The following is a 125,021-nucleotide window of genomic DNA, read 5'->3' as shown; positions in this document are numbered from 1 at the left end:
ATTAGAAATTTTTGAACCACTCATGCTCTGATTTCTTTCACCCATCAGAAATCCAGACTTAATGAAATTAACTGCATTCAACACAGTGTTACTTCCTGAGGGCAGCATTCCATTTCAGAACTCTGATGTTGGGTAATGTCAAATTTTGAAGTCAAAAGAAAGATTTCTAGGTATGCTAAGAACAAAAGAAACCCTCAGGCAAAGAGAATGCATGTATTATATTAACATTATAGTTTTCTGAAAAAACCTCTTACAGGGCTGCTACATAAAGATTAGTCAATGCCATTGGGTGCTATCCTTGCCTCCCTAGCATGGTGATCATGTTCCAGCATTCTGTGTTATCTGCTCTGAAGATTTCTGGTCTAGGATGGAAATGTTCCAACTGTTCTTCTCTTTGCCAGATTCAGAGCTGTGCTGTAGGGAGTTGCATCCATAACAGAAGTATCTCAGAAATAGTACTGGTCCCTTAATTAAGTCATACGTGGATCTCTGATTGCAGCAGTATTACTGTAAAGTGTTTAATCAAGAAACTCTCTCAGACTCAAATTGGTGTTAGAAAATAGGCATTCTTTAATATCAGTACTGGATGCATGGGAGATACAATCCTCCTGTCACACATACCTTGTTCAAAAAGGTCTATAATATATATTTATATATATTATATTTATATATATTATATTTATATATTATATATATATATATATATAAAAACTCAAAAAGTTTATATATATTCAGAGACCTTTCCAGAGGTACATACATATTCCATACTAAGAGTTGTGGAACCTCCCTTAACTATTTAAGCACAAAGACACAGACCCTTCCCATTATCTGAACAAACTGTAAGGTTGTCCATCAAGGGTCTTAACAAACTACAACTTGTATCAGCAGCTTATCCAGAAGCTTTATTTAGTAGAAAGTTTGCCAAGTTCCAGCTTGTCAATAAAATGAAATATTCAGCCCAAACTAGCAGAACTCCCTGAGTTCTGTTAGTATATTGGATATTCACAGCATTCCACAGAAGACTACAAAATTGTAGCTGTAGGGCTTCAGCTTGCTACACAGTGCCTGTGCAGTGAAAGAATTCGGTAGTGCTCTTTTTAGAGATTTATAACCCCTGAGAGAGTTTTGTTGTGTACAAGTGATCCAGGAGGGAAAATACTGTAGCATAAATCATACTGAATGTGATTACATGGAGCTATGTTAGTAGCAGAAATTCTGTGATCTGTGCAATGGGGCTTATAAGATCGCAACAGCATAGGCAGCCCTGTTTGTCTGAATATTAAGCTTAGTAGAAGAATGAACATTAAGACTGAATATTAACTACATAGTGTGTCTTGATTCTGATGTAGTAATCAGAAAACTACAGAGAAGAGCAGTGCAAAGGACCAGGAGAAATATCTGAGGATGAAAGGAAGTTTGAGAATGGTGAAGCAGAGAAAGTCCACTTGACGTGCCAGTGAGTTATGTCAAGCAGGTATTCCCTTTATTGCAGCGCTGGGTGCATGGGGATCGCTCCACTGAACGTGAGCACCCAAGTGATAGACAACTACATATTTAAAGGCATAGAATACTCATCAAATCACAAGAAAACAGGCTGAAATTCCAAGAAGTAATTAACATATTGTCCCACCGTCCAAGCATGAGTTCCAAATATGTAAGGAGGGTCTCTGGTAGTCATGGAATGGTTGGTTGACTAGTAAACCATTCTCACTGTGAACTTCCAACCTTTTAAGGGGAGGGTAGACTGAACTGGTTCCCACTGATGTGAACTGAGACATCTGTTTTGCTATCTTATCTTAAAGAAGAGGACATCTATTCTTCCTGATCTTCACTTGACAATGAGTTCTCCAACCTCCACATTTTGTTCTTCAGCTTACATTTATGCAATCCTCCTGTCCTTCAGTTTGTATCCACTCACATTATACAAAAGGCTGTTCTCACAATATGGAAAAAGCTATTCTCATGATTCAGTGGTGTTCAAAAAGCAGGCACAGTCTAAGTTTATTCCACATTTCAACACTTTTTATAAAGCAAAAAAAGTTAGGAAAGCAAACTGGAGGCAGACAGTAATTGAGAAAAGTGTTATAAAATGTCACACAGAGAAGAGATGAACCCACACACTCACAGAAACAAAAAGATTTATCAGATTATCAGTTAAAGATGGAAATGCTGATAAATTGGTTGAGTAACTGACAAATAATAAAACCCATGAAGACCTTTCTCTAGAAATCCCCTGTTGCCCATCCCTATCTTGCAATTCCATCTTTTCCAGTAAATAATTTGTGTAAAGCTGCAGTTTTCAAAGCAGCAGCCTCCTGGGCATCTGCTGAAAGCATGAATCACTCCAAGTTTTCTCTCTATATTCAAGATATCAAAAACTGAAACAACAACAAATCAGAATGGGCACATCTAAAGTATGCTTTTAAGGATGAGAATGTAGTCCTGGACCATCAAAAGCAGGGATTCAATAGAGGTCCTACCCACTATGATTTTTCTTTTACTAACCTAATTACCATCCTTGTGGTATTGAAACAAAGAAATCAGTCTGAAGAAACTTAACAGCAGAAGTTTTATTACTCTTAAGCAGGTATTCTTATTTGCAGGGCTGGGGTAGCAGTGGGATAAACTCTCCAAGAATGCTCCACCAGTTGATCATTCATGAACAGATCATACTTTCACATGTATTGCATATTCATTTCACTTTCCCAAATCATTGTCCTACCCACTCCCAATGATTCCCCCCCAAAATATAGCCTTATTCGGAGATCTTCAAAGTCATTTAACGTTCTTCTAGCTTTATGACAGTCCACTGTTACTCCTTTGGTCTTTATTTTTAACCTACTGATTCACCTTCCACAGTCAGCTCACCCACATCTGAGATGTTGTATCTAATGTGATGGAAAATGTAGCAACAAGGGTATAGTAGGAAAGCACTAGGCTGCAGCAAGTAAAGCAAAGTTAAATGCGGGAGCTGCACACACAACGGAATGAATAAGCTTCCCCTTGGAAGGCCTCAGGTACGCAGCAATCTTCAGCAAGACACCCTTTATTCCACTGCCAACCCTATAATGAAATCTGGGAATGCACTGCATACACCTGAGCCCCTTTGCACTGGCCCTGCCTTCCCACCAATTGCTCAGTCACTATTTCAAGCCATGACTTGCACTTCCACTACACTCCACTCCTTCAAGGCATGAACCAATGATTGGGCAGGTTAAAGGTAAGCCATGGTGGTGATCCAGTACACAGCAATACTTGTACAGTCTGCCTGACATGATGTAGATTGACAAAAATATAAGACAACTGATTATTAGTTCATGGTTGAAGTTCACGTTCCTTCATGGGTCAGTACCAGATAGTTCTCCTGGAGGCCCATAATTATTTGGACCAGGGAAGGTTCAATTTGTGATCCACTGGTCCCATATAGTCCACCAGATGTCACGCTGACCTTACAGTGACATTACAGAATCTTGATACTATGTTACTCCTGGTGATCCTGTGGACTCAGAGAGACTAGCATAGATGTTTCAGAGGTACTAGGAGGGGTAGATTCACCCTCCACAGAAAACTATAGAGTATGTTCCTGTCTTAGGTCAACACTTTGGCTTGCTCTTTGGGGCATGTCACGGACATCTGTACCATACCCTTTTCCTCAATATCTGAGAGTGCATAACTATATTGGGTACCAAAGTCAGGGCCCTGATACGTCACAGGGACATGATGAGGGTCCCCTTAGTAATGAAGACCAGAGTGCTTATCACAATGCCTGTAGGCTATGTACCTATAACCAGGGGGGACTACCAAACCCTCAAACTCCAATAAACTACTGCAAGGTGCAAATAGGCCACGCAACTTTGGTTTTACTTCCACTTTACAAGACCATTATATTTTATGGACATGGAGTTCTAGGTTCTCATGGGCAAGGAGCAGAAGATTATTTTCATTGTCAATTTGGGCTCTTAACTAATTACTGTACTTTGGATCCTAAATGGGGAAGCCCATGTTGCCTGTAGCATTTTCAGGGCACTGGGTCTGCTGTGTCTAGGCTTCTCATTGTGCACCTCTGCAACGACTGAGAGTTTGTCTTCAAGGCAGCTTTAAGAACAAAATTATAGCATTGAATAAGTCCTGCCCCCATCAGATTATACAGCAGATGGAATCACCACTCAATGTTGTTTTCTTCTGCCCAGCTTTGTACACCATCAGATTGAGTCCATTGGTTGCTCTTGATGACTTTGAGGTGTCCTGTAGGCAGCTATCAACTCCATGAGTGCCTTGATGGTGTATGCCTGGTTTGCTCTTGGCACTGGATAGGCCTGCACTAGCCCACTTGCAGTGTTGTTGCATGTCAAGGCATATCTCACCCCCTCAGACCGAAGAAGGGGACCAGTGTAATCAACCTGCGGTTGCTGAAGAGGATTGTGTCCTCTGGTAAGATGGGCTGTTGTTTCAGGCAACAGTCTCCATCTCATCTTGTAGCAAACACTGCTGTCTCAGCATGCCAGAATGATATCAGAAAGTTGTAGGGGCAGCCTCCATGCTTTAGCAGCTGCCCACATAGTCTTTTAACCAGCATGCCACAGCTTCTGAGATAACCAGAAGGAGATGCTCTCAAATGGTGAATCCTCAATCCAGCAAACTTGGGTCAGGTGTTTTCTGTGACAGTAACCCAAGGGAAACCGAGAGAGGAAAGAGAAAGGAAAGGAAAAAAAAGTCAGTGGCCACGCGGCCGCCTGAGCAAAGACGTGCGCTCTGAGGGGGAAATAGAGGGAATAGATGGGACTACAAAAAACAACGGCACGATTTGAGAAGGAACGGTAACTCTACTAAATCTAATAAAATTGAACAATTGAGAGAGAGACAGTTTCCAAACCAAAAGCTGGGGGCTTACGTTAGGGAGGAACTGCAGGGGAAGCACGCATGCTGAGTCTCCACTGCAGCCGAGAGAGAGCGCCAAGAGAGAGAGCTCGCCTGGCGTCTGGTGCGGAGCTCAGCCCCAACAGTTAATGCTGCTCCCAACAGTATTAACTCCTTAACTGCTTGCATGATGTTCTGATGTGGAATACCGGCATCAAAACCACAAAAACACAACAGTTGGCTTCATTATTTCCCGGTGACTGAAGAGGTTGGTGGCCAGAAACATGGTAGACATGTATTGTCCTGTGCTTAACCACATTCCACGTGTCTAACCACATATCTCTGCTGCATATTGGTCAAGCATTGGTCCATTCCTGGGTGGTCCACTGTGCAATCCCAAGAGTGAACCCCAGTATGCAGCCCAACTATCTGTGCAGATGTTCAGGTTGCCATCACTGGGTTCCTTGGTTATAACCATCCACACACCTCACAGTTCTGCCCACTGGCTACTCTGACCATGTCCCACTTCAAACCAGATAATTTCAGTGGAGGGATGGTACATAACTGTTCTCCACTTGCTCAGGTTACCCTTACTGGCCCCATCTGTATACCAGGCATCTTCAGGAATGGGATATTTCCCTTCCTGAACAGGACTCCTCTATGATGGAGCAACCACTGTCTCTTCTGATGCGTCACTGTGATACGTCACCAGGCATAGGATCTTCTGGAGCTCTGATTTCAACAGTGACAAAGACAGACTAATCCTCTGGCTGCGATAGGCAACCCACTGTGCCATTGTCTGTGCTTGGGCCACCCCTGTCTTAGGAAGGTGGGTCAGATCTTTCACCTGCCCTTGAATTAGCAAGGTCATCTTAACTACGATTTAAGATGTTTGGGTTATTGGCTCTACTGCCTATTATGTGGAGTAGGCAGCCAATAACTGTTTTATAATCATACCTATCTTCTGCTCCAGGCCAGACCTCAAACCAGAACCCAACTGAGGTTTGAATGGAATTCTGGTGCAGCCATGGGTCCCAGGCAAACCTGTCCTGAGTTGCACAAACATCCAGTTCAGCAGGAGGGTAGGATCGAATATATTCAGAACCTGGGCCTGTTTAACAGCTAGTTTTCCTTGCTGTAAGGCTTCTTGCTCCACTCTCCCCCAGTCCCATTTCTGGCCTTTCTTTGTGAGTCATTATGAAGGCCTCAGCAGTTGCACTAAGTGGGGTATAAATGCCAGTATCCCAATATACCCCAAAATTATTGCAGTTGCCTTGGTGTAGCAGGGATTGGGAACACCTGAACCTTGTCTTTCCTGACCAAACTACACACAGAAATCTCACTGATAGGCCTAGTCACTGCACCTTCTGTAGGTTTATAGCCCACCCATTCTCAGTCAGTGAATCTACTTTCCTAATGCCTGCTGTGAGTCAGACACCAACATGAGATCACCAATGTAGTGATATAGTTTGATGTTATTGGGTTTATTTCTATCTGCTATATCACACGCCACTAAATTATGATAATATGTAGGTGAATGCACATACCCTTGTGGCAGGACCTTAAAGGTCAACTGCCTGCCTCCCCACATAAATGCAAACTGATCTTGTGATTCTTCAAGAATGGAAATACTGAAGAATGCATTTGCTAGTATCTAGTATAGAAGCCTACTGTGCCTCTATCTCCCTACTCAATGTTTCCACCAGGGAGGCAATAATAGGTACGGCTGCATGAATAGGCAGTGTGATCTTATTCAGTTTTTTGTAATCCACTGTCATTCTCTATCTGACTTCCATACTAGGCACATGGGAGAATTATATGGGCTACATACAGGTCTTATGATTTCTCCTTTTTTTCCTGCACCATTCTGGAGATTTCCTCTTCTCTCTCCCTATTCCCCAATCCCCCCTCCCCCTCCCCCTCCCAACCCAGGAGTTATATTGTTCAGTATTAGTAATCCAGTGCAGATTTGGTAGGCAAATAAGCCTAGACGTGAGTCTCTTAATATTGCCTGCACTGCCCAGATACTAATACATCTCTCTCTTAATCTGAACTCTCCCACAGTAGTCTGGAGAGTCAGACCCCATAGTATATCTATGCCTAGTATGTACTCTGGGACTGGGGCAACAGATGCCTTACACTGCTGGGGTGGGAGATGCCCAACCCCCTGCCTCAACCATGTCAGAGTTACAGGGATGGTCTGTCCCCCCTACCTCTATGGAATTTGGTCAGATCACAATAATTGATGTTTCTGTGCCTGTATTTACTAACACCATCGTTTGCTGCATGTTCTTTTGAGACCAAGAAGTCAGTTCAACACAGGGCCTCTGGTCCCAGCTGGGGACCCTAGGTGCAGGAGGGCTGGAATTCCCCATCAAGCAAATAACTGCACAGTTATCTATTCTTTTTACTCAGGTGGCTTGGGCATAGCAACCCGGGTCACTTGAGGCTTTTTCCTTTTGTGGGGAATCAGAAGATCTTCCATGCTCTCACTGGTACTTTTTTCAGTTATTCTTACCCTTGCTTTCCTGGGGGTACTTTTAAACTTTTGATTTTCCTCCAACTGCCTCCATAGATGGAGGATGACATAGTGATCAATTTTCGCAAATTAAACCCCAGCCCAGATTAAATAATTAAACATTTGTTTCCAGGATGCCCATATGGGTGCTGACTGAGAAGTCTGTGGGAAAGGCCTCCTAGTTTTAGTTATGGGGAGGACCTCTGCCCCTTCCAACATACAGTGTTGCAGTTTTGTGATTTTTGTTGTTGGTATTCCACACCACAACATCATGTAAATGGGAGTTAAAGAGTTAATGTTTTGCCTCTGTGGACTTGGCAGGGCAGAGAAAGAGGGGTGGAGCTGGACACCAGCAATGCTGTCACTCTTTGGTTTTGCCATGGAGAAAATCACGTGTGCTTTTCCTGCAATCTACTAGCATAATTTCTGGTATTTTTTGGACTCTCTCTCATCTCTCTCATTTTGTTTGATTTTGTTTATTTAGTAAATTACTGTTCCTCCTCAGATCCTTGCCATTGTTTTTATTTTAGACTCATCTGCTATCTCCATACCCTCCCCTCTCCCAGAACACACAGCTCCACTTGGGGCCAGCCAACTGCAAAAGGCAGGGAAGTTTCTTTTTCTTTCCCTCTCTTTCCTTCTGTTTGTTTGTTTGTTTTGTTTTGTTTGTTTGTTTTTGTGTCTGTTAAGAACTCAGATCTAGAGATAACTTCATGACATACAGACATCATCACTGGTCTGATGGCACTCTCTCCCCTAGATCAGCCACCAACTGGGCTGCTTGTTGGATAGTGGCCTCCAAGGCTACTATAGCGTTTAGTATGGACACTAATGTGCCATACTGGTGGGGAGAAACTTGCTGTAATGTAAAGTCCCTCATCCCTGCTGAAAACTTAAAAATGCCTGGACTCTCAAAAGCATCATCATAAATTGCCTCCTTCACTCCCAATTCTCTGGTATAATTTTGAAGTTCTTCTATTGAAGGCAACAGACCAGTATTTATTGGTACATCACATTTCATAAGTTCATAAGTTCATAAGGTTGGAAAGGACCTATAAGATCATCTAGTCCAACCATCCTCCTATCACTATCCCTTCCCAACTACTAAATTAAGTCCTTTAGCACCTCATCTAAACGCTTCTTGAACAGCGCTAGGGATGGTGCCTCAACCACCTCCCTAGGCAGGCCATTCCAGTGCCTGACCACTCTTTCAGAAAAGAAATGCTTCCTGAGGTCTAATCTAAATCTTCCCTGGCGCAACTTGTGGCCATTCCCTCTTGTCCTGTCATTACTTATCAGGGAGAAGAGGCCTACCCCCTCCTCACCACAACCCCCCTTCAGGAAGTGGTAGAGTGCAATAAGGTCTCCTCTGAGCCTCCTCTTCTCCAGACTAAACAATCCCAGCTCCCTCAGCCGCTCCTCATAAGACTTGTGCTCCAGGCCCCTCACCAGTTTTGTTGCCCTTCTCTGAACACGCTCCAGGGCCTCAATGTCCTTCTTGTAGTGAGGGGCCCAAAACTGAACACAGTACTCGAGGTGCGGCCGTACCAGAGCTGAGTACAGGGGGATGATCACCTCCCTGCTCCTGCTGGCTACACTATTTCTAATACAGGCCAGGATGCTGTTGGCCTTCTTAGCCACCTGGGCACACTGCCGGCTCATGTTGAGCCGAGCATCAACCAACACCCCCAGGTCCTTTTCCTCTCTACATTCTTCAAGCCATTCTGCCCCAAGCCTATAGCTTGACATTTGTTTTGACATGTGATTCTACATACCACCATTATCCACTGAATTAGCAAATGATTTTCCTTAATATCTGTCACAGTTGCATACAGTCTTTGTCTGAGGGCCAGATATCTGATGGCAGATGAAAGTTTAGAAATCTTAGGTCCACTAATAACAACACTTTTGGCCCCCATGACCATAACCTCAAGAGCCTTTCTTCCATGCTCTCACACAGTTTTTGCTTAACTGTTGTAACAGATTCATGAGTTCAGCAGCTGTGTACAGGCACACAGTTACATGTAATGTGTTATGGGCAAGAGGCCATTCCTTAGGTGGCAACCCTGCTGATCTATCTTGGGCTTCCTTCATTTTTAGGAGTTACTACTGGTCTTATCTTTAGAGGATCTGAGATTACCAGGGCTCGAACACCTCCCCTGCAAAGACAGGCTAAGGGAGCTGGGCTTGTTCAGCCTGGAGAAAAGAACACTGTGAGGAGACCTCATTACAGCCTTCCAGTATTTAAAAGGGGATTATAAACAAGAGGAGAATCAACTTTTACAAGAGTAGACAGCAATAGGACGATAAGAAATGATTTTAAGCTCAAGAAGGGAAGGTTTAGATTGGATGTCAAAAGGAAATTCTTCACAGAGAGAGTGGTAAGGTTCTGGAACTGTCTACCCAGAGAGGCTGTGTGTGCTTTGTCACCTGGAGGTGTTCAAGACCAGGTTGGATGGGGCCCTGGGCAATCTGGTCTAGTACCAGATCTGGAAGTCGGTGGCCCTGCCTGTGTGGGGGGGGTTGGAACTTGATGACCCTCGGGGTTGCTTCCAACCTAATCTATGATTCTGTGATTCTTATGTCATTAAGCCCATAACAATTGATCTGAAATTAGTGTGAAATATTTTGGTTCTTTTTCAGTCTTGAAAGACACTTCTTTCAACAAGGCTAGCTGATCTGATAAGAGATATCTCTTTTATTAAAACATGTTCTGTCTATATCTTTTGATCACAATAGTTGTGTTGTACACCATTACTTAACCAGTGCTTTGAAAGCTGCACATTCAAAACTAAGTCATGATTCTAACCATGTAAAGGTATTTCCACTTATAACAACATTCCTTCCAAAAAGAGCTCACACGTAGATGTCTGAGGTCAGTGCACACCTGACAAGATCAAAGCTAATACCTTCCATAATTAGACCCTGTATTAAGCCCGAACAGAACCCAAGTGGGTCCTTGAACCTTAAGTGTTGACCATAAAGAATTTAAATTACACTGTATCAAATGGTTGCTATACTCAAAATACCTAAGTCTTAATTTCTTTTGATCCAAACAGATTGGATTTCTGTTTTTTTTATTTTAATTATTTTAATTATTGGATTGTTGTTTTTCATTTTAATGATAGCAATGGATTTTACTTCATTGTGCTTGAAAATGACTGGCTACATATGTTTGCCCTCTCTCTTACAGAAAGCACATATTTTGGCTATTCCACATCTGGTCTTTCAAATTTCTTATTTATTTCCCCTGCTAAATTAAAGTTATAATATTCTTCTTCTTCTTTTTTTTTTTTTAATTTCCAAAAAACATTTGGTAAAGAATAGCTTAATGCTTGATAAGGCTTATAAGATGGAAATGGGGTAAGAAACTAGGTCAGTAACAAACAGATGCTACAGGAGCACTTCTACCGTGCCTAAAGGCATCATAATCACATTTTTATTTTCAGGAGTGCTTCATTCTTCCACATGTTTTTGAAGGCTACATTCCACCAGTTTAAAATATTATTTTGAGCCGTAATGACTAGAACAAAAAATGGAATTTGTAAGTTAAAGACCATCAAAAATGTTGATAAATTCCAATCACAGCATATTTTATTCTGCAGAGATTCCTATAAGCCTTACAATATTCACTGTCACCATATAAAGAAATAGAAAATGCTTACAAAAATTATGTAATTGCGTTAGCTTTTTCTGTGATGTTTTAATCCTGTATCATCAGATGAGATGCATGCACCTGTTTAAGATGATTCTGGGAGTCTGGAAGTGGTTTTTGAGGGCAGGTAGCATGAAGAGGGAGCCAGGCTCTCTCAGAGAACAGTGGCAGAAGCTTGGCAATGGGCCAAGCAGCATACAGAGAAACTGACCATGCAGACAGAAAAAATGCTTCCTTCAAAGGGCAGTGTTGCAACAGAACAGGTGACCAGATGGGCTGTGGGATTGCCATCCCTGGAGACTGTCCAAAGTTCATTTGATTTTTGTTACCAGTGTTCCACATCATAATATCATGTGAGGCACTGGGAGTTAAAGAGTTAATGCTCTAAGTCTATGGACTACTGAATTTCCGGTACCTGGCTCTCAGAAAAGAAGAACAACTACAGACCCCAGAGGACTTTGCATTCCCATTTTCTGCAAGTAAGTCCCAGAGACTTCCTCTTTTGCTGTCCATCTCAGCAGTGGAGGTTCCCTAGCCATCTCGCCTTCAGCTTTAGAGTAAGGCCTTTGGTTTTGGGCACTCTTTCTCTCATCTTATTTGATTTATTAGCTTCAGTTCCAATTATATTGCGTTATTTTGCATTCTGATATTTTATTTAGTAAATTAGTTTTCCTCCTCAGATCATTTGTTCATATCAGACCATGACAGGATGATTGAGGCTCATCATCTCTCTTGAGCATAGCTTCAGTCAGTCTTGGTTGGAGCAGCTCTGGCATATGGAGGAACCCTGGCATACATCTGTGTCCCAAGATGTGGAACCTGGCAGTCATAGGTTCATAGGTTCATAGGTTCATAAGGTTGGAAAGGACCTACAAGACCATCTAGTCCAACCATCCTCCTATCACTATCCCTTCCCAACTACTAAATCAAATCCCTTAGCACCTCATCTAAACGCTTCTTGAGCAGCGCTAGGGATGGTGCCTCAACCACCTCCCTAGGCAGGCCATTCCAGTGCCTGACCACCCTTTCAGAAAAAAAAAATGTTTCCTCAGGTCTAATCTAAATCTTCCCCGGCACAACTTGTGGCCATTCCCTCTCGTCCTGTCATTATTTATCAGGGAGAAGAGGCCCACCCCCTCCTCACCACAACCCCCCTTCAGGAAGTGGTAGAGTGCAATAAGGTCTCCTCTGAGCCTCCTCTTCTCCAGACTAAACAATCCCAGCTCCCTCAGCCACTCCTCATAAGACTTGTGCTCCAGACCCCTCACCAGTTTTGTTGCCCTTCTCTGAACACGCTCCAGGGCCTCAATGTCCTTCTTGTAGTGAGGGGCCCAAAACTGAACACAGTACTCGAGGTGCGGCCGTACCAGAGCTGAGTACAGGGGGATGATCACCTCCCTGCTCCTGCTGGCTACACTATTTCTAATACAGGCCAGGAAGCTGTTGGCCTTCTTGGCCACCTGGGCACACTGCCGGCTCATGTTAAGCCGAGCATCAACCAACACCCCCAGGTCCTTTTCCTCTCTACATTCTTCAAGCCATTCTGCCCCAAGCCTATAGCATTGCATGGGGTTATTGTGGCCAAAGTGCAGGACCTGGCACTTGGTCTTATTGAACCTCATCCCATTGAGCTCAGCCCAGTTGTTCAGCCTATCCAAATCCCTCTGAAGGGCCTCCCTACCCTCAGGCAGTTTGACACATCCTCCCAACTTTGTGTCATCTGCAAGCTTACTGAGGGTACACTCAATTCCCTCATCTAGGTCATCAATAAAGATATTAAACAAGATGGGCCCCAAAACTGACCCTTGGGGGACACCACTCGTAACAGGACGCCAGCTGGACTTAACTCCATTAACCACTACCCTCTGGGCACGGCCCTCCAGCCAGTTCTCCACCCAGAGAAGAGTGAATCTGTCCACACCACGGGCTGCCAGTTTCCTCAGGAGAATACTGTGGGAGACTGTGTCAAAGGCCTTGCTGAAGTCCAGGTAGACTACATCAACAGCCTTTCCCTCATCTACCAGTCTGGTCACCCAGTCATAGAAGGAGATGAGGTTGGACAAGCACGACCTGCCCTCTGTGAACCTGTGCTGGCTGGGTCTGATCCCCTGGTTGCCATGCAAGTGTCGTGTGATCTCCCTCAAGATCATCTGCTCCATAACTTTCCCTGATACCGAGGTCAGGCTGACAGGCCTGTAGTTCCCCGAGTCTTCCTTACGGCCTTTCTTGTAGATGGGAGTCACATTGGCAAGCCTCTAATCTTGTGGGACCTCTCCAGATAACCAGGAATTCTGATAGATGGCAGAAAGTGGCGCGGCAATCACCTCTGCCAGCTCCCTCAGCACCCTTGGGTGAATCCCATCTGGTCCCATGGACTTGTGGCAGTTCAGATGGAGGAGCAGGTCTCTGACCGTCTCTGCTTGGATCACAGGGGGTGCATTATGCGCTCCATCCCGGACTTCCAGGTCAGGGCAAGTACCCTGTGGACAACTGCTCTGTCCATTAAAGACAGATGTGAAGAAGGCATTGAGAACCTCAGCCTTTTCCTTATCATCTGTGGTTACATTCCCTGCCTCATCAAGTAAAGAAGAGAAATTTTCCTTAGTTTTTCTCTTGCTGTTAATATATTTATAAAAGGGTTTCCTGTTCTCCTTTACAGCAGTAGCCAGTGTAAGTTCAAGCTGGGCTTTAGCATTTCTAACTTTCTGCCTGCAAATCTTGGCCAGTTCTCTGTAGTCACCCCAAGTAGTCTGTCCCATCTTCCAGAGGACATGGACTCTCTTTTTCTCTCAGAGTCTCAACAAAAGTTCCCAGTTCATCCACACTGGTCTTTTTCTCCTCCGGCTCGACTTACGGTCAGTCACCAAGTCTTCACTGAAACCTGCCCCTTTCATTACTTGTTCCTCTACATAAGCATGATACAGAAATGCTAACTCTAACGCCATACAGGTGTAGAGACAACACTTTGGCAGGGCTGGGGAAAGGTGACCGGCTGGTCAATAGCCAGAGGAAATGGAGACTAAACTACAGAGATGAGAGGCTGAGTGTGACAGCACATGCTGCACGTTATGGTAGTTGCCAGTGGTTACCAGTTATTACTGGCAGGAGATCAAATGCCACATGCAGGACAGATACGGTTCTCTCTTCTTCCTTCCCCAGCCAGCCATCGTATCATTAACTGTCATTAAAATGCAGGTTGTGTGACTCTGAAAGAAGGCCAATGCCCAAAGTAAAAGGGAGGTTTATTGATGAAAAGGTATATGTGATTATGGTATAAATCTAGAGAGATTTGACATGAAAGGAAATAAAAAGTCAGATAGTGGTACAAACAACATCACAGTCTCCCACTGCTCTTAGAAAGGTGAAAAAGCCCTTTCCGGGACTTAATGACAGAAGAAACTAGGGTGCTTGATCACTTGTTCAACTTGTTCCTACAGGGGAAAATTCAAAAGAAAATAAATGAGAAAAACAACAACAACAAAGTAGGTATAGAATATAAAATATCTTTGCAGGATGCTGAATTGATAGCTCATTCCATGCAAAACGGACAAAAATGTATCAAAAACTATCAGCAAGCTATGCCTACATACCCAGATAATTGTTCAGCAGATAATGGCCAGCATAACTGTTAAACTGAACAGGCCTACAGACCTGGACCTCCCCTACAATAAGACAGCATTGTATATCTGTGATCTGATTGATCAGCACACATCTCCATGATTTATGACATATCCAATGTTCCCCTCAGCATACTATTTCACTGGCTAGGGTGGCATTCCTTAAGTCCATATGAAATGCCTTACTTTACTGTAACCGTTAAGAACACAGGCTTTGAGGGATGCTGTTGGTAGAATAGTGTTTGTAAAGCGTTGATGTTTGTGAGAAATCTCTGCAGGTATTTTCCAGTGTTTCTGGTTTTCTGCACTTCGGCTTTCACCCTCTTCCTATGAACAGCAAAGTGGTCCCCAAATGTAGTCCACAGAGCGTGTGACATAAGACAGGAACTGGACACTGTCTCTGCTTCTTGGAAAGCCTGGTACAGACTGAAGGCTCCTTCCCTTCAAGAACAGTTCTCACTCTACTCATCCTTCCAATCCCCCTGTTCATGCTACTTTAAATTTCATTTTCTTACCTTTCTTCTTACTAACTGTTCTTTCTACTTTCCTCCTGAAGAGCTTCACCTTCATTGCTGCTTGTTTTTTGTTGTTGTTGTTTTCTGACTTTTGCTTACCTTACTTTCATTTATCCATTTCTCCAATAGCAGCTCTGCAAAGTGACGTGTATTGAGCAACAGCATATTCTTCTGGAAAAGAGGAAAGAAGATATTCTTATTATAAGCTCCATAGGCACATTTTAGCAAAGACTTTGTGCCAGTCAGCTGCATAGCAGAAACTCGCACCGAGAGAGTCTTCACAGAAAGATAAATTCGTGGTAAAACCGTGGAAAAAGCCACAGCGAAGGGACGACTCAGACCCTGATGTTCAGCAGTGCTGATGCGGTGTGGGCGGAGCTGGGGGTGACAGAGGCCGAACCCCGCTGCGTATACAAAACCTGCCCCCGGAGAGTGGGGCGAACAGCGGACAAACGGCGCGGAGTGGTGGAAAGGAGGGGCAGTCTGAGCCGGCTGTTCGAGCCGGGATGCTAGAGATATAAGGTTGAGCTGGTAGACGGTCTGCTCTGCCTTGTGGTCAGGCTACAGGATGAAATATATAGACTAAAAAAGTGTAATGGGGGACAAACAGGGAAGCCACAGTTCACCCACGCACAGTTCACCCACGCACAGGCAGGGTATTTCGAAGGAAAGAACACAAAACCCAAGGCAGCCTGTATCACATCAGGTTGGGAAAAAAAAAATTGCAAGGCTGGAGGCAAGTTTGTGCTCGAAGCTGAATGTGAAAACCCTCCTTGCCTTCTCCACTCCCACAGGTGTCTCTACAACAGGTATCTCCCTGGATGTGGAAGGCCCCTCTCTGGGTTATAACAATCCACTAAGTCTAGACAAACTAATGAAACCAAACCACAAAAAGCCTTCCCAAAGCATCAAGACTACATCATTGAAGAATAAGAGATGGATATTAGTTGTAGATGATTCCTCCCTATAAGAGCTGAATGTCCAATATGCTGAGCAGACTCTCTCTTAGAGAAGTCTGCTGTCTTCCTGGGGTTCAGGTGAGAGATATCACCAGGAAACTACTTAGCATGGTACAACTGTCTGACAAAAACCCCTGTTCCATACAGGGGGAGGTGACACAGTTACATGTGTGTCAAAGGCTGTCAAAAGGGACTTCAGGGCCCTGGAACAGCAGCTAAAGGAATTGAATGCACAGATAACATTTTCTTCTCTGTCTATTTTCCATGTCCTTACCCAGACAATATTTTGTCTGGGTAAGGACATGGAAACATATCAAAGGATTTTATCTTTAAACACTTGGCTTGTGCTGTTGCCAGAACTTCTTTTTTTTTTTTTGACAAGCAAATGACCTATATGGCATCGGGTTTGTGGGCACCAGATAGGGTTTGCCTTTCTCAAAGAGGGAGAAGGGTCCTTGGGGAAAGGCTAGCAGGGCTCATTGGGAGGGCTTTAAACTAAGTCTGAAATGGGATTGGGGCAACACAGTGCTGGCAACACTGCAGTACATACAAAATCCTATCATGATGAAACAAGCTGTTGGGGCAATAGGAAAAGGCAATGGGGAAAATCAAGGGAAATATTTAAAAGGGGTTAAAGAGTTGTACTTCAAGGAGGTGATAAGACCAGCTGCCCAGTTGAAGTGTCTCTGCACCAATTCACACAGCTTGGGAAATAAATAGGAAGAGCTGGAAGCTACTGTACCACTAGAAAACCACAGTACAGTTGCCATCACTGAAACATGGTGGGATGATTCTCATGACTGGAGTGCTGCTATTGATGGCTACAAGCTTGAGCACCTCCCTTACAGGGACAGGCTGAAAGAGCTGGGGTTGGGCCTGATAACAGCTTTTTAATATCAAAAGAGGAACTACAGGAAAGAAGGGGACAGACTCTTTAGCAGAGTCTGTGGTGATAGAACAAAGGGAAAATGTCTTCAAGCTTGAAGTGGGTAGATTCAGGTTGGATATAAGGAAACAGGCCTTTACAGTGAGTGGTGAGGCACTGGAATAGGTTGCCTAGAGGTGTCATTGATCCCCTGTCCCTGGAGACATTCAAGGTGAGGCTGGATCAGGCCCTGAGCAACCTGATTTAGCTGTGCATGTTCATTGAAGGACTTGATGACCTTTAAATGTCCCTTCCAACTCTAAGGATTCTATTCTGTGATTCTATTACCATGAAGATTACTTCTTGTTCATTTCCCTGGAGGTGGATACACATTTCCCTACACATATTTAAGTTGAAAAATCGCGAAATCTCCTTACTACTGTGAGACACATTTTCATAGATTTCCAGTCATGCACACTTGTCATCTTATACATGAAACCAAGCTTGCTAAAATGAGATGGGTCTCTCCCCTGGCACCAATTTCAATTCCAATCACAGTTCAGAGAAATGTTAGCTCCATGAGAGTTGGTTCTTTGTCTCTCTTAAGGCATGTAGTTTCTGCTTTGCCTGTCCCTTCTGGTTCTGGTTAAACAAAGACCTACCTGTTTCATAGTAATCATAGATCTGCACAGGAGCTGGTTTGAGATGTGCCACTACAAAGTCCTGCTCAACTGAGAAAGTGATTTCTTTTCTCCTGTTTTGCAAGATCTGGGAATTGAAAGACAAACATCACGTAAGACTTTGTTCATATAACACAATCTGGAGTTGATCAATTATATATTCCAATCCTGTTGGTACCCAGATACAGATGTGGGAAATCCATTATTTGCCTGCCAAGTTGAGATCAGAAATATTTTTGAAGAGTCCAAAGTGAAACTGAAGAGCTGTTTCCAATCCTGCTTGTGTTATCTTATTTTCTAAGATAAACAAATCCTATTGGCCCAAGGCAAGAGAAAGAAAAGAAGTCTCAAAAGACTGAGCTTAATTCTCCAGGATCTCTAGAAGGTCATAATGACAAAGTCTGGTATTCTAATTCCTTCAGTTTCAGGTATGAGCTGCCAGCTAACTGTGAATCAGTATCATTGGGATATTTGCTTTCACCTCAAGCAAATGTATTTTTAATATGTACATTCTGGTCCAGGAATTAGATTAAAAATTAGAGTTGGGAATGAATTGATTTTTTTTCTAGAGATCTTAGTAGTGTTCCATGTTCTGTTGGAAGTACTGGGATTTAATAGGACCCTACCCAGGGAATTTCATTCTAGTTGTTAATCAGGCATGTGTCACTTTGAAGCTTTTTGGGAGTTTGGAATGTTACACGCAGTTTGGGAAGTAAGCAGCTTAGTGGGTAGAGGGCAAAGCTGATGGGGAGGGGAATATATTAGGGCACTTCAGAGGATGTAACCTCTCTGTAGGTGCATCTATTACATGCTGATTTTATTATTTCTTTAAATCAAATAGCTAATGTTCACTACTTACATTTTCCAGGTAAAGGAGAACATGGTTTTTCTTGTATTCTACTTGCATCACTGTATGGTCATTAATGAGCTTTAAAACAAGGAAATGAAGAAAAATTCATAGAATCATAGAATGGTTTGGTTTGAAAGGGACCTTTAAGATAATCTAGTTCCAACCCCCCTGCTATAGTCAGGTACACCTCCCACTAGATGGTTGCTCAAAGCCTCATCCAGACAGGCCTTGAACTCCTCCAGGAAGTGAGAATCCACAACCTGTTCCAGTGTCTCACCATCCTCACAGTACAGAATTTCCTCCTAATATCTAGTCTAAATCTACTCTCTTCAAGTTTAAAGCCATTTCCCCTTGTCCTGTTGCTACATGCCCTTATAAAAAGTCCCTCTGCAGCTTTCCTGTAGGCCCCCTTTAGGTACCAGAAGGCTGGTGTAAAGTCCTAACAGATCCTTCTTTTTCTCCAGGCTGAAGAGCTCCAACTCCCTCAACCTGTCCCTGCAGGGGAGGTACTCAAGTGCTTCATGGCCTTACTCTGGACCCACTGTTAACAACTTTATGTCCTTTTCATGTTAGGGACTCCAGAACTGGTTGCAGTACTATAGGTCGGGTCTCAGGAGATCAGGGTAAAAGGGGAGAATCACCTCCCTCGACTTTCTGGTCACACTTATTTTGATGCAACACAGGATACAGTTGTCCTTGTGGGCTGAAAGCACACATTGCCAGCTCACATTGAATCTTTCATAAACAGACACTCCCAAACAGACACTTATCCTCGGGACTGCTCTCAAGCCATTCTCTGCCCAACTTGTATTTGTGCTTGGTATTGGCCCAATCCAGGTGCAAGGCCTTGCACTTGGCCTTGTTGAGCTTTGTAAGATTGGCATGGGCCCATCTCTTAAGCCTGTCCAGGTCCCTCTGAATGGCATCCCTTCCCTCTAGCATGTCAGCTGCACCTATCAGCTTGTTGTTATCTGCAAACTATAAACCATTAAAATCTAAATGTTACCTCAGAACCTTGTACCCTTGGGTTCTGTTCCTAGCCAAATATCAAGGGCTGGCACCTGATTTTTTTGGAGTGTCAATTTTGCTGAATAGATGGAGGATGCTGAGCAAAAGCTGCCGGTTGTCTTAGTGGGGCTTATGTGCTGGGATGCACAGCAATTTATTAGAGGGATACTGCCTGCCTCGACTGTCATACAGGTTTCAAAATTAGTCTGCTATATTTCTGACCCTTTCTTTACTTAGCCTGTGCTGGTTCTGAGTTGCACTCTCAGCTGGTAAGACTTTAGGCGAAATCCTTCCTAATACTTATTATGGGAAAGTCTGTGTATTGAAGATGGTGCAGCTATACAAATACCTCACAGGGTCTTGTAGAATCACAGAAATAATTTAAGGTGAAAACAATCACCCAGTCCAACCATCTGTAACACTGCAAGAGTACCACTGAATCATGCATGTCACTGTGTGCTCCAAGTACATGTCTCTTAAATGGGATCTTCAGGGATGGCAACTCCCCCACCTCCCTAGGCAGTCTGTTCCATTGTCTAACCACCCTTTCTGTAAGAAATTTTTTCTGATATTCAATATTAACCTCCTCTGTTGGAACTTGAGGCTGTTGCCTCATGCCCTAATCACTTGCCATCTGAGAAGAGACCAGCAGCCTCCTTACCACAGCCTCCTTTCAGGTAGTTGTAGAGAGCAAGATCTTCCCAGCCTCCTTTTCTCCTGACTAAAAAGCCCCAGTTCTCTCAGCCATTCCTCATTACTCTTGTTTTCTACTCACTTCACTAGATTCATTGCTTGTCCTTGCACAAGCTTGAACAACTCAGTATTCATCTCGTAGTGAGGAACCTAAAGTGAGCGCAGTACTCAAGGTAAGTTCTCACCAGTGCTGAGTACTGAGAGGCAATCACTTTCCTAGTCCTGTTGGCCACACTATTTCTGATAAGGCCAGGATGCTATTGGCTTTCTTGTCCACCTGAGGCACTGCTGGCTCATGTTCAGCTGGCTGTTGACCAGTAAACCCAGGCCTTTTTCTGCTGGGCAGCTTTCCAGCTAACCTTCTCCAAACCTATGCCACTACAAGGAGTTGTAACAAATATGGGAGCTGGAATTTAGCTTTGTTGAATGTCATGTGACATCACTGTAGCCTACACAGATCTCCCTGCAGAGCCTTCCTGCTCTCAGACAGATCAACACTCCCATCTAACCTGATGTCATCTGCAAAATTTGCACCCACTTTTTGGGTGAATACTTTTTTTACCAAGTTTTTACCTGTTTTCATCCAGTTCCTATTGTCACAACCTGGTATATCCTATGTCCCTGGGGTGATTCATTTAATCTTGTTTCTGTTATTTACCTTATCCAGAGAAGACTTCACAGGAACAAAGCCAGAGAGCATCTTCACATCAATAATGACCATGTTGGAGCTAGAGCGCTTCCCTGTGTAACTGAAACAACAGAGGTCCTAGTCAGTCTGGTTTGTTTCAGGGGAAGAAGATCTCACTCTCTGCTCTTAGCCTCATACAACACAGAAAGAATGTAGTGAGTCACATGCACTTGCTGACTGGCTCAAATACAGACACTGTGGGAAGGCCCCTGATATAAAGGAGCTAAGTATGTGTTAGCACCTTACGTACAAATAGTGAATCACAAGATCTTTTGGGAAATATTGGTTGATACCATCAACACTCTTCAGCCATAGATCAACTCATGGTTTATGACTTTAAGCAAAACTGAATACTCACAGCGATCTTCTTTGCATGTTAACTGTGCAGCTGGTTTGTTGATGGTACATTACTTGCTTATGAGTACATGGCACATTACCTGCTTACAAGTACAATATCAAATTTTTCTGGTTGATCCTGTGGGCAGGAAGCATTTGGTGTATGTACTGAGAGAGAAAATCCAAAGGCCCCTTCTGTAAGGTGAATACTGTATCTCAGTGCTATCTGGAAGAGAAAAAAATAACCTTGTCAAGCATGACAAGGATTTTTCTCTGAATTCTAAAACAGAATATCAGGCAGAGTGAATTTTCCTGGGCCTGTGGAACGTTCTTGATTATGTTGAAGATGGACACATCAGCCTCCTGCATTTTGTCAATAAAGATGCTTGTACATAGCTACCACTCATTAGAAATCACTTACTGATCAGAAAAAACCTCTTTTTTTGCCATGTTGTGATTTCATAGGAGTTAGAATATGGAACAGAGAAAAGGCTGTTTAAAGCATTTAGGAAAATCAATTAATTAGGAAAAAGAAAGGTAAGTCAGATGGAAAGTCATCAGAAATACAGCTGTGTTGCATGCAGAATGTAGGATGCAGTGAAAAGGAGGACAGACACTTACTTGTATAAGTACACATCCAGTGCCATTCACTGTTAAGTTGTATTTCCCAGGGACTTCAGGAAGGGGAGTTTGCTGAAGTAGGAGCCTGTTCTCATTATTAACAGTAAATACCTTCTCAAAAGTGTTCTTGGAAGTGATCTTAATGATATTTTGTGTAAAAGCATTATAGGTGGCCTCACCATATGCAGCAAGAGCTTGAAGAGCAAGGACTGTGTCCTGAAGGAATATAATAGAAGACATTTAGCTATGCAGTGTGACTGATGTGGAGGAAATCAAAGTTATGATTCTAGTACAAAGCAAAGCCTCTTTGACCTGGTTAAACAAAACCCTGAACTTGTATATGATTCCAAGTTTCACACATAGTAGGAGACATTTCCTTCTGATGTGAACGTGTTAGTGTGAAAGAAATCTCTCTACTAATTATAAGTGGTTTCTAATTATTTACTAATATAATATAATATGATAATATAATTTACTAACTATAAAAGGTCTGCCTCACTGACAGAGTAGTGCCCCAGTTCCTTGGACTGACTGGGGAATGGGAGTTTCTGCACCTGAGTGGAAGAGAAACCTCCATAGGGACTCTGTTGCCTGATAATCCACTGCACAATTGCTGTGGCCTTTGTGAGATCCTCTTGATTCCGATTTGGTTTGTAGAGCAATGCCAACAGCACGTAACTGGTGATCTCAACCTCAGCTGATGGAGCACGGTCAGAGAAGAAGGGGGATTTTTTAGGTGGGGTTCTCTGCTTCTGCTCCCAGTACTTTGAACCACCTGAATAAACAAAGAGGGTGAAGAGCAATGAGAATGTAATATTGATATCACTGTTCTATGCTGCCCTGGAGGTATACTGTGACCTGGCCTTTCTCATAACTACTTAATGTAGAGCAACAGATGTGCTGTAAGTTTTCTCTATAATTACTTGGATATGTCTGGTTATTGATTCATGTGTCTATACTCCCAGTATTGTCAAGGTTAGAGTGCATGCCACCAGTAAAGTATATTCCATCTTCCAACCTCCCCAAATCCTGAAATGGTTGAAACTCACCAACTTCCTTTGCTGATTTCTGTAGTTCTCTAAGGAGTGATTCACATATTTCTGCCTTGCCAGCTAAGCAGAAGGCATAGGCCATGAGTGCCTTAGTATAAACGTCACTGATATTTTTCTCAGATGCAGTCTCCAGGCAATAAAAAGCATTTCGGATTACTGCGTACTTCAAAAACAAACAGACAAATAAATAAAAACAACAACACAAATAACATGTGTCTGAATTCTGAACAGTTGTCCTCACTAGACCAAAAGTTTGTTTAAAACTCTTGTTCATCATGGCAATAAGACTTAAGTTTGTATATTAACTTTGGGAGAAAGAATACAGGATTCCTTGAAGAATTTCAGACTTAAATTTCATACAATTAGAGCAAATTTTAAGTGTGTTCTGGAAGATATAGGTAAACAGAAGACTACCCTGCTTCTTTCATACCTAATTCCTTCTGCTTACTTCTGTGGTAAGAATTCACACTGCACTTTTGTAGTCAAGAGTTTGTTTACTTGAACAGTTCCAGTATTTTTGGGGTAGTCTCTACCCTCAGTGACTCTGCTGAAATTTTAGTTTAGTTCTGTGGAGTTGTACTACACATGTTGCATTGAAAGTAATGCCTCCTATTTATTTTCATAGAAACTACAACAGCCACAATAACACTATTTGATAGAGTAAATTCTCAGCTACAAAACACTAATTTTCAGCATAGTCACCGCTGTTAGCTGTGACTTTTGCCTGCAAACTATATTCATAAGAATCTGTACCAGCTGAGATGACATACTGCTGCTGTTACCACTGTTGAAACACAAAACCCACCACCTCACTGAGCTCACATTCACTCTTTGGTCTCCATAAATGTTCAGCAAGCACTGATGGATGTCAGTGGATGCAATTTTTAATGTGTGGAGGAATTTAGTGACACGCCTTTGCTTCATATGCACTTCCATATCAGACCTCATTTTGTCAGACTGCTCTTCTGCTTCCATATGCTGCACAGCAACAAAATGTGATGGAATATTGGCAGGAGGGTTCAACTACTACCATATACCACCAACATCCACCTCTGGCTTTATGGACCAACAAAATAAAATAAGAGGCATTAGTTTTGGAGCAGTTATAGTAGGTTTACATCAAGTGAAAGATGTTTACTGTTGGACTATGTGTCCTCATTAATGTGCTGCTTAATAAGGAATTTTCTCAAAAGTTACATGACAGACTAGAGGCAGAGGAACTGATATACTGAAGTCTAACATCACAGGTGTTCTCTTCTTTGTACTAGTAGTCACTTTTAAAAAAGGATAAATCTGCTTTTCACTCTGGTGTATCTTCCTTTTCCCAGTATGGCTCTTAGTTCCATTTAGACATTATGAATTTAGCAGTAATATCTTACCTTCTTGACTAAGCCATATTTGTGGCCAAGCCATAGTGTATGTGCTACTATCTCGAAAGAATTTTTTTTACATAGAAGCTAAACAGTGTCATTGAGGGTAGAGTTGTGTTAACTGAGAGCTTTCTCTCTTTGTCTCTTTGTCTTTAGTACCTAGACTGTTTGTAGCAGGTACGGAATCCAAGATAATTAATGGGAACCAATTACAGATTAATAACAGTAGTGAAAGGCCTCCTTACCGACATGGAGTGTCCAGCTTCTAGCAAGGCAATGGTGATGTAGGCAGAAAGTGACAGCTCATTATCTACTCCTCCCTGAAAGGGATATGGAGAGAGGGATAATCAGTGAATAGCATGAATGTGAAGCTTTCAAATATGAATTGCCATATCCCAGCTGAAGAGTGCATCTGTTTTCGGAGGCAGCCCACAATGAAAGAGAGCACATTCATAGCAGAGATAGCTTCTAAGCTAAGAAAAACTTATTCATTGCTATTTAAACATATATATATATATATAAAATCTATATCTATATATATAAAATCAACAACACAAAATCCTCATCAACAACAGCTAACCTACTACCATCAGCAGCAATACAAAATCCTCAAAAAGCGTAAATTCCCTTTAGGCTATTGTTCTGTGGGTGTCATGTGGATGTACAAGATTGGTAAAACAGAGTGAAGAAGCTGACTGATCTGGAAATAGTTACTGCAAGGTGTAGAGAGGTATCCCTTGGCAGAGGAGAGGCACTTGGAAGAAAGTATAGGTTTTAGTAGTAACGAGAGAGTATCTTAATGACAGTAGCATAGATTTTTTAAAAGTAATTCTCTACCACCTTCAAGGCATTGTTGACAAGTGTCCCAACACTTCGGAAGCAGCCATCTGTCTTCTGTGTCCTTGCCAGCCACACCAGAGTTTGAGCCTGAACATTGTCATCAATATATATAAAGCGACTAGCTTCTGCAAATGATTTGTACACAAAGGCAGTGAGCCTGCAAGGGAACCACAAAGCTGTGAGCTGATCTAGGAACAGAAAAAGACAGCCTTTTCACTCATGCGAGACACAAGCCTGAATAATTACAGACAACAAGTTGGTGACTTGCTTTCTTCTTGTGTACTTCTCTAGAGAATGGTACCAAAATGAATTGCATTTAGATAGAATCCAGGAAAGAAGACTAGCACACTCCAGGGATGATCCTGGCTGCAGAGCACTGCTGTGCTTGGGTTCCATAGGTGAAATGAGGAGCAGGAATCAAAAAGGCAGTTGAGTCTTTAGTCTACTTACTGTCAGCATACACTCCCTGATAGGAGCTGGAAAGCCATTTCACTTAGTACTTGAAGAGTTTCACCCCTAGCCAGGTTTGTACACCTGATTTAGCCAGCAAAGTTGTCTTTTACCTACACCATGTGATTTCAATGCAAATTCATTTCTAAGCCATTTCTGCTCCCAATCACTTACCAGGTGTTCCCTTCTTTATCTCTAATACCAAATGTGCTGTAGGACCCATCGGGATGTTTGTATGATAGCTGCTTCTGGTAGCCTGAAAGAACATGAAGGAGAAAATGTTATCTAGTTTAAAAAAAACCAACAACAACAACAACAAAACCAAACAAACAAAAAAACCCCCACTAATTCTATTTTCTATCAGATTGATATGGAATTACATTGGGAAAGTATGGAAAGGTGAAATATATTTGCCATGCAGTGGGGAAGATCTAAAGGAACTGAAGTGTAGACATACAACATTCTGTCCTGTAGGAACATCGAGACACAGTGCTCCACCTAAGCTGACAAGATTAAGGTAGATGCTGTACCTGTGTAGTAGAGGAGGAAGGGACTTAAAGACAGAACTTTGAAGGAAACATGATGAATGAGTTTCTGTAGAACAGAAGGAAAGAAAGAAGAGCAAGGCAGTTCCTTGAGTCACTGAGAAGTACTACGGCATTGGTGCCATACTGCTTGAATAGCCATGCTATCGCTTCTGCTCACTAAGCCTCAATAGTAGTTTCAGCACATATTGTAAAGGATGCACAAAACTCTTACCGCTTACTAAGTATCCGATGGTCTTGGATTTCACATCTTCAGTCAACTGTCTTGTCTTGTCCAGATAATCCAGTACATAGATATTGGGTGTAAACAAGACCATGTTCTGTTCCCCACCACCAAATGGCATTTCAAGAAGCTGATGCACATTCTGCATGGCAGTGCCCATGATGTCACCTGATGAAGAGAAGATGCTGGGGTAATTGGCACAACTCATGGCCAGAAACAGTAATTTTCATTCAGCAGGGAGGGTCATGGAAAACCTGGCTGGGTTTGAAAGCCTCTGTGGTACTGAAGCCTGAAGTTCTCAGTGTTTTCAGACTGATTTGTTCTGTTCTGATTGACTGCCTATTTTAGAGTTACTTCAAGCAGATATTTGATATCTATTAAAATAGTGTGATTCCAAGGCCAATATAAAACCAAAAAGTTTCCATTAGCATCTCTGGTTTGTACATGGGTGAGTAGAAGAAAGTCTTGTGGGCATGAGTCTGGTAGCACTGCGCTACTTCTGAGCAAAACATTCAAATGTAATAAGTTTAAACAAAAATATGAAGAGGGATATCACTGATATTTAGATGCCTCAAAGAACATTGTTGGACAACACAAGAATCAATCTCTTTGCTCAAAATTTTCCACAGAAAGAAAGGTCACATCTTGAAGCTTTGATTTCATACTTTAAAGATTTCTTAAGTTTTCAATAATATTATGTTTACCAACAACAGAAAAGGAAGCTTTAGCTGATCCTTCTACCACACCTGTAGGTAGATCTATAGCAACACCTTGAGTAATGACATCACCTGTGAAGAAAAATATTAAGTATATTGTGGATATTTGTATAGAGCATTGGTTACAGTAAGAACATCAGAGAGAAGGGACTGCAGCTAAAACTATCCAGTGAAAAATAGTTCAAAGTATGCAGTAACTGTCGTTGCTCAACAGAAATCATTTGAACAAGGTAAGGCCATCCCTCACAATCTGTAATGTCTGTGAATTCTTCAGATTTCTTCAGTGGTGTACTGGGGAGAGCTGGTTGGTGAGTGTAAAGGCTGTCTTTACACCTATATTAGCCACTTTCTAGGGAACCTTGGAAACTGCAATAAGCACCAAGATGAGATGGAGGAGGACGTTTGTATTCCCCCCTCCATTTCCATGATAAGAATGAAGCTGAAAGCTGCAGTTATTCTTGGAACAGACAACAACAAACATGACTGTGTGCAGTCTAGAATAGATTTTGTAAAAAATAGTAATATCCTTTTGATATCTTCATAGGCCTTCCATCATTATCTTGACTGAAGCATAGACACTGTTTAAGTGACATGCACCAGATAACACAGACTTTGTAGCTGTGAGTTGAGCACTAAGGACTGTAATTTAGTAGCTACTGCACGTAACTGCCATTTGAACATCTGCAAAAATGGATGGACAGCATCAGTGAGCAGGAAAGAGTGGAATATCCATCTTCTCCCCTCCCCTCCCCTCCCCTCCCCTCCCCTCCCCTCCCCTCCCCTCCCCTCCCTTCCCTCAGCAGTATATTGAGCCCTTACCTTTCATACAGATCAAGGAGTTTTGGGTCGCTTCCCTTCTTATGCCTTCAGGCTGGAATGGTGATGGGAAGAAGAGATACATGCAGCAGGTGAGAACAAAGCATTAAGAAGTAAAACAGTGACAGAGTATTCAAGCCCTGCCTCATCCTTCTCCATCTTAAGATGGCTGTACTGAAGCAATAGTTTGCAGGTTCATACTTGTTATGGCTAGTACAAAAGGTGAGTTCCCATCAGACACAGTTCCTCATTTCCAGCTTCTCCTCTGTATGAGGAAGATGTGCACTTACCAACGCCTAGTGATCCTCATGGAAGAGGCCATCAGGTGAGAGTGGACTTAATCTTAGATTGAACAGCCCAACCCTGCCCCAGCCAGATGAAGGTGGAGCCAAGCCAGATGTTCTTTAGGGAACCAGAACAACTTTTATTTCCTTTTTGTACTTCTGCTGCAATTTCCTCTTCTCATGGTAGGAAGTACACAGCAAACCGGAAGTGCTGTCAGCAGTACCTCAACCAGCAATGCCCTGATCTGGGTGTCCCTGTAGTCAATACTGATGTTTCTAGGTGCTTCTTCTTTGCAAGCTTCATCATCACTGCTCTCAGCAATAATGCTGAATAGTACATCACCTTAAATAGTAGTAGAAAAGAGGAAAAGTTGACCTCTGTCAAGAAGATAAGGTCAAAGTGACAAATTGCATCAGATAATGATTATCTATTGAATAGTAGGGTAAGTAGTGCAGCATAATGAATGATCAGTCACTCTACGTGAGACATATGGGAAGAGAACTGATCTCTAAAAACTGACATGGTAAATGTACTGCATTTCTGGAGGGGCTTTTTGGCCTGGACAGTTGGAATAGGGATAGACAAAATTATCCAAGTTGGAAAATAATTAGGTTTACTGGTGAGGTATAGATTGATTAGTAATTGTCTCAGGAAATCAGGTGGATTCCAAGACACTTACCAATTCGTTTGGGGGAAATACTCCAGACATATAACTTTCTTTTTTTGGCACATACACATCCATTATCCTCTGGGGAGAGCAGTTTTGCCTGATAATCAAGAGATTCTGACAGCAAAACATTAATCTGAGAACAGAAAGAAGAATGTTGTGTGTCAAAGATTTTATACCATAGAAAAATGATGCTTTATTGTTAGTGAATGGTTGGATCACCTCTACTTATGTCAAATATTAACAGTGTAGAGCAGATTGAAGGCCTGGGATAACAGCGTACAGGTGAATCATCTATCAGATGCGACTTTGGCAGTGTCCTGTTTTGCTCTTTATGAAATTCTCCACTGAGATATTAAATATCCTATACATATACCTGTTTCCTGATCAGGATATGGAACTACGTTCAGTTGACTTGGTGCTAACTAACTTGCAAAGGAAGATATTATTTAATTTTTGTTTGTGTTTTGTTGTAGAAGAATGAGGTCAAGAGATGAAGGCCTCAATAACAGATGTATTTTTAATAGACTGTTTAAAGCCCTAGGCCTTTTTTTTTCCCCCAAGTCAAACCGTTCACAGAGTTTGAAAAAAAATTAGGAAGATTTCTCTTGATTTTTCCTCCTTTTCTGATAGTCTCCTTGTGAGACCAGAGAGCTGATTTTCAGCAAATAAATTAAGCAAAAGAAACCCAAACTCCGTACTTGCCTCTCTTTTTAGGATTCAGCATAAGAAACAAGAAATCAAACAAAAGAGCTCTCTTTTTCTTTTTTCAAGTGTATGTATGCACCTTCAGTGTAGAGATACAGTGCATCTGTGCTCTGGAGGTGTTTTACCTGGAAAGTATAGAGCACTAAGAGCACAGACAACCACTGTGACCAATATTCTGAAGTTGCACATAAACTCTATAGGGGAAGTACTGAGACCCTGATACTCCCTACTTTTGAGAACTTCTGTCCAAGGGAACAAAGGCTTTTCTGTTCTTCTTGTTCTTCTCATATGCTTTGGTTTGGAAGGTATAAGCACTTCATTCCTTCACACTTCACATATAACCTTAAAAGAAGGACCCCAATAAAAAGTGATGGCTTGCATAACATTGAAAAGTGAATGATACTTCACAAAGCACCCATTTTCTTCCTTTTATATTTCAGAAGACAGTTACAGAATCACAGAAACACAGAATTGTATGGGTTGGAAGGGACCTCTAAAGACCATTGAGTCCAGCCCCCCTGCCAAAGCAGGCTCCCTAGACCAGGTTGCACAGGTAGGCATCCAGGTGGGTCTTGAACTTCTCCAGAGAAGGAGACTCCACACACAACCTCTCTGGGCATCCTGTGCTAGTGCTCAATAACTCTTACTGTGAAGAAGTTCCCACGCACATTCATGCGGAACTTCCTATGCATCAGTTTGTGACCATTTCCCCTCATCCTGTTGCCACACACTGCTGAGAAGAGTCCAGCATCATCAGTTTTGCTCCTACTTCTTAGATGTCTATAGACGTGGATCAGGTCTCCTCTGAGTATTCTTCTTTCAAGGCTGAACAGACCCAGGTCTCTCAGCCTTTCCTTATAAGGGAGGTGTTCCACGCTTCCAGTGTGCCACTCCTCCCAGCTTCGTATCATCAGCAAACTTGCTGAAGGTGGACTCTATCCCCTGATCAAGGTCCTTGATGAAGATGTTGAACAGGACTGGACCCAGCACCGACCACTGAGGAGCACCATTAAGTACAGTCCTTGAACTGGACTCTGCACCACCAATCACAACCCTCTGAGCTCTGCCAGTCAGCCAGTTCTCAATCTGCCTTGCAGTCCACTCATCTATTTCACACTTCCTCAACTTTGTTATAAGGATGCTATGGAAGACAGTGTCAAATGCCTTGCTGAAGTCAAGATAGACTACATCCACTGCTCTTCCCCCATCCACCCAGCCAGTAATGACATCATAGAATGTTACCAGATTGGTTGAGCATGACCCTCCCCTGGTGAACCCATACTGACTACTGATAACTCTCTTCTCTTCCAACTGACTGGAGCTGGCATCCAGAACAAACTCTTCCAACACATTTCCAGAGACGGAGGTGAGGCTGCCTGGCCTGTAGTTCCCCGGATCCACCTTCTTGCCCTTTTTGAAAACCAGAGTGACACTTGCTATCCTCCAACCTTCAGGCACTTCTCCCATTTTCCAAGACCTCTCGAAGATGATAGAAGGCGGTTCAGCAGTCACCTCTGCCAACTCCCTCAGTACATGTGGATGCATCCCATCGGCGCCCATGGATTTGCGTACATTGATGTTGAGTAGACACTCTCAGACCATCTCCTTCCTCACCAAAGGGAGCTTTCCATTCCCGAGACCCTCTCACTTAAACCCATGGTTCAGGAGTCCCAAGAGGGAGTTCCCGCAGTGGAGACAGAAGCAAAGAAGGAGTTCAGTGTCTCCACCTTCTCTGCATCTCCCATTGCCAGAACACTCCCCTCATTCAATAGCGGACCCACATTTTCCCTAGTCTTCCTTTTACTGCTGACATGCTTAAAAAAATCTTTCTTATGATCCTTTATCTCCGTTGCCAGATCTAACTCCAGGTTGGCTTTGACCTTTCTTGTTCCATCCCTGTAGGCCCTGACAACATTCCTATATTCTTCCCAAGTGGTCAGACCCTTTTTCCACATTTCATGGACCCTTGTCTTCCCTTTGAGTTTATGCATGAGCTGCTTGCTCATCCATACAGGTCTCCTGTCATCCTTGCCAGATTTCTTACTCACAGAGATGCACTGATCCTGAGCTTGGAAGAAGTCCTGTTTAAATGCTGACCAGCTTTCACAGGCCTTCTTATCTTCTAACACCCTAGCCCACAGGATAGCTCCAAGAAAGTCCCGGCAGAGATTAAAGTCAGCTCTCCTAAAGTCCAGGGTAGCAATCCTATTTTTTGGTTTGTTTCTTCCACTCAAGATCTTGAACTCCACCATCTCGTGATCACTACATCCCAATCTGTCCCCAGCCTTCACTTCCCCAACAAGCCCATCCATGTTAATAAGAACAAGGTCCAGTAACATCCCACTCCTTGTCAGCTCCTTCACCACCAGCATCAGAAAGTTATCTTCAACACATTGCAGGAACCATCTGGAGCATGCGTGCCTGGCCATATTGCTTTCCCAACACATATCTGGATAACTGAAGTCCCCCACAAGAACCAACACCTGAAATTGAAAGGCTACCTCCAGCTGCTTGTAGAAGACCTCATCATCTTTCTCCTCCTGATCAGGGGTCCTATAATACACCTCCACAACAGTGTCACCCACATTAGCCTGCCCCCCAGTTCTCACCCACAAGCTCTCAATTGGTACATCGCCTTCTCCTAGGAGAAGCCTGATACATTCTAGTTGCTTTCTCACATAAAGAGCAATTCCACAACCCCGCCTTTCCATCCTGTCTTTCCTAAGAAGCACATAGCCATCCATGACAGCATTACAGTCATGCAAGCCATCCCACCATGTCTCCATGATCATTATGAGATCACAGCCTTGTGACTGCATGCAGACCTCTAACTCTTCCTGTTTATTTCCCATGCTGTGCGCATTAGTATACTTCAGGGAAGCAGCAGGTGCAGGTAAACCTAAAGTGATGCAAGAAGATTTCAGGCAGGGATTTTACAACGGTAACTCCTCTGGGGAGTACTCACAAGATACTACAGGATGATCCAGAGGTGTTTTCCTGCAATCTCCTACAATGACAACATCCCCAAGCCTTTCTCTGTCCTGTTGACCTCCACCCACTTCCCCCATCAGATCTACTGAACTACTTGCTCCACTCTAGCGAGTGACATTTTCTCCTCTTCCCCCTTCATATCTAGTTTAAAGCTCTCTCAATGAACCCTGCCAGCTCCTGGCCTAGGATCTGCTTTCCCCTTGGAGACGGGCAAGACCTATCCTGTTGTGCCAGTCAACAAGTAAACCACCCTATGATCAAATAACTTGAAGTTCCTGTGGCAGCACCATCCTTTCAAGTGACTTATTCAGAGCCTGAATTTTCCTAGACTGCTCCATATCCCTCACCATTCCAGAAGGCAGAGAGGAAAGCATCACTTTTGCTCTCATTCCCTCAACCAACTTCCCTAACTCCCTGAAATCCCTTTTGATAGTTCACAGGCTTCCTTGAGTGATTTCATCACTGCCTGCCTGAACTATCAATAATGAAAAACAATCAGAGGAACAAACCAGACCTGGGAGTTTTTTGGTGATATCCCTTACCTAGGCCCCAGGGAGGCAACGCACCTCTCTACAGGTTGGGTCGGTCTGCACATAGGGCCCTCCGTTCCTCTGAGAAGGGAATTGCCTACCACAATTACCCTTGTGTCTTTCCTGGCAGAGGCAGTCTCAAGGCATGGGGACAATTGCCTTGCCCTAGTCCCCCTAATAGGCAGATCCTCCCTCACCTCCCCACTCACCTCCTCATCAGTTTCCAGCACCCCAAACCTATTGCTTAGGGGGACCTGGGGAAGTGGGGTAGGCAGGCAGGGGGTGTGCCCTTGACAGAGGGCTGGGATACTTTCTAACCCTCCTTACTTGTCAGATTTGTCTGACAGTGACAGGGCAGTGATAGTTGTTTGTACAAACATCCTAGACACAGTTCACATAGATCTCCTCCTGTTTTATAGTGGTTTAGGACAAATTCAGTCTATTATCAGACAGAAAGAGAAGAGCAGTGCACCAGTCAAGCAGATCCAGATCCAGTCATTTACATCCATCGTTTTGATACTCTTTTTCTGTTCATTTGTTTATTTGTATTTGCTTGCTTTTCCAGACTGCAAAGCCTGCAGACTGTTTGGAGGTGGGGTAGGGTCTAGAAGTGTGTACAGAATTACATACCTTGATGCAGTGGTTGAGGTAGTTAAAGACGTTGGCTCTAAGCAGGAAATCTTCTCCATGAATGATGGAGTATGGCAAGGTCAAGTCCACAAAGAAAGGCTGGAAGGCTGTCAGGGTGGCAGGCACAGATATACCAAATCCAGCCAACTCTTCCACACAGAAGGCACTGGCCTTCCATTCTGTGATGGTGTCAGGGATTGTGTATGAGACAGTAGCTTTTCCAGTAGAGCTGGTGGAAATGAACAAAGAATGAGTTTGGACAGACCAAGTTTCATATAACTTAGTTTTCTGTAGAAACTCTTACGTTTTCAGGATGAACACTATCTCTATTCTGTCTGTAGAAATCCCACATCCAAACCCCACCAGAACTTACCATCCAAGGCTTCTCAGAAAAGTCAGTGTGGAAGATCTTTTGCCCATCATTTCCCTGACTTTGGAAAGAAAGCTCAGATTTCTTTTTTGGCAGACCAAGTTTTAAGCAGAGGTTTTCTCTTCATCGGGAGTATGAGTCATGGTATACACATTGTGGAAACAGATGTTTTGGAACAGGGTAACATTATCATGAAAGTAGAGAGGGCAGATGGTCAGAGGATGACTGAAAAAGATGATTCTTCCGGGTCAAATGATAAGAAGAGGTGGCAATAAATTACAATAATGCAGGAGACATATTAGTAACTTTTAAAGCACAGCAAATAGAGAGATGAAGCAGTACTCACTTTATTAGGACAATATCCCAAATCCAAGTTTCAGGGAAGAATTCCCTAATAGTCTCAAGGATGAGTCTCTTCCCACGTTCTTCTGTAGCTACTTCAGCTGTTAAAAGATAGTGGGAATTTAATCAGCCCTGTTTCACATAGACTCTCAGAAAGGACAGGATTTGACTTCCATAAACAAGTATAAAGGATAATTACACCCATTTCTTTCTACCTGAAACTATCATATCAATACTACACAACTATTAATTAATGTCACTGATGTGTTTATGAGTTTGGTATAACTTTATATTACTAAGGAAAAAAAAAAAACATTTCTTGAACTGCTCTTGGTCTCCAACTGTGAGCATAAGACTCAGGACACTTGGCTCTCAGACCTGTGTGATGGTCACTCTGTTGCACTGTCTCTTCAGTAAGCTCTGTACAGAAAGAGATCATTGTCAACAATGTCAGTTTTGCTTGACATTCTTCCAGTTGCCAACACGTCCCAATATTAAACTGGATATAAATCAGAAGTGTTGGCCTGAAAGGGTTTTTTGGGTACTTGCTATTGTAAGCCATCTCATTCTGAGCCAGAATATTCAAATGAACTATTCTGAAAGTTGAACACTGACAAAGGAGATCTGTGAGTACTGCCCATGTCCATTCCACACAAATCCCATTTTTTTTAAGAGAAAAGTAAAATTTCTTTCCTATCTCCTATACTACCTGATGATTTGATGTGCTGTGTAGAAGCTGTGAATCCCGCATTCCAGAAATATGATGGGGATCTTACTGTTTCACTAGTACATACAACTGGTTGCCGAACCTTTGAGTTGGTAAAAAATTTCATTCCTGTATCCTGTGAAAAACACATTTTGATGTCAGTCACAATGATACTGCAGCTGAGGTTTATTATATTCCTCCCTCTTCCCATTACTACCTTTCCACCACAGAAATGACCAGAGACTTATATGCAGAGACTTCTTTGAGTTCTCTGCACAATTGAAAATCACAAAATGCATCAGAGACAATTGAGAATGGATGTCAATTGCAAGAATTTGTCATGTATGAATTCTGCTTAGAGCACTGTAAAAACTGTAAAACTACAACATAAGTAGAAACTCCCTTCAACAGTTTTAAGCAATGTACAGGACATTTACCCTGAGGAACTGATATACATCTGGGCCTAATCCAGATGTTAGAGGTCTGTAATACAAGCCTTTGTAAAAGATGCTATCAGATGAGACACACGGATCTTGAGGATCATCTTCTAGGTTGAGCCCTTTGAATATATAGCCTTGTAGGTCTTGAATGGGGTGCAAGTTGTATATCTGTGAGGGAAGGAAGCACAAAGATCAATCTTGATTACATGGTCATGTGCTGGCAATTACCAGCACTGAGATGCTGCCCTGTTTGAAACCATGCTCTTTTTCTTGGACTGAAAACTCAACATCCTGGCCCAGAAGGTGGTGATCACTGATGTCTAATCAGAGAACAGTAACTAACATGTACCCCAGAGGTCAATACTGGATCCAGGACTGTTTAATACCTCAATTAATAATCTGGATGATGGGTAGAGGTCCCTTACAACCCCTGAAATTCTGTGATTCTGTGTGAGAGAGCGTACTCTTGGTAAGTTTGATGCCATCCTCAGGGACCTCCACAGGACAGAGAAATGAGCAGACAGGAGACATATGAAACATGAATATATGAACATGAAAAGAGAAGTGCAAAGTCCTGTCTCTGGGAAAGAATAATCCCATGAATCAATATATGCATGGGGTCAATCATCTGGAAAGCAGCTTTGCAAAGAAGGATCTGTAGTCCTGATGGACAAAAGTCAACAAATGTGTCCTTGCAGCAAAGCCCACTTGTGGAGGAGCATTGCCAGCAGGTTGAGGGAGGTGACCCTTCCCCTCCACTCAGCATTGGAGAGGCCACATCTGGTGTGGTGGGACAAGTTACAGGCTCCTCAGTAAAAGAGAGATGTGGAGCTGCTGGACAGACTCCAACAAAACATCATAAAGAAGAGCATTTCATAGCTAGGACTGTTTAGTCTAGAGAAGAATAGATTCAAAGACATCACATTAATGCAAATAAATACCTGAAGTGAGGGTACAATGAGGACAGAGCAAGGATCTTTTTAGCAGTCACCATTGCTATGACGAGAAGCAATGAGCACAAATTGGAATTCAAGTGATTCCCTTTGTACATCAGGAAGTAATTCTGGAGTGTGTTGGTGATGGAACACTGAGACAGGTTGCCCAGAGAAAGTTGTGGAGTTCTCTTCTTGGAAATATTCAAAAGTCAACTGTACTTGGTCCTGGGTAACCAGGTGTAGGTGTTCCTGCTTGAGAAATGTGTTGGATCACATGATCTCTAGAGGTCCCTTCCAAATGTATATATTCTGTGTGTGTATCTGTGATTCTTACAGAGCATGGAATTGTTACCTGCAAAGTAAGCTGGGGCTTCACCTTCCATTTGGGTTTTTACTCTTTCTCAAGTCTCTTTTCTTGTCCTGCACCCTCCTGAGAATATAGTATTCAGGATAAAGCTGATGTCTTTGCGTGGCATGCTTATTGATTTGTGATCATCTGATGAAGCTTCTCAGATGATTATGCAAGTACTAGAGTCACTGGTTAAATCAAATCCTAGGTCCTTTACAGGACTTCTGACTGCTAGGAAATGAAGACTGCATAATATGAACATACTATTATGACCAGCACATGTAAAAACTGGGGGATGTCTAACACAGGATAACAACCTCTAGTGAAGAGACAAATAGAGAATAAAGCAATATTTCAAGGAATGAAAAAATTGTACTTGCATGGGTAACTTACCATTTCTGCAGTCAACTCTGTCTCAGCCTTCAGAAGCAGCACGCTTTTATCCACTGCTCTCAAAGCACAGAAGGAATTTGCAGCAGCTTCAATCACTAAACTGACATTGGAAGCAGTGAGCATCTGGTTTTCAGAGAATTGCAGCTGGACCTGAAATTTATCAAACACATGTTGGTATGGCTAATCCTTACCGTTCAAGGCTTCTCAGGATCTATTTGAAGAATAATGTAAGACTTTTCTGTTAAAACACAGTTGGTCTTGAAATAGGCCTCAGTTATAAGGGAGGCTTGGGCAATAAGCACACAGATTTCTATGTTGTGGTAACTTAAATGAAGCCTACCTGAAGTGGTTTAAAATAAAGTGTGATTCTGATGCCCCTATTGTCAAAATAAATCTTACTATGACACTTGACTACATGTAATAAGATCTACAATGAGCAAATTGTATTTTACTACAAATTTGTTCTGCCTTACAAATTACAGTACAAATCATTCTGTTTTGAATCTATTCAAAGCAAAAAAAAAAGATATTTGTATTAGATAAGAGGGAAAAAGCAGGAGGAGGAGATCACAAGAAATCAATGAAAACATTTGCTGAACCCCATTTGTTTTATTTTCTAATATTTTGCTTCATGTCTGAATATCTTTAGCTTTCAAGAACAAAAGATAAGACAAATCTTAAAGTGAAATCTCAATTAAAAATTACAAAACAATGTTCAAGTTTTGTTAAAAAAAAAAAGAGGAAATAAAAAAATGTGAAAAAATTGCACTGACATTCACTGATACTTGAATGTTTAAGGAAACCAAAGAGTGGTTGTTAGTACAGTGAAGTAGTGTGTGGTGTATTTCAGCAGTTGCAATAGAGACATGAAAGACAAACCATGTTCCAGATGGCCATGCAGGATTTTGTTCTTTGCTGGTGAAAATGCGTAACTAGTGGTAGTGACCATACTGAAAAATTGTGTTTTGTAGTTGAGAATTTGCTTTATCGCACAGTGTTATTGTGCTCTTTGTATCTGTTATATTTTCCAAGGAAATAAATAGGAGTCATTACTTTAGGATCAATCTATGTATTTAGTTGTGGTAAATATAAACTGCATTTTTATTCATCAGAACAAGTGTAAAACATTACATTACTCTGTAAAGTGGAGTGAGACTAAAACATGTTTGTTTGGTTAAAAAACAGAAATTCCAACCTATATTAAACACTAGTATAGTTTAAGAGAACAGGTAGAATTTGGGGGTAGTGTGTTTCCAGAAAAGTAGATTTTAATTTTAGAGGATTTACCTTTTGGCAATGAGGCTAGGTAGTGGTAGAGAAAAGATATAAGGCCAAAGAGAAAAAAAGGAGGATGAAGAATAAATAAAACTGCTGTGAAAGTGTGAACAAAAGATTTGTATTTATTTGGCAACAGATAATTCTTAATGCTTCTCACCTTGTTTCTGAAGCACTTCTCAATTGGAAATCGGACACTGTCTGCTACCAGCTCCTTCGCAGGGTGTAACATATATACAAGCAACCGAAGGACTGGAGCCATTTTCTCATTGACCACAAGTGGAATCGTGAAGGTGCCATTTTGATCTGCTATTTGAGAAGAAGAGACTAATATAGAGACAAACAGAAAGATCTTCTCCTGTAGGCACCATATAGACAGACATGCATTTGTACCAATCCATGGAGCAGTCTACAGTTGGACTATAAACTGAAAAAGCCTGGAGTAACAGGCAGTTGACAGGAGGTGACATGTCAAGAGTTCAGATCCAGACGCCCTCAGATTTTCAGTGAGTTTGAACATGTAGCCAGACAGCCCCACAGACCACAGTGCATTCCCTCCATAATCCTTTGGGAATATCTTTATGTGACACTGTTTCTTGATTCATATCTGAAACTGTTTTATGGATTAACCTGATTTTACTGTGCTCTTACTGGTAGTGATAGTATCATGCACACATGCATTGGTGAAAAGGGATACGGCTATCCCATAGCAGCTGTGTGCATCCAAGAAATGTTGTCTTGGTCCCCAGTTCCCCAGTTTGCCCATTAATTTTTTAAAATGCAGAAACCTGATGATGACAGCTTAACTTACCAGCTTGGATATTAACTTTAATTTCCCCTGTGAGGACAATCTTGCCTTTTGCCATGCCCTGTAAAGAAAACAACAATACATTTATGGATTATTAGAGGTTTGAGGAAGAAACTGACAATCGAGTTCAACATACATCAACATGATAATTGAGACATGCACATTGGCATGGCTTCGTATGTTTAAATATCAGCCATAAGGTATGCTAGATGCTGCCACTGCTGCTGCTACTGGCCAGGAAGCAGCAGAAAAAACAACGGAAGGGAGAAGGGCAAGGGAAAAGAGTTTATTGAACAATAGAGAAATGAACCATGGCCTAAGACAGTATAAAGATGGTTAAAGGTGGTTACATGCTACAGAATAAAGTAACCCAGCCAGAAGCATCAGATTATTTTGCCTAGTTTTTCCAAGTCAGCTTGGTGCTGTTCCTAATTTTAGATTATCAGTCAATCCAGAAACAGGAAGAGCTCACTAGCATAACTGCTGTGGATGGACTGCCAGATAGGTTCATGGTAAAGCCCTTTCAGTGAAACTGTTCAAAAAGCTATACTCACCACATAGTAGAAGTTAATGATATTGATATGCTCATATCCTTCTGTGTTCAAGATATAGTGTACAGTGATCATCTTCTTCTGCCCACAGCTCATTACTTTCCACAAAGGATCAATCTTCACAAAACTGCTAGTCCAGGAGTATAAACGCTGGACAGAGAGAGATGCATCTGGGTAGGAAGGTTCTATCCAGCCTTCAGAATGGCACTGGTTACTGGTTTTGTATATTGCCTGATTAGGAGAAGTAGAAGGGAAGAAAAGAAAAACAAAAATAGCTCACTAGGGGAATCATTGTCACATACAACAGAAAGATCAGTTCACAGAGTGCACAAATGTAAGAATCACATCGAAAGCCAAGCAGGTAAGAAATAAGTAGCACAATAATCTTGTAGCCTTGCAGCAAGACATTGCATTGCAACAACTCAGGTACTTTTCTCACTTCTTTCATGGCATTTTCTGAGAATTCTAGAACATGAAATAAAACAAAATATATTTTATTACCAGAATTCAAACCTCATCCCATCTTTTGGGATTCAGTTTAAGATCATCTATCTCTGTCTCTGTTTCCATCTCCCTCTTCCTCTCCCCCATTCTATTCCTCTCCATCCCTCCCCTCCCATCTTGTTTTGTACTCACTTTTAGACTAAGCTCAGGATCAAACATTTTGGATGTGTCAATGCTAAATGTAGCAATGCCATTAACATCAGTGGTGAAGTTGTGTGTATTCTTGTTATTAACAAATAGCTGAATAACTTTATTGGAAACAGCAGAGTTGTCTTTGTCTGCCAGCTTGATCTGTAGGAGAAAAAAATGCCAAACAAGTTTATATTGTTGTAATTTGTGTATAGGTATGCAAAATTTACAGCCCTTCTCTCTCCACAAAGCAAATTGCTTTTTCTCCTCCCTTCCAATTAAGACTAGAAAAATATATGTCTTCACTGTCTGGCTGTTATCTCAGTTATTTATCTTGAAATGCATGGAAAGGGAGCTTCCTCAGCAGCTGTTGCATCAATGAATATGGAGCAAGAACTTCATAGGTTCATAGGTTCATAAGGTTGGAAAGGACCTACAAGATCATCTAGTCCAACCATCCTCCTATCACTATTCCTACCCAGCTACTAAATCAAATCCCTTAGCACCTCATCTAAACTTCTTAAGTCTCACATCTTTAATCATCACTCCTTTTAGACTATACAGTTTAAATATAAAATTTCCTCCATTTTTTCCTTTCTTAGTCTTGAGCCTCTGTTACTTTCCAAGTCCGAAGACTTTTTCTTCAGATTTTTGTTCTGAACATTTTTCTGATTCTGTCCCACTATCTGTTCTATTAATATATTAAACAAATAAATAAGAAATGCCAGAGACCATCAAGTAAATTTTAGGTTACTTGAAATGAGCATTCATTTTCATAAACAAACAAACAAATAACTGAAGGAGTAATGATATATTAAATACACTGGCTACTCTCACTGTCCAGATACAGAATTATGAGAAATTAATAGTTATATGAACATCTTCCAGAAGGGAAAAAGTCCTCAAAGGACAATCACTTCCTTCCCTTCAGTGATACTGATAGAATGATCCCTTAGCCTTTTCTCACTGAAAATATAAAAAGCTGAACTGGATGTAAGAGGAAGAAAGACAGATTTCTATCTCTCCTTTCAATCACTGAGAAAGTGATGTGGAATTTGTAATTAAACATAAAATCATGAAAACGCTTTTTGAAACAGAAACAGTTGTTAATTCCTTTTTTTTTCAGTTAAATTTTCTTTCACTCTCTTCCATCATATCCTGTTTCTTTTTTATGTTTTATTTTTGCCATTTGCATTTGTCACTTTTGAAGGGAGAGGCAGTGATTTAAATCAAGTTGAAAATCCAAGTTAGAAAAGTGCTAATTAATGGATCGTTTTGATCCAAAATATTTCTGGCAGACACAAACCCACACAAACTTATACTCTTCTGTATTCAGAATTACTGATAGGGCATTGTATATGTAAAGAAATAAGCCTACGGTGATAACAGTTCCCCCAAATGATCCCCAAATCTCTCCCATCACTGTTATCTTATTTCCTCTCTCATCCTAAATACAATCTCTTTATGCTCTCACTTACCTGTCCAACATAAGGAATTCCTCTTCTGTAGTGGTTATCCACATTCTCAAACTGTAAACTGCTCATCACTTGAGTTATGTAAATAGACTGAGTAGATGTAAGTTGCAGACCTGTAAGACATGCCCAGAGTCAAAGGAAAATACACTTTGTCTTCATCAGACTTAACATTTGCATGGAAATATGCTTATAAAAATGGATATTCTTCTTAAAAAAAGGCATTCTTGTGCTCAGAAAACAGAGGTTGAATATTCCTTACTTTCTTTTTTTGATCATAACACTATTGCTATTACTGACTGTTTAGAAGGGATTACCTGTTCCTTTCTCTGTGACAATGGCTTTCACATCAAGATTTCTCATGTAACCAATGCGATTTAGTTCAAAGATCTTGGAGCTGAGAACCTGGGAGAGGCACCCATCTGTATTCAGCTGGAAAGTGAAGAAAACTAATCCTGTTACAAGGACCACAGCTTATAAAATGTACTGGCAATATACAAGACCTTTATTTACTGATATCTTTAACCACTGTGTAGACGCTTCCTGTGATATTGCCTTACACCTATGATCCATGACAGCATACTGTGTTTATCAGTCCATCAAAGTCCCATTTGTTCTGTCTTATGAAGTGTCCAGCATTGCCTGGCAGCAGTGGGAGATGAATGGCACTCCCATAAATTTTGACATGAGAGGAGACAAGAAACTCTTGCAAATAGTCGCTCTGTCTCACACTCCCTGTCAGTCAGATCTTGACTGGGAGAATACCAATGCATACAAAATCAACATCAATTGTGAGTACATTCCATGTTCTCTTTCTTCCCATTATTTTTGAATTTCTTAGTAAATGTCTTAGAAATATACTGTTGCATAGTACTGATTGAACACACATCTTCTTATATTGATACATAACCAATGAGACAAACAAAAGTAAAGGTCTTGGGGGTATAAATTTCCCATGTCTGCATATCATCTGATGAACAACAGACCTTCCACAGTAGACTGAAAATGGGCAAAAATCATTTACGGAATTTTATCAGTTGAGGTCTATGTAGTCAAGAGGAGAACTTTTCAAAGCTTTCAAAATGGAGTATTATCTCATTACTTCAAAAATTATCATACAGGATAGGATCATTATGCATATTTTAGGTGGGAAACTGAGAAAGAATATGTAGGTACCTCTTCACGCCTAGTGGAAAACCAAGAAAAGAATTAAATGCCCTGAGTTCCTGAAAGTGATCTAAGCCAACAGATCAGTAGAGTGAAGCGAATCAATAATGAAAGAAAAAAGAATGTGCAGCAAGTAAAGGAAGAGAAGCAAGAATGCTGAGAAGAAGGTAAGCACGAAGAGGAACGATAATTTTGTATCATACATCTTTGGTAAATGATTGACAAACTGGGCTTTTCTTGCACCTCCCATATGAATCAAAATCCCTGCACACACTGAGCTGGACTTTCCCCTCAACAGGCTGGCCATAGGTGTACCTAGGGAAAGAAGAAATAGGTCTATGAGATGATCCTTGAAAAACTGACTTGACTTGTTCAGAAATAGACCCAGAATGCACAGTGACCTAGTAAGCCAGATACTGGAGTGATTTCACAGGCACTTTCCTAATTCTCCTACAGTTTCAGAAAGATGGTACAAATATGAAGTTGAAAAACTGATGAGTTTTACTTCACTCACAAACCACAGCCATACTGTAAATGTCAAAATAAATACATCTATAACATTGGTGGTCGAACATGACTAGTAACTAAATTATGACTATTTTCTCTGTTGTTCATCTTTAGAGTTAAGTCCTAGACTCACTGAGATCAAAATGAAATTTCTCATAACTACAAGCGGTGTAAGATTTCAGCCTTCTATAATAAATTATGACATCTTATACCTTGGTCCTGGCAATCCCCACTATGGGGGACATAAGAATGTAGAATAACACTGCTAAAAGGCACTTGGGAGTACTGGTGAATGGTGAGTTGAATATGAGCCAGCAATGTATACTCACAGCCCAGAAAGCCAAACATATCATGCACTCTATCAGAAGAAGTGTGGTCAGCAGATCTAGGGAAGTAATCCTGCCCTCTGCTCTGTGCTGGCGAGACCTTGCCTGGAGTACGGATGTGTAGTCCTCAGTACAGGACAGACATAGACCTGCTAGAGCATGTCCAGAGGAGAGCTACAAAAAAATGATCCAAGGGATGGAACACCTTTCCTATGAGGACAGGCTGAGAGAGCTGGGATTGCTCAACCTGGAGAAGAGAAGGCTCCGAGGAGACCTGATAATGGCCTTTCAGTATCTGAAGATGGAAGAATCCCCAGGTCTCTCAGCCACTCCTCATACAGGAGCCTCTAGGTTCCTAATGATCTCTATGGCTCTTCACTGAACTCTCTAGGAGATCCCTTCCTTTTCTGAACTGAGGAGCTAAGAACTGGACACAGTATTTCAGATGTAGCTTCACCAGGGAAGAGAAGAAGGGAAAGATCATCTTCCGCTGCCTGGGGGCCACACCCTTTTTAATACACCCCAGGATATAATTGGCCTTCTTGTGCATAACTGCACGCTTCTGGCTCATGGTCAACCTGTTATCCACAAGAAGCCCTAGGTCCTTCTTCTCAGAGTTCATTTCCAAGAGATCATCCCCTAACCCATACTGGTGCTTATGGTTATTCCCCTCTAAGTACAGGACCCTACATTTGCTCTTACTGAAGTTCAATTAAGTTTTAAAGATGGACAGAACTTTAAGACAACTGCTAGAATTCAACAGTGGTCTGCTGTAGAAGGACTTCCTCAGAAGTGAGTTGTTGAGAGATTACACATCCTATTTTAAAAAGGGTGGGTCAATCCACCAAATAGCAGTGTGAAGAGAATACTCATACAATAAAATGAGAATATAGCACAAGTAAATGAAAAACCTAACCACCAAGTCAGCCCTGACCAGTCTCTTCAGAGAACATATTAATTTTCCTATCTTCTGTAAGGTCTGTCTCTTTCTCCAGTATCTGATAAATCCTTGTTCTCTGGCATGTTTTCTAATTGCTCTGCACCTGGTACTTACACTGCGCAGATTTTCACTGTCAATTCTGAATCCATGACTGTAAGACTTTCTGGTACAGTGACTGTAACATCAAATTTTGGCAGCACTACAACAACAACAAAGAAACAACACTGGCATTACTGTCAACTTGCAAGTTAAGATAAAATAGAGAATAAGGTTATACCATTAGTAAGAGATGGAATGAGAACTCAGAACTGGGGTGTCAGAATGTCTCAGAAGTGACCTGACATGTGAAAACTAATTTAGCTATTTTTTGAAAGCTTTGAAGAGAAGTCAGAATTTCTGAGTGATGAATTCTGTGTTGTCTAGAAGACTTGCCCAGCATTGACCAAGAAAGTTGGTGGACCAGTCTGAAAGGTTACTTTGTCACAGTGGATTTTTCTATCAATGTATTGATCTGCTATGCAGACTCTTTTCCCAGAATCTGTGCAAAGTGGTAAGTTTCTTTTCTTTGTCTTTTTTCTTTTTTTTTTCTCTCCATTTTTTAATGACAGTGTTATATTTGCTAGGAAGCTGTTTGAAGTGTTATCAATCAAAAGAATTGCTTGATGAAGACTTATCTCTACTCATGTTTTCTACTCTGACTCAAAACCTGCAGGTAGAATTTACCATATTCCTCCACAAGGAATGAATGATTTGTTCTCTCTCCTGACTTCTTTGTTACAATAATTTTGTAGTTTCCCAGGATAGGCTCTTCAGTTAGTGGGAATTCAATCTGGACAATGTTAATCTCTGACGTCACATTTTGCCACTGAAAGATTCTGTTGTTCTGTGGATCCTGAATGGAAAAAATACAGATTCACAGTTTGTTTGCCTTTGAAATCTTTTGCAATTAGCAAACAAAACCAGAAACAATGAAGCAAATAGGTCAAGTGGCTTTTACTCAATTAGGAAGTTATTTAACACAAATACCCTGAGATAAATTATGTTTAGTACTCATTATTAATGTTGTTACATTCTCATCTGTTGATCTCAGATTTAACTATCCTTTGTTGTCTCTATTTATTAACCTAAAGGATCAGAGAAAGTTGTACTATACTTTTCTTCTCTGCTCTTTAGCTTAAATTTTCTGGCTATGTGTGGAAGAAGGAGAGAAAAACTATCCTTCTGCTTCCCCTTCGGCCTAGCTTATTGCTTATATTTTTAGCTGCCAGAAGAAGGAAGGAAATATTTCTTCTGCAATGACGTGTCATTTTCCTCCAAGTGTATTTTATGCTAGTCAGGTTCAAGAATACTCATTCACAGAATTTTCTTGAACGCTTTAAACTAAAGAATGCAAAAATAAAAAATACAAAATAAAAATAAAAATAAATAAAAATAAAAGCCTGTGAAGCTCCAAATATTTATGGCTCAATGTGAATAAAAAGATGTCACATAACTTCAAGTTGGAACAAAATCTTTCAGGAATATTGTTTAGATGTGGACTATGTCTGTTATTTAGAAACCACTGCAAAATGCCATGGCAGTGCCAATATAGCTATTAATTTTATCCATTGCCTTTATTTGTTCGTAGTTTCCAAGAGGTTTGAGTTATGAAAAGATTTACTCCCAAACAAGCTGAACAAACTGAACGGAGTGGAGTAGGGTCAAAGACAAGAACAGTTTGACTTTTATGACTGCTGAGATGAAAGTAGATATGTTTTCCATGTTTGCTTGAAACTATCCTGGGAATTTATGGAGTTTCTGTTAATTTCTGCCATTGTACTTAGACGTAAGATTTGGCTGTGTATAGACAGGTGCAAACCAATGTAAGCACATGTGCTCTAGATTTTATCTTTTTAATTGTGATATATTACAAAGAGGAAAATCTCTTACCTGAACTGCAATCAAGGGATACTGAAAGGAACAAAGTGGGAAAAGAAATTAGATGTCTGAACAAACACAAATTATTTCTCCCCAGGACTGTGAGAAATGCCAAACTAATAATAATAGCAGAGATCCTTATCTCTAGTTATAACCAGTTTATGTAGCAGTTCAACTTCAGTAAGATTACATAAAGAGAACCAATGAAATGAGGATGCTGGGGCAAATTCTGATCATATTGGATTTAGTGCTATCTAGGAGCACTGAGTATGTAGAATTAGTAGTGCCTCTGTTGAGATAAACAACTTTATAAGTTTTTTCCTTCACATTTCCCCATTAAATACAGAGAGATACTTTAGACCACTCACCATCTCTTGAATAGGCTTAAAATTGAAATCCAGAGCAACAACACGAAACATCACTGGAAAGACAAAGAACAATGCATTAGAATTAACCAGAGTTTATTTAGCTGAGCATGAGTTCTTGCATTCATTAGTACTTCCAGTGTCATTGCTTCTTCTAACAAATCCTCTTGTACAGGATGAAGATAATAAAAGGATGGAGGTAAAAGAATCCTACAGAGACTCTGTGAAGTGTGCTTCCCCTGGCATTGTATTCTCACAGTTTTACATGAAAATTTGCTTAACCTCGGAGAAAAGAGATGGCTGCACTGCTATGCAGGTCACATATCTCAAGCAAGAATAAAAATTAAACCATGGATTTCTGCATAATATAGACAAATTTATTCCTCTTTATTATAGAAACTCAAAGTGGATTTTGTTGCTTTGAATATACGAAAGATCCAAATATGCTGATGACAACATAAACTGTCATTTTTTTGCTAATTCAGAACAATTCTTGTTAGTGCACTTTGTTCTCATCTTGCATAGGATTTCACTTGTTTTATTGTACTTTACTAGAGAAAACTGAAAGGAAAATGATAAATTACTGCATAATGAAAAATGAAGTAAAAAGATACCTCAAAAATATCCTTAAGAAGCACTGTGTTTTCAGCATTTAATTTAATCTACTTCCCCAACTCAAAACCAATAATCTGAGAAATAATCAGGCCCATGTCTGTGGGACACCTCTGTGGCATCAGATTCTTTTCTGCATGCTATTTATAGTACTAATTCATAATAAGCATAGCTGATCTAGTCTAACTACTATGCTATTTGGCTGACACCTGGAAAGAAATATTCTGTCAGTGTTTTCTACAATGTTCTAGTGCTATAAACTAAATAGATATTCACCACTCTGTCCTGGTTTGTAGATGGGTTTGTCTGTCTGCACAAAGACAAAGCTCTCAATATTCCAAATCATCACTGATCGACGCTCCTCCAGGACAAATGTTGTGCCCTTGGCAGTGAAGGAAATGAAAGCCAGTGTGACAGAAATGACAGAAGGAGTCTGTGAGAGAGCAGAAAAACAAGGGGAGAATTTTAGTCTTGAAGTCAATTTCAGCAGACTTTGAGGAATACTTCTACCTGTGGACTGAACTCTTAAAAAAAGAAACCTATCCCGCTTCCATCACTTGATACTTTTCTTGAATCTTTCTCTTTTCTTCTTAAACATCTTTTCTGTCACTACATACCTCTTCTCTACTTACTTTTCACTTCAACGTGTTTTTTTTTCTCCTTCCATTGCTTGTTCCTCTTAGTTAATCCTTATTCTATCTTTCTTGCCCTTCCTTACATTTCTTATAGTATTCTCACATTAGCCATTATGACAACTTTGACTTTTTCATTGGGAATTAAATTAAAATCAATTTACCATGAAGTTCAAGCACTGTAGACCATTGCTTGCTGTTGTGTTTTTCTCAAAAATGGTGGTGTTAACAGTACCATACTCCAGGATGACTCTGACAGATATTGTTTGATTGAAGTTGAGGAACTGCAGGCAAACCTGACTTGGAGAGTCACTTTGGAGAACAGCAGGCACCATTAGGACATACTGCCTGTGAGATCCAAACAGCACAGTGATCAATCCCTCACTTCTCCTTCGTAGTATCCAACAAACCCAGCCCTGGGTTCCCTGCACAATTCTGCCAGCACACCCCACTCTGACTCTTTAGCTCATTAATTTTGTCATATATCCACTTGTGAGGATGTAGGTAAATTATATTGCTACTACTTCTACTTCTACTGTCCTTTCTGAACACAGACAATTTCTATGAATGCTCTGCAATAGGCAGAAGGTCTACATGGTATTAAATGAGAGCTATTCACTTGCCATACACACTCAAGTTTAACCTAATGCTCCAAATATGAAAGATGAGTTATCACAGTATTTAATATTTAGCGAAAAAATAATGGCATCAACTAACCTTGTCTTTAAAACCTTACTAATATTTAGTACTATTACTAATAATATGGTAATTCTTACGGCTCAGGTTCCTTTCCAGCTGTTGAATGCAGGAGAAGAATAGCCAGAAGAAACTTCAACCACATTTTTCTTACTGTTAGATAGAAGAAACAGAATTTCTCTTCACAAGAAACAATGCATTCCCTAACTAGAACAGCTCTGCAGCATTCCTCACTGAGTGCTCCAGAAGAAAGGAGGTGGCCCTTTGGCTCCTTCCTATCTCCTTCTTTAGATCCTAGTGCATTTATAATTGCAGCAAGGGGTGGAGATCCAAGTCTATCCTACTTCTCTGAAGAACCTCCCCTAACTCCAGTGCACCCTAAGCCAATTCACTGTCTTCAGATGGCAACACTTCACAGTGATTCTTTGAATGCCCTTACCAATCATATTTTCCTGGTGAGAGGCTTTTCTTATGATGATATTTGGACCAGAAAAGCATGAAATAACCTAAAGGAGAAGTAATCTGTCAAACTACATTAATATTTGAGAGTTTACTGCATCATTCTTGTAATCTACCTCCTGGATTTACAGTCTGAGTGAAATAGAATATATATACTTTGACACCTGATTTAGGTTAAATAATATATTAGTCTCTCTTTTCTCTTCCTTTGTAGATACTTTGAATATCAAAGAGAGGGACTAATATCTTGCCATATATTTGAAAATCCATATGAATTTGTTAGTACCGCAGGGCTCTAGTTTATACCTTGGCAAAAGATACATTTTGTTGTTGTTTTAGAGGGGAAAACCATCTGCTTTCATCCAAAGAGCTTATCTATTTATTTTGAAATATAAAGAAGAACTATCTCCTTTCATTATGTCTTGTGCTGAGAGAAACTAAAGCACTCTGTATTCTCCACCCCACAAAAAAAGCAATTCTGGAAACTGATTGTTTGATAGTTATGATCCTTTATTTTTATTTATTTATTTTTTCCCATTCATATTGGTGTGTGTACTGTATCTGACTAGGATGAATTTACGAAGTGTGGTTTCTTCACAGTATCTTGGATGGTGTTGTGTTTTGCGTATGTCGCTAAACATACATGAAAAAAACAGTAGTGTTTTACCCCTTGGTGAACAGTGTTTGCACAGTTTCAAGGCTTTCTCTCTTTTTCTCCATCCAAAGTCAGTATGTTGAGGACATAGCCAAAAGGAGCTAATGCATAAATTCCTTTTTTCTTCAACTTTGTGTGTGTATTTTTTTTTTTCTTAAAAATCTGTCTCTATCTCAACCAAATCTTTTCATTCTCATTCCGTTCTTTTTTTCCAGCGTCCTGGGAGAAGGATGTGAGCATAAGGCAGAGTGGATGCTGAAAGTGCCAAATTTCATTGCGTGTTAACAGCACGGTTAATTTTTATAGACCTGAAGTTCTCCAAGAATATGTAGTTTCGAAGGCATAGCATCTTCATTGAAGCATAAATTTCTCTACTCTCCTGAAAAAAAGGTGTAACTAACTTCTTGTTTACTGCTAGAGTATGATGCAGGGAATGGTAGTATGTGCCACCCATGGCAACTATGAAAATTTCTTCCTTTATTCCTGTAAATGTTTAAAGAAGAATAAAATCATATGAAATTGAAACAGCAACCAGTTGTAAGCCATAGATTTCCTTATCACATATGTAGTTGTTTAGACCTCAGACAACATAGTGATATTCTGCTCTGGAAGCCCAGCTCCCTGTCATTTTCATTAAAATGAACCTCAGCTACTATTAACAGTTCACAGAGTCATAGAACTACAGAATGGTTTGGGTTGGAAGGGACTTTAAAAATCTTCCAGTTCCATCCCCTCTCCCATGGGCAGAGACACTTCCCACTAGATCAGATTGCCCAGGGGTCAGATTGCCCTGGCCTTGAACATCTCCAGGAATGGGGCAACCACAGCTTCTCTTTGCAACTTGTTCCACCATCTCACTACCCTCCAAGTAGAAAATTTCCTCCTAACATCTAACCTAAATCTCCTCTCTCTTAGTTTAAAACTATTCCCCCTTGTCCTATTACTGTCAGATGTGGACAGTTCAGGAGCTTCACTAGAGATCAAGTTCAGTTTTCTTCACCACAATATATCCACACCAGGAGCTGTCAAGAATAGAAATTCACTGACAAAGGCTTGAATTTGAGTTGATATTTTAAAATAATTTCACATATATAAAAATAAATAAATAAATAAATAAATTAAAACGTAAATATACATATTAAAAAAAAAAAAAAAATTTACACCTTACATGTTCTTATTCTTCCTGGCTTTATCAGGTAATTTATTGCAACATAATGCAATATTCATCCCAGACAGGCAAGTGAGTTAGGTGATGTTCAAATATTGTATAGATGGACAGGGTAGCTGTGAAAGTTGTAACTTTATATTACAACAATATTTTCTTTTGCCCACATATAGGTTGGATTCACTATGCTAGTTTAAACTCTCTACTAACTGTAACAGAGAAGGGAAATCTAGTTATGAATTAATGAAACTGGAAATGTGATTATCCAGAACAGAGTAGTTACCGGACTTAAATTCTCACAATCAAATACCTTCAATGAGAAAATGCTAGGTATCACATTTTATCACAATAAAGAAAGCAAAAGACAACTCATTATCTTGGCTAACTTATCATCTTGTCTATAAAAAATAGACAACTCAAAATAAATCAAACAACCTTCCACTCGATACAACAAAAGGATCGTTTTCGGGATAAATATTTAAAAAAACATTGTTACGCATTTAGAACATCAAAGTTTGGGGTTTTGATGTTACTGTTTTTTGTTGTTGTTGTTGTTTTTGTTTGTTTGGTTTTTGGTGTTTTTTGTTTTGTTTTGTTTTGTTTTTCTTTAAACTGTATCCATTCTGTTTAAGTCACCTGCACGAATGCAAGTAGCATTATTTGAGTCACTGGATATTTCTTATCAGTGGAAAGTTCTCTTTGCTAACAAAAACTGTCTTAATATTGTATACTATAGTGATACTACTCAACTCTATTAATAATACTCAATTGTTAAGAGCACTGGCACTTGCTGCCCAGAGCGGCTGTGTGGAGAACTTCAGAAGTCACCTGGACCTTGTCCTGGGCAACCCGCTCTTCTTGTCTTTGCTTGAGAAGGGGGCTTGGACTAGATGCCTTCCAGAAGTCTCTTCCAATATCAACCATTCTATGATTCTGTGAACTGTATAATTCTTTTTATGGAGATATGGGCACAATGATTTCTGTGTTGAGGAATGACCTGACCTCAGTTTTCATTCATCATTATTGCAAAAAGCCCTTTTTTTTCATGTGAGAGTAATAATACAGCTTTCTAAAAAATCCAGTAGTCTCTTGAGCTCTTTGTTGTTGTGGTGTTTTGTTGTTGTTGTTGTTATTGCCTTCCTCCCTTCTTTCTCCCTTCCTCCCTTCCTTCCTCCCTCCCTTCATTTCCCTTCCCTTCCCTTCCCTTCCCTTCCCTTCCCTTCCCTTCCCTTCCCTTCCCTTCCCTTCCCTTCCCTTCCCTTCCCTTCCCTTCCCTTCCCTTCCCTTCCCTTCCCTTCCCTTCCCTTCCCTTCCCTTCCCTTCCCTTCCCTTCCCTTCCCTTCCCTTCCCTTCCCTTCCCTTCCCTTCCCTTCCCTTCCCTTCCCTTCCCTTCCCTTCCTTTCCCTTCCCTTCCCTTCCCTTCCCTTCCCTTCCCTTCCCTTCCCTTCCCTTCCCTTCCCAACTTAACTTAACTTAACTTAACTTAACTTAACTTAACTTAACTTAACTTCTGCATTCAAAGGAGGATCAACACAGAGAAACTTAGTTGTCAGAGCTGCGAAAATCTATTGAAAAGCACTGAAAGAATATGTGACTATGACTGTTTCCTATAAAACCATTTTCAAGTAGATTAGACTGTAACAATTTGGTTAGGATAGTAAAGGTCGAAATGCTTGGTTTGGTCCAGGTGGCTGGGGAACAATGTTGAAACATGACAACAAAAGTAAAAGATCTGTTTGACCAATAGCCTCTCCAGTCAAGCATACAATATTTCTTTCATTGTTCTAAGTTATGTTTGCTCTGGAAAAGTTCTCTAGCATCAAAGCTAGCTAAGGGGTTGGTGAGCTCGTTAATGAAAACTTATGAATCCTTGGAGGAATAGTGACAACAGGCAGTGGTAAGTGATAAAATTTCATCAAAATGTGGTGGAGGAAAGTCTGCCATAGTTCATTTCAGTGGTGATATTTACACTACTAAAGAAGGCAGTGGTGTAAAAGATGGTATGTGATGGTCAAACAGCTGTAAGGATTCTGTCACAGCTGTGACTCAACACTCATAGTGTTGAGGAGACATTCAGAACCCATTTTCAAATCCCTCTGTGTCATGAGGCCTAGGTCTGAAGTATGGCTGTGTATGAGCTGAAATACTAAGATGACAGTCTTATTTACTTGTCCTTGTTATGTCCATGCAGTCCTACTGGTAAACATGCCTGTCAAAGTTGGGTAGAGGTGGAGAGTAATTATTGGCACTGCACCTGCATAAGGTAGGGGATGAATACTAGTATAGTAAGGAAATTATGTTTCCTACATACACTCAGTTTACCTGGCAGAACTTGGGCTAAGCCATATGTACAGTAGTACAGTCAGGTTACCATGTTAGCCTGCACTTGGTCAGGGACTACTTTGTTGTTTTACTGCTCTAATTGCATGGACAGGACCAAGAGTTATTCAACAGTTACAACTTGACAAGCAGCAGCAGCAATAGATGGGTTCAGATGTAGAGAGGTTACCAATAAAACAACTGAATAAGCCCCTCAAAAAATATCCTTGTCCCTTTGCCTCCCACACCTTAGGTATTTGTAGACGTGGATCAGATCCCCTCTGAGTCTTCTTTTCTCAAGACTGAACAGATGCTCTAGACCATTTATCATCGTTATGGCCGTGCACTGGACTATTTCCAGGAGCTCCCTGCTTTTTTTTTATACTGGGGAACCCAGAACTGGATACAGTACTCCAGGTGAGGCCTGACCAGGGCTTCCCTTGACATGCTTGCCACGCTCCTTTTAATGCATCCCAGGATCTCATTGGCTTTCTTGGTCACCAGGGCACACTGCTGGCTCATGGCCAACCTATCATCCACTAGGACCCCCAGGTCTCCTTCTCTACAGAGCTCCTCTCCAGCAGGTCATGCCCCAACCTGTACCAATAACTTGTGGTTATTCCTTCCCACATGCAAGACTCTATACTTGCTCTCTCAGAGAGGAATCTCATCTGGTTCCTTTCTGCCCAGCTCTTGCTGAATGCCAGCACAATCTTCTCGTGTGTCAGCCACTCATCTCAACTCTGCATCATTGGCATACTTCCTGAGGGTGGACAATATCCCCTCATTAATATCCCCACTGATGACACTGAGCAAGACTGGACCCGGCACCAACCTGAGGAACACTGTTCGTCACAGGACTCCAACCAGACCCTGCACCACTGGTCACCACTCTCTGAGCTTGGCCAATCAGCCAAGTTCTCAACCCACCTCACTGTCCACTCACTGACCCCAAACTTTCTCAGCTTTGTCATCATGATGTCATGGGAGACAGCATCAAAAGCCTTTCTGAAGTAAAGGTAGACGACATCCACCACTCTCCCCCCATCTACCCAGCTGGTGATGCCATCATAAAAGGCTACAAGGTTGGTCAAGCACTATCTCCCCTTGGTGAATCTATGCTGACTACTCCTGATAACCTTCTTCTCTTCCAATTGCTTGGAGATGGCATCCAGAACAAGCTGTTCCATCACCTATCCAGGGACAGAGGTGAGACTGACTGGCCTGTAGTTTCCTGGATCCTCCTTTTTGCTGAAGTGACACTGGCTATCTTCCAATCTTCAGGCACCTCTCCTGCTCTCCAAGACATGTCAAAAATGACAGAGAGCAGTTTGGCAATCACCTCTGCCAGCTCTCTCAACACACATGGATGCATCCTATCACAGACCAATAATTTGTGCACATTGATCCCACTCAGATGCTCCCGGACCACCCCTTCACAACCAGAGGGAAGCTCTCCATTTCCCAGACCCTCTCTGCTCCCTCCAGGGTCCAGGAGCCCCAAGGAGGAGTCTTTGCAGTGAAGACAGAAGCAAAGAAGGGGTTCAGGAGTTCACTCCACCTTCTCAGCATCCCCCTTTACCAGGACACTCCCCTTGTTCAGTAGGGGACCCACATTATCCCTGGTCTTCCTTTTACTGTTAACATACTTAATAAAAGCCTTTGTTATTATCTTTTATCTGCTTCACCAGCTTCAGCTCCAGGTGGGAATTAGCCTTCCTCATCACATCCCTGTAGGCCATGACAATACTCCTATATTCCTCCCATCAAATGTTCAGTTGGCTAAAGTCCCCCATAAGAACCAGTGCCTGAGATCGCGAGGCTACTTCTGTCTGCTCGTAGAAGGCATCACTGACTTCATCCTCCTGTTCTGGTGACCTGTATCACGCCCCACAGTGGTGTCACCCATACCAGTCTGCTTCTTAATTCTCACTCACAAGCACTCCACACATTCATCACCCTTCCCCAAGTGGAGCCTGATACATTTTAGTTGCTCTCTCACATAAAGAGCAACTCCTCCACCTTGCTTCCCCAGCCTGTTTTTCTTAAAAAGGACATAACCCTCCATGACAGCATTCCAGTCATTGGGCTGTTCCACCATGTCTCTATGGTAGCAATGAGATCACGGCCCAGCGACTGTACAAAGACCTCCAGCTCATCATGTTTATTTTCCATGCTATGCACATAGGTATACAGATACTTTAGGGAAGCAGCAGGTGTAGTTACCCAGAGCAATGCAAGAAGATTTTGGATGGGGTATCGGCAACGTGACCTTCTCTGAGGAGCCCTCGCGTGATCCTATGGGTAAACTCCGAGGCTTTTTCCCTGCAACCTCCAACAGTGACAACATCCCCCAGCCCTTCTCTGCCACATCTAACTCCCCTCCCTTCCACCGTCAAACCTAATTTTTAAAGCCCTGATAATTAATCCAGAGAGCTTGCTCCCGAGAACACTTGTGCCCCACTTGCTCAGCCAGAGTCCATCAGAAGCCCGCATAGCCTGAAAGGCCTGCCTAAGATCAAAATACCCAGAGCCTTGATCAAGGCACCACCCTCTCAGCCAGTCATTTAGTTTACCTGACACATTCTCATCCTTCTTTCCAGGTCCCAGCTACCCACCAGGAGGACAGAGGAGAACACTACCTGCACCCCTGATCCTTTCAGTGTCATGGGATGAAAAGACTCTTTTAACATTCTTCAATTTCCTCATTGCAGCATCCTGGGACCCAGCCTGAATGTCAATAAAAAGGTAGTAGTCTTCTGATTTAATGGGCTCTTTAATGGGTTATTGTCTCTAACATGCACGTCTGGAAGACACCACACCTCTCTGGAGCAGTTATCCAGGTGACAGATGGGAGCCTCTGACCCCAGCAAGGAGTCCTCAGTTACTAAGACCCTCTGCCCTTTTTTGTTGGCACTGGAACTGATGCAGTGCCCTGACCAGCCTTTTTCCCCCATGCTTATTATTCCCTGTGTTCACAATGTGCTTCTCAGGACATGGATTCTGACTACTTCCCAGACCCTCATCCCTTATGATATATAGCTTTGAGCTTTTGCCATCTAGCTTCCAAAGCTGTGTTGTTTATTTAAGACTTTTCCTTTCCACCATGACATCCCAGAAATTGAACTTGTTCCAGATGCATTATGAGTGGTATGCAAAGGCTGTTCAGACCCTGTTGCTTTCTCTCCCTTATCTCTTACTGTTACCTTTGGCAGTACAACAATAAACTTGTGTTACCTGATATAATTGTGCTACTTTAAGGATACTCCCCATAGGGAGCCACACCTTTCCACACCTAAACTTTTGCCTGGGAAGTTTTTGGTATTAATTCCCCAAATACAAAGGCTATTTCTCCCTCCTTTCCAATGGAATATATGCTGCAGCAATATATGGAATTGCTGAGCACTGTACAGAACAAGCTGGAATGAAGAGCAGTTAAGACTCAATAGCTTTTAGTCTCTTTCTAAGCATTTAAGGAATCCTAGTCAGCTAAGGGATAAGAAGTCATCTTCTGGCAGACTGTGAGTCAGAGGAAGTCTGTGTTGCACTGTTTCCCTTTTAAAGAGCTAGGTACTTTTTAAGGCTGCTACCTCATAAACTACCAGTACTCATCAAAAGCACCTGCTGGAGAGCATTGAGTGGAGCCAAGTGAGTAACTGAAGAATCGCATCCATACATAATGTCGCCTCTACTTGCTAGCCTCAGGAGAGCACAAGCACTTTGCTTTACATAAAATGTCTAGATATTGTGACAAGTACCAAAGGCCCAGCTGTTCACACTTCTGAGGAAAGCCTCCAGAAACTCCTATTGTTATGTGGATTGCATACCAGATGGATCCTATATGACCTGCTGGAAGAAGCAGGAGCAGGTGGGTAGCCTTTTCTTATAGTGAAAATTAAAGATTGATTCATGTTATGCTTAAAGTTCTGCAGCATCTTTTAACTAAAATAAAGTAAGAAAAGAAGACAGCTAACTTCTTAAGACAGTGTGTGTTAGTTGGGAACAAAACTTGATTGCATGTTTGGCTATGACAGAAGGACTGTGGGTTCCACCAGTCTTGTGTTTCTAAGCAGGGGCTCATCGTACTCAGAATCCTGCCAAAATCCAGGGAGATCAAGAGGAATATTCACACTTGCTTCAGTAGGATTCATGGATGAGTACTGCAACACTGAAATCAGTGGGAGACTGCTTATGAGAGTGTGTTGAATAGACAGTCTGTGTGATTTGAACTCAATTGGGTATAACCAACTGTTACAACTGTTCTTGAGTTCAGAATATTCTAACACTTGTTCCTTAAAGGCATAAAGAGGATAAAAAAAAGAAATAAAAATAAAGCCACATTAAACATTTGTTCTTTATCTGACAAAAAGAAAAACAGAGCAGCAACTGGACACTGTAGTGCCTTCATAGTTTCCAGTATGCCAGGCTTTGGCCTGAGCATACTTTGCTGGCTTCTTGGTTCTTCTGGCTCCTCTTCATTCTGGCTTTCAATCATTGCTTTTTTTTCTGCAACATATAGCAATAGGTTTATAGTTATTTACTCCATTTTGTGAGCACACAACTAACAATGGTAGCATTTTATCTTTGAAGAATTACCTGTTAAAGAAACAAAGGTGTGGTTAGGACTTGTATGCTTGAATACATCTGAAAAACATGTTATTTTGCATCCCAACAGTACTCAAGTGCTGTATTTATTTTTCAACGTTTCTTTTACTTTCTATTTTCATTTTTTTCTTTAAATATCTACTATTGCTACTTCAGCCCAAAATGCTCCAACTCTTAATTATAATTAAATCACATATTTATTGATCTTCTGTTCAAAATAGCAAAATCCAGGAAGATGATAGTAAGGAACCAGTTTCCAAGTCTCCCAAAACTGCACATCTATCTATTTCAGATAAGGCCAGAAGTTCATTTTTTTTCATTATTATTTTTTCTTTTTTAATTCTTTCTTTTAACATTAACTTTGGAGCTCACTTTACAAAAACATGCAGTTTTTGGTAGAACTTCAGGTGTTTGCACATTTGACAGTCATTTTCTGGTAGAAATACATTCTTAGCATCTGTATCACAAAAGGAAAGATTGCTGCACTGGTTCTGCCTGAAATGTGAGTGGCAGCAGAGTGTTTTTTGCATCCATCTGACCTCTCTGCATTGAAGTAGATTGTCAGGCCCTCTATTATTAAGTCTTTTAGCCATGCTAAACATACCTAGCTACTCACAGAGACTGCAGGAGAATGACACTCCAGTTAGGTAAAGAATCTCCTTTGTCCCACCCCTTCGTTCAGTGACTGAGTGTTCCACTCTGTAGGGAAAGCTAAGGACAAAAAACCTTCTCAGGTCACAAAATCTAAAATAAAGAAGACTATTTTTCTCATAATCTTTAATCTATAGAATCAGTCCTTTCCCTTAAAACTGCCCCCTGCACTCATTTTAGTTATGCTTATGATTTTTGTATTAAAAACTATTAAGTAATAAAAATTGTTTTCTTAGTTAGTGATTGTTACAGCTTAGCACACCAAATTCATCAGACAGATAGCTTCTGAAAGCTCTAATTCAGTGGTGCTATCTTGTAGCTATTAAAAAAAAAGATTAGATGCATGAATGTGATGAGTATAGCAGCACCTTTCAGAATTTTATCATTAGCAGACACTGTAAATTCAATGCATTTTTCTTTGACCTTCCAGGCTGTTCAACATTTTGGCTGAGCTATCTATCAGGACTTTTTTCAATGTTGTCCTATGAGATTTTTTAAAATTCTTACTTACACTTGTTTTGCTTGAATGTGAATGCTTGGAGAAGTTTCAGTGACTTAGCATGGTTCAAATTATGCTCCCACTGTTTTTACCTCAACCAAACAATGAGGACATGGACTAGCATGATCTGAGAAGTGATCCTGTAATGAATGGCAATAGTGAAGGCATGCATGCATCTACTTTTTATATTTATGTACCCTAGGAGGACAAAGTGATACTTAGGAAAGGGACACTGAGCACTACATCTAAATAAAACATTCTGGGGTAATTCTTGTTTGTTTTTCAGATGTAGGTGATCCTACCTTTGATAATCTGAAGAGGCCAGCCCTTACATGAACTTCTGTCAAAGGCATTTAGAAACAATCTCAGCATTCCAACCACAGATGTTGACACACAAATTCATGAAGTGTTCCATACTTTTTGCTGTCCAGTATTGCAGACAGGGGATGAGGAAAGCCAAGGTGCACATGGAACTTAACTTGTCAAGGGATGTTAAAAATAACAATATGGGGTTCTAGAGGTACTTTGGCTAGAGTATCTCCTTTGGTAACTGAGAAAGGAGAACTGGCTATGACAGATATGGAGAAGGCTGAGGTACTAAATGAGTTCTTTGCTTCAGACTTCACTGGCAATTAGGGTTCTTGTATTTCTTACATGCCTGAAGCTTACAACCCTGGTCCTCTAGGTTGGAAATGGAGGAGTAAATCACCCCCACTGTAAGGGCAAGGCAAGTCCAAGACCACCTCATGAGACTGAATATATACAGATCTATGACATGCATCCCAGGGTCCTAAAGGAGGTGGCTGATGCGGTTGCTGGATTGTTCTCTGTCATATTTGAATAGTCATGGCTGCTGGGAGAAGTCCATATGGACTGGAAAAAAAGGAAACATCACTTCCATTTACAAGAAAGGGAGGAAGGAGGACCCAGGGAACTACAGACCAGTTTCATGAGGAGGTCTAGGACTTGTTCTACTATTACAGTGGGACAGAATCCTCTCCTCTCACGCACACACAGAGGATCAGGGTCCTGGCAGATGTGGGGAGCCTGACCACCATTGAACACAGAGGCAAAGCACCTATTAAGCACCTCAGCTTTTTCCATGTCTGAGGAAGCCAGATCTCTGTCCTCATTTATCAGAGGGGGAATATTCTCCTTGGTCTGTCTTCTCCTGCCTATGTACCTGTGGAACCACTCCTTGTTATTTTTCACATCCCTTGCCAATTCAGCTCCATCTGTGCCTTGGTTTTCCTGATCTTATCTCTACAAATGCGGGCAATGTTCCTGTATTCTTCACAAGCTACACAACCCTGCTTCCACTTCCTGTACATCTCCCTCTATTCCCTCAATTTAGGCTTCAGGTCCTTGTTCAGCCACACCAGTTGATCACCTCCTCTTCTTTATTTCTTCTTCTGGGGATGATGAGCTCTAGCACTTGCAAAAAGTTGTCCTTAAAGAGCTGCCATCTCTGTTCTGTTCCTATGCCTGTAAGGACTGTTTCCCAGGAGATCCCATCCTGCAGTTCCTTGAACAGCCAGAGTATGATGTCCTGAAGTTCAGGGTCCTGACTCCGCTTTTTGCCAGGCCTGCAGGAGAGAAGATTTAGGTTGGATGTCAGGGGGAAGTTCATCATAGAGAGAGTGGTGAGGTGCTGGAACAAGCTGCCCAGAGAGGCTGTGGATACTTTATCCCTGGAGGTATTCAAGACCAGGATGGATGGGGCTGTGGGTAACATGGTAGATCTGGACAGTCTGGATGCTTCCAAATGGATCAGACTATCATTTAGACTTTTAAAAAAGGCAAGTAATTCCAAGTACTTCTTTTTATAGAAAAACATACATGTACAAAAGACTAGTGTCTGTGTTCATACAAAATACTGACATGATGTATTTGGCATCTCACAAGAAAACATTTTGCTTATTTTTTTGAGATGGGAGGAGATCCTTATGGTTACAGCTGATTCACACAATCCTAAAATCACTGTATTTGAAATTCCTGACGATAGTTATATCTTTCCCACTTTGATTTGAACAAGAAACTCCCTTAGTTCAGGATTTCATGTATTTACTGCAGAGTCAGAGACATGAAGGATGATTGCATCTTCCCACTGGAAAAGACGTCTTCATTGGTGCTGTCACAGAAGAACACTGACTGCAAAGAATTTGGAAACCAGCTTTTTACAAAAACTGCATCCTTTGCTTTTGAGAAAGATTCTAATAAAAACAGCTTCTACTGATTTAAATGAACAAGTGGAAACCATTTTACTCTCCCTCCTCTCAAACTGATATCAGGCTTACATGATTTCTCTAAAGATTTCTTTTGCATCTGCTCTACATATTTTATCTAGTCTTTCAAATAAAATTTACTGTCAATGGTTTATGGGCTGGTTCAGCCTGGTTAGTGATTAATAGGGTGGGGGGACCTACGGACCCATGCCCTGGGAAAGAGGAAGGGGGAAAAGGGAGATGGTAGGGAGATGGGACTAAAAGCAAAACAGCAGCAATGATCTGAGGAGGAAAACTAGTTTACTAAATAAGATATCAGAATACAAAATAACATAATATAATATAATTGGAATTGAGGTTAATAAAGCAAATGAAATGAGTGATTGTCTGAAAACTGAAGGCCTTAGTCTAATGCTGAAGGCGAGATGGTTAGGGAGCTCACACACTGTCGGGATGATCTGAAAGGGAAAGAGAGATCTCATGACTTGCCAACAGTTTTACCTTTCCCTCTAAACAAAAAACAGAGAAATCCAAAGTAACACAAAGTCCTCTGGAGTACATATTTGTACTTCTCCTTGGAGACAGGTATACCCTGAACTATCAATGATCCATGGAGCTGGAGCATTAACTCTTTAACTCCTGTGTTATGGAAGTTAACATGATGTTATGATGTGGAGTATCAATAACAAAAGAAATCATAAAAACATGATATTTACACACACACACATATATAAATTTCTACAGGAAGGAGTACACTTTTGCTAAGGCAATGCTAGGAATTGGGTGGCTCAGCCATGTGGAGAAGAGGAGGAATTAATATGGAAAAATATTTTAGTGGACAACTGACTGATTGAACAATAATAGTGAGATGACATGCTTGTTACTGTCATAGTTTTCAGTGCAGCATCAATTTAAATGAATTGAGAGTAGAATCTAGTTCAACTTGCCTGATTTGCATTCTATTTATGTGAACTTCCAAGTTCCTGCATCAGCAGCTTCACGTGTTGCAAGACATGTCAGAAAAATTCAGAAGGTTATGGAGCTGAGAAAGCCAACAAAGTAACTTGACAAACCAATGAGTTATGTCAAGCAGGTATTCCCTTTATTACAGTACTGGGTGCAGGGGGGATTGCTCCACCAAACATACACACTAAAGGGAGCAACAACTACATATTTAAAGGCATGGAGTATGCATATTCATTACATTCCAAGAAAATGTGTTGAAATTCTGAAAAAGAATTAACATGTCCCACCTTCTGAGGACATGTCCTAAAACAAGGTGAGGGCCTCTGGTAGTCATTGGATGAAGGCTAGTAGCCTTCCTCTCTGTGGACTTCTAACCTTCTAAGGGGGGGTGTTGCCTGAACTGGTTCTCACTGGTGTTATGTTGAGGTGAGGCATGTGTTTTTCTACCCTGTCTTTAACAATAAGACATCCATCCTGTTTCCTTATCTTTACTTAACAAGTTCTTGTGCTCTGTTCTTGAGCATACATTTACACAAACATTCTGTCCTTCACAAAGTCTTCACAAGTTATGTGAAAAGCTGTTCATTGAATTCCCATTGTCTTTGATTCAGTTACTAGTTGTGCTGGAGGTAGAAGAGTTATAAATGTAAAAGGCTATAAAATGCTAATTTTACTTGATACCACGGGCATTGTTATACCCTCTCAGCCAAGCATTTTGGAAATCTCTAGCAAAATGTAAGTGGATGCACACATAGATGCCCATGGATTTACATACATTGATGTTGCCTAGATGTTCTCAGACCATCTCCTCCCTCACCAAATTGGAACCTTCTATTCTCCAGGCCCACTCACTTACCTCTAGGGTCCAGGAGTGCAAAGCGGGAGTTCCCAAAGTGAAGACAGAAGCAAAGAAGGAGTTCAGTAGTATCTCTTCCTTGTCAGCATCCCATTAGTACACCCTCTCTCATTTAGTAGGGTCACTTATGCCAAGATGTCAGTGATTGGCCTATCAATGTATGAGTCTTTTAGTAAATGAAAAACCTTATACCACCCATACAACCAATAATGAAGACTGGGAAAAATAGTATTACTAATCAGAATGTTTTATTTCAAAGAACAGTAAAATATGAGATGTTAATCTGGAGATAGTATTTCTAAATGGAAGCAAAAACTGCATAAAAGCTGTCCTCCTAAATTAGAAATTTAACATCTGCAAACAATGCTCTCCAAATTCAATTACAGAAAAATGTGGAAATCAATGTCATTTCTTGAGTCTTCCCATAGGATGAATAGAAAGACCAAAATAAATCAAATTCTACTGAAGCAGAAGCAGATTTTTCTCTAAATGTTAGATTTCTTAAGAGTAATTCATGGCCAAGAATGCCTGTCTTAGGAGTTTACGTAAAGTTGCCACTGAAATATATGACATGAATTTCCAAAAAGGTGGGGGGCTGCACAGTTTCTCTCCTATTAGGAAACCCACATTACTTAGTTTGTGATTCACACTGACTCAATTTTTTTTTTGAAGCCTGGGCCAGTATGAGTAATTTTGAAAGACTGCAAGTTGAGATTGGCTTATTCCTTATTCTCTTAAATGCTTTCCATTGTTCTCTCCAGAAACAATCAAGTCTCTTATCTTCTTCCTCTACAAATGCTTATATGATACCTTCTGTCCCATTGCTTCTTCTGGCACATATGTAATTTCAGTCGTAAGCTGGGAAGCAAGGTGTTTTATATTCTGCAAGTGCATATTCATCTGGAAAGAAAAAAAAATATCTAAGAAATCATTCTGACCCCAGTCCATGTGCACCAGCAATTAACACATCAGAAAAGGTTTGTCAGATTTTGTGCTGTTCTTCCAGATTCAAGGCACTCACTTGCAGGTCTACGTGGTTACTGCTAATGTGCTCCTCTGGCAAGGTTTATAAGGACACAAAATTGCTGTGACTACGTGGGATGTAGATGAGGTGGCTGAATAGATACTTGGTAAGAATTCTCTGGGTATTACTGCTATTCTGCTGAGAGACATTTCCCAATGAATTCTCACCCCCCCGTTTCCCCTCCGACGTTTTTTTCTTTGCTTTTTTCAAGATCAGACTGATCTTGAAAAAAGCTTGTGGGAACTTGAAGCACAGTTTTGATTATAAAACTGCCACAATTGGTAATGTCCTACGCATTTACAATTCCTTGAGGTTGGACATAGAAAGGTGGTCAGGCACTTTGTATTCTAGTTAGGCACTTAAACTCCTGTTGTGTTCATTTCTACTTAAGCAATTAAAGTCCAGAATAGTTTTGTTTTTTTTTTTTTTTTTTTTTTTTACCTCAGCCTATTGTGGCAATGTGAAAATATGAGACAATTTACTTTGGGGAAGTTGGGAACTCTGCTGCCTTTGTGTTATTGATCTTAACCATCATGTCCAAGCTGGGGTAAGAAAGTTGAACCACACTTCTTTCTTTATGTACTTTGCAAGAAAGCAAATCATGGCATCACTTTCTTATGTTTAAAGGAAGCAAGAAATTATGAGGGAAAAAAGATGGGGGACACCTTCCATCTGTGCTTCTTCAAACTCCTTTCAGTCCAGTAACAAAAAGCAGAAAAAATTGCTAGCTTGCTCTCTAACGAAGATAAATAAAAGCTGTAAATACAGAAACACAAGCAGATGCTTTCCCAGAAGCAGAGAAGAAAAATCCACTGTTCTCACCCAGCAAATGCTGAAATAAATATCTTGATTTCATAGGTTTTGCTGGTTTACATAGTCCACCTACCTGTTTCGTAGTAATCATAAACATGTACTGGTGCAGGTTTGACATCTGACACAGGTAGACTTTGTTCTGATGTGAAGGAGAAGCTGACTTCCTTCTGGGAGAGCTGCAAATGGCAAGACAAAAAGATGCAGACTTCTTTTCATGTCTGTTCTCATATGTAAGGTTGAGTTGCATTTTTTTATCAGACTGGGTGATAAAGGTGCCATTCTACAATCCTCTCAAGATTGTAAACTTTATGTCAAAGCAAACAACAATTTAAATACTGTTGCTAAATATGTTTTGTTGCAAAACTTTTTTTTTCATATTTCCATTGCTAATTACATCCAGCCATTACATATTTACCGAGGCTTCAACATGCCACCATTTATCCTCTCACTAAAAGTTTCTGACAGCTTCTTACTTGACCTTTTGCAGTTAAAACCACCTTTATGCAAACCTATTCCCAATTTTCTCTTTCTAATCAGACTGAATTCAAAATCTTCAGCCTCTCCTTCAGTTTTGTTCTTCATTCCTTACTCTTGCAGCTAGATTCAAACTTTATCCTTATTTATCCTTGGAGACCAACAGATAAAAATTAATATTTGAAAGGTAGATATCATTAATATTTATTTTTCCTTCCTTCTTTTGATATTTTGTGGAATATCCCTTCTGGGTTTTTTTTTTTCTTCTATTTTTTTTGTTTGCTTTTGTTTTTGTTTTTGTTTTTAACAGGCAGATAGTGATAGGACAAGGGAGAACAGTTTTAAAGAGGAGATACTTAGATTAGATGTCAGGAGGAAAATTTTCATTCAGACAGTGGTGAGGCACTGGATCAGGTTGCCCAGAGATGCCGTGGATCCCTCATCCCTGGATGCACTGAAGGTCAGGTTAGGTCAAGTTGAATGGGGTCGTGGGCAGCCTGATCAAGTAGGTGGCATCCATGTATGCCCAGGACAGGGGCAGAAATGGAATAATCTTTACGGTCCCTTCAAAACCCAAATCATTCTATGATTTTCATCTTTCTACTCTCTCACTACCTTTGTTAATTTCATTAATGAGGGACAAGTATTCTTTTTTTATATTGCTCTCTCTAAAAGGGAGGGGCTAATAACTGACATCCTGTGAAACACTCTTGGATCTATTGATGAAAGCATCGCTTTGGACACTGAAAAATATTATGCAACATAGAATGCAATGTTGCTATGTTTATGAAATGCTATTTAATTGTACAATATTTTTCATGAAAGCAGTAAGAAATCTCTTCACTCTAGACTACAACTACTGTATTTCTATATATCTCTTCTCCTTCCTTAAGGTTGGGCAGAATTAAGGCTCTTTCCATCTTCAAGTTATATATTCCTAACCTGCTTTTGGTGAGATTTTTCTGTTATTTGGAAGCTTATTTTAAACTTCCAGTTTAACAAAACCAAGGAAAACACTTCCAAACCTACCTTCTGTAGGTAGAAGAAGTTATGGTCATTCTTGATGTCTACATGATCCACAACAGAATCTTGGTACTGAAGCTATATAAGGCAAATAATATCAATTTTAACATAGGCAACTTACCAGGAAGGTGTAAAAATATTAATGAATCGATAATTAAAAATAAATCAAAAATTAAAAGAAATAAAAATTAGTGAGCAAAATATGTTTCAAGTGGCTGTCATTCTCCAGTTGGGCCACCATGATGTCTTGTGGCCAAAATAAAAAATTAAAAAAAAAACAGTTGACTATTCATAAGATGGCAAATACAAACCAATCACAATGAAAAAATATCTTGGTTTACTAGTCAAATTTGGTATGTATTTCTCTTGTTGTCAGATTGAGAGTTGTCTCATTTCAATAATAATTTATGATTGCAAAATCATTGCTACAGTACATTATGTAATTAAAAAAAAGTTTTAAAAAGTTTTAGAAAACCATATGATAAAAATTATTTTACTGTACAAATACAATATTCCAAATATTAAAGCCATTAGTTATTCCCATATGGATGTAAAGAGTAGCATGCCAAACAGTGTAACATCTCAATGCAAAAAAAATCTTACAAAGAATTTCTTACAGTTCTATCAGAAAAGAAAGGAAAGAGGAGAGGAGAGGAGAGGAGAGGGGAGGAGAGGAGAGGGGAGGGGAGGGGAGGGGAGGGGAGGGGAGGGGAGGGAAATGGGGAAAGGGGAGGGGAGGGAAATGGGGAAAGGGGAATGGGGAAAGGAATTCAGACCTGAATAATTGTTGGTTGCCACACCCTATCTGGGCACCTGCATAAGTGCTACATCCTTCTCCTAGGCAATATCTGTTTTCATTCTATCTAGCTTTCTCTTTTACAACTTGCGTACAGAACAATTGTTTTATTTCCTCTGTGCACCTCTGACAGGAGTTTGGCTGTCTTTTCTACAGCCCTGATCTAGGTGGTAGAAGGCTACATCTAGGTTCCCCATTAGCCTTCTATTCTATGGGCTGAACAAACATTGTGTTCTCCAGACCCTGATTAGATTCTTGTGTGTGCACTTGTGGTGTATGCCCTCTGGATGGCCTCCCTTCCATGCTGTTGTGACAATCACACCACTCAGCTTGGTGTCATCATAAAGAAATGATGAAAAGTCATTGTTTAAAACAAACTAAAATACCCTATTGATATATGTCCACACTACAATGACTAGTATATATGTCTAGTATATGGATTATATTATATAAATTAGTAGGAATTCTGAGTAAATAAAAAAACATTGTAACTGTACCTTAACTGAAGAAAACTTCGATATGAAATCACAGAAGATCCCTATCAAGCCTTAGAGTGGCTCATGCAGTTGATCAGTGTAGTACCAACTGACACACATGTACTTTCAAAAAATTATGTGTCAATGAAGGTGATAAATTCCAAGCTTTTCATTATTACTATGAGGTACTTGCTTTCCATTACTTTTCACAGTACTTTCTCATAATTAAAGAAAATATTGTCATGGTTTTCACTATCAAGTTACTGATTCATTTGAAGTGTTCAAAGTGTCATCCAGAAGAAGAAAGAATGACTTTTGCAGGAGAGGGCAGATAGCTGATAAAATCTAATTTTGGTAGGCAGATCCCAAGGAAACACTTTGTCCGTGTTTCCACCTGGTATTTGACCTCTAACTTTTGTTTCTCAGTTGGTCATTATTTACACTGGTCCCTAACAGTTTCAGATTAAAACTTAATCTGAGACTCAAGATTAAAAATGGATACAATAAATTTGATTTTAAAGTTGCTTAAATTGACAGCATTAGTTGGAAGGTATATCTGCCAGTATTTCCCTTCAAACACTGAGGACACTGAATGTCTTGGAGCATATCGCACTGACACCCAGTTTTAGGGTAAAGCCACTGAGTAATTTGAAAGTGCACCACTTATCCTGTAAGTAATTTTTATTTTCTCTTAAAAATTTTGTGATTAGGCATTCATAATTAAACCCAGAGATAAATAAACTAATTTTAATATTGTAAGCCAATATCAGAGTAAAGTATTTTGGAACTTAATTTAATTTTCCCAAATTTCAGTTTGTTTACACAACTTAGATATTTGGATGTTTTTTGGATGTAATTATTTGTTATTAAAATAGTCTAGATATGCAAATTGATAAATATGAATGTTACAATATAAATTGCTGAATAGGTATCTTTACTGATTGGAAATAAAATTGCATCTAGTAACCTAGAGCCCTGAACACCAGAACATGACACACAAATACAATGTGTGTGAACTGACCAGGTTAGCTGCTTCCTAGGAAGGGACTATACTATGGTGATATTTTTAAGAAAAGTTTAATAGCAGGGTTTTACAAATGCTATACAGAATGTGTCACCTATTTATTACATACTTACAGTATGCACAACTTTATTTATGTGCAGACCTGCACAAGTGAAGTGGCTGCTAGTTGCCAATTGCTATTGGAGAAGCGGTAAGTCCTGTAACATTTTTTGTATTTTGTTGAAGGTTTATTTTGTTTTGATTGATGTTTTGACTTTTTTTCCTTGGTTTTTACACTGTACCATCAGTTCCTATGATTTCTCTGAAAAACAATAATGCTGTAAAATGCTTTCTTTTGTTACCATCCAAGCCAAGCGAGTGTGATTAAAAATAGCTCCGTTATCTTTTCTCCTTAGATATTAAGCATATTCTGTACATGCATTTGTGATATTTATGTTCTTTTAGCAGTATCCATCAATGCTTTCAAATTCTGAGACAATACTCTGAAGATCTACTTTGAACTTTTCGCACCTCGAGTACTGTGTTCAGTTTTGGGCCCCTCACTACAAGAAGGACATTGAGGCCCTGGAGCGTGTTCAGAGAAGGGCAACAAAACTGGTGAGGGGTCTGGAGCACAAGTCTTATGAGGAGCGGCTGAGGGAGCTGGGATTGTTTAGTCTGGAGAAGAGGAGGCTCAGAGGAGACCTTATTGCACTCTATCACTTCCTGAAGGGGGGTTGTGGTGAGGAGGGGGTGGGCATCTTCTCCCTGATAAATAACGACAGGACGAGAGGGAATGGCCACAAGTTACGCCGGGGAAGATTTAGATTAGACCTGAGGAAGCATTTCTTTTCTGAAAGAGTGGTCAGGCACTGGAATGGCCTGCCTAGGGAGGTGGTTGAGGCACCATCCCTAGCGCTGTTCAAGAAGCGTTTAGATGAGGTGCTAAAGGATTTAATTTAGTAGTTGGGTAGAGATAGTGATAGGAGGATGGTTGGACTAGATGATCTTATAGGTCCTTTCCAACCTTATGAACTTATGAACTTATGAACTTATGAACTTATGAATTACTCTTATCCTGAATATGAATTTGTGAAAAATAAATCCCAAGCAACACTCTGATTTGGATTATCATTTAGAGATGACAAGAAGGACTGGCTTTAGGCAGACAACACAGCTGTTATAGAAGAACAAAAGTCTTGGTAAGTTTTAATACATGGGCAGAGATTTCCCACAGTATGTAAATTTGGTCCAAACCCACATACTACTTTCACTGTACATACATAGCACTGAAGCAACATAAAAAAGCCAGAGTCTACGCAGCTTTTTGTATATTCTGGGTGCTCCTGATCCATTTGTGATTTTTCTTGGTCTTACCCAGGACTGCTTCTCCTTTTTCTTCTTGTCATGGTTTGACTGTGAAAAGGGGGCAAAGGGACCCATGGACACACGTGCTGGGAAAGGGAGGCAGGGGAAAGAAAAAGATAGGGGGATGGGCTTGGACAAGGGAAAACGGCAACAGCGAGCTAAGGAAAAAATATTACTGAATGTAGTAGCAGAATGTGAGATAATACAATATAGTGCAATAGGATTAAAATTAAAGCTAATAAATCTAATAAAATTAGAAAGAGTTTCCAAAAACAAAGGCCTTACTCTAATTCTGTAAGTGAAATGGCCAGGGAGTAAAGAGAGAGGGAAGTCTTGTGACTCCCAGTCACAAGTAAATTACCCTCCAAACGGAAAAAAGAAACAGAAACAGAAAAATGGAGTCTTCTGAGAGTTGTAGTTCATTCTTCTCTTCTGTGGTCAAGAGAATGGAAACGTAAACAATCCACGGAACTGCAGCATTAACTCTTTAACACTGCATGATGTTATGATGTGGAATACCAATGAAAAACTGTAAAACTCTGACACTCCCTCCCCTCCCCTTTTAAAAAATCACTCCAGAGAAGAAGAGAGGGAGACTGTGTCTCATCATTCACTACAGATGTTCAAAATACTCTTGTCTGGCAGGAGTGAAAATGTCAAAGAACATACGCTGGTGTTGGTGAAACATGGTACAGTTTAAGGGTGGGCTATCAGTGTATTTTCCATTACAAGAAGTTTCTGACTATGGAGAGAGAGACATATAGAAATCTTCTGGTTGTGTACTGGCTGTGACGGCATTTTTGAATTACAGTTTTACACAACAGTGTATTTCTGTTACTGGTTTGGCCCGGTTCCGCGACAATTGATGCGGGGGACCCGCAGACCCACGCCCCAGGAAAGGGGAAGGGGGAAAGGGAAAAGGGAATAGGGAGATGAGCCTAGAAACAAAACAGTGGCAATGATCTGAGGAGGAAAGCTAATTTACTGAATAAGATATCAGAAAGCAAAATAACACAATATAATACAATATAATTGGAATTAAAGCTAATAAACAAAAAAAATGAGGAAGAGAGAGTGTCCGATAAACCGAAGGCCTTACGCTAACGCTGAAGTTGAGACGGCAGTGAGCACCCACTGCTGAGTTGATCCCAAAGGGAAGAGAGAGGGTCTCATGACCACAGACAGTTTTTATCTTTCCCTCTGAGTGGAAATGCAATCTGTAAAAATGCAAAGCATCGCACAGTCCTCTGGGGAATGTAGTTCTTCTTCTCTTCTGAGACAGATATACCCAGAACTATCAATGACCCATGGAGCTGGAGCATTAACTCTTTAACTCTTGATGCACTACATGATGTTATGATGTGGAATACCAATGCCAAAAATCATAAAACCATGACAATTTACAATTTTATTACACCTACCCATGATTGCCTCCAAAGTCATAACTAGATAACGCAATTTGCAGGGCCATGTTCTAGTGATAAATACCATTGTTTTATCTTGACAGTTTTTCTACAACTTTTATTAGATATGCCGTGCCCAAATGTGGACCACAATTTCCTTCTTAATCAACGTTCCTTTTCATTTTAGGCTGAAGAAACAAGAAATTTTGCCTATCTAGATCTTCATAGGAACAGAATAATATGTGGAAACCATAACATATAATCTTTGTTTTAAACTGTTTCTTCTCTTCTTGCAACAGGATCTATTTTAAAGAGCAAATCCAAAACAAACAAACAAACAAACAAACAAAATCCTTTTATCCACAACATCCTCCTCTCTGCATTGGAAGGATATGGATTTGATGGGTGGGCTGTTCAGTGGACAAAGAACTGGCTGCAGAATCAAGTTCAGAGAGTGGTGGTCAGTGCAGACATGATGGAGATCAGTGATAAGTTGTATCCCCCAGGGGTCGGTGCTGGGGCTGTAACTCTTCAATATCTTCATAAGTGACATCAACAGTGGGATTGAGTGCACCTTCAGCAAGTTTGCTGATGACCACAAGCTATGGAGTATGGTCAACACACTAGAGGGACAAGACACCATCCAGAGGGACATGCTTCAGCAGTGCGCCTAGGTGAATCTCACGAGGTTCAACAAATCCAAGTACAAGGTCTTGTACCTGCATCAAGGCAACTCCCATTACCAATACAAACTGGGGGGTGAGAGGATTGAGTGCAGCCCTGAAAGAAAAGATCTGGGGTTACTGATGGATGGCAAGCTGGACTTGAGCCAGCAGTGTGCCCTCAGAGCCCAGAAAGCCAAGTATATCCTGGGCTGCATCAAAAGAAGCATGGCCAGCAGGTTGAGGGAGGTGATCCTGCCCATCTACTCTGCACTGGTGAGGCCTCACCAGGAGTACTGTATCCAAATGTGCAGTCCTCAGTACAGGAGATACACAAGCCTGTTGAAGTCTGCCCAGTGAAGGGTCAAAAAAGTGATCTGTGGAATAGAGCACCTCTCTTGGGAGGACAGGCTGAGCGAAATGAGGCTATTCAGCCTGGAGAAGAGGCTGTGACATGACCTGATAGTGGCCTTTCAGTTTCTAAAGGAGAGCTACAGGAAAGAAGTGGACAAACTCTATCACAGTCTGTGGTGACAGAACAAGGAGAAATGGCTTCAAGCTCAAAGAGGTTAGATTTAAGTTAGATACAAGGAAAAAATCTTTTACAGTGAGGGTAGTGAGGGACTGGAACAGGTCTGATGCGGCTGATGCTCTGACCTTGGAGTCTTTTAAGGAGAGGCTGGCTCAGGCCCTGGGCAACCTGATCTAGCTGTGGTGTTCTTAGTCCCTGGAGGGGAGCTGGACTAGACGGCCTTCAGAGATCCCTTCCAACTCCAAGGATTCTACAATTGATCCTATGATTCTCTTGTTTTCCCTCCTGAAGTAAAATCAAGTAGGAGAAAAGCTGCCCCAAAGGAGTTTCATTTAGTGCTTGAGCGTTTGCTGCAAAGACAGAAGTGATTGCTGCTACCAACAACAACAACAACAACAAAAATATATAGGAGGTTGTGGAGTCTCCTTCTCTGGAGACACTCAAGACCCGCCTGGACACCTACTTGTGCAACCTTGTCTAGGGAATCTGCTTTGGCAGGGGGTTGGACTTGATGATCTCAAGAGGTCCCTTCCAACCCCTACAATTCTGTGATTCTGTGAGTGACCTAATACAGTAGCATAGATACTTGTCTCCCAACGTCTGCAGAAAAGCTCATTTACCCTAAGGTGCCAAAATAAAGTCCTTACGGTTGATGCACAATAATTTTTGCACCACAGTTAATATGAGGGTTTTGTGTGGATATTACGAGGACATCATGAACGCAAAGTAAATGCTAATCCATGTGCAATTGCATGTATGAAAAAACTGACTGAAAATGCCCTTTACTCCAAGCTTTTCATTCAAAATTTCTTTTTGTATATTACTAAGCTAAAATGCAAGAAATGCACTCAGCCAGAGGTATTTCTGCCCTGAAAAAAACAGCTATCATTTGAACAGCAAGGCAGGAAGTCAGTCATTACAGTGTATTTCCAGTCTGTTGATACTGTTTTGCAAAAAGGAAACCCTGCACTTGATACATGAGCAGAAGCAGTAGTTTCATTGCAGTTTTGCTCTGTCTCGCTGTTTCACCACGACAGTACTCACCATGTCTGGGCAATCATTCTGTTAAAAGTTTTTGAAGATGTTTAAAGACTAGAGATCAGAACTGGAGGAAGGTATTGCTAAGTGTTAGAGATGGAGAGTGAGGATGAATAAGTCATTTCTGCACTCCTGTGTACAGTGCAGCAGCAGGGAGATCCCCAGTGTTACCTTTATTCTTGTCCCTCACCTCCATTTCTGCTAAAGGTTTTCTTCTGATCGGGTCACACCTGATAGTTTCCCACCCCTTAGAAGAGAAAACCTTGCCTTCAGGAAAGGAGTTTCTCAGCTCCACATATTGCTTTGCAGTGTTGAGAGAGGAGTGAAGCTCTTCTAAAACACACCACAGGACTGACTGAACAGTACCTTGGACATAAATATTTACTAGTAGCCTTCCTGCTGGCCTGATCACAGCCTATAATATAAAAAAAGCAAATGCTTTCATTATCACTCAGCATTTAGTGCCAAGCTACATGGAGAATCCTGTCAACCTTTCTTGATAAATCAGTATAACCTTGATAAATCTTCTCAATTTGCTGCTTGTCCTCTAAATCCATTATTATTTTTCCAGATTCAGGGAAATCAGAATTTTCCCTTAATGATCTTCTATCTGGATCTTCCTAACCAGTTCACAGTCTAAAACTGCATGAGGTAGTACAGCTTGACATAATGCATTTATTTGAGTGAAAGTTCACGATTTTTTTTCATTTTCCATTTCTTTAATAATAATGTTTTCAAATGTAGCTCTTGTGTTCTGTTCATGCCTTGATGTTTACAGATATATCTCTCATATCTTAACTCAAAATAGCAACTGTTTTGAAAATATCATAATTTAAGGAGGTAGAAAACCCTAATGTTTGGGTAGTCAAGTGAAACTGTTCTAGGCTCCAGCCAAGAACCAAGAGTCCTGGCTTTCATGTTCAGGAAATTACCCATCTTTGATAGAGTCATTTTTTCTTCTTAACATGCTTTTATTATGGCACAGTAATCAGAACAGAGCCAGCTTCCTCTGTGGTTTCATTGGAAAGGCTGAAATGTAAAACATTCTCATTGCCCAGTGTGTCTTGCTGCAGTGTTTCCCATCTCCTGTGTACTGCTATTGCTGGAAAGAGGTGTGACAAACTTAAGATGGAGGATGAAGAAGGATACACCACATTAAATTTACGACCTCCAGCTTCAGTTATTACTGAAGGACACTTGAGCAATAACAAATGTCCTACATTAAATACTCCAGCCAATTGTGTTACAGTAAACAGTAAGTACATATGGAAATCAGATAGCTATCTAAATCAGGATGTAACTTGAATTAGAATGTTCAACTGGATTGCTATAGGATCCTTCAAAAGTTTATAGTATATTCTTCTATAAATTTTCATAGAAAAAGTGGAGTCTTGTGTGATGTATTGTATGATCACAGAAGTATTTTCTTTCTGAAGACTTGGAGGTCTATATTTACACCATTTATTTTGTCTATTTATGTTAACACAGAAGAAAAATCTGCATTTATATAGACTTTATTATTTTGGTAAGACTAATTTGTTACAGCAGGGCACTGCAAGAGAGAAAAGCAGTCTTTGGAAGTTGAAGGAGTTTGCTCAGTCAGTGGGAGTAGAAAGCTGCCCTGTTTTTCAGTCATCATATGAACATAAGTTTATATGGGAATGTATTTTTGTTTGTTCTAAGTTTTTCTGTAAGGAAAATGAGTGTTAAATAAGGTAGCTCAAAGTTTTTCTGTAAGGAAACTGAATGTTAAATAAGATAGTTTATTGAGCCTATGGAATGCCTGAGTCCATAAGAAGGCAACGTGTATACAGTTACTGTTGCTCAGAAATTAATGAAGAGGCTTTTGTGTGAAAGTATCATTGATGCTAACTACAGGTTGAACAGAATAGTCAAAGTCTAAACTAATATAACTGGTGCTGTTTGGAATAGATCCAGGACTATCCTCTGAAAATGGAGGATGAATAAGCTGCGGGTAAGCAGAAGCCAGAAATGTAGGGGTAAATATTAGGGAGTCCGATCTAAAGGCAGAGTTTCCCAGAAGGAAACATGGTGGCAATCTCAGAAAACTCTTAAATGACCTCTTATTGGACATAAAGGACATGTAGATAGACTTATGTACCAATTAAGTTAGGAGTAATCACAATAGTTCATCTTTCCCAATCTCCACCTTGAAAGGACTAGCTGGCTCTAAGTCTGATTAAGTTGCTTAGAGTGTTGCCTGCTTGAATTTTGGAAACCTCCAGACATGGAGACCCCTCAGTCTCTCTGGGCATTTATTCCAGTGTGGAAGGGAAGAAATCTTTTTCTTCACATCTAAACAGAAGTTACTCTGATGCAAATTGTGACTGCTGCATTGTACCCCTTTTCTGTGCCTCTGAAAAGAGTGTGGCTCTTTTACACAGTGGAGGACTGAAATTAGGTCCCTTAGCTTCCTTCAGTCACTCTGTAGGTGTGGTCTATCTTAACCATTGTTGTGGTTTTATGATTTTTGTTATCTGTATTCCACATCATAACATCACGTGGAGCACCGGGAGTCAAAGAGTTAATGCTTCAGTTTTCATGGACTGCCGAATTTATGGGTACCTGGTAGAACTACATACCCCAGAGGACTTTTTGTTTCCATTTTCCATTCAGAGGGAAAGATAAAACTGCACAAAAATCACAAGATTGCTCTCTTTTTCTGCTGCTTGTCTCAGAAGTGCATGCTCTCTAGCCATGTCACCTTCAGCTTTAGAGTAAGGCCTTCAGTTTTGAACAAACTCTCTCATTTTAATTGATTTATTAGTCTCAATTCCGACTATATTGTATCATATTGTGTTATCATCCATTTTTATACCATATTTAGTAAATTAACTTTCCTCCTCAGATTATTGTCACTGTTTTGTTTTTAGGCCCATCTCCCACCTCCCTATACTTTACCCCTTTTCCCCTTTCCTGGGGTGTGGGTCCCCCTGCCCCATTAGTCACAGAACTGGGCCAAATAAGCCTGTAAACCGTTGACTCCCCCCACCACCCCCCTTCCTTTTTTATTCTGGACAGTGTTCCTGTGGGCCTGCTGTCCCCCTGTCACAGACACAGAGATATCTAGAGATAACTTCATGACAACCATCTTAGTGGTTCTCTTCTGGACTCTGTACAGTTAGCTGACATCTCTCTTGACTGAGAGGTCCCGGTACTGGACATGTTACTCCAGATGTGGCTTCATGGCTGCAAAGCAGAGCAGAATACTCATTTCTTTCAAGCTGCTACCTACAGTCTTGACAATGCAGCGCAGTGTTGGACAGCTTTCCCTTCCACAAGGGCACACTGGTGGCTTGTATTCACATTGTACACCAGGACCTTGAAATCTTGTTCAATATACCTGCTTTCTAGCCAGTCAGTTCTCCAACTGCACTAGTGAGTGGAGTCGTACTGTACAGGACTTTGTCTTTTCTGAGCTCTGTTAAACTTCCAGCTCATTTCTAAGAGGTTTATTTCCCTATAAAAAGCAGCTTGACCCTCCAGCACATTAGTCACTACCCACAGTGTTGTGTCTTCTACAGTCTTTTGAAATGGCCTTAACCCACAAAGGTTAGGATCATCTTTCTCAACTGTGGCTATGTAAGTTTCAGTTACCCAGTCTGGCTAACATCTAGGCACCTCTGGAGGTAAATTCTTCTCACCTTACAGTAAACTTGTTCCTTGAATGCACTGGACTTACATAATTGTACTTGGTATATATATAACTTGAAGAGAGTGGATTAGACTTGGAAAGGTATAGAAGATTGCAGATCACTAGTTCACAACTATATGAAAATATTTTTAATAGAGAATAGTTAGCTTTAAGTTTCTGGAGGACTATATTACTGATGGGGCATTGAACTCCAGTGGAAATTAGGAGAAAGAGAATGAAGGCACAATTTAATGCTGAACCATTACAAGGATTTTGAATTCCCAATCAGAGTGCCTAGAATTTTGTTTCTAGAACTAGATGGTGGCTTTTCTCCTTTGTGATGAAATCTTAGAGTTTGTTTCATTATTTCTAGAATTGTGGAGATTTCAAAACTTAATTTACTTACCTGTCTTATGAGAAGAGATTTTGCTTTAAAACACTAGAACCTCGATTAATACATATTCTCAGTGGCAGTATTGACATTTCTAAAAACAAAACAAACAAACAAAATACTCCTAGAAATTCAGGACAGTGTCAACATAATCTTTGTAGTAAGTAAATGAGAAGCTCTACAGAAGAGATAAAGTGGTAATGCCAGAGAGCAGGTAACACCACTATGTGTTGAGACTTGTTTTTTTGTTGCTGAAATGTTTTCTTATTTGTTCCAGGAGTCTCTGTCTCATCTGCCATAAAGCAACCAGCAACCTTAGCTTTCTTCATTTTGAGCCTGATGCTGCTCACGGGGCTGGTGGTCTTACTGTCCCTGTGTAAGTACTGTGGCATACCGAGGTACTGTTGTGATTTACTTCCATCAGTGCAGCTATTTTGTCTGTTCATGCTGAGCATTCCTGCAAACAACTGTGGAAATAATATGACAAGAATGACAACTTCCCTGCTTCACTGTGCATCTGCACATCACTTGGAATGACTTTGGTCTGTTTTCACAACCTCCACCCCATCCCACACTGGCTAACAGAAAAGCTTCCAGGTGCAACAAAACTTCCACTGCACATAAGGAGTAACTGAGGAGTGAAAGGCTGAATACTTTCTCAAATGCTTAGTTTTCATAACTGAATTTCATCTCCTTGGTTACACAGTGCCCCCAGTGACTGTTACTGTAATCTTTCACTTACCATTCCCACTTTCTCGAATTGCAAGCTTTTTGCAGGGATGACAATCTTGGCATCAAAACATAGCAACTAGTGAATTTGCCCAAAGATTACAGTGGAAACATTTCAATTTATCAATGGAAGGTAATGCTACAGTATGTATGGAAGCAAAGTGAGAGTTTGAGCTTCTTTTCAGTGGGAGGGATTATTTTGCAAGTGGCCAGGACAAACATTCAAGGTAGTCATTGAGTTTTAGTTCAGAAACAATTATGTGAGTTTCTAGTTTGCTCTCCAGTGCTTCCCAAGCTAAAGTATTAGTAACCATGAATAAAATCATTTGTAACTTTGTTTTGATCACTTTTGAAATTCTTCAAGGGTGGAGATGCCACCACTTCCTTTTTCAGTGCTGAGCCTTGATGAAGAACTTTCTTCTAGTGTTCAACATCAATATCTCAAGTCTTAATTTGTGATGGTTGCCCACAGTCATATTACTTTTTCCTTTCCAGGGCAGTTTTGCTCCCTTTTCATAAATGCTCTACAAGTAGTTGCAGACGCCTATTAAATCTATTTGAAGTTAATTCACATATGTCTGAAAATCTCCTTCACTCCACTCCTTTGAAAAAGGAATGAAATACAGATGGTGTAAATGCTGGACATGCAAATAAACCAGAAAAAAAATCTAAGAATGCCAAAAGCTATGATTTGAAATTAGTTTAAAGAAGAAACTCTGATAAGAATTTTCATTCCCTTCAGTTTTTCAGATATACAAGGATCCTGAACAAGGAAAGAAGCTGCAGGCCTTGAGGGAAGCACTGTGTTTTGAAATGAGGGCAAAAAATGGTAAGTGTAGTTATTATGTAATTAATCCTGAATCCTCTTTCAGAGCCCATTGACTGAGAGACTGTAAAACCACTGAGAAAGATAATTTATTCACCTATTGTCTGCCTTTAACTGTGGTGGTATTTGAGATGTGGACATGTATAAACTAACATGTAAAACAACTTGTCTCTCACAGTCCTCCAAACATCTCAGCTGATTCATAACTACTCTTAATCTTCTTTCCTCAGTCAAGCCAGCAGTTAAAGCCCCAGTGTTACTTTCAAATCTGCAAGTACTCTCTGTCTGGTTTTTAGAAACAGAATGTGCTCTCTGTCCAGCAATGTGGAAAAGCAGTGAAGTTGGCAGCTGCTTCTACATTTCAAAGCAGAAGAAAACATGGAAAGAAAGCCAGGAGTTCTGTTCCACAAGAAATTCCACTCTTCTTGTACTGAAAGACAAAGTAAAGATGGTACAGTCTTAGTCTCATGCTTCCTTTATGTGTTTTAACTTCAAGAAATGTGGTAGTAAGAAATTAGTTTGGTCATTTACAGGACCTTTATTTGTTTTCTCTGTGTCAAGCTGTCTTCACAAAAATTACAAGACTTTCATGACTTGTAACACTTTCTAAATAGTGTTATCAAGAATAACACACAATTTATGAAATACCTTAATTAGCTGATCCCTAGATTTTCACAGAAACAATAAATTGCATATAATCAGCATGGACAGGACACCTAGTACACAGAACATATATTTCTATTATCTCTTTCCACAAGTTTTGTTACTGAGAAATCTTAGCATCAAACCTACATCTACATTTGATCTGGAGTGGCCAGTACATCATGCTGTCATATGTTGCATAAAATGGCAGTCCACAGTTTGGGTTTTGTCATTTTGTTACACCCTTCATAGACTGCCATTAATGACAGCACAAAGGCTAGACAGCAGGGGATTTTATTATGACTGAATAAGGTTTAGGGAAATAATAGTTTTAAATAATCTTCATAATTGTATTTTCTATTGCTGATTAATGAAAAATCAGTAATTTAATGGCAGAAGCTTATTTTACCTTTCTGTACCCACACATCTAGGTAACTCTTTTTTACTAGCTATTATTTACTAGTTATTAGGTAATAGCTTACACAAAGCCCCAAAATCCTTATTTGCTTTTGGCTATGTAAAACTTTTGAAAGTATTGAAAGCTTATGGGAAAATCCCTTCTTTTTTCAGAAGGAGTTAGTTTCAAATGGGAGTCCTCAACTCTTTCTTACTTTAAGGCTTAAAATACCCATTGGATTTTTTTTTTTTTAATGAAAATCAGCTTGTTAGGCTCAAGTAGAGAACTGATTCATTACTGAGTCTAGCAGAATTGAACAGTATGAAGCTGGTAAAGTGTCTCAAAAGAAAGAGCTATGAGGAGCCTAGAGAAAGGGAAGATAAGGGAAGACTTCATCACTCTCTTACAACTACCTGAAAGGAGGTTGCATGAAGGAGAGTTTTGGTCTCTTTTCTCAGGTGGCAAGTGATAAGATGTGATGCAACAGCCTAAAGTTGCACCAGGAAAGGTTTGGATTAGCTATTCAGAAGAACTTCTTCATGGAAAGGGTGGTTAGGCATTGCCCAGGGAGAAGTTCCTCCTCACTGCCCATCCCTGGAGATATTTAAAGGGATTTGTGCATATGGCACTTAGGGACATAGTTTACTAATATACTTAGTAGGGTTAGGTGATGGTTGGGTTGATGATCTTAAAGATCTTTTCAACTTAAATTTTCTCTGCAAAATTTTCTTCTCAACTTTAAACTTTCTATGACTTTATGATTCTGGCGTTGCTGGGAAATAGCTGATCACCACACCTTGAATGAGTATTCAAGAGATGATCTTGGTATGCTACATTAATCCTCGTGTAGTTTGATGATAGATGCCTGTGTGTTTGTTTTTTCTTCCATGTTTGGTATTTATCACTGGAACCTGACTAAAGCTAGGTCAAGTTAAGCTAGTTGTAGATTTGTGATTTTGAGCCCCTAAGTATGCTACTAAGCAATAGTAGAGTATCTGATGGATCTGAATGGGCTAAGATGCTGAGGAACTTATTAGAAAGCACATATAGGGAACAATTCAGGTGCCTAAGCATAGTTGTCTATTGCAATCTGAGATGAACTGGAGTATACTGTCCCACCTTTAAATGCTTCAGAAACACACAGTTCTCCCGTATGTTCTGGGTATCTTCCTTTCAGACACATGTGAATACTTTAGACAGCTTAGGCTATCTCAAATGGTGTTAGAGGACTATGCTTAGCAAACAAATTCTGCACTGTAGCAGGAATTCATCCATTTAACATCAGACATCTGCATTATAAGTAGTATCCAAAGCTTCTTTCTTAGACTCAATTACAAGCTAGTGGAAGACTTAGACAATGGAGTCACTACACTTTACTTTTCCCACTGCATGAGATGAATCACATCTCAGGCTTCATTGGCTATGCTAGCCAGGTCTGCTGATTCTAACTGGGGCTTCAACAATGCTCATATGTCTGTAGCATAGATACATTTAGACAGAAAAATTAAAAATTGCTTCTTAATAAAAGCATTTCTTTTTCAGATCCAAGGTACATTTATGTTGTAACAGTAAAGATATTTGAGTGATCCTACAATCAGAGCAGCCAGCATTGTATCATGGAAAACAAGAATAGGCAACAGGTTACTCATATAATTGAGCAAGATTTGTAACCTTCAGTTACAGAAACTTCATAGCTGGAAGAAACAGGAATTTGAGTGTTATTTTTTAAATATTATTATGATGATTTTCCCAATGCTACAGGTCTCCCTGCCATACGATTCACAGTTTTATTGGGTTGGATTATCGTACATATCTGAAAGGAATGGCTGGTTCTGGGAGGATGGAACAGCTCTTTCAGGAGAAGCCAGAACTTGGTAAGACTTCATAAACAGTGTGGTTCTGTCTTATGTGCCTCAGTAACATGCAAGAAACTTACAGTTTCTTTTACTTTTCTATGTTTGCCACATGTGCAATGATGAGGGAACATGAGATGGTCATATCTGCTACAGGGCTATCAATTCCTGTCCTGTACAAGGAACAGTGAGTAGCAAACAGCTCAGTCACTGGCTCTAGACCCAAAAGTCAGTAATAAAATAGCTTCAAGGGTGAAATAACTCTACATTTCAGTGGCTATTCAGTATGATAACAAATCCAAATACAGAGCACATAATATCACTGGGACGTAATTAATTCCTATCTTTTAATTTTCTAGGACTGTGTTACATGAACACATCTTCTGTGCCTCCTTATATGGACAGATTATTTATGCCAGTAACTCCTGTTCAACAAAGCAATTCTGGATCTGTGAGAAAGGAGTTGTTCAATTTGCCTGAAGAGGCATTGTGAGAAGGAATGTGGGCTCTGTCACTGTTAGATACCATTTCTAGGAACTAGGTGTTTTAAATGTACTTTTTTGTTTGTTTGTTCATCATGCAGCCCTCTCAAAATTTTAATTCAAATAGACAGGTCAATAGAGACAAAAACTTCCTCTTTACCTGTACCTCCTAGGCTCATAAATGAGAGGAAAATACTACAAACCTAAAAGCTACAAACCTAGGAAGTAACTTTAAAGGGTTAGCAACAGTCAAGTAATAATTTTTACAAGAATCTCCAGAAGGACAACCACACATTCTCACAGAGCCATATATTTCTTGTGCTTCTGTCAGAACTTTCCTCAGCATTCTACAGCAGCCAGTTATAAACCACTCCAACTACATCCTTGATGATTTTACCTGCTGAATTAATTCTCGTACATGCTAATTGCATAACCCTGTTACAGACAAGTTTGCTTAGTTATACCCTTGTTCCTAAGTCTGTTCTTCCAGCTTTTCCCTTCTTTGAAGTATAGAAATGCAAAATGAACACAGTGTTCCATTTACCCATAAAACTCTTTTTCGCATATGCATTAATATCTATAGAAACAAAAGGATATTTCTGTAAGAGTATAGGGAATCCATGGAAGAAATGGCTTCGAAAATAAGAGTCCAGTGTCATGTACAGATTAAAATTTTATCTAAATAAAATTTTAGTGCTATAATAAATGTAATTGTTATATAAATAGCATAAAGGATAACAATGACATGCTTTATTTACAATCTCAGTGAATACTCAAGCTGACGTAGAATCTATTGCCACAAGTCTTATTTATGTTCTTTTGTTGTACCCTACTGGGATCTCATGGGCCCAAAACACATCATATGTGTCATGTACTATTAAAGTATTTGTCACACTTCCTGAAACAAACCAGTGTCTCTAGATTTCTGGGTGGAGTTTCATGGCATGAGTTCTTCAAGTTTGTACATGGAAATAATAGACATATGTTTCATATTATACATGAAACATTCCTTATGTATATACATACATGTTTTAATACTTAGAGACCTTCCTTAAAATAAATTAAATACAATTCTGTGTCTTTGATAATCACAGCTGGAGTATCTAGAATCCATTGCAATAGAAAGTGAATATCTGAAAGTAAGGTACAATATTTTATCCATTCAAATGTTTCAGCTCCTTCAACTTGAAAGAAAAAAATTCACAGGTAGCAACTAAGCTGCTAAATTTTGCCCCATTAAAAAAAAAAAACAAAAAAAAAACAACTATCCATGACTCACATACAAATTGTTTTGTTTGTTTGTTTGCTTTCTTAGCAATCTGTTGCATGATTTGTTTGACAGCTGCATTGTGAAATAAAGTTTTGAGTTCTGGGTTTCTTGTTAACAGCTTGTGGAGCTTTTTAGAGTGCATTCACTATTAATGCAGAGAATGCGTGAATGAGGTCTCAGATGTTGAGGAAGAAGACAGATACTCTCATTTAAATAATCTTCCACAAAAGCCATCCAGACATTAACACATCTCTGAACACCAGTGAAGATGTGACTGACACTTGCTCTTTGAACTTCCTGTGACATAGTATTCAATGGAAACAGAAAGGATCTCTCCTATCTAGTTCAGGAAACGAGAAAAATATGTACTTATAGGATTAATGTTTATTTCTGTGTACTATTCCATTGTTTGTTTTTTTTTCTTCTGATAAGCATGTAAGAATGTGAAAATAAAGTGTTGCCCTAAATTTATGTAGAAAATAAAAGACAAGTGACTTCAGGTTCATAGTCTGAAGTATAGGAATCGGTTCTAGTCGTTTTATTTACTGTTGCTCGTTTTTACAAGAAATTGCTACAGACACTAGAAGATCTGACTTCAATAGAAAAAACTTCCAAATTTTGCCCTCTATTAAAGACTTCCAGAGTCAGACAGGTGTCTTAGGTTCTTGCTTTATTCAAATAACCATCAACATATGTGCAAGTCTGCTACCATGCAGGCAGAGCCCTGTGAGAAACACTAAAAATCAATCATTTTTGATCAGGCAAAGATGTTAGTGTACAAGCAGTTTATTCATTATTGGAATGGCGGACCCGCGCTCCCTTGTGGCAAGGGAGAAACTGCGCGCCTTGTTAGTGAAATCCGTACCATTATAGACCCTTTCTCCTTGCACTCATTGGCTGAGCATCTCAGACGCGCAATCTACTCGACGCGGTTGCTAAGGTATGCTTCCACATAAGGTCTATCACCCACCTCTTGATTTTCATTTTTCAAAGGAGACTGGAGAACAGTATATGGTAGGTCCACCTGCAGTGCCCATTTTTCAAGGGGGAAGGGAGGACAGTGAATACTAAGCTCTCCACACCCTTCCTATCTGCCTTAACTCTGTATCAGTTTCTACCCACCTCATAAGAACATTCTGAAAAACAGAATGCCTAATATACTCACTCTGCTCTGTACTAGCTTCTGCCTCTACAGCTTTTTGTGATAAACAACCTCTGTCTCCGTTTTGTAAGAAAGTTGTACATTTAGTAAGAGCCTATGCCTTAGTGCTAGAAGTTTTCTACTCCAGAAACACTAAGTCTCACAATTCCCCCTTTATTTTCTTTTTATTCTTTTCTGGTGTTTTCTTGTTTGTTTGCTTGCTTTTGTTTATTTGTTTGTTTCCCCACAGATAAATGGAACAATTACAAAAGTCCAGTTCTGGGCTCCCTAGTATAAAAAAGACAGGGATCTCTTGGAAAGAGTCCAGCACAGGGCCACAAAGATGGTGAAAGGCCTGGAGGATCTCCCCTATGAAGAAAGGCTAAGTGAACTGGGCCTGTTTAGCCTTGAGAAAAGAAGGCTGAGAAGGGACCTGATCCAGGTTTATAAGTATCTGAGGTGTGGGGGACAAAGTGGCGAGGCCAGACTCTTTTCAGCAGTGTGTGGAGACGGGGCAAGGGGAAATGGCCAGAAACTGCAGCACAGGAGGTTCCACACAAATGTGCACAAGAACTTCTTTACGGTGAGGGTGATGGAGCACTGGCACAGGCTGCACAGGGGGCTTGTGGAATCTCCTTCTCTGGAGATATTCAAGACCTGCCTGGACGCCTACCTGTGCGACCTGGTGTAGGGAACCTGCTTTGGCAGGGGGGTTGGACTCGATCTCTAGAGGTCTCTTCCAACCCCTGTGATTCTATGATTCTATGAAAAGAGGAATAATCTTAATAGCCTAACTTGATAGTTGCTACCTCTAACCTATCAGGACTACTTTCCTTGCAAATCTCCAAACCATAAAATACATGATTATTATCAAGAACAAACAGATTATGTACAAAACCACAACAGGGTGGAGCATCTTGTTGAAAAGTCCTGTTGCAGTGGGCAACTGTCCAAAAAGGATGAACACCACTGATGATCTCCATCTTTCTTCATTCGTTCTATGACACTGTGCACTGTGAACAGATTTTTTTGTCCATTTTCCTCTAGATTGTTTCAACAACTGTCTAAGTCCTTATGTTCTAACAATTTCTCCACCATCATGAGATTCATTTCAATACACACTGGCAAAAATCTCAATTCTTGGGATTTTCTGGTCTAATAACATTAGTATTCAATTATTAGTATTAGAACTTCAATTTCAATGGGGCAGTCTTTGGGGCAGAATGGCTTGAAGAATGTATAGAGGAAAAGGACCTGGGGGTGTTGGTTGATGCTCGGCTTAACATGAGCCAGCAGTGTGCCCGGGTGGCCAAGAATGCCAACAGCATCCTGGTCTGTATTAGAAATAGTGTAGCCAGCGGGAGCAGGGAGGTGATCATCCCCCTGTACTCAGCTCTGGTGCGGCCGCACCTCGAGTACTGTGTTCAGTTTTGGGCCCCTCACTACAAGAAGGACATTGAGGCCCTGGAGCGTGTTCAGAGAAGGGCAACAAAACTGGTGAGGGGTCTGGAGCACAAGTCTTATGAGGAGCGGCTGAGGGAGCTGGGATTGTTTAGTCTGGAGAAGAGGAGGCTCAGAGGAGACCTTATTGCACTCTACCACTTCCTGAAGGGGGGTTGTGGTGAGGGGGTGAGCCTCTTCTCCCTGAATGACAGGGACAAGAGGGAATGGCCAGAAGTTGTGCCGGGGAAGATTTAGATTAGACCTGAGGAAACATTTTTTCTCTGAAAGAGTGGTCAGGCACTGGAATGGCCTGCCTAGGGAGGTGGTTGAGGCACCATCCCTAGCGCTGTTCAAGAAGCGTTTAGATGAGGTGCTAAGGGATTTGATTTAGTAGTTCAGTGGGTAGGGATAGTGATAGGAGGATGATTGGACTAGATGATCTTGTAGGTCCTTTCCAACCTAATGTACCTATAAACCTAGGAACCTATGAATGGTTCTACAATAGGCAGATCCATTAATTACTTGGCAGCCAATTTGTATTCTCTCTCCTAATACAGCATGAAGTTTGGCTGTCTGGTAAGTATCATCCCAAACTCATTCTTGTTCTGAATACATTTCAGTCCTACGCACAACCACAATAGCCAAATTCAAGTCTTTGTTGTTGATGCGTATTCCTACACTTTCAGTTTAATTAATGAGGCCATGTCCATCTAATGACCCTTCTAGTCACAAACAACTCAAGTGATCTGAGTCCTAAAGATTGTGAGGGCAGGATGTCCTTAGAGAGAGAATGCTGTGAAGATAGCTGTGGTTATGAGAATATCTATTTTTATACATAAATGATAGACCAAAATTCTGGTTAGACCAATGACAGACTACAAGCACAGGCTGTGTAACTGTAAAGTTGTGCCAACAGTCTGATCTTTGATTGACATAAGACACCTTGCACTACTCATGAAATTCTGTATAGAGATGACTGTTAGCTGGGAAGCCTCTTTGTAGGTAGTTCCATTTTAGACTGTGCATCTTACTTGGACTTTTTCTCCAGCTTTTCCCGTTAAGGAGATTATTTGCTTAAATTTATCCAAGATCATTTTTGTTTAGAGTATACTTCGTTTCCATGCAAAAACACAGTAGTCAAGCTGAAGTCCCTGTACCTACTATCAGTTGGACTGGTTTCTGTGTTTATGTGTATTGTGTATATGGGTGTTGCCATGACCATTTCAAATCTTCCTGACTACAAACTTTCCCTGTTATAATTAAGATAAATATTGCCTCCTTCACTGTAAAGTTTTAGTTCATCAAGTTCTCCAGAATTTACAACTGGAACTTTAGAAGTCCCTTCCAAGTGTTCAGTCTAATCAACACTTGGTATCATAATTTGGGCAATTTTAAAACAACAGACTGGTTTACAATATCTTGTTCTAGTTCTCAGTTCTACCAGAAACCTGGAAATCTAGGTTTGCAAATCAATGCTCCAAATACAAGCACACAACCAAAAACACCAATTGTACCTCTTGAGGACACTCCGATTCTATATATGTCAGTCCTTCTTTCCAATCACAGCTTGTGTTCATTCTCTTAATTCTCCAGTGTGAAGGTTATTAATCTTTATCTTCCAGTGAATCTTCTTTTTCTCCTGCATTGGGATCTGTAGAGGCTTTAAATCATGTGTAGTGTGTCTGCCCCTTTTCTGCAGTTCTCGTTGCCATTTTGATGATCAACAATACCTAAAAGGGTCCTTCCCACTCAGGTTGAAGTTTTGATTTCTTCCAGGTGCATATTAGGAACCAGTCTCTGTCTGGGAATGAGTGCAATGAAAATTCCAGAGGTGGAGTTTGAGCCAGCAATCTACAAACCTTAAGAGATGACAAGGAAGAAGACCTGAGTATATAGTTCTTAAGAAACTTATCCTTTGTTTTGAGAGTGGGCATCTCACCATTTCTTCCTAAACATGATAACCTAAACAGTGTTTCCTATGATGAGACTCCTCTATCTTTTCTAGGTGCAGTTTGAATCCTGAGAAGAACTAAAGGCAAACACTTTGCCCATGGTAATTTGGTTTCTAGAGCCAGTTTTGACAGGTGCTTTTTCCATGTCTGATTCATCCACTTTACATTTACTAAAGAGAGGGGATGTCATGCAATATGAAACTCCCACTTTATCCCTATTTTTTCATATGCTCCCGTAGGATGTGCAAAGCAAAATGACTTTCCTTGTCTGAGTCAATATCTTCACAAACTCATACCTAGAGATTATTTGTTTCAAAATTGTTTGTTTATTTATTTATTTCACTACGCTAGCTTTTGCCAGCACTGAAGAGACAGCTTCTACCCACTCTGACAGATGGTCTACTAATCCTAAAATATACATAAATCTTCCTCCTCCAGTAAAATCTACTTGGATGCCCTGGAAAGCTCTGACTCCTGTTTCTTGTCCACCCAAAGGTTGTTTCCTCATGATCTTATTTTTTCATTGATATGCTACACAGCTACTGCATATCTGCTTAGCTATTGTTAACAGTCCTATACATATATAATTTCTCAGTATCACATCACACATTGCCTCATCTTCTCAATGACTCCTCTTTTTTACATTGCCTTATATGTACTACAGCAATTTCTTCATGTGGTAACAGGTTTTTCTAATCAATTCTTCATGAACCAATTCCTTCACTCTGCTATACATTAAACCCCTTTCTTCCAATTTTTTTCCGAATGTACTACTCTATACATACCTCATGAGTATATATATAGTTTCCTGTTGTCCTTGTAATAATTTCAGCTATATATCAGCTATATTTTCAGCCTTGTAATAATTCCATTCAAGGCATATAATTCAGAAGTATGAGCTGACCAATTACTAGGCAAGCTTCCTATTTCTACTACTTTCATATTCTGATGGCTGCAGATGGGTCTCACCTGTCTCAAAGAGGGAAGTGGATCCTAGCCCAGGAGCTGGAAGGGCATATTGAGAGGGCATGAAACTAGTTATGAAGGGGGAAGGGGATAAAACCAAGCCCACTAGAGACGAGCCAAGAGGAATGATGATGAGGCTGGGGTGAGGCAAGGGGCCCAGCTGAAGTGCATCTACACCAATGCAGGCAACATAAGCAACAAACAGGAGGAGCTGGAAGACACTGTGTATCAGGCAAACCATGACTTAGTTGCCATTACAGAAAAGTGGTGGGATTGCTTTCACGACTGGAGTGCTACAATGGATGGCTATTAGCTCCTCAGAAGGAATGTGCAAGATAGGAGAAAGGGTGGCGTGGCTCTCTAAGTTAGAGAGGATTTTGACGTTGTTGAGCTTGGGGCTGGGAATGATAAGGTTGAATCTCTATGGGTAAGGATCAGGGGGAGGGCCAACAAGGCAGACATCCTGGTGGGGGTCTGTAATAGATCACCTAACCAGGATGCAGGGACAGATGAGGCATTCTACAAACACCTGGAAGATGTTGCATGATTGCCAGCCTCATGGTGGACTTCAACTTCCCTGATATATGCTGGAAACACAGCACAGCACAGAAGAAGCATCTGAGAGGTCTCCAGAGTGTATGGAAAAGAAATTCCTGATGAAGCTGGTTAGAAAGCCTACCAGGGGAGGTTCCTTGCTTGATCTGCCATTCACAGAGTACTGGTGGAGGTTGGGAACTGTTTTAGACAGAGTGATCGTGAAGTGGTAGTTCACTATCCTTGCTGAAACCAGGAGGGGAGGCAGCAAAACTGCTGCCTTGGACCTCTAGAGGGCAGACTGAACTGTTCAGGACACTGGTAGGGAGAGAACCTTGGGATTCAGTACTGAAGGGTAAAGAGGTCCAGGAAAGCTGGATGCTCCTCAAGAAGGAAGTCTTGAAGGAGCAGGAGCAGGCCCTTGTGCTGCGAGATAAGCTGGTGAGGAAGAAAACCAGCGTGGATGAACAGGGAGCTTTTCTTGAGACTCCACCTTCTGTGGATGTAGGGATGGGCAACTCATGGAGAGTGCAAAGAAGTTGTTAGGATGTGCAGGGAGAATATTAGAAAGGAAAAAGCCGCCTTGAACTCAACTTAGACAGTGGAGTAAAAGAGAACTAAAAACTTTTTTACAAATATATTAACACTAACAAGAGGGCTAAGGAAAATCTCTATCTTTTACTGGATGAGGTGGGGAATGTGACCACTGAGGATAAGGAAAAGACTGAGGTTCTCAATGCCTTCTTTACATCTGTCTTTAAAAGTCAAACCAGCTATCCTTGGGATACTCTACTCCTTGAACTGGAAGTCTTGTGTGGGGAGCAGAATAAACCCCCCACCCATCATTCAGAAGGAAACAGTTAGAGACCTACTACTTCAACCGGAGTGTCAAAAGACCAGAAGCCCAAATGGGATTCACCCAGGAGTGCTAATGGAGCTGACAAAGGTGACAGCCAAGCTGCTCTCCATCATTTATCAGTGTTCCTGGTCTACTGGAGATGTCCCTGAGGATTGGTGGTTTGACATGACTCCAACCTACAAGAAGAGTTATAAGGAGAATCTGAAAAACTACAGGTTCTTCACTACAAGAAAGACATAGAGGCCCTGGAGCATGTTCAGAGAAGGGCAACAAAGCTGGTGAGGGGTCTGAAGCACAAGCCTCATGAGAAGTGGCTGAGGGAGATAGGATCATTCAGTCTGGAGGAGATTTGACCTTATCACTCTCTATAACTACCTGAAGTGAGGTTGTGGTGAGATGGAGGTCAACCTCTTCTCCTATATTATTAGGAACAGAACTAGAGGGAATGGCCTCAAGTTGCACCAAGGGAGATTCAGATTGGATATTAGGATGTTAGTCTTCTCCAAGGGAGTGTTCAGGTGCTGGAACAGGGCTGCCCAGGAAGGTGATCGAGTCACCAACTCTGGAGGTGTTCAAGAAACATTTAAATGTTGTACAGAGGGATATGTATTAGTGGGAAATACTGATAGGTAGACAGTTGAAATGGATGGTCTTAGAGGTCTTTTCTTAGAGGTTGGAGATTCTAAGATTCTATGATTCTCTGAAATGAAGTGTTGAAGATACTTGACTTCTGTCTCCACATACTGGAGCTTCTTTTTGAACACCCTTAGTCCCTGCTCTCATAGGAAATTTAGTTTATTTGTGGTCTTTTACTTTTGATTTCTCTGCCCCACAAATTAACAAGTCATCTACATAATGCAACACTCCTTCATGGATCTGGAATGCTTCTAAAATTTGTTCCAGCACTTGTCCAAATAAATTAAGTGAATCCTTGGGGGAAACAATCCACCTATACTACTGTTTTTGTCCTACTTCTAAGTCTTCCCATTCAAATACAAAATGATCTCGGTTTTCTGGATCCAAGGGACATATCCAGGAAGCACCTTTCAAATCTTTAGCACCGAACCATTTATGTTCATGTAGAATCTTAGACTGTAGAGATTGTAAACCACAGGGTGGCGCTTGAGGACTAGCTTATTTTCTTAGCTGCCCTGGCCAGTACGTGTCCTCTGCCTTCCATGTTGGCACAATCGAAGTGTTACGCTGCAACACAAGGCTCCAAAAGACCATCCTTGATCAGTGTTTGTATCACAGCTTTTAGACCCATTTTCCCTTCCAAAAGTATGGGATATTGTTGCTGTTTCACTGCTTCACTCCCATCCTGAGCAATTATTATTAAGAGTAATTTCAAGTCCACTCAATTTTCCTTCTCCCATCCACACTTTTGGATCTATTTTCTTCTTATAATATGTTGTTAATAAATTCACTGAAACCTCTTCCTGTTCACATGTTCTTGACTGCAATTCTAAATTAACTATTAAATCCCTTCCTAATAAATTTGTCCCGGCATCAGGCACATGTAATAGTTGTCCTGTCAATATTTTATCTTCCCACTATAATTCAGTGGCCTCAGAAAGTGAAACTACCATCCCTGATCCTTCTACCCTGTTATTCTTATGGTGTTTCCAGTCAAATTTAGTCCCAAAATTTTATAAGCTAAAGATGACTTAGCTGTCCCAGTATCTACTGAAAACACGTCTTCTTTATTGGGTCCCACCTCCAGATTTATCAAGGAATCTTAGTAGGACCAGTTCTCTGAAAGCCTCTGACACTCTTATTCTGAGTGTATGACTGTGAGTAACCACTCTGCCTCAGAAAATTTCAACATTTTACTCAAAGCACCCAATTTACAACTGTATTTACTCATTTGTTTATTTTTCTTCTTTGCATCAGGAGTACACTGAGGGAAGTTACAAGGAGGAAGTCATTTATAAGTGAGAACATTATAAGGACTTAATATTAGGGACTTCATTTTCTCTTTATGTGATCAGAAAAAACCTTACTTTGTCTTTTTATCACTGTAAACCAGTTAAATAGTGTCATCTGGTTTATGCTAAGTGAGGGCAAATAAAATCACATTTACTAAGACACAGCTGAAAAGTACAAGGTAGAACAGTTGCTTCTTTGACTGCAGGAAAGGTTGACTGAATCAAAGTAGCCAACATTTAACTCAACATGAGAGACTGCTTCCCCTATAACACTGATTTTGCAGCTTAAAATTAATACTCAATTTCAGTCCTATCAAAAGAAGTTCAAACAAGCTAGGCTTGTTCATGGTCACTGACTTGTAGACACTGAGCTGCTAAAAAGGTAATTAATGCCTGTATTAGTTCACACAAGAGCTTATGACCAACAGTTAATGTAGACAATGATGCTGATTATTATACAAGGCCTACTAGTACGCAAAATTCCTTGGTTCCTCCTTGAGACCTGGCCATGTTTGAGGTAGAATCCAAAGGGAGAATGAAACCAGATGCTTCTGCCTAATTGTCATGTAAACTTGTTTATTCAACAATATAAAAGTTGAACCCTCTTGTAGTGAAGCAGAATACCTCACCTATATGTGGACACACTCCTAATTTACAGGAAAAACTCTCCAAATCCTCAATGCAAATGTGGCTTCCCAGCAACTGTAGACCTGGATGATGGTAAATTATTAGGGCAACTGGTGATTTATCTTTCTTAATCACTACTGCTATCCTCATGTAGTAATTAATGGTTAGGTGCATTGCATTGCTCTGTTTTATTCTTGTTGTATCATTTAACATATTATCTCAAACATAAACACACTTCTTTGATTCAGTGTCTCTGACCTTTGTACTGACCTCATCCTCAGGCAAAACAATTTCACATATGTGAAGATAACACCAAGGAAGTATTTGTGCTCAAAAAATGGTTAAAATGTTCACACATGGCCAAGTACTGGTGTATTTTAGCTTTTGAATTCCTAGCCTGCCAAACTAGGAATTAATTTGCTTCTTCAGAAAATAACTTCAGAAATACTTATCATTGAGGTCCCTGCAAAAGAAAACCAAAAAACCCTGAAATTGGGCTTAGATGTGAGCAAAACTACATACCTTTAGCACAAAAACACAGTCCCATACATGGAAATGCATACACCACTTTTGCTGAGTGGACAATTGAAATGAACCTGAATAAGTGCCTGGAGTCCCGAAACAGAAAATAAATTATTCCAATTTATGACTTCTGTATTCTTTTACTAGACTCCAGTTTAATTCACTAACAAGAGAAGATAGGACACTCACCTGTGGCACATCTGTCTTCTACTTTTGTGTTCTGTAACCCTCTAACCTAACAGTTGACAAGAACTCTACTGGGAGCTCAGTTTCAGCTTTCATGTATAAAATACAAGGGTCGCTCAAAAATGAAAATGAGAAAATCATGGAGTAGAGTAGTCAGTAAAGGAAAATTTCCTTCAGAAAAGGCCCTTTAATCTCTTAGCCTAATAAATTCATCTGGTTATTCAGGCTGGAATGTAAAATCTATCTTTCTTCCTGATACACTTCATATAGAACAATTCTAAAGCACCATTTTATAATTGTTAAGTACAGAATACAGATTTGGGATTAGCGACATTCCTACTTACGTCTGTCCTCTGCGAAGCTACATAGTACACTATTTATGAATTTTAAGCATAGAAACTTACTTGTCCATACATTTCTTCTTGGGAGGTAACCTGCTTTTTCCTTAGCAGTTAGTCAGATTTCAGTTAGTCAGATTTAAATGAAGAAAGTCAAAAAACCTTTACAAGGTCCCTTTGGTAAATTACTTCCAGGAGACCTCACTTAATATCTAGCCTGAATATGTTCATTTTTATTTAACTGCCTCCCACAGTCTTAATTACCTCTCTCGTATCTGAAAAGTATTTCCACTTTCTTCAAACATCCACTCTTTTTAGTCTCTTTCCTTTTCTCTGTCCCTCCAATTTCTCTGAATTTTTGAATCCAATGGGCTCCCAGAATCCGACCTACCTATATATTTCAATACATAAGTGACAAACTCTTCTGAGTGCCATGTAAAAAATTTTCTCCAAAGTTGAAGTTTTCCCTGTGGAGAACTTCTCCCAGACACCACTGCTACCTTTTTGACAGTCTGGACTTCCTTGATCTTCCTTGAATCTTCCTTGATTTTTCCAGTGTCATGAACCACAGCTCTACATATCACATGTCACTTCTTCAGTTTTTTCTAGCAAGGCTGCAGGAGAAATCAAAGGTTTTATGTTCCCAGAGGAGAAGTAGATGTAAGATTACTGACTGGGATTAAATGGTCAGTGTCATTGGAATTTGAGAGAATTATTCATATAGAAGTCAGATTTTTTTTATTATTTTTATTTTTAAGGATTACATGACAAAGAGATACCAGAGGTTGTTTACACTCAGCAGAAACCTCTAAAACAGTCTCATGATAGTATTTAACTCTCATGTATATACATAGAAAATAACAGTTCTCAATTCATGGAACAAATGCATAATTACCCAGTTTGGAGTATAAGTCCTTTAATCTGGAAATAAAAAGAAGGAAGAGAAGAGGTGAAGAGGAACTGGCATTACTTTTAGATTACGTTTAAACGATTCCTTGACGTTTTTCAATAGCAGGGACATTTGCTTTCTGGCTTTATTCTGCAGTGATTAATGATCAGAAAATTCAGCTAGAAGGGCTCCCCAGTCTCACTTTCTAAGATATGAGGAATGAAGACAAAATGAAGTGAAAACTATACTTGTCCCCTTTGCTTGTTGCTTGTGAGCACATAATGCTTGTCCTGATGGGGTAGCATATAGTCTTGTCAGAACCACTGTCCATTCCTGAGACATTAATGAATCCAGGTTTCTCAACTGCTTTTCCAAGTATGTCTGCACTGACAGTGAGTGAAAGTGTCAGTGAGCTGAAGAAACAAAGCAAATTAATGGGGAGTCAGGTAGAAAATTTACATATCAGGGAATGGCAGTGTCCTCCTAGACTAGCTCAGGCCCAGCAGCAATCTAGGAACAGTTACATGTGATGTGATAATTCCCTCCTTCTAGCATGAATGATTCATGAAGCAAAGTAGCATATCACCATGCTAGGGCTGCCACTGCATCCAAGGCAGGATCACCTGTCAGCTTGAGAGTCTGCTCCATGTACATTCAAACTTCATATGCATGGACATATGGTGGAGAACTTAACTCGCTTCTGATTTATTGTATATGGCACTACTGCATACAGCTCAAGTACTGCTGGTCTCACCACCTGTGTGTGAATCTCTGGGACAAAAGGAGAGCACCAACTAGCACAGAGTCCCAGACTTAACCTTAGAGTGAAAAAAATGAGCACAGTCACTTAGACTCCATCATCTAGGCAGACGCAAATAGACCAATAAAAGCTAACTTCCAGGAGTGTCTTGCTTTTTCTTCAATAAGATCATGCTTGTGAATCTTCTGTCATACCTTCTCACAACAATTCTTATGTATTTGGTGGGAAGAGCATGAAATGTACTGTTCTGCTTCTCTGCACATAGTTCATTCAATAAAGATCTATTTTTGCTTTGCAAGCAGCAGATAATCATTATTCATCATAAAATATGAAAAAAAAAAAATTCATAACAACTTGCCACTGCTCCAGAAGTATAAGGAAGGCCTTGCAAGTCTCAAACGAGCTCTATATTTTAAAATTTTAAATGCCTCTGGGGAAATATTTGTTATGACTGATCAAGCTGGTTTTAATGGAATACTTAGAAAAGTAAGCAGTAGTTTCTCAACGAACACTGAGGGCAGTACAGTGGCATGTTTTCAGCGCTTTAAGTTTTACTCCCATTTAAGATCACATCACCTAATAAATAAAAGAACAGCCTTGATGTCCACCCCTTGATATAATTGCAACATGACAGCTGAGAGAAGACACAACTATATTCTGCCTTCTATTCAAATACGCTTTGACTAGTATCCAAGGAAGGATACAGGGAAATCATATAGCTTACTATGGCATGACTCTTAGATTTTAAACAATGGTTAAGAACAGTGAAAACTCAATGATGGGATATTTTTGTTTGTTTTAGCAATTCTGTAGGAGTCTGACCACATTTTTAAAACCTTTTGAAAGGCAGTAAGGAAAAATATAAAGAGAAAATTTACTTCAATAGAAAATAAAGACAAAATAGAGAGATAGCTGAGGCAAAATATCAAGAAACAGTGAAGAAATATAAGTAATCACTGGGTGGCAGGCTAGCAGAGCAGCATATAGATTACTGAAAGCTAAGCATCAATGAATATCATTGATATCATACAAATAGAAACAGAATGATCAATAAAACCTAACAAGAATGAGTTATGGTATGCTTTTGGAGGGATCACTTCATACTGCAGTGATACATTTTCTTTAGAATTACTTAATCATTTTATCTGATATTTTTTAAATTTTATTTTTCTAGCATTTAAAGCTCTGAATTTGATTTTTAAAAAAAGTGGTAATCTATTGAATTCAGAGAAAAATCCTCTGAAAAACATAGATAATTTGCATTTCTTTTCTATATTGAATCCCATCAGTTTTAAAGGCTGTACATATAAGAAAAGCTATTTAATGTTTCTTATTGTTTGTTTGCTTGTTTGTTTGTTTGTTTTTGTTTGTTCATTTTTAAACTCAGGGAATCATAGAAGCATTACCTTGTTTGAGTTGAAAAAGACTTAAAGATCATCTGCCTCCAGCTTCTCTTCTATGGGCAAGAATATCTTCTATTAGAATTCCTATAAAACACAAAATAATTTAAGGAGAAAGAGAAAAAAGGAATATTATCCATATGCCACATAAATACAAAACCAATTACTCATGCTTCTGTTTCTTATTTACCTACTGAAACACAGAAACGTTTCAGTATCAGGCTAGTTTTGGAACAAAAGTAATGAAAGAGGAAAAAAAAAGAAAAGAAAAAAATCCCAACTCATGTGAATGTGTGTTTTCACTGCATCACTACTTTTATAATTAGAGAATGGTAAATGGTTCTTAGCTTGCCTTGTGAGAATACATAACATTCATTAATCCATTGGTTCTGCTTTGCAACTCTAAAATGCATGAACAAGGCTAATGTTTCACTAGTTTAATGTGATTGCAACATTGAGCAGTATATCTCTGTAGATGCTATCCTGCCCTTAACATATACACCAGCTCTAGGCAGTTCTCAAACACATTATTATACAGCATTTTTTCTATCTTAAAAGAAAAAGTGAACACAATTATAAAAAAGTGTTATTCAGTAGTCAGGAAATGTAACAGAAATACAAAGCAGTTCTATAAATGAGAGAAAATTAATGGGTTGTTGAATGGAATATTCTAATTATCTGCAGGATATATTCATAGTATCCATGATAGGAGAATCAGCATGTGATTCAGTGTGAAGCATTTGGGGGGATTTGACTGGCCATGCAGAACATTCGGGCCTGGGATCCATGAGAGAGAAGTATGCAGACTGGTAGTTGCAGGACTGTCATAGCAGTAGACAACCAGGTAAGAGAGCTGTTGGCAGAACCTTTAAGAAAAGCCAGTAGGCACTGTATATGTGCATAAGTATATATTTCAGTATATAATTACTTACTATCTTGTAAACACTTTTATTTCATCAGGAGCAACCCACTTTTAACATACTCTAGACATTGATCATATGGCCAACTTCAGTAGATGGAACCTACAGAAGTAGGACAATATGAGTGCAGGGGCAGAAAAGGTCCTGGTGGAGAGAGAAGAATCTGACCTCCATTTAAACAGGTCAGTAACGTGACCTTCAACACACTCACCCTCAGGGCAGGGGCGGGGAAAAAAATAATTTGGAATGAACAAACTCAGACTCTTTCTGCTCTTAGAAGGGCAGGATCAGGTCTGCAGAGATCTCTTGATGCCCTTTACTGAGCTAGTTCATCTAAAGAACAATCTTGTAGCTACCACTTTTCTCCTGATCTGACTGGAAGGTTTTAGAGCTCCCATCAGAAGAGGGAAAGAAACTAACAAGAGAATAGTCAAAGAGACAGGCAGAAACTAACAGAAGCTGTCAGTGACAAAGAGCAAAAAGGGAACCTAAAACCTCAAAGGCAGAAACCAGGGACATACTCAGGAGGCAGACAGAAAGAACTAGAGTGGGAAGAAGAGATGGGATTCAACACACAAGAAGGAGTCTGCTTCTTATCCTAATCAGTGGTCTGGAGAGGATGAACAGAAGCTAGGAAGGAGAAAAAGATAACAGGTAGCTTGAGACAGTGAAAGGCTACAGATCCACTCCATGGGTATGCATAAGTCAGTCATTATCTGCTTTGCTTTAGGATGTTTCTTATGGGTAAGTTACCTCAAGTTGTTTTTAACGTGGTCTGTGTTGTGGAGTTATGTGGGAAAACTGGACAAGTGTTAGCAACTGATGATAACAGGAATTTCTGTGATACTAGAAGGAGATGGGCACAGCAAAGGTAGGCATGGAGAAGAGAACACTTGCTGCAATTACAGGGATGGTAACACAGAAATCAGCATATCAAGGCAGAAGAATGAGAAGAGTAGGAGTGTAATATGTAGCAGGAGTTTCTAGGGCTGCAAATATTTGAGCACTGAGAAGGATTTATATCTGTAGCCTGTCATAGTTTTTGGTGAGGAAAGAGAAAGCTGTGACCAGTGTGAAGGCAAGTAGGGGTCTTCACTGGGAACAATGTTGAATTTTATTGAATATGTGAAGTTAAGATGTGAAAATGGTGTGGTTGGTATCACGGTAAGTTCAAATCTACATCAGAAAAAACAAGAAAATTATTAAAGGTAATAGTAAATCCTTTTCATAGGAAATTCAGACTGGTTACAGTCTACGTAACAGAGATAAAGGTTGCATATCTTACTTGTTTTTCTCCTTCTAGTTCCCCAAAGTAAGAAGTGAGGAAGGGTGTCTCAATGCTGAATTGTGAGTATTTGTACTTACTGCTCTCTTTTAAGAAAACAGTGAAGGACAAAGACATCTCTGTTATGACATGGTGGCAGATATTTTTCAGAAAAGCTTATTTACACTGTGACTATTGAAAACTTAGATAAAATGTCCATTGCTCTCAAGGTGAAATGCGCTGATTGCTACCTATTTAACACACTGATCCTCAGTATCTTTGCTTCCTATTTGGATAACTATTGCGATAAAGAGCATTCTGGTGTAATTCTGCTTAACTGAGATTATGAATTTGGAAGTTACCTTTCCTTGAATATTTTTTTTTTAATATAAGTCTTTGATTAATATTTTCCTTGATTATGTCATTTGTAAGATTAACAGAAATTATGACAAACTAAGGAGATGGAGGAATGGTACAAATCTGCATCATGGAAGTTTCAGACTGGAAGTTAAGAAAAAATTTCCGTTAAGGTGGCCACATATTGTAATACGCTTTCAAGAGAAGTAGTTGATGCCCCAAGTCAGTCAGTGTTCAAGAGGCATTTGAACACTGCCTTCATTAACATGCTTTAATTTTTGGTTAACCCTGAAGATGTCAGACAGTTGGACTAGATGATCTTTGGTGATGCCTACTCTACTCTACTCTAACTATAATTTAAAAAAAAAAAAAAAAAAAAAGAAGAGAAAGAAAAGTGAAGAAGTGTCCCAGGAGGATTCTGTAAAGAAATGTATTTAAAAAATGAACAGGTAAGGTCTGCTGACTGAAACTAAAGGAACATGTAACACAGCAACTGGGATGTGCACACAGGATAGGGCCAGAAAGAAATCAAAAAAGCATTCAGGAGGAAAAAAAAAAAAGTAAAACAACAGCATTCAACGGACTAAATGGTAAACAAACAAACAAACAAAAAACCATATTAAATACAGTAAGTTTAGAAATAACATGATATAGATTCCTAAGGTGTGAACATTTGGTTAAGCACAAATATCAGAACAACAACTAAGAGATAAAGCCAAACAGAAGAAGAACTCACCTCTAATAGGAAGATTGATGAAGTTGGACAACCATCTCCTATATAAATTACTGTGGTAATCATCATTTGTGCCATTCACAAACTGGAGGTTAAGTGAGGAGTGTGAGTGGATCTGGAAGAGAATGCAGTGGGAGATCTTCCTATTTATTTGTTGTTCTATGTCTAATTATTTTTTCTCCTCAGCTGTTCAGGTACAGACTGGATCCATCTGTGGTATATTTGGTAAGACAGCATATGATTACTTAAAGTATCTGCATCACTGGGCAATTCCAGCAGTAAATAGTGGGATTAAATGTGATCATGTAACTCATCAAGTGTGATGCTACTCCCCTCTTTCCCTCTATGCCATGCAATGCTCTACAGTAGCATGGGTACAGTAGCATGAGTAGCATGAGCACCCCTCAGTCATTGTATTGTCTTTGGCAAACACTGAATTGCCATCACAGGCATTTTTTTAATTTCATGTATAGTTGTAAGCATAACATTAATAAAGCCTTCATGTCATTATATGCCTTTTAAAAGTTACAATTTTTCCCCTCCACTTGTAACTCGTGAGGACACTCCTGCAATACCTAGCTCAGTTTTGCTTCTCCAGTACAAGAGGTGCTGACAAACTGGAGCCAACAACAGGATCCAACAAACTGGCTAGAGGACATGATGCATGAGGAGGAACTAGGTTTATTCATCCTGGAGGAGGCTAAGAGGTAGGGAGGAAGAAACTTAACTGACATTTTCCACTATCTAAGGTAGGTCTAGATTGAAGATAGAGCCAGAGTTTTCTCAGAGGTGCATAGCAAAAGCTTCTGAGGTCATGGACCGAACTGGATCCAGGGAAACTCTGATTGGACAAGGAAAAAACACTTACCTCAAGGTAATGTCACACTGGAACTGGTGCCTGAAAGGGATGTGGCATTCCCTCATCTGGAGTCTGTCAAACTCTATTGAAAAAGGCTCCAAATGACTGTCTAGCTTTGACATGAGCTATGCTTTAAGCAGGGAGACACTTTAATATGCCCCCTCCAAAAAAATCTTCCTGTCCATATTACGTTTTCTCTCTTCTTCCAGGCTGGTGGTTGTGATCGGTGGACTGCTGCTTCTGTGTGGCTTGGTTTCTGTTTGCATGAGATGCTGTTTCACTCACTGCCGTCAGGCTGGGGAGGAATCAGGTCCTCGACCCTATGAGGTCACTGTCATCGCTTTTGATCATGACAGCACTCTCCAGAGCACCATTACCTGTGAGTTGGCTTTGTCAGATACTAGGCACCTCAGCACACTCTGCTGTGGGGGTTGCAACATAAAATGCCCAGATTGGGGCATATCAAATCCTCCAATGGGCTGGCAGTGGGATGTCCCAGGCAGGGTGCTGGGAATGTGGAATCAGTAAATGCTATAAATTAAGGTGCTCACCTTATGTAGCAAATGTGGTCAGACATGTTTGGGTGGACTAAGGCCAGCTACAAGATCCTTGACAGCATTAGAGGAAGGATGGGATGTTGCTGATGGGGCTTCCTTCCTCCCTTTAGGGGAGGACTGAGGGGCAGGAAAATATTCAGGCCATGGGAAGAGAAAAGCTTGTGCACTGCAAATATACCTATCTCACTTTAATTGTACAGTGCTTTCAGGATGGGGCAAATGGCTTCTGTCTCCTCACTTTCAGCTCTCCATTCAGTATTTGGGCCAGCTGCCAGGAGGATACTAGCGGTGGCACACTCTCACAACACTGTGCAGGGCACACCATCCCTTGCGGCATCAGACACCCCTCCAGTCTACGAGGAAGCTCTGCACACAAGCAGGTTCACAGTTGCCAGGGCAGGGCAGAAAGTGCTAGACCTGGATCCAACAACCAAAGAAAAACTGTAGATGTCTGCCAAGGACAAAGATACCCAGCCAGTCTTTGCAGGATCCTAGTGCTTACATTTACTGAATGGCAGTAAAATACAAAATAGTAATGTTCAGAGACTAGTACTTGTGGTTAGGGTTAGGAGTATCAGATTAACCTCCTTAGTCTAATGAGAATGGCAAAAAAATGAGACTAAAATTCCAGGTAATTCTAGATCCAGTGTATTTGGATAACTTTTTTACACCTTGAGATAACTGACTATTGGCAATCTCTGGATCCATGTACAATACACACACGTCACTAGATTCACAGTTTGAATATACAAGCATAAGCAGGATCAAAGTGCTAAGCCTTGCAGGCTGGTGCTGGATACCTACAGGGAGATGCAACCTCGTTCTGACTGCCTCCAGCCTAAATTTCCTGGGGATGGCAGAGGTTTTCAGAGCAGGAAAAACAATATGAAAAGGTCATATAACCCATATTAAAACCAAACACCAGGAAAGTGCCAACCATTCACAGTAAATTAAAAATAATAATAGGTTACATGTACACGATCTGTATGTAAGAGAAAAATTGCATACACTGGTAGTATTTACAATTCCCTAAATGCTCTACAGGATATGTAGAGGGAGTACAGTCTTGTTCTGAATATGATATATAGCAATTCTGAAACAGCAGTTATAAGCTCTGGTATTTGAATAAAAATGATGTGTGCAATACCAAATCAAACAATAGGAGAAGGAACTCTATTGTTAAAATAAAGTTTAATTGTTTTAGTTGCCTTCATATTGTATCATTTATTAATTACTCCTACCACTGCTGTCAAAATCAGATCAAACTAAGTAAGATGATCTAAGACGTTTAGGCAATTTATCAGATATAAATAATTTGTGATTTTCCTGATCCATACAGATATGATTATTCGTGAATAAAAATTCATTAAACTTCTTGGATGAGCACTGCTATGGACTATCTGTAAAAAGTTCGCTTTGATTAGATACTCATAACGAAGTGACTGGTGACCCTGGTGTTACCTGAACAGCAGATTCTGCAATTGAAAACATTAAAGAAGAAGAACATCAAATATCAAATAATAAGCAGTCATTATTTAATTTATTTTTAATTTCATTTTAATTTAATAATTACTTTATATGTTAATTTTATATGAATGCACAGGTCACAGACTGAACATACATCTCAAGTATCTACAGATCACAACACTCCTTGTGAAATACAGAAGAATACAGCCATTTTATAGCTAAGGAAAAGAAGGATCAAGTTGCCAAATATGTTTAAGAATTTAACTGCTTTTGAGATTACAGTCATCAAGGGATCTAGAAAGGAATGTTGGTAAAATATCTTCAGGGATAGCATAAAGCAGAACTGAACAACTAAAAGATCTTTGATCATGTCCCAGACCTTGTCTGGTCACAGAAATTTTGTATAAAAGAAGTGAATTTAATAAGGGTCTAAGTTCCCTAGATCACAGTTTTTTCCCTGAATTTCCTGGTCATTTACTAATTGCATCATTAATAGATGATAAAGTTGAATAAAACAATTAAGTGACATGCAAGGTAATGTCTCTTCAGGTACACAATATTTGAAATAATAACTGTTTGTGAAACATCCAGTTGTGTGACCAATTTCATCAGCTGATCTCTGAAGTCGAGTTCAAGTCTGACGTCTCTGTCACGCCGCAGAACACTTCCTGGAAGGTTCTTGTTTACTTCACAGTAAAAGCCTGAAGCAAGCAGAAACACTTGCTGAAAATGTGTCTAGCCTTACTGAGACCAGAAACTTCTTGGAAGCCTTCACAAACGTTCCCACTGGGAACATACCATTCCTGCACTTGTCTCCACCCCCTTTTTCCTGCCAGTGAACACAGCCGGCCAAGTCCTGAGCTGTGTGTGCATCTAACATGAGATGGCAGCCGTTCTCCACCGTGGAAAAATCTTGCTGCTGGAATTCTTCCCAAACCCAGTAATACAAGAATGGATATTTCTAAAGAATTTTTATAATAATTACACCGTAATTTCGATAAGATGTGCAATAAAAGGGGTTTTACAATATTTTATACCCCCGACCCCCACCCCCCCATGCATAACATCACCTTTGATATCTCCATTCTCCATTTCAAGGTAAAAATAATGTGTCACTTGTGCCAACAGCTGATTATTACCTGCTGATTTGAGTCCTTGACCAGAGCTACTATTGTCTAACTCTCATGTAGTTTTCTGTCTGCTCTCATCGTTTTCCATTTGACTCATGCTTCATTGTGACAGGTCTTTCACTGTCAAGAGATCAAATAATGTGACAATAGTGACAGATGCAATTTCATTTGTTAAGGATTTCCTAAAGTGATTTCAGATGAGTGAATGCAACTCATCAGACACTTGGAGTCCGCAGGATATAATAAAAAACCAAATTAAAAAATAAATTAATTAATTTAAAAAATAAAGTAGAAGCAGATCAACAGACACCATATCTCATGGGCATCAAACCTTTTGGCTTGCCTGGGCTACATTTAATGAATAGAAATTTAGTGAATAGAAATAGTGAATAGTCAGCCACAAAGGTCGCTCCAAAAGTAATGCCTCCTATTTGTTTCCATGGAAACTACAGCTGATAAAAAGAGCTCAATAACACTGTTTGACAGAGCAAATCTCAGCTACGAAATACTAATTTTCAACATAGTCACCTGTACCAGTGAAGGTGACCCGCTGTCACTGCAGCAGAAACACACCACCTCAGTGTGCCCAGATTCACTATTTGGTCTCCATTACCATTCAGCAAGTGTCAATGAATGTCAGTGGGTGCAATTTTTTCCTCATGGGGGAATTCAAAGAGACGCCTTTACTTCATATGCTCTTCTATGTCAGATGTCATTTTCTCAGATCTCTCTACTGCTATCTGCCATACAGCAACAAAATGCAATGGAATATTTGTGGTAAGGTTCATTCTCCACTGCCATACTACCAATATCCACCTCTGATGTCAACATATGGATCAGGAGGCATTACTTTCGGAGCAGCCCTCATAAAATATGCATTATTGTTAATATACACATAGAAAACATTTTACTTTTAAATATCTTTCTTAAGACTTAGGAAGAAAAATAACTAAACTTAAAATACTATTTTTCAACACAGCTGCCACCATTACCTATGCATTTTCACTAGCAATCAACAAGAGACCGCATGCCACTCTTGCAACAATCTGCACCAGCAAAGGTGACCCACTGGCACTATCTCCTCTGCTGAAATGCACCACATCACTGCGATCACATCCACAGTTTGGTCTCCATAAATGTTTAGTAAGTATCACTGTATGTCACTGAGTGCAATGTTTTCTGCATGGAGCAATTTGGTTACCCACCTTTGCTTCATACTTACTTCCATGTCAGGTGCCATTTTGTCAGACTGCCCTTCTGCTGCCATCTGTCACATGGTGACAAAATGTAATGAAATATTGGCAGAAAGACTCAAACTCTACTGCCGTATCATCAACATCCACCTCTGACATTCTGGACCAAAACAATAAAAAAGGAAGCATTACTTTTTGAGCAGTCCTGATATTTTTAATGCATGTAACTAAAAAAATAAATAGTTTTCAGTATTTCCCTTCAAACATTAAAAAAAAAAGAGCAACTAAAACATAATAGTGAAATATGTGACCTTGTTTTTGTGAAACTAATGCATCAGTCTGGTTTGATGGCAGTGGTTGCATTTCTTAGTGAGTTTTCAAGGTATTTTTTGTCTAATTTCCCTCTTCCTCTAATTCACCCTTGAAAATAGTTGCTCACAAATGTATGTATTGTCAAAACCTAATGACATGAATAAGATCTGGAAGTAAAGGATATTCTTCTGTGGTTGGACAGATCAGGGGTCTGCTGCAGGATAGGCTGGGACAGGACGCATGCAGTCGGTGGATTGGATGTGCCTGCACTGAATATTTTTTAAAATGTCAGTCTGTGGTGATACAGTGGAATATATACAGTGGAATAGATCCCTAAAGGGAGATACCAATGAAAGAGATACTCAAGTGAGTCCTGATTTACAGGTAGCTGATACAACTAAACAGCAGTTCCATGGGCTGTCCCAGGAGATATCCACCTAAGATGTCATCTCCAAGAAAAACAAAAATAACAGGGATATTTTTATTCTGAAGTCGTGGAATTTTATCCAGTCATGTAGGTATTTCAAAGCTAGTTACACTTCACAGTAGTACATGGCAGACCTCTAAGCACTGCCCCTGGAGTACTGTGCAGCACAGAAGGGACTCACAGAAAACCCCCTACCTTCCCTGCATTCCGTGTGAATATTTTTATCTCTTATTTCTATGGTTACAGCATTGGCAAGGTTTGAGGAATCTCTTTTTGAGAGAAACGCCACGCACATGCTATGCAAACACAATATACCACATGTTCGGAGCTCTTCTGGCACTCCAGGTTAAGAAAGTTTATTGTTTAGACACTATCAACTACGTAGTGCGTGGAGCTCCGTGAAGGAAAAATAACCAATCCCTTTTCCAGATCCTCTCTCTAGCACCCAGAAAACGTGGGGTTTGTCACATGCCCGTGGGTTGACATTTTAATAAGAACTGTAAGTCAGATGCTTAGTTGTTTGTCACTGCTTCTGCATGTATCATCTTGCCGCCTGCCGCGCCGCCATTACCGCTGTTATTTCTGCTGAGCTGCAGCAGCTGCAGCCGTCCTCAACCCCCGACGGCAGGAACGGGACGTGGAAGGAGGAGCCTTTGTCGGGGCGTACCCGGGCTGCGTCACCGGGCAGCAGTTCAGCCACGGGATTTACGATTGTCATGTAGGATTTGTTGGTGGGGGAAGGGAGGTTACGGAGGAACGTTCTCTCCAGGCCCTGTCTTTGCATCAACGAATGGACGAACGCCAAAACTTCTGTTTTGTAATAGAATTTCAAGCTAGTTACCCTGCGTGGTAACAGCAATTAACATGAGGCCGTTCTGGCCTGGATGAAACATGCAAGAAAAATTCCTCTCTTTTAACCTTGGGGAAGACACATCTACATCTTTACAGACATGGAGATCTAGCAACTGTGATGTGTCAGGAAACTAGGAAGCAAAAACTAGAAAAGCACTACGACATGAAGACAGCCTTTTCTCCTAGACAGCCTTTTCTCTCAGCCTAAACAAAACCAATGTCTCGTTTCTGAGTCAGCCTTCTGAGATCCTCTGACACTGCCAGCAATTATGGGGAAATGCTCCAAGGTCTCGTGACAGAGAGGAGAGATGCTTCCTGTACTGACCTTGTGTACATGAGCTATTGAAGGCTGGGACAGCCTGATCCATGCCATTCCCACTGCAGGTTTGTCAGAAACATGTGAGATCATTTTTAGGAGACAGGATCTCTGGTGAAGATATTTTTAATTTGCAATTGCAATGGCAGGTATCCTGCCAACAGGAGTGCATCTATGGGAACACCATTACAGCTTTTATACTTTTTCCCCATAAATTTACCCCTCCCCCCCCCCCCCCCCCCCCGTTTTCCCTGGGTATTCCAGGCTCACAATCTTGCCAGATTTACGTTTGTAAATTACGTTCTGATTCTTATTCTATCCTGCCACCAGCCTGTTGTTTCCTGGATGTCTCGGAACTCTTCTTATATTTACATGGTGATTTTCTCCAAGGCCTCTGCCTTTCTGTCCAACAGACGTTTCTTTTGTTAAACAAAGAGCACGGGAGTGGGAGGGGGGGGGTCAGGTCTTCCTAATGTCTCCTTAGACAGGCAAGTTCCAACTTGCCCTCACTTCCTTGGGTGTGTCATGTGACAAAGTATTACATATATATTCATATTGGCTGAACACAAATTATTGCTAGCTATACCTGTTTGCTATCTAATCAATTACCTATTACTTATTACTAGATAATCAGTTTACAATCTTTATTTCTCATCTCTGTCATGCTAGATGGCCACAGACACCATGACTAAATTCTGGTATTTTTCTTCTGCAGAAACAACATTATATTCCCCCAGGTTGCTCTACCTCTAGGAATGTCCTGCACATAGTTGTTGGAGGTCATAGCACCATGTGGAGATGTAACCACTTAGGCACTAAAGCATCTGCCAGAGTTCTCCCAGAGGGGCTGGGGCCGTTGAGGGGGAGGAGAGAACAGCTAGGAAGACATATTTTAGTTCTCCAAAAATATGTCATCGTTCAGGTGAGAAAAAACACATATAACAATGCTTATTCACTACCTTACCCTATGAAGGCATTTTAAGGTGACAGGCTCTGGTGCAAATGCCTAATTTGTAGGTAAGATTTCTATTTCATGCCTGTCTCCATTCACTGGGCAAGATTATGTGTGAACTGCCACCATCAGAGCATATATGCTTCTAAGTAAATGTACTTCCTCCTTATTTCTCCTTCATGCAAGATGAGAGATCACAGTTACCAGGGCTTGGAGAGAGCTTTACCAAGAGACCTCTGAATTCAAGAAGCCAAGGTGGGTGGTGGGCACTATGTGATAAATGACTCTCTCCAGGATAGAGAGCACGACCTAGCACCCGAATCTGCTGTGGGGATTTGTAATAGGTCCTTCCTAATGTTGGGATAACTCCTTCTCTTTGGGCAACTCAGGTACATGTATCACTATATAGGAATAATGAAACCATTAACACCTGAAGTATGAGTTTCTTGGAGCAGCATAGAAGATGTTTATGAGTATTTTTAGAAAAGGACTGGAGTTTTTTCCTGATCCTGTTCCCCTGATCCTATTTTTGTTACTAAAGAACACCCTTACAGAGCATCATAATGGAGCATGCATCTTGATCTTTCATTTCTTATGGTTTCAAGGATTTTTTCTATTCTAACCACACTGTAGAATCATGGTGCCTGCAAAACAGCAACTGTGTATTTTCCTACTCGTATTCATTGTTTGTCAACATGATAGCACAGAGTCAAATCAAATACAGTAAACCTGCATCCTCTCACCTCTACCCCTTGAAGGCTACAGCCTTCAAGTGATGCATTATACTAAGGCTGTCTGCTATCTCACACAGCACTCACTGCTACTACCAAATCTGTTGCACAAATAAAACATCATTCTTGGGAAAGTTCCACAATTATGGATGAAGCATTCAATGGAATAATTATTGAAGCACAATTGTTCATTGTTCCCAGGGCAGCATCATTCTTTCTTTTCTTTTTTTGGTACTGATTTGGCCATGCTGATCCATACTTTAGCACTTTTGCTGGTCAGTATTGTGAGCCTAGCCTCTCAGAAAAAAAAAAAAAAAAAGAATAATAACAACAAAAAGATATTCCAGTATGTATCATCTAAAATTGTCTGTCTGTTTAGGCTTCTTTGCAGTTAATTCCCTTCACCACATGCTGCTTGTAACATGCCTCTGTCCTGGGACATTATGTGACATACTTATGATTTGAAGAAATCGATGCATAGGAACTTAACAGCAAAGTTTTGTTACTGTTAAGTCAGGTATTTATTAGTGGCACCGGGAAGCACTGGGGATATTTCCACTTCCAAGATTATATGATTCAGAGTCCATTATATTTTCACAGACTGTACATATTCATCAATTATGCACAAGACAAATAGCATATACACACCTATCTCAGTAATTTTTGATGTTTCCAGTCTTCTTTTCCATGGTCTCTTCTACTATCTAGTGTCCTTTTAGCATCATGACAGTCCAGTCAACATCCAGTGGTTTTCCTTACTTGTCTCCCAGATGGAATTTCTTCACTGATGCATGCTCAGTAGCAGAATGCCTATTATAAGTAATGTATAGGTACCAGAATCATAACATTTGCTCACTCACCACTTGGCCATTATTTTTGGCCGTTTGCTTGTCCTTGGATAGAGATAAGTTTGGCAACGTCTTAGTGATATATACTGGGGTGTTAACCTGGCTTTTAGTGATATATACTGGGGTGTAGAAGATAAGGATAGAAGGGAGAATGCCTGTTGCATCCCAACCTAATCCCAGGGTGAGGCAATTCAGCCTTGTGAATCCAGCCTTGTGAATCTGGCCCTGGATTTCATTATTGTGTTTCTTTTGGCAGAGAGATTCTTGTCAGAACAGAATGGCCTTACAGCATGCTTTCTAGTCTATAATAGTACGTCCATACTATTTGCAACATCAAAAAGCTGTTAGTTTTGTAAGCAAGAATTGATCACGAAACACAGCGATTCAACAACTAGATTTCTAAAATATGCTACTTAAATATATGCTGTTTCTACTTTTTCAATTAAGCTATTTCTAAGGACAAGATACTTCTTCAAATCACTTGCCCCCTCTCCCTATTGTTTAACTGGAGAAGTGAATACACCGAACAGTCCAGATGTGGTAACAGGGACAAACACAAAATCTAGCCTTCTTTTTTTCTTTTTCTTCCCCTGTATATCTCATAACCACTTATGGAACAGCCTCATCGCCCTCGTTTCGGACAGGTGAAGGCACTGACACCATGGAGGACGGTGCGTGGGGACGGGCGCTGCGCCTGCGTAGATAACCACTGAGTCACGCATGTTACGTTTACGCTGCCGGCCGTGTTGTTGTGGATTTTTTTTCGTTCTAAATTGTTTCCACTAAGACAAAACGAAACGCGCAGTAACGCGAGAGGGACACGGCCGCCACCAATGAGCGCTCCAGCCATCCCTGTTGGAAGGACCGTGCCGGAAAGGGGCGGGTACGGGGGTACGTCCCTGTGACATCACGCGGCAGCACGGCACGGAGCTGCGCTCCGCTCGGCTTGCGTGTGCTGCGTGGGCTCTGTGGGGTTTGTTGAGTGCGCGGCCGTCGGTGGCGGAGGGATCGCAGTGGCCTTCTCGGCGGTATCGCATCATGAAGTTCCAGTACAAGGAAGACCACCCGTTCGAGTACAGGAAAAAAGAAGGGGAGAAAATCAGGAAGAAGTACCCCGACAGAGTCCCTGTGAGTGTGCTGGACGAGCGCTGCCCTCGGGCTCGCCGTGCAGACCTCGCCATTCTTTGCTGTCCTTGTCGCTGCCGCCTGCTGCTTTGCTTCTTTTGCAAAGAAAAGAAACGAGATTAGGAAAGATGCTTATTGTCTTGATGCTTCGGTATTAATTCCGGACTGCTTTCTCTTTAGCGCGAACGTATTTGTTATTTTACCCCAAGGTCTGTGGGTGGGTGTGGGGCTCTTTTTCATGAATCCGCAGTAGGTCGACGGCGAGAATGCTGTTAATCTTATTATGGCAGCCTGCGTGCATGGGGCTGGAGGGTGGGGAGAGAGCTTACGATTTGCTGGGAAGATGGAGGAGGACAATGAATAGGTAAAACAGGCATTCTTTCTTACAAAGAAGACCTAAATAGCTGTCATCAAATGTTTTCCTTTTTTTTTTTCTTTTTTCTTTTTTTGTTTGTTTATTTATTTTTGGAGCTTGCTCTTCGGTATAGTCCTACTCTGTTTTTTGTCTTTGCGTGAGAGAAAAAAATTGATGGTAAATGATTAATTCTCGGCCTTACTGCCTTCCTGTTTAATCATCCTGTGGGGGAAGAAAAAACAAACAAAAAAAGGACCCATCATTTGGAAAACAAGATCATTTTCTAGCTAAACTTCTTCATCATCCTTAGGTCCCCCTGGAATCCCTGTGGAAAACTCCTGGCTTTATTGTTTGTAACAGTAATTGCAAAAAGAAATACCAACACTAGTTTTGATTTTTTTTGTCCCCTTTTAATAGATATTTTATGACCTTTTTTCTTTCCAGTACCACTGGAGAGTTCTGTCCTGAATTGGGGTGACCAGGGGTGTAGTGTACAAAAGAACTGTTACACCTCAGATTTTCCCTGTAGGATGAGGTCATTTTTCATCTTGAGAATGGCCCACAACTGGGCTTATAGAAGTTCTTGAAACTCAGAATTTGGGTACGTTTTGCCTCGTTGTTTTTGGGACCTCTGGAACAGCAGAGTAGGTTGAGCACATAGTGTATGCAGGTCTGTCTTCTCAGGTGAGAACCACAGAGGGCTCAGCTGATCACAAGAGGCAAACGGTAAACCAAGGATCAGCTTGGCAGGTCATGATAGAAACGTCTGAAAGAACCATATGGGGAGCCCAGCAGCAGACCTTGTCTGGCAAGAAGTAGAGATGATAAGACAGAGCAGCATTAGCAGAGCATTATGGACAAAAACAGGACCAAAATAGTAAGGTGTGCTGCACAATAAAGGATAAGTGAAAACACTGCCTGGAAAGGCCTGAAATAGACTGTTGGGGAAGGTTTATTGTCAGTTACACAGATGTTTTTTGCATTACTTCTGTCACTGCCCTTCACAACAGCAGGATCCTGAGCAATATCCCTTTGTCTCTCAGCACTTCAGTGTCCTGATGTATCTCAGCATTTTGCTGAAATTATATTGTTATTTATATTATTATTATTGTTGTTGTTGTTGTTGTTATATTATGAAATACTGGCCCAGTCCAATGTTACCACAGTCACCACCCAGCAGTAAAAGACATGAAGATAATATGTATCTGCCCTTTGGATTGTCTTTGTAGGTTTGTTTCTGTGTGCAAAGTAACCTTTAGAAGAGGTTACCTACCTGAGTTATCAGGGAAACTGAGGATAGTCTAGGAAAACACCTCATTTTTTCCCTGACTCTTTGCAAGAGGGAGATCTCTCTCAAGCTTGGTTATTTGATTTGAATCATTTCCAGAGTTTTAGAATCTCCAAAACTCTTGTCCTTGTAGCCATGGCATAATTCAAGGTGCCCCCTATCTTCTTTTCCTTTATCTGATGGCTTAGCTACATGCCACCTTTTCTGCACCAGTTTAGTCCTGTCACTATTGCTACCTAGCAATTCTGCTTACCAGAAATTGGAATTGGAAGAAAAAACTACCTGCTTTTTTTCCTCTGCAGTGTGTTGCGTACTTGTAGCATTTCAGGGTAAGAAAATAGGGGAGACGCTGTTACTGGTCAGCCTGCATCTGTGTGGTGAGATTGTGCAACTTCCTTTCCTTTACAATATTTACCGTTTGTGTTTCGTATAGAAATGCATGTCCTAACACAAACTTAATCTGAAAGAACTCAGTTGCTTAGTAGTTGAGGTTCTTGAAGTTCTTGAACTAGGAAACTACACTTCTGTTTTAGAAAGAAACTTAGAAGTTTCAGGGCTTTTGGCTGTGTTGGAGGCATCTAAATGGAGCACAGTGTACAGATGTCCAAGCCAGAATCTGTACTGTGTGATATGCTTTGCAGATACTTGGATCTGGAAGGAGGAGAGTTTGGTTGGCATGGCACTTTTTCCAAGTTAATACATGAAGATCATTATGTTTTTTTCCTTTGACATACTGTTTCACTGATGTGACAGTATTTTCCTTTCCAAAGAAGGAAGGAAACACAGCAGTTCAGCCTTTCCTATTGTACAACTGACACAGCTGCTGATTTTGGTTGCCATAGGGCTGGGAGCATGAGTCCTTGGAAATTAGTCTCACAGTGTCTCAGGTGGAGTGCATACAATCACAGGTTTGAGCAGAATTGAGAAGTTTAGAAATCTCGGAAAATAAAGATTTTTTAGAAGGTCAAAATGTCTTCTGCAGAACAGTAAGCCATGTAGATTGAATCATGTAACATATCTCTTTAATGGATCAAAAATACATACCAGGAAAAAAAAAAGACACCAGTGTCTGCATTTTATTTCCACATGCATGCAATATTTCCGTGGAAACATACCACCAAGCTTTGGAAAGGTTTCCAAGCCTTTTCATATTCAAGTCACTTGGGAATTGTTCTTATTTCAGAGATAAACATTTTGCGTAGCTCTGGTAACAGAAAAATTGTATGTAGCATATCTCTTTGCCTTTTTGACCTCAAAGCTACTGAACTTATGTTTTCCTATATCATATAATGATCAGTATTTTGGGTCAAAAGTCTCTGTAAGTCTAGATGGTAGTGTGTTGTTTATTCATTATATATTTATATGAATAAAGAAATGTGTGTAACTATATTAAGTAGGAGAAGTAACGTCGAGCTGTTTGAGCAGGTCCAGAGGAGGACCATGAAGATGATCAGAGGGCCTGAACACTTCCTCTGTGAGGACAGGAGGAGAGAGCTGGGGCTCTTCAGTCTGGAGAAGAAAAGGCTCTGGGGGGACCTTTCCAGTGGTCTTCCAATACCTGAACAGGGCCTACAGGAGAGCTGGGGAGGGTTGTTTTGTAAAGGCACATAGCAACAGGATAAGAAGTGGCTTTAAACTGGAAGAGGGTAGATTTAGACTAGATAGTAGGAAGGAATTCTTTACTGTGAGGGTGGTCCTACACTGGAACAGGTCAGTCTGCCCAGAGAGGTTGTGGATGCCCAAGAGCTGGAGGCATTTAAGGCCCTGCTGGATGGGGCTTTATGTAACCTGGGCTAGTGGGAGGTGCCCCTACCTGTAGCAAGGGAGTTGGAACTAGATGATCTTAAGGGTCCCTTCCAACCCAAACCATTCTATGAAATACCCTTAAGGGATGTGAAATTCAAAGTAGAAGATAACTACTGAAGAACTGTGAATTTGAAAAAATAATCTTCCTCAGTACTTCCTCAGTAAGCTGTAGCTTTGCTTTTAATTCTTTGCTTTATTCTAGATCATTCAGTGTGGGTGAATGTGGAAATTAGGATATGGGACTACTGGGACTGGAGCTGATTTTGTGTCAGGCAGTTTGGAACTATAACTTGGAAACAGCTCAATTTAGTTGTGTTCATGTTGTAGCCTCCTGGTAGCTCCTTCATACAAAATTAACCTGCCTTGAGACTATCAAGGTGACCTGATTTTTTTTTTTTTTTCCCTTCACTATTATGGTTTATTTTTATGCTTATTTCAGTCTCAAATTTTTACTCACTGTGCTTATTAGTATAGTACTGAGCTCCCAGCACAGATATTGCCAGTGATTTGCTGTCTTCTTCTCACCTTTCTATTTAATGTTGTGTATTTGTTAAGGATTAAATAAATTTCTAAAGGCCTGGTGGCACCAGTTTTCTCAAAGGGTATTGTCTTCTTCAACTTACACTTCTTTGGTTCATTTACTATAATGATGCCCATAGCATATCTCTTTCTACCTCATCAGGTTATTGTGGAAAAAGCACCAAAAGCCAGAGTACCTGATCTAGACAAAAGGAAGTATCTTGTGCCTTCTGACCTCACAGGTAACAAAGTCTACTTGTGTTCTTCCTGTTTCTCATTAAAATGGTCTTATAAGTGCCTTTTGTTCATCTGATCAAAGAGGAAAAATCCAGGCAGGCTCACATCTTATTACTACTCCAGTTTGCCTGGCTGTACTTATTATATCTATGCATTTTGCAGTCTGGATTACAGCATGCAGAATTCTTTGAGATCGTAGGTGTCACAGTGACTAAAATTATATGCATGTGTCACTGTGACTTCTAGCTGTGATGAAAATGACTGAACTGTGTATCACAGGCAGTAGCAAAATCATCAGTCGCTGATGACTTAGCTGCAGCTCAAGTTGCCAGAGGCTGTGTACTTTCTGCAGGAAAAGACAAGTTCTTGAAATATTTTCATTGTTTTCCACGACTGTGGTTGGAGTCATGACCATGAGTTTTTTTCTGAGTATTCATGGTAATTTTACATTTGTTTACACTTGAGAACATAAATAAGTTACAGTGACAGCTTTTTTATTTATTTTTTAATTTTAATTTAATTTTTATTTTTTTTCCATTGCTGTATGTAGTTTATTGCAGAATGCTTGTGCAAAATAAATAAATAAGGAATTTGTTTTCAGGAATTGCAACCAATTTGCAGTGGGGAAAATTCTCTTAACATGTTTTTTTATTTACAGAGTTTAAAGGTTAAGCAAGTTAGACATCTTCCCACTAATCCCTACAGTAGAACAATTCATACCATAATAGGTGAGGTATGGATTTAGAGAATGGCCTGAAGCAGTATTGATTAACTTGTGAATCTGTCAGCTCAGTGTGGATTGGCTGTTGATATGGTTACAGTCATGAGGTTCCTACTTGTTTCTCCACGTCGTCCATTTTCCCTTGTTTTTTACTTACAGCGTGTGACTTCTATCCCTTCGTTCCCAAAAGAGAACAGCCATGTTTAGTTGGAAATTCTCTTTGTGTCTAAGGCATTCTCCTCTGTTCCTCTTCAGTTGGGCAGTTCTACTTCTTAATCCGAAAGCGGATCCACCTGAGGCCAGAGGATGCACTATTCTTCTTTGTCAATAACACCATTCCTCCCACAAGTGCTACCATGGGTCAGCTGTATGAGGTAGGCCTGACATATCCTCCTCTATTTCTTCAAGTTTCCACAAGAGTGCATATCCTCACTGAAGTACATCTGAGCATTACTCAGCTCACAGTAGGTGTAGCTTGGCCAAATATACCTGAATGTGGACCCCCTTGGCATAGGCTGTGTTCCATTATCTCTTTTGGAAAGTTCCATTCTGCAGTTATGAGGAGCCTAAAATCTTTGGCTAGTTTAAAGCATTGTTGTTTCATGTGGTGAACAGTTTCCCCAGCAGTTATATGTTGGTCCTACTCCTTTAACAAGCTACTGAAATAAATCATTTACCTAAATTTCAAAGGCATAAGTGTCCGGAGCAGGAGACAGAACATATGCATTAGCTTTCCTGTTAATACGAAAGAAATTTCCTCTTAACAGTAGAAGTACACAGTATCACTCTGCAACTGTCTATAGTGTTCAAGAACACTTATTCTTTGTTCAGGAGCACTTTTTCCTAGCTTGTACTGTGTAAGGACATTGTGAACATTGCTTCCTAGTATTTCTACTGAGCAGTGTTACTTACTTACTTGACTTTGTAGGCATATTCTGTTCCCTACAGAGGAATATACCTCTGTTATATAGGCATTAATTATATCATGGCTGTTTTGCAGCCTGGATTGATTTATCCTTGATTTCTGCTTTGGTTGCACTAGTGGTTTTTAATAGAGGAGCTCCAGTTCAGTGCTGCAAGCCTTATTTGACCTAGCACCTTTTGGTAGTGATTGGGTAATTTGTATATGTGGACTAATGAAGACATAAGACTAAAATACTCAAATCTGGTTGTGTAGGAGGAAGTAGATCTAACCCAGAGCTGAGACCAAGACTCTGTCTCTGGCATTCTGCAGACTTTTTGTATCCATGTAATTTTAACATCTCAGCTTTACTGCCCATATTTAAAACAGGACTAGAATCACAGCCATTTGGTAAGGTGTTCTGAAATACGACAGATGTAGTAACATTTATGAATTGCCAAAGTAGGCAGAGATTGTTTTTAATATGCTATAGCACTCCCAAGTCATTCCTCCTGATCATAAGGGCCATATTAGTGTTGATATTTTTCTGCATAGCTTGCAACAGCCAGGGCCATTTATGTTCCATACTTGCAGCACACTATCTTTCCTAGTAAATCCAGCGTATCCAGAAATACGACATCTAAATTTAGAGGTTGAGCTATGGGTAGAGAGAGTTTCTGTATATATTCTGAGAAAGTGGAGCTATCAGTGTAAAGGGAAAGGTTATGCTACAGTGATTTCCTGGTTAGATTTTTTCATATGCAGTGGAGAGCTATGGGGCTATGGTTTGATACTATTTTCCTTTCTGCCCTTGCAGGATAACCACGAGGAGGACTATTTTCTCTATGTGGCCTACAGTGATGAGAGTGTCTATGGCAAGTGAGCAGCAGTCCCCCAGGCATGCAAGCAAGATGGGCTGATGGAACTGATTGGGGGGGCAGGGGGAGGGTGTTGAAGAGAAGGAAGAAGAATGCTTGAGAAGAGGGGAAGAGAACTGGAAGTTAACCACATGCACAATGCCATCACCTTCCACGTGTTAATTATAACCATTATTTTTAAATTGAGGGGAGGGAGGGTGGGGGTACTGTAAATGAAACGGTGAACTGATAGACTTACAAGGGCTTCTGTGTTGAGGAATGAGAATCCCCTGTTTGTACTCTTCCCTTATCCAGCTGGAAGTTGCTAGCTGGGACTGGAGGCTGCTAGACAAGCCAGTGTAGAGAAGCTCCTGGAGAGTGAATGAACAGGAGGGAAATGGTTGTTCATGTGTAACCTTTCCATTGGATGTGGAAGGCATGCCTGGAACCTGTACACTGATCTTGTCACACCTTACCCATGGCACGAGCTGCATACCTATGAGCATTCAGTAAGCTGTGAAATATTTCACCCTGACCATACAAAGCTGTCCTATGCTGATAGTCCTCACTCTAGCTGCTATATGTGAAGCGTTCCAAGACTACTGTATTCCCTGTTGCTTCCATCATTTTAGAACACATTCTGCTCCCAGTCCCTGACTCTGAGGGCTGGGAACTTCTCAGCTGTGAGATACAGAGATTGAGAGGATGGGGAAAGAAGGAAGGAATATTTTTTTCCTTTGTTATTTCAATGCAAGTGCTGGACAGAACAATTTGAGACAACTCTTTTGTTCTTTTCAGTGAAGCTAACTGCTGAACTTGTAAAGGTAGGGCTTGCAAGGACCTCAGGAGAACAACTAGCCCACTTCAGCACTGAGGCAGGATTGATTATGCCAGACATGTCCATAGCTATTCATCCAACTTATTCTTAGAAACATCTGTATAGAGGGATCCTGGAGACTGCTTAGGTAGCCTGTTCCAGTTTCTAGCTAACCTGAAAGTGAGAAAGCTATCTGAGTTTCATTTCCCTAGCAGTGCACTAATACAGTTAACCAGTGATGGTCTTGTTAGTGGCGAACACAGAAAATTATAAACCACTGTTGTCCTTGCACCAGTCTTCAGCAGATTTGAAGTTGGCAGAAATCTTTTGGGTTTAGCCCTCCCTTCCATGTCTCATGTCTCTACAGATCTTGCACGCACTACATAGGTAGAAGAGATCAGTCCCTCCCATGCATCTTTTGCTTTTTGTGATTGGACAGCAGTGCCACACTTTGACACAAAAGAGAGGTGCTTTTAGACAAGAAAGGAAAGGGGAAGAAATTCTCTGTAGGTTTTTGTTTTTGTTTTTATTTTATTTTTGTTGTTGTATTTTACATTAAGCCAGGGTTGTGTATGCCCTGTCCTTGAAGGTGTTCAATGCCAGGTTGGGTGGGGCCCTGGACAGCCTGACCTAGAACCTCTCCCTTCATTGCAGCAATCTAGTACTTGATTTAGCAGTTGGCAAGACTGCCTGTGGCAGGGGAGTTAGAGCTTGATGATCCTTGAGGTCCCTTCTAACCCAGGCCTCTATGAAAGTTACCAGATAGATGCTGTTCTGTGCAAACCTTATGCTGTCATGCCAAAGCAGTTACTTCCTGGAGGCACAAACAGCAGATTTTCCCATAATTGCCATAACTCAGATGAGGGGCTATGGTTTGTGGAGTGAGCTGAAATGTGAACGGGAATGTTCTGGGGTTTTATCTAAAGATTGAAGAACTGGACCTGAATTACTGCATTCCTATATTTAAGGGCTGGATCCAGAGGAAAGAGAAGATGAGAAAGATGAAGGAGACAGGCAGAGTCCAGAATAAGTTGAGGGTGTTTACTGTGTTTACATTAAGAAGTTAGATCCCAGTTCTCTGCGTTCCTTAGGAATGATAGATCAACATGAGTGCTTCTGTGACAGTGGGAGACAGGAAATCAGATCGCAGCCTTTTCTGACTTGGCCCACTGAGGTACAGAGGACAGAAAATGAGGCTGAAGTTGTGCAGCATTAATACAGCTGTGTGAAGGACAGAGATGCAGTGTAGTACAGGAGAGTCACTGCCTGTGTGGTATGGTAAGTAGCATATGAGTGGGAGAAAAGGGAGCAAAGTAGGATATTCATAAAGGGGAGACAGAAAGTGGGGGATTAAAGGATGAAGTGGGTGGGTTTCTGCAGGCATTTTTCATCCTAAATTTCAGGTTTGCTGAATATCACGTTCATCTGGAATAAATATATTTGGAGGACTTGAATCTACTGCCAGCTTACATAACTTCCTCTTTTACTGGACCACTCTCCTCCAGTCAGACTCTTAACATCCTTGGGATGCAAATCCACATCAGTTTACTGTTTTAGGAAGCTCTGGGTGTTCTGAAGTAGAGAACACACTCAGAAGGATCTTCAGGGGTAAAAGAGAAAATGGAGGCAGATGGTATACAGCCTTTTGCCTCTGTCCTGTTTGCTCACATGTGTGCTGCAAAGCATATGATTGCATTATCACTAACTAACTTGTGCTTAGACACACGCAAAAGAGAAAGAGTTGGAATCTGGGTTGTGTGCTTTTTGTGTTCAGACCTCTTTTCCCCTCCTGCTGCTGGGTTTATAAGTGACAAAAATGGGACTTATCTCAGCTGTTTGTGACATTTAGAATTTACTCTTTGCATTAGTTATTTTACATTTCTTTTACTTGATTGTGGCATTTACTTCTGTTTTTGTGCTAGACTAATATTGTACAAAATAATGACAGTAGGTTTTTTTTTTGTTTTGTTGGTTAGCTGCAGGTTCTTGTAAAAAAATATTAAAAATTCATACTACTTAAGCTAAATCAATCAACCAACCAATAAAGATGCATTTGAAAATCACAGGATTGGCCCAAAATGTGATTGACTGTAGTATTTATCACCATGTGTGCTTGTAAATAAAGAGCCTGACTAACCAGGGCTGCTTTGTCAGAACCTCTAGATTTCTTCTGTCCTGTCTGTAAGTCAGATCTCTCCTTTTGTTGTTGTTGCTGTTGTTGTTGTTACATTGTCACATGCACACACTTGTCTGTGTCTTTCCATGCCACCCAAGTAAAATTTATTTAGATGTAGAATTGTAAGAAGGTCTTAAGGAATACAATGGGTGTACAGAGACATTCTCTGCCACTTTTTAGCCTTGTGTAGTCTAAGTAGCTGATGGGCCCTGAGGGTGCAACAAGCCTGAGCACCTAGGACCCCAAGTCAGCCCCAGAGCTCTCAACATCATCTGCAGTATGGTCACAGCAGGGCCAGACTCCAGCTTTCCACAGCCCTGCCCAGCTACACCTACTCCCTGAGCTGAACACATCCATGGCCCAGCTTAGCCCCCAGAACATCACTCTTTAACCATCACTGAATCTGGTCCTAAGCCTTACCTGTGGGCAGGCTTCCCACTTCACCCTGAGCCTGCCTCATTGCTTTGATGAGCGTTATGGACTGGCCTGGTGACTGGGTATAGCCACTACTCTGGGCCTGCCTTGCACCTGCAGTGGAGTGCTGTAGGATGGGGTTTTGCCCTGATCTGGCCACGTGGGCCCCTCCTGCCTCCCTTTCCTTCAGAGTACCACTGTTTCTGGCTGCCCTGTGATGGCTCAAATCGAGGTGAGGCTCCAGGCTGTGGGCAGAGGGTATGGGGGAGCCTCAGGTGGGTAGCTTTGCAGCTGCTGGCATGAGCCCAGTCCTCTCCTTAAGAGTATGCTCTCTTCTTCAGGAAAATCAACTGGAAAGGAATCTGTCGTTTGCTGAGAGAACTGCAATGACAGCAAATCTAGGCTTCTTTTCATAGAATCGTGGTATTACAGAACAGCTGAGGTTGTCAGGGACCTCTGGAAGTTGTTTGATTCAACCTTCTCAAAGCAGGGACACCAGGAGATGCCTGTCCAGGACCATGACCAGATGGCTTCTGAATATTTCCAAAGAGGGGGACTTTGCAACCTCCCTGTATGAATTCTTATGCATATTTGCGTGCTAAGAGGAAAATAGTCCAGCTGGGAGTGAGTAAGCCCAGCAAGTACTGTTTTCTGTTAGCATAGCCACTCCAGGTTGATCACATGTAGCTCATGAGGTAATGGTGAAAGGCACACAAGCTTCCCCCACCTCACCCATTCTCCCCAGCAGCAAGTCCAGGCCAAGCCAAGCCAGACCCTGGAGTATGCCTTTCCAACTATGGTGTCACCTGTGAGTTTGTGCAGGTGCCACTGGCCAAGACAGAGTCAGTATGCTTGTTGTGAGTTAACTTCAGTAGGCAGCTGAACACCAAACAAGTTCTTCTTCACTTGTCCACCACCACCACCCCTGGTGGGACTGAGGAAGAGGAAGAGTAAAAACAAGGAGGAGTTGAGATTGAGGTTGAGATAAAAAAATATTTAATAAGTAGAAGAGAGAAAATGAAATTAGATGCAGTCAATCACTCACCACTTACCATGAATGGACATGGCTGGTATGCTCCCAAGCAGAAGATTAAGTGCCCTAAAATCCCTCATCTCCCTTTTTATTGCTAAGCATGGGGTTATGTGGTATGGAATATATTTTTGGTTAGTTCATTTCATCTGTCTGGTTGTGTCCCTTCCCAACCCTCTCAATCTATTCACCTGGGGGTGAGACAGACTTGACACTGCAAACATTCTTTAGCAATAGCAAAAACATTTGTGTATTATCAGCATTGTTTTGGTAACATATAAAATGCAGCTCCATACAAACTGCTACGATAAAAATATAGCTACATCCTAATCAGACCTGTACTTGTGCAGCATCTGAGGCATGGACCCAGATTTGGATGATCCAAATCATTTATTACAGGTTCTAACATCCCTTATATACATTCACAAGTATTCTCTTTTAACTTTCCCACCCGCCTTTACATGTCAACAAAATACTCCACAAACACTCCTTAACCATCCATGCAAGCGGTTATCCAGTCAGGGCCATGAGTCATTCCAAGCCATGCACTGTTCCTCCAATTAGGGTCTGCCATCACACACCTTACTTGAACTTGTTTTCCTTCTGGAGTGTCCTTGGTTCTCAGCCTTCCTTTCTCATGCTGTTTATCCTGCTCCACAGCTTCTGCTCTGAATATACTTTCCTGTATTCCCACAGTGTTGTGCCCATGCTGACAAGGAATAACCTTCACCTCTTGCCTTGCAGTCCATCACTTCTGCAGGCTACACATGGACAGGAAAGTTGCTTTAACCACTGAAGTTGAAGTTTGTAACAATGAAACTCACTGGGATAAAACTTGCTAAGTCTATTATCAGCTTTTCTTCCCCACTGAGTGTGAGAGTATTCTGAGATACAGCCACTCTCTGCTTTTGTTGCTTATACTGAAATCTAATAAAGGCAGTAATTCATCCTGCATCATGTAAACTCGGAATTTTTGGCTTGGAATTTTTCAATCCTCAAACCTTATCCCTTGCGGTTCTTCCACACATGATTAACAACCTGTGTGATCAGCAACACATGAGGTCAGCATGCACTTCTTATTGTTAAGGTGCTGTTTCCATTTTCCTTGTTCTCTCTCCTTCCTCACTGCTCCCACAGCTTTCTGCCAACAAAGGCCAAGAGGTCACCATCTCTGCCTACTGAAGCACTCTCAACAGACTCCACATCTATTGACCCCAACCCTCTATCCGTTACCTTGCAACAAACTCTTTATTCACCACCCTTCAAATTTGTATTTCTCCAATTTAGAGATAAGGATATGGTGCGTGTCAGAGGACTTGCCCAAGTCCAGGTAGATAACATCAGTTGCCCTTCTTTTGTCCTCTGAAGCTGTCATTCCCTCATAAAAGGCCACCAGATAGGTCAAGAGTGATCTGCTCTTGGTGAAACCCTGCTGGCTGTTTTATCTTATCTGGCATGTGGCTTAATATCTCTTCCATGATGAAGAGAAGTTCTGTATGAAAAAGTTCTGATCTCTTTGCCAGAACCAGCAACAAGGAATTAGCTCCCATTCTGATACACTGCCAAGTAAACACTACTGAAATATCTTTGAGCAACAGTTCTATTCAAAACTTGTCAATTTGTTTATTAGTGTCATCTTTCTCTGGAACAAAAGCAAACAGATAAACAAACAACAATAACAAGAACAAAGACACCACCACCAAATCACAGCACAAGCCTTCAAAAAAAAGTGTATTTTCTTGTTATTTGCATTTTGTTCCTTTTTGTCATCTGCTCTTCTATTCTATTATGAAGATGTTTGATAAATTTGCAAAAGGATTTTAATTATTTAAAAGCCCCTTAAAAATACAGAACAAAAGACAAAGTGAGTGAGTATAGCTGTGTGTAAGTGAAATAGAAGGCTCCCTGCAATTCTGGTTTTCAGACTATTGTTA

General features: G+C 40.5%; 4 protein-coding genes and 1 long non-coding RNA gene across 7 annotated transcripts; 3 read left to right on the top strand and 2 right to left on the bottom strand.

Moving 5' to 3' along the window:
- Positions 1 to 15,268: 15,268 nt before the first annotated feature.
- On the bottom strand, positions 15,269 to 49,321 carry LOC136051429 (ovostatin-like). Its single transcript, XM_065740871.1, is given in 36 exon segments — positions 15,269 to 15,333; positions 17,649 to 17,754; positions 18,526 to 18,594; positions 20,876 to 20,966; positions 21,343 to 21,467; positions 21,863 to 22,078; positions 22,417 to 22,637; positions 22,912 to 23,077; positions 24,530 to 24,604; positions 25,125 to 25,281; positions 25,749 to 25,830; positions 26,334 to 26,510; positions 27,047 to 27,130; positions 27,878 to 27,929; positions 28,383 to 28,501; positions 28,839 to 28,962; positions 33,686 to 33,914; positions 34,402 to 34,498; positions 35,107 to 35,239; positions 35,541 to 35,711; positions 37,221 to 37,370; positions 38,656 to 38,801; positions 39,307 to 39,364; positions 39,858 to 40,085; positions 40,491 to 40,649; positions 41,966 to 42,075; positions 42,277 to 42,391; positions 43,330 to 43,441; positions 45,014 to 45,098; positions 45,623 to 45,791; positions 46,829 to 46,849; positions 47,185 to 47,237; positions 48,070 to 48,226; positions 48,590 to 48,773; positions 49,202 to 49,291; positions 49,293 to 49,321. Coding segments are annotated over 36 exon segments (4,425 nt in total).
- A 14,295-nt stretch (positions 49,322 to 63,616) lies between these two features.
- LOC136051537 (uncharacterized) lies at positions 63,617 to 66,962 on the bottom strand. The gene is made up of 3 exons (XR_010622475.1): positions 66,862 to 66,962; positions 65,432 to 65,534; positions 63,617 to 64,421 (listed from the first exon to the last, which is right to left on the bottom strand). It is a non-coding gene; the product is annotated as an uncharacterized LOC136051537 (long non-coding RNA).
- An 8,260-nt stretch (positions 66,963 to 75,222) lies between these two features.
- Positions 75,223 to 83,592, top strand: LOC136051536 (natural killer cells antigen CD94-like). 3 transcript variants are annotated; one of them, XM_065740990.1, is made up of 6 exons: positions 75,223 to 75,388; positions 78,457 to 78,555; positions 79,651 to 79,737; positions 80,037 to 80,185; positions 82,535 to 82,647; positions 82,986 to 83,592. In XM_065740990.1, exons 1-6 carry the CDS (start codon positions 75,262 to 75,264, stop codon positions 83,104 to 83,106), a joined length of 696 nt encoding a protein of 231 aa, XP_065597062.1. In that variant the 5' UTR covers positions 75,223 to 75,261; the 3' UTR covers positions 83,107 to 83,592. The 3 variants fall into 3 exon arrangements, with proteins under 3 accessions (XP_065597062.1, XP_065597063.1, XP_065597060.1); XM_065740991.1 differs by having other exon boundaries at positions 80,031 to 80,176; XM_065740988.1 differs by having other exon boundaries at positions 80,031 to 80,185.
- A 15,546-nt stretch (positions 83,593 to 99,138) lies between these two features.
- On the top strand, positions 99,139 to 103,878 carry TMEM52B (transmembrane protein 52B). Its single transcript, XM_065742269.1, has 5 exons — positions 99,139 to 99,587; positions 100,147 to 100,190; positions 101,384 to 101,422; positions 102,266 to 102,435; positions 102,858 to 103,878. The coding sequence occupies exons 1-5, from the start codon at positions 99,534 to 99,536 to the stop codon at positions 103,058 to 103,060; spliced, it is 510 nt and encodes a 169-aa protein (XP_065598341.1). The 5' UTR covers positions 99,139 to 99,533; the 3' UTR covers positions 103,061 to 103,878.
- Positions 103,879 to 111,742: 7,864 nt separating this feature from the next.
- Positions 111,743 to 121,616, top strand: GABARAPL1 (GABA type A receptor associated protein like 1). Its single transcript, XM_065742270.1, has 4 exons — positions 111,743 to 111,969; positions 116,098 to 116,176; positions 117,148 to 117,266; positions 118,611 to 121,616. Exons 1-4 carry the CDS (start codon positions 111,880 to 111,882, stop codon positions 118,674 to 118,676), a joined length of 354 nt encoding a protein of 117 aa, XP_065598342.1. The 5' UTR covers positions 111,743 to 111,879; the 3' UTR covers positions 118,677 to 121,616.
- Positions 121,617 to 125,021: the final 3,405 nt, after the last annotated feature.

The sequence above is a fragment of the Cyrtonyx montezumae genome, unplaced genomic scaffold (assembly GCF_038088225.1).
Source record: "Cyrtonyx montezumae isolate F1298 unplaced genomic scaffold, pur_monq_1.0 scaffold_3, whole genome shotgun sequence".
Taxonomy (NCBI): domain Eukaryota; kingdom Metazoa; phylum Chordata; class Aves; order Galliformes; family Odontophoridae; genus Cyrtonyx; species Cyrtonyx montezumae.
This window is presented reverse-complemented; position numbering and strand designations above follow the sequence as displayed.

What these genes read in the sequence shown, in the direction of transcription:
- LOC136051536 (XM_065740988.1), top strand. Translation starts at nt 75,262, where the DNA reads ATGGAGGATGAAGAAGGATACACCACATTAAATTTACGACCTCCAGCT. An exon ending in CAATTGTGTTACAGTAAACA is followed by an intron (nt 75,389 to 78,456) that starts GTAAGTACATAT and finishes TATTTGTTCCAG; the next exon opens with GAGTCTCTGTCTCATCTGCC. An exon ending in TGAAATGAGGGCAAAAAATG is followed by an intron (nt 79,738 to 80,030) that starts GTAAGTGTAGTT and finishes TCTGGTTTTTAG; the next exon opens with AAACAGAATGTGCTCTCTGT.
- TMEM52B (XM_065742269.1), top strand. Translation starts at nt 99,534, where the DNA reads ATGGGTATGCATAAGTCAGTCATTATCTGCTTTGCTTTAGGATGTTTC. An exon ending in GGGTGTCTCAATGCTGAATT is followed by an intron (nt 100,191 to 101,383) that starts GTGAGTATTTGT and finishes TTTTCTCCTCAG; the next exon opens with CTGTTCAGGTACAGACTGGA. An exon ending in ATCCATCTGTGGTATATTTG is followed by an intron (nt 101,423 to 102,265) that starts GTAAGACAGCAT and finishes CTCTTCTTCCAG; the next exon opens with GCTGGTGGTTGTGATCGGTG.
- GABARAPL1 (XM_065742270.1), top strand. Translation starts at nt 111,880, where the DNA reads ATGAAGTTCCAGTACAAGGAAGACCACCCGTTCGAGTACAGGAAAAAA. An exon ending in TGTGCCTTCTGACCTCACAG is followed by an intron (nt 116,177 to 117,147) that starts GTAACAAAGTCT and finishes GTTCCTCTTCAG; the next exon opens with TTGGGCAGTTCTACTTCTTA. An exon ending in CCATGGGTCAGCTGTATGAG is followed by an intron (nt 117,267 to 118,610) that starts GTAGGCCTGACA and finishes CTGCCCTTGCAG; the next exon opens with GATAACCACGAGGAGGACTA.